The sequence below is a fragment of the Oryza brachyantha genome, chromosome 6 (genome assembly GCF_000231095.2).
Source record: "Oryza brachyantha chromosome 6, ObraRS2, whole genome shotgun sequence".
In the NCBI taxonomy this organism is placed as follows: Eukaryota; Viridiplantae; Streptophyta; class Magnoliopsida; order Poales; family Poaceae; genus Oryza; species Oryza brachyantha.
In genome coordinates, this window is record NC_023168.2 from 16,399,020 (window position 1) to 16,543,198 (window position 144,179).

The window sequence follows — 144,179 nt, forward strand, 5'->3', positions numbered from 1 at the left end:
AGAAGCTAAAGAGTAGGCCAGTGAGGTCCTCGTGGCACAAATCAAGGCGATGCCAGCCAACGGGTCCACAACCAGTGATGGCGGTACATATTGAGGTCATGGTCATCATTGCCATGGCTATCTTTCTGGTATGTCCCATGACTCTCTCGCCAGCGGTCACCAAGCTAGCTTGGGCTACCGCCGCTGTGCTCATTAGGAGTTCACCACCATCGTCACACACGCACACTCCTATCTTGCTCAAGCTTTGTACGAGAGGGAGGGGGTGAGGGGTACCACACATCGGAGGATGGTGGTGCCCACTGCGCTTCCAAGCTACGGCTCTGCCCTAGCTTTAACGAGGAACACATGCCCTCTGCAAAGTGTGTGTGCCTTTGTAGGGGCATGATCCTGTCCAAGGTGGTATACAGATTGTCTACGTTATTATGAGCCATGGCATGGCGAGAAAAAATAATATATATTTATAAATTTATTTTGGTGACAAGGAAAACCTTGCAAGGAATTAAAAACCGCACTCTGCACATGCTAAGAAATTTTGGGCCTTTTTAGTTTAAACAGCTGATTCAATTTTCAGTGTTTTATAAACCTCTTGTCTTCTTCGTGGTTAAATAATTGGCATGTAGGTGTTTTATGAAATGAATAATGAAAATACTACTCCATTGATCCTAAAATATACGTACCATTTTTGGATAATGATATAGTCTTGGAGATACTATTTTGATTAGTAAAATTTATACAAACAAGTTATATTAAATAAAAGGAGTTGTGTATTGTGGTGGTTTGTTTAATGACCTTTTTCCTATCCTTGAGGAGATATCACGAGATATCACTCTTTTTTATGTAAAATTTGGTATCTTCTAGGACCTAAGATATCAAAAGGTACCAAATTTTACATAGAAAACAGTGGTACCTCTTGGTACCTCCTCAAGTATGGTAAAATTGCTCTTGTTTAATCATATATCTAGAAACATCATTTCTATGTGATTGTCTTTTTTTTTATCAATAGTCATAATTTAAAATATTTGACTTAGCACTTTTCTAAAAGTAGTTATATTTGGAACGGTGAGATTAGTGATAGAGCAACTTTACATATAGCATGGTAGGCATCGATGGATCCAGCTCTCAGGTAGGTCGAGCGGTCTCTGTGACTGCAGTCTCCACTACAAGCTGTCACCAATGACCAAAGAAAAATGTTGATTACTAAGGGCCTGTTTGGAGAAGCTTCTCTCAGCTATATATTTTTTTTCCAAAAGCTGTTTCTACCAGAAGCTGCCCCAAAATGATCCACAGCGTCTGAGAATCTGTAGTTACATATTCTGGAAAATGAACTAAGAGTCCAGAAGCTGGAGAAGCCGGATTTATGAGCTTTTCTAGATTCTCAGAAGCTGACTACTAAGCAGCTACTTCTTAGAATCTAAAGCTCCCCAACCAGACCCTAAAAACGGTATTACTTGCCGGGATTTGATGGTGGTGCCGGTGACCATAGGTATATATATACACCCAACTCGAATTGAGCTTTATTGGTGTGCTCGTGCCATGGCCAAACTCTTTTCCTCAAACAAAACATAAATAAAAAAACAATTTTCTTGCTTCTACTAACTCATAATGACATGCATACATCTGAACTCTCAAGTTATTCTCACTAGCGAAAATAATAAAAACGAAAAAAAAAGAAAAAAGAAAAATCCGAGAGAAAAAAAAAGTCGTTGCCTCCTCGAAGAAAGGCCCACCACATGCGGCCACGAGAGTCTCTCAAGCATCCGGCCCAATCCTGGAATACAACAATCACGAGCCCACGAGGAGATCCAGCCCACCACAACTCCTCTCGTCTCTCTCCGCGAGCCCCCCTCTCCGCCGGAGAGCCCCGCTCGCCGCCGGCCGTGAGGTACGCCTCTCTCTCTCTCTCTCTCTCTCTCGTCAACCCTGGGATCAGCCTGCAACTGCGGGGCGGAGAGCTCGAGACAACTATCACCCGCGTCGTGTCGGGGGCAGGGCAGGAGGGAAATGGAGGGGGGGGGGGGGGGGCGGTTGCGGCGCGACGAGCTAGGGCGGGGTTCAGCGGCACACAGCTTTGTTTAGGGTTTCTTGTATATCGCCGCGGCGGATGCGTTCCAAGCCCCAACGCCGTGACCCGCATCGGTTTACATGAGGGTCCGAGACGGAATGCAGAGTTAAAAACTTGAGTTCGACAAGCTTGCGGGATTTGAGTCGACGGAGGGAGGTGAGTCCGGTTTGGCCTGGAGTGTAGGAGTGGAGTAGTTCTAGGTGGGTGCGTCCAATGTGCATTTATAATTATTCTTCTATTGTCAACGGCAAATTTGAGTTGATTAGGCTGGATTTTTTTGGCTTAATTTTTCTCAAAAAAAAAGGGTAAGAATCAATCAACTAATTATTTGCATTGTATTTGAAGAGAGGTATGTATGTGTTTGAAGGTTGTGACGTGAAAAGGGTTATTTCTGTTATATAAAACTTTTCTCAGCCCAATGCTGAACAAAATGGTATCACTGGTAATCTGTTACTATTCTAGCTTTCCTCTATTGCTTGTGTTTCGGCTTTTTTGATTTTATGTAACTTTGCAAAGCAATGTGCATGATGCAGGTTCTTATCCTACTTTATGCCTGTGTTGAGGGGGATTCTGCTATTACTCTGCGACCCGAAAGACTTTCCTGCCAATATTATTTGCATAGGGAGAAACCCTTCCTAAGGAGTCCCATTGGGTGATATGGCAAGTAGAAATGTGGCTATATTGATGATGTCAAGAGCATTCCTCTCTCGTCCATTGCTGCTAAGCGGAAGCTAGTGGTAAGAGCAAAACCTTTCTGAAATTCTAATTGTTGATGAGAGCTTATGTAGTAGATGCAGCAGCTTCCCATCTAATCCATATCACACAATAGCAAGATCAAGAAGTGCAGTCACATTTGACTCGCAGAAGGTTTTGAATGATCTTGTACCTTTTCCCATGAGTATGCTTGGAAGCCATGTGGCAGTAAACAATTGAAGATTGTGTTTCTTCTTATGTAGGTATCAGCTTATGAAACAGACATATCATTAGTGCTTGACTACTTGGATAGGGTTCACCATTTTAAAACTGGTCTAGAATTCTAGAGTTACTTGTCTCAGCAGAACTGCAGGATTAGAAATGAGTGTCATTTTGTAAACAGAGTTACAGTAAGTTACAGTGAGCTGACTGGTCTTACCAATGTTACAGTTTGAAACCTTGTGACATCCTGTATCAGTTTTGGATGGTTCTGACTGTAGACTGCTGATGGCCATGGGATTTAGTCAAGAGCCAGGCCGTGCAACACATTCAAGCAGTTTCACAAGTCAAGGTTTTGATATTTCAGCATTCAGCATAGTAATTATTTATCAGCAAGTTGACAAATTTTACATAACATTATACTCCCTCCATTCCTAAATGTTTGACGCCGTTGACTTTTTTATATACGTTTGACTATTCGTCTTATTCAAAAAATTTACATAATTATTAATTATTTTTATATTATTTCATTTATTATTAAATATACTTTTATTCATATATATAACTTTACATATTTTATAAAAAAATTTGAACAAGACAAATGGTCAAACGTGAATAAAAAAGTCAATGACGTCAAACATTTAGGGACGGAGGTAGTAATATATACTTGTGGGAAGCCCTAGACAAAACAAACAGGTTGTACAAGCAGTCAGTCAGTCACCACTCTGGACTTCTGGAGTTCTAGAACCAGAGGTTTTGTTCTTTTGTGAGTAATAGCATCGTAAGCAGTCCTGTTGTGGGTTCCAGAATAAGAACTTATTCAGCATTTTTAATTATTGTTGCTAAAGCAGCTAAACTTGAAATGAATCCTTGCCATTATCTTGAGTTGCTTCTGTCCCTAGTAAGAAGACATTTTGAAAGCACCATGACAAGAGTGATACTTTCAACTACCTTGGTTGAATTCCACCAGTGAATATCTTCATCAAAAAGCTTCTTGAATACTAGGTGATTAGGATATGCCAATCGTCTTTATTTTTATGAAACAAAGACTGGAAGTTTTTTCAGAGAGAGCTTGTTCAGGTGTTGAAAACCTGCAGGATCCACAATTCCACATGCCACTTCTATAGCATATTTTTCATATGAAAAGTATAGACTATCTGCCACATATTTCTTGTGTCTGTATGAGTCAAATACAAATGGTATGGTTTGCATTCTCCTTGACTCTATTGTTCAATTTATATGAAATTTATTAGAGTTGCATCATATAGCTTTAGATCTGTTGGTTTTGTGCTTGCTTGTTAGCTCTAGAACATGCAACTAATTTTGAATGATATAAATATCATAGTTAGAAGTGGTTCTGTACTCAAATCAAAACAACACATATATTGGTCGTCAATGGTTTGTTGCAAATGGTCACTAGGACTAGCTTGGTTGGTGGGAGGTGTGGACCCACACGGCTACACTCCCCATCCAGGTTTGAGTCCTCTTTAGCTCGAATTTGGGTGCCTATTTCTTCCTTAATTAAAAACAATATGTCCTCCTAGGTTATCTTGCTTATATAACAGTTAGGTGTAAATCGGCACTTCAACTCCTTTGCCTTTTGCCATGTGGCATGGAATATCTTATGTTCCTTTACTCTCTTTTCATTTCACAATACATTTGTGCTACATTTTTGTTTGCTTCCAGCATAAAACTTAAGAAATTATCTATCTTGCCACTTAACAACCTGTTCTAAGCTATCACTGTTAAGTATTTGCTGGAAACAGCAATAATTAGCTTGTTCACACCATTCTGGCTAGATTTCTCCTTTTCCCCCTACACTGAATTGCAATAATCTAGTTCTATTTCCACTGTCACACATTTAATTTATATGGATCAAACAGTCAAACTTGTTCTGGATGTTCGGATATGTACAGAGTAAATGTACAGAGCAAATTAACGAAATATGTGGTATGGCTTGATTACATTTGGTCATTGGGTGGTAAGATTTTTTTATAGAAAATTTTTTATATGTAAAATTGAATTTGATTGAGAACCAATTGGGCTAAATCTAAACCGAGGGTGACAGTCTGACAGACAGTATGCAGTTCTATTACTTTGCCATTTGTTTGTTACTTCATGACCTGAAAGGAAATGCATATTGGCATTGCCCCTGTTCAGTTGTTTTTGTGAAGATAACATAGCTTGCGTTTGGATCTAAAGCAAGGATAATCCTAGCCTTGCCTGGCAAGGTTTAGTGTTTGGTAGAAGATTTTTTTTTTGGGTGGCAATCTAGCCCATAACTGCCAAGAAAAGCTTGCCCGATGAGGAGAGCCAAATCAGCTCTCCCGCAATGGCAAGAATGAGGCCCACACTTAACGAGTTTCGATAACCACCTCTCAGGCTTGGTCAAAACTAGGTAAACCAAATAATAAGACTTGCTTAGATGGGCTATAGCGCAAATGAGCTAGCTTAAACTAGCCTGGCCAGGCAAGGTGAGTTAAGGATTCAAACACACCCTTACATGCCTGCCTCACACCTGGGTTCTTGTCTTCATAGTGTCAAAGAGTTGAATCCTTTCAGTCACTCATTGTTCACATGGGTCTGCACAGTTAAATCTATTAATAAAATTTTCCAGCTGATCGTTTTGTCGTTTCACTCAATGACCATACATCTGAAACACATGCATCAGGTAACTGCCAATTAAATTGGGGATTAATAGCACGCAAATGAAATAACTTAGACTACTACTTGGCCACAGGTTTATATATATTGAGATACTCGCATCGCTGAAATGACTTAGTTAGCAATATAGTACTAAATTTATCTCTAAATGGTTGGTCTGAATGAATATTTCATGGTTTTGAAGAGTCAAAGTGATGAAACTCGAAAATAAACAATTTTCTGGAAGCAACAAGCTGGACTGGAATTTCCTTCTTTCTTTAGTGCTCATATTGCTTAGACTTGAAAAAAGAAAGCAAACTATACTTGTATAGTTTTATGCTTTTTATTATTTTCATAACTTTTTTCTGTTTGATATTCAGTTCTTGAGTTGTAAACTCAGTCGTTAATATGAACTATATGATCAAAATCTTATAAAGGTATAATGTTACAGTACATTGGCAATTTACCACCCTTTATCACTTCCATGCGCTCAATCCAATATAGCAGTCAAAGTCAATAAAGTTTGTCTGGACACATACTCCACAGTGGCATACATTTATAAATAAGGGATTAAATATGGTATGGTTATTCGATGTAGTGTAAATTGTAAAATACAGCTATGCATATCTTTGACCTTTTGATTGTTAAAAATTAACCTTTTTATGGAAGTGATCGCTAAATTAACTAATGTAATGGCATGCCGAGTATGTAATCATTTTGAATGGATGTAATTGTGCCAAAATTTAGCAACTAGCTAGGACCACCAGACCATGATACTAGGCCTCCTCAGAGGGTCAGGGGTTTGTCATACACTAGCAGTTATACTTGCCAACGCTTTGCATTTAGGGTCACTGGCTGGTCTACAGCTAGTGTTTACAGAGGTCTAAAAAAGGGGTAGTTGTTTACTGGGATTGTTGTATCAGACTTAATTCCTAAATCCTTTACTACAAGTATTTACTCCATTAAGTCTAGAGTCTAGAGAGTATTTTACACATGGAAACCAAGCAGGCCATCTGTTCAGTACATTGTGAATTGCTGGCTTTACCATATTTCCTTGACATCTTCCCAGATTTAACCAGTGTGAACAATTCTTGCATGATGTATCTCTTATATATATGTTTTTGGTAGAATTGTAATTTTTTCACTAGATATCGTAGCCAACTTATCTACCCATGCTGTGAAGAATAATTACAAAAAACTCACCAGATTGTGTTCTTTTCCAGCTGAAGATGAAAGATTATCTATTTTTTGTGATAGCTATTTAATGGTGTAAATGATGGAATTAGCTACTGCAAAGTTAAAAATCTATTTTAGAGATATAAGATGATGAATTTTTATATAGAAACTTTTTGCAAAAAGTTTAGTAGTTCGGGAAGCATGCGCATAAAAGCCGAGGAAAAAAAATGTGAGAATAATCAGGGAAAAGAGCGCAGCCTATATTTACTAGATTCTAATCCAACAATTAAGCAGAAAAAAATGCTGGAACGTTGCTCATTTGAATTGCTTCTTCATTAATACAAGATAATGAGCTATGATCTGTAGTTTTCTTTGCATGTTCGTGTACTTGAGCGACTTTCTCATCATGCAGAAGTTGAAACAAACCGGTTTTCCTTTTCTTTTTTTTCCTCACAACTAATTTGCTACACTTCTGTCTTCAACAGCTACTTGACAATGTCATTAATTGATTAATTGTTATGTACATGGACCATGTGTTGATCCATTTTAGGTAGATCTGGCGGATGACAGTGTCAAGATTGCAGCGTAACTAGTGCTATGCTTTACAATCTTAATTAAGATGACACACCATATTGATTCGAATGAGATTGAAGCAAAGGGCAGAGTTAATGTTTTGGGGACCTGTACAGCTATCCTACTGGACATATTCAATGCATGCTTTTGCAACATGGGAGGTCCTTAACCAACTACTGTGGGAGCGTGGCACCACAAGGTATCAAGAGGAAACTAGTTTTAAGTTACTTTTCCAAAATTTAGGAGCAGTAGCATTAGTATCAAATCTCTAAATTATGAGGTGAACATCATGCACCTAACAATTTGTTCTGCAGCACATATTAGAAGAATTATTTGTCATATTTGTGTTTGATGGCTTTTATGCGAGGAACCCATTTATTAGGTTTTGATAGATTGAGACACAAATTGGTGAACACTTTTCTGCTAAAAGGACATGATGATAAAGGCAAACCAATTTATTTATTTTAAGCATCCAAACTTAAATGTGAATTCACTATATAAGCATAACTTTTGGTTCTGGCCATCGCTGAACTTCACTAAGGTCTTAATCATATGCCATTTTGTCATTTCGTGTACTACTAAATGTAGCGTCACTGTTGTTTTCATCAACATCCGAGACCTTAGAATAGTGTATCCTCATATTGTTAATTTTCTTTTTCTTTTTCTTTTTCTGACATGATCGTACTTTATGACTGACCAACTAACTGACTGGGCCCTTTCGCATTGACTGCATGCTTTATCAACCTATAGAACCAACCGTGGAGCTGATTCGCACTTCATTGCTCCTATTTGTATGTTGTGAAATTAGGAAAGGGAAAGAATATGGGGACCATGATCTTTGCCATCCATTTCAGTGCTCTCATTCTTTTTTTGATTTGATATGTCACATATGTTGTTATCTTAAAGTTCTTCAAGTTGTTTGTGCTGGATTGGCTTCACGGTTTTTTACTTTCACAGGATCGGCATCACAGTTAGAAATACCGCTGCCTTCACACTCATATTATGCGTGTAGTCTGCTGAACTGTCTCAGTTTAGTTGATGCCTTGTGGGCATCTGTTTATTTCATAGTTATTGCTTTTAATTATAAGTAATCCCCCCTGAGCGAAGATTATGGTTTGAACTATGCTAGGGCCTCCTTTGGAACATCGTTTCCTGTATTTGCATCTAGAGTGAGAAGTATGAGCCATTGATCTGTTTAGTGTTCTTTAATCTATGTTGATGGCCATGATTCCATGACCATGTACTCAGTATCTGAAGTCACCGGCAGTTTCTTCCTGTATGATGTTTCTGTACATTATACAACTATCTGCTAGAGCTTAAGAGTGTCTGGTGGTTCCCTGATGATGAAAGTTGGAAGACAGAGCAGAACAACCAGAAGAATTACATTTATCTCTGCACAGGAGTAACAGAAATTACAATTTTTTCAGTAAACTATGTTTCACACCATGCCTGTTTTAACAGATCGCTTCCAAACTTCGAATTTTGTTTAAATTTCATATAATCTATCACTTGATCAGTAAACCTTTTGCTTTAGGTTGACTTGTGTTGTTGGAGTGATGCAGAAAAAACTTATGCTGCCTGCTTGTTTGGCTTTCGTATGACAACTATCCATATATTTCCAATCTTGGAGTACTACTATCTTAGGATAAGATGAACAGTTCTTAGATATGATTGCATTATCCTAGAAAGCATGTCTTATTCACAAATATCACCTTCATCATATTCCTCATTTCCTTTTGATGAAAAAGAATCCATCAGTAGTCTGAAAGCAAAAGCAATGCAACAAAAGTACACAATTACAAATGTTTTTATTTACTTTTATTAGAAGTTGACACCACTTATATATATGTAGTCTGATCTCTGATGACATTGATACATAGCAGAGCTTTCACCAGTGTGACTATCATGACTGGGACGGCTTGTACATACAAGTAAGTATTTAATAAATACACATCTTCACTTCACACAGTAGTAATTGATCTTATAATTGTTTCCTAATTAAGCTTGGATGTAGTAGTAATAGAGATATACCTATCATATGGAGCAATCTTAACTGCCTGTGCACCAACCACCCTACCAGATCCTTGATCTGAGATGGTGACCTGATCATGCTGTTTTAACCATGCATTTTCAGTTTCTTTTCTGTTCTTCCAGAATTTAGATGATGAGGCTTCCTTCACCACCCTGCAGCAACCCATGTGACGGCGAGACCGGTCCGCTCCTGCCCAGCAGCTCCTCGATCATCTGCAGCGCGATCCTCTCCTCATCGTCCATCGCCAGCGGTGGCGGTGAGCCTGTCGTGGACGTGGACGTCGTCGTGACTGTGCTGTCACTCGGTGTCGGCTGGTCGCTGGACGACGCGGCTGCCGCCGTCGAAATGGCCACGTCCTTGTTGAGCTGGACGGTCATGACCCAGCTGGAGTCAGCGCGAGCGCCGGCGCGCTTCTGCCAGACGCCAATGTGGGACTTCTCCGGGTCGAGGCGGAGGCAGGTGAGGGACGGCGACGGCGTCTTGCAGCACTTACGGAGCTTGGCACTGAGGATCTGCGACAGATTGTTGCCGCTGCCATTTGCCGTCAAGGAGGATGAGCCGCCGCCGCCGCCCCGGCCGTCCCGCGCTGCCACCGCGGTCCCCGGTGCGAGCTCCCCGGTGGCGTTCCTCGAGACCGGGAAGTTGGTCTTGGCGTTGCGGCCGCTCATCAGTATGGCGGCCTCGTCGTACGCCCGCGCCGCCTCCTCCGCCGTCTCGAAGGTACCCAGCCACACCCTCCTTTTACTGCCACAACGTACGTAGCCAAAAAAAACCATCCACCATGCATGCACGCACACATATCTCGAGTTAGCTACTCACACCATGAAAGAGTCAGCAACAACACAAGCTACTATCTAAGCTATCTTGCAAAATGTATCTATCACGACAGTGGCACAACACAACTGAGCACTTAGGTAGCTAGTGAGGTGATCACCAGTGAGACAGACTTACAGGAGAGGGTGCCTGATCTCGGAGACCCAGGAGCCCCAGTGGCGCTGCCTGACGCCGCGGAACTTCTTCTTCGACTGTCCCATGATCTCTCCTCTGCAGGGGAATACTGCCCCCCGCAGATTCTCTGAGGAGGTAGCAGCAGAGTAGGGGAAGGGAATGAGCGGCAGCAGAGCAACTAGTCAGTGTAGTGTGTGTCTGTTGCCCACGCAGCGAGCCTCCTCCTGCCTGCCTCAGGAGTGGAGTGTGGAGTGTGGAGTGCTGGGAGGAGTAAAGCTCCCGGTTCCTGTGAATATAAACTACCCGCCTCCCCTGTACTTGCCTTTCTTGCAGTGTAGTGTAGCGTGCGTTCAATGTGGCTAAGATATGTAGATGCACATTAGCACACATATACATATATAGGTATACATGGCCACATGCATGAGTGAGTGAGTGCGCGCGTGTGTGTGAGCGCTGTGGCGCACGCGTGGGGGGTGGGAGGTTAGATTTGGGCGGGTGGACAGTAACTCGACTGGAAGTGGTACTTTTGACTTGTCTGTCACGTATCTCTCTGTCAGTGGCCTTGGCCCTTTGGTACAGTGGCACACCAGGGTTCAGATCTAGTTGGTGTACTCTTCTTCTACTCTGCCAGGACCAAGGGGAGTACACTTCAGTCATTGTAATTAACTTTCTGGTCAATTTTCTTGTGATCATAACTCCCCAAGTCCAGTACATATATGCACTCTGAACCACAGTGGTACTAACTTGTGATGTAATTCATGCAGGGTGGTTGGGGCCAGCGACAGTATATATCAGAGTTTAGTAAGGGATAAGATAAAACTGAACATGTGAGAAAGATCAGAGAGAAGCTGTGACAAGGAAGGGAAGACTCTTTGGTGAGATTAGTGGAAGAGAGAGAGAGATGGAAAGAGGAGGGTGGCCCCTCATGGGCTGATGGAGTGGGCTGTCGGTGAACTGTGGCGAGCGGCATAACCACCCTTCTCTGCCAGTACGCAGGTAATAAACTCCCCCACCTACGCCCTTGGCGACCTCATTTATGGCCTCACTGGAGGAAACCCTTTGGATGAGCTGAGCTGAGCTAACCATTACCAAGCTCTTATTGCTAACTAGCTGGTTGTCACTTGTCGCTGATCAGATAGCTAGATCACTCACTCACTACATGGCCATTGTCCAGTAGTGTATATATGCTAGCTAGCTAAACTAGTAACTGAATCTAACTTTGCTCAATGCTTTGCTTACGTATATGTCTACTGTACATTGCTTTGTAGGTACAAAGACTGAAGCTTGGAGAGGTGAAGCCATTTACAAACCACAGAAAGTACTACTCCAATGTCCAAATTTGGACTTGATGGACATGCGTAACCAAGGCAAGAAGAGTAGCTACTCCATGCTGTATGTATGCCATATTGCCATGCACTGCAGGTTTACTCCAACTTCTAAAGCCAATTTCCAAGGGACACCATCGACAGAGCAGTTGGCCTGCAATAACTGCTCCAATCAAGCAGGCAATCATCCATCCATGGCGCATCGTCAAGGAAAGGCACAGATTGCAGCACCAGCAGCAGAACCCAGCTCTCCTCTCCGTAAAAAAGGTGAAACGGAGTTAATGGCGGAGTGTGTTCGTTGCCATTGTTCGTCCGGCCGATCGAATTGAATGGGGCTTCCGGCCGGGTACTTTTACAGTTCCATCGGCTCCACCCAGATACGTGTGTCAGTGAGTTCCTGCAGGGATGGAAGCTTCTGCTGCTCGATCCGCCGTCGTACGCACGCACGCACTGCTTCCTCCTTTTTTACATGGAAAAGTGCAGGCAGATTTGTGGTGGTTGCCCAGGACTGTCAGTACCTGTCGTCCAGTAAAAACAGTTGACAGGTGAGCTCTAAACGCCAGTACACCACGCTCATATACCACATTGTCAGTACAAACATTTACAATTACCAACAGTCAGCAACCTCATCTCTACTGCCACAATTCAGGAATAGGACAGAGATCTAGATTATCTTTCTGTTGAAGACTGGGTCTAATTTATTAATTAATGGTTTAAATGAAGAGAGCACCCCCGTCTTCTTATGAATTCTGTCATTTATTCTCTGAGGTCTCCTTCTGAATTCTTTGTCATTTATTGTTTGAGGGCAACTTTGCTCTTTGTCAGCCTGGCAGACTGCGTGGTAGCACGCCTGTACACAACATACACATGCAGAGATCATCCCCTATATATAATTTCTGATCTGTATACGCTTTGTATTTCTACTGAGTACTGACGTTGCCATTGACGATGACGACGATGACTACCTCCCATTTTCTGCAGGTTTCACATTTTGCCGGTAAACTGTGGGGCCTAGGCCGAGCTGGCCGGCGATGGTTACAGGAAACGGATAACGTTGATTAGATCTGCGACACCTCTGCCAGAGCAAGGTCTACAAGAAGGTACAGTGTGCTACTCCTACACCACATCCTTGCCTTCAAGAAGCTGCATTATACGTGGGGTGTTTAGTTGGTGAAATAAAAATTTTTGCGTGTCACATCAAACGTTTGACTGGATGTCGGAAGGAGTTTTTGGATAAGAATGAAAAAACGAATTTTACGGTTGGCATGGAAACCGCGAGACGAATCTTTTGAGCCTAATTAATCCGTCATTAGTGTATGTGAGTTACTATAGTACTTATGGCTAATCATGTACTAATTAGGCTTAAAAGATTCGTCTCACGATTTCTCACATAACTGTGTAATTAGTTTTTCGATTTGTCTATGTTTAATACTCTATTTAGGTGTCTAAATATTTGATTGATGTTTTTGGGTGAAAATTATTGGGAACTAAATGGGACCTATATAGTATCATGCACATACATATAGTTACAAACTGCATGGAGTTGTTGGGGACTTGCCCAAAACCTGCGTCTAGGAGTTAATCCCCCTTGCTAATCCTGCTCCTGCTCAATTAGCTGGCCAGTGGTTAGTGATCACTGCCTTGCCGAGCACTCAACGGTGCAAGTGCATCCGGTTCGGTGTGATGAGAAGAGTAGCTAGCTTGCTCTTCCTTGCTGGTAGTACATGCATGTGCTCGAATTGAGGTAGATTTGATCTCCATTGCGACACTAGCTACTACTACTGCGTACTTCCATCCTTGGAATGCATGGGTAGCTCTAACTTGGGTTATTTCACTGAAACCTAAAGTATCCCAGAGAGGGGCAGGTTTAGTTAGGCCTCAGGACGGCAATGCAATAAAGTTAGTCCTGGTAGTGGTGGTTAAATTTACTCAACTTTTTAAGCAGCTAGCCCGAATTAACTCCCATGGGGGCTTTCTCGTGCTAGCTACTGGGTCAGCACCAAACGCCACTCTTATTGCTTCTACCAGACCACCAGAACGTTGTACTGCTTACACTAGTACCTTGCCACCTGGGATGAATACACGAAAACATTGGGCATCACCCATCGATATCGAAAAAGTCCGAATTATATCTCTTAACTATTGGGGGTTCTCCATCTGATATTACCAGTTAAGGGTGAAAAAAATCCGGTTTTTTAGTTGAGGGGGATAATTTATACTCACTCAATAGTTTCAATAGTTCAGACTGTAATTCGGGCTTTTCCATCGATATATCTTGAGGGGTTGCTATAGTACAGGAACTAGCTAGCTAGGCTTCTGGGCGTAGCTAGGTGTGCATCAATGAATCATTGACTGACTGATCGAGAAGCTGTCGCTGTATATGAATCAATATGTATACATGCCACAGCTGAAGCTAGCGACATACTTACATACGTAGCTCAAAACATCTAAGCTAGGAAGGTGATGTCTCGTCGTGTTCACTAGCTAGCCATCAGCACATCAACCGAGCAAATCAGCTGGGGAATGAGTGAACTGACCACCAACCATGGTGTCCGGCTAGCTGCATGCGTCGGTCGGTCGCCGGCGTGTGATAGGGTGGCCGGTTTCTTGGCGATCGAGCGGCCGGCAGGTCGGCATCAGTATACGCGCCTTATTATTATGCGTCGTGGAAAACGACCCGCTCGATTAATTAATTGCTCGAGGCGATGTACTGGATATTCGGGCTGCAAATGTTCGAGGTTTCGGATTTGTTTAGTTTGCAAAAACATCACATCAAATTTTTCAGACACACATTTGAAGTATTAAACGTAATCTAATTATAAAACAAATTCTAGATTTCGTCTGAAAACCACGAGACGAATATTTTGAGTCTAATTAATCTATCGTTAGCACATATTGGTTACTGTAGCACTTATGGCTAATCACGTTATAATTAGGCTTAAAAGATTCATCTCATATTTCTCCTATATATTCATATATATTTAATGCTTTATTTAGATGTCTAAAGATTCAAAAGATTCATATAGACGATGAACACCGTACGGCCAGCTAACAGTGTAGATCGTAACGTGTTTTCTCACGTTATTTCTACAGTTCGACAGCGAATGTACGTGATGGGTACTTTCCTATGTTTACCGAAGTGCTGTGCTCGATCGCCTCAATTTGCTTGGCTTCCCCTTTAGCCTAGCCAAAATTGTCCTTAATTTGATCCATTTAATTAAGACATGGCCATATAGTTCTGTGCTGTGCTCGATCGATCACCTCTTGCTTAGACAACTCGTGGTAATTAACAATGTGTGAATGCACACATGCCCTGGCCATGATCACCAACGCATGGGTGGGGACACCTTAAGCGTTGCGTTGGCATGGAAACTTGGAAAAACGTTAGGGAGAAGGGCCAGGAGAGTTGGCCGGGCATAATAATGAGGCTGTCGACCGGTAGTTACATTACATACAGATGACGATATGTGCATGCCTAGTGCACATCCAGGCGGTAGCACTAGTGTTGTTAGTAGTAGCAGTAGACCAGTAGTTGTTGGTGTTAGGTTTTGATCTGCATGCTAATTAACCTGATTTTCTCCTAATTAATACCTGGCTGGCACTTCTGAATTCCGAACAAATTACAGAAGCAGATCGTCTGATCTACTACTCGATCTTACTGTGTGTGTGGTTTTAAGTGTTGTTTTGATCTGTGGTAGACGTTTGCATGGATGAGTGCGTGATTGATCAAACACGATGATTCCATTGAGGGGTGGGGTAGGGGGGGGGGGGGGATCATGGTGCCGTGTACCCTTTCTGCCCTGCGGTGACGTCCACTCGCTGCCGGGTTTGTCGTAGCGTGTGTATCCTCTACCGTTATGATAAGTTTCGATGGCGTGTATCCTCTACAACTATGATAATAACATTTAGTCATTAGCATAAATGTTTCATCCTTCTATGACTTACATATCTGTATTTATAATAATATCGTCATAATGGTAGAAGATATAACCAGTGTCGCTGCGGCCATTTAACCGCACATCTGCGCTGCACACAGCGCCCATGTGCGGCTACAACCCATGCGTGCACACTATTACATATAGCTATCGTTGAAAAAAAAAAGGCTTGAGATCAGTACGTGTGGTGACCTTTTTTGTGTAGTGTGTGGTGATAATTTTGTCAAGTTCCATCTCCTCCCCTAGAAACATGGCAAGATTTAAGATGGAGACAATGTGGACTTCTCTCCTCTGCTGTGCTGGTCCTGTCTTAAGGGTTCCTTCATAAAAAAAAATGTAAATATTCCTTGCATTATGATGGAACGGTCCATGCCCTGGTCCTGCTGGTGTTATGGAGTGTTTCGCAGAGGTCCAGCTCCAGCTTTTCAGGTTAGAAACCACCCAAAAATTCAACCTGATGTGGTTGATGTTTCGCTAAGACTTGATCGGTTTTCGTTCATTTGGCCTAAGCACGGCTTTACAAGTTTGCTTGTTAGCTTATCGGTAGCAACCAAAACGTACCTGATTTTACTATTGATTCTGAGAATTTTTCATCATAGCTTTCTTTCTAGCCTTGGACTAAAACTGTTCATGATACATAACTTTATTTATTTGGTTGCTATATTCATTTCTTGTATGGCTTATGGGCCGTAGCTCAACCGATTAGTGCAGAAGCTGAAAGCTTTTTAGCTAGGCTGTCTGAACAGGCAACTCGAGTACTTTCCTAGAAGCTAGGGGCTGGATTCAGTGGATTGCCTACGGCTAATACCATAGCCGTTTTTCCCCACATTTTATCTAGCTGTTATGATGAGTACTACCTTGTGCGTAAAATGTCATGGCTTTTTTAATGTGCTTAAAAATACCCCGAGGTACCAAAAATTTTAGTGTAAAATTTTAGAGATTTGCTTCGGTCCAACAAAAAGTACCTCGAGGTACAGGTAGCTCGCAGTACCAAATCATTTCTGATCGTTGGATCAAACAATGCACATCCTACTTAACTAGATCCAAAGGTGTCAAACGATTTGGTATCTCGAATTACTGGTATCTCAAGGTACTTTTTATTGGACCGAAGCAAATCTCAAAAATTTTGTACCTTAAGTTACATTGTATCTCAAGGAACTAAATTTTTGCACTAAAAAATACCTTAGAGTGTCCCCAGCAGCTCATCTAAATTTGGTCATTCATATTCTCATTTGGATGATCATCTAAAACAGTTTTATCCTTTATATCTCTTTGTACTTCAGCAGGTCATTCATATATGACATCCTTTATATCTCTTCGAAGGATCGAGAGAGAATATCTAAATATGGAGTTTCTCTCTCTTATTATGGATGACATCCAAAAATAGATGATAGCATGAATGTTTTGCTGGAGCTCAATTATAACCTTCATCCTTCATTTCTAGGATGGAGGATGGGATAGATGAACTACTAGGGATTCTTAAGATATTTTTTCGAGGAGGATAAAAACGCTCCTACTACAATGGCACAAAAACTCTTATGAATCAAATTAACCTACAGTTTACTTGCATTTTATTGCTCCTTTGAAATAGTAGGCTCCTTTGAAATACCACAATAGCTTCAGTTGAAGTAGCTCATGAGTCGAAATCAAATTAAAACCCAATTAAAATTCATGCGCTCCAAAAATTCTGTCTTCAGCCGGGAAACAGTGACCACTAAATGCAAACTAGCAATAGTATCTTTCTGGGCTTCTGGCACAAGTTTTAGCTCGAGTGAACAGTTCTCCCATTTATTCAGTAGCACGTTTGCTTTAGGCAATGGGGAAGGCTGCGATGAACAGTGTCCTGTTTGATGGCCTTTTGCTTTGTAGTGCAAACAAATGAATGCGTTATGAAGTATAAAAACAAAAAGAAGAAAAAAAAAATCAAAGACGACCTCAATTATGAGGGGGAAGAGATAGAACATCAACGTACTGCCGATTCAATACTGCTCATGGGCTGCCTGCCTACTAATGCTAGCTGTTGAATTAGCATAAGATAAGGGGTCGTGTATACATTCATGTTACGGTTCACTGTATGATATTGGTCACAGATTGCAGATCTAATCTGGAGCTGACTTGATTACTAATTTCTGTGTTGGAGACAATATGTTATTACTTCAATTCTACACATATAATCGTCAATATGTTAGAAGTTTGACAGAATGTATAAAAAACGACCAGCATGGTTTTTAGGGCCTCTTTGGTATGGGTGATTTTCAAACAAAAATATAACGAGTTGAATTGTTTCAGTGAAAATCCTATAAACTTCGTACGTTATGAAAAGGCCTTCATTGGATGATGTACTTAGGCCATGTTTGGGGGCAGTTTAAGAATCTGAGAAGCAAATTGTGAGTACCGACAATGAGAATTTGGAACTAGTTTCAGGACCTATTTTATTTTTGGATCTATAGCTCCATACTACTCCCTTCGTCCCTAAATATTTGATGTCGTTGACTTTTTTATATATGTTTGATCATTCGTCTTATTCATTTTTTTAAAAAAATATGTAAAGTTATATATATACATAAAAATATACATAACAATAAATAAAATGATATAAAAATAATTAGTAATTATGTAAATTTTTTAAATTTGACAAATGATCAAATGTGTATTAAAAAATCAACAGCGTCAAACATTTAGGACGAATGTTGTATTTGGGAGGGCTGTAGACCTTTAGTTGCTAGAATCTCTCCGGCTAGAGACGTTCTCTCTTGAGTATAGTTGGAGGCCAGTTCTATCGAAATGACCGATCTATCGGCCCAAATTATCTCCTCACCTGTTTGGGCTTAAAATGGGCCTTGAGGCTATCCTTTCTTATCCTTGCAATGCCAAGAAAACTCCCAGGTACCAGCAAAACATTCTAAAAGGTCCGTTTTGCCTTCCTAAATTATAGACCGAATCTGAATTGTCCTAGTTTAGATGGGAAAAAAAAAGGGCGGGCACCAGGCTCACTCACGCCCCCGGTGCGCTCCACATCGCGATGGCCGCCACGTCCACAGGCATTGGATTGGACGGCGACACGCGCGATGGTTGCTTTCCGAAGCATCTCGCGGCTCCAAAACGAGCCAGACATGGATCGCATCGGCTCTGCCTCCCGCGTCGTTTCTTTCGTAGTGCCCGTGCGTGTCGCCGTCCGATCCGAAGCCTGCGTATATGGCGGTCATCAGGGGCGCGGGTGGGTGCTTACCCAATTTTTTTCCCTTTAGATAGTGGTTTTGTCATATATGGCACGTACATAGTGCACTATTGTTAATGTGGTGCTTACACCTAGTTTAGTGGCATCACAATTAGAAAAAAGAAATAGAGCAAGTCCACACAACTACGAAAAGGGCCTTGAGGGCATCCATTTGACTGTCCTGTGGATCGATGGAACAGAATTTGGGTTAATTGGGCTATGTTGGGCCAAGTTATATGGTTATTGAGCTGACTCTAGTTGTGGTATGAAAAGCATAGAGTTAGTGATATACCGATGACCGGAAAACATAATACTCCCAATTCGAACTGAGGTGTTGGAGAGAACGAGAGTTGAGGTGCTTTTCTAGGCACTTTTGGAAGATAAATTGATCAATAATTTATCAAAATAATTCCCAATTCGAATTTTGCACCGGGTGAGTTTTGGCAGGATTTTCACTAATCTTATATTGCTTCTACATTTTGATCCAACCATCGGATTTGAGTGAAGTTTCTTTAGTTTCGTCTTGAAGCCTAGTTTCTCCTTGCTATGTTTTGGCGTGATTTTATCGGTAGTCTTTATTGAACTTTTGTCAGATTTTGATTAATATTTAGTTAGATCCCCCACAACTTCATATGTTGTTTCCGTATTTGTTAGCAAAATTTGACAGCCTTATCTTTTTGCTTTTGCTTAGAAGCCAAAATTTGAATTTCAACCTTAAATCTAGAGTTTATTTTAGAGCCTTGTATTGTAGTTTATTTTCTAGTTTTTGCTTTTAGATCGCTACGAGCATGTATATAAAAACTTTATGCAGAAATTACATTTTTTTATAAATATGTCTTTTGGTTTTTACGCTGAAAAAGCCAACCGATGAGCCCTTGGACCTATCCATAGGAATTTAGTGCGGTGGCCATCAAGAGCATGTGAACCCATTAATGTTTATATTTTGTTTTAAAAAGCGCATTACGTTTTTCTGTTGTACTTGTGTGCATCAGGTGTCTTCTATTACCAACGTAACTAGCCGGAAAAATACAGAACATTTTATGGACGGCCTCGCAGCTCCAGCTCAGCTCCAATACAATCTCGGGCCTGCCTCAGTGCTAAGCATTTGTAAGATCTTTCCCTCAAATTCTCTTCCATATTACTCACTTCTGTTTGATGGTGTAAGATCTTTTGGTTACGTAGAAATTCATCTATCAATCAATATATATTGTTTTTATATATGTTCAAACTCATTAACATCCATGAAGGTAGTACAATACTATCAACATGAATGATGCTCCTTGCAAAACAACACATCAATGTGCAAATTACTACCTCCGTCTCTAAATGTTTGACGCCGTTGACTTTTTTATACATGTTTGACTATTCGTTTTATTCAAAAAATTTACATAATTATTAATCATTTTTATATTATTTTATTTATTGTTAAATATACTTTTATGCATATATATATATATAGCTTTATATATTTGAAAAAAAATTAAATAAGATGGAGAGTTAAACATATATAAAAAGTCAATATCATCGAACATTTAGGGACGGATAGAGTATTTGACTTCAGATAGGTGAAAGAAATAAATTATGCCATAAGCATTACTTATTGGTTATTTTCAGATAAGGGAATTACGATTGAACATCACATGGAGGTGAGAAATAAACAAATCCGCTGGCTGGAAACGGTAGCACTCCGGCAGTGCAGGAAGTTCAACACCAGCACATCTTCACCCGATCTATGAGGTGATATAGGGGGTTATTATTGGCAATGTCGCCTTCTTCCCGAGCACCGGCGCCTCCGTGTCCGGGAAGAACTTCACGCCGGGGAGCGACGACACCGCGCCGTCCTTGGCCACGGCGATCGGGTAGGTGAGCAGATGCCCCTCGAGGTCTTCGTGGAGCTCCTCTCTCGCGTAGAGCTCCCAGTGCGTGGCGGCCATGCCGTTCACCCTCCGGACGCACTCCAGGCTCTCCGGGCGCAGGAAGTCGTCGTGCAGCATGCCCAGGTGCTCGTACCACAGCGACATCCGGAAGCCATGGACCTGCCCTCTCGCGGCCTGGCCGTCGATGTTCAGGTGCCGTGGCTGGAACGCCCCCATGGCGATCTCCGTGTCCCGGCCGCCGTCCATGGACCGCTGGTTGATGTTGGCTGATCCCACGATGATGTACTCGTCGTCAACTGAAACATGCCCATACAGATTTGTCAGATTCTGAAACATTTGAACATTGCATAATTCAGAGTAAACTTGCTAGATATATGTACCTATCATCATCTTGGAGTGGACGTAGATCATGAAGCGGCGCGCCTTCTGCGCCTTGGCATACTGCGTGCCTTCTCTTGGGTGGTGTGCAGGGACATACTCGCCATTGCTCTGCACCTCCCTGTTCCCCAAGCAGAAGAAGGTGAGGTAATCCCTCGGGTCGGCGTCGCTGTTCTTGGCCTTGAGCGCGCCGGCGATGTCGTCGTACATCATCTGGATCGTCCTCCTCTGCCAGTCGAGGATGGCCTGCATGCCGTTGGCGTTGGGGTGGCCCTCCGGCCACATGGGCAGCACGACGTAGACCGTGAACCGCTCGCCGGCGGCGATCTTGCTCGTGATCTTGAGGGAGAGCTCCCTCGGGATGAGGTTCACCGCCTCGATGTCCTCCGGCTTGATGCCGTTGGCCCTCCACGCGTAGGAGCTCCCGATGAAGTACTGGTTCTCGATGTAGATGAAGCTCTTGGCGCGGCGGATGGCGTGGATGTACGCGTCCTGGATGCTCCGGTCGATGACGTTGTTCTTGCCGCTCGTGAGGTCGAGCCGCGCGGCGGCCTCCGGGCTGCTCGGGAACCCCTCGACGGCGCCGCCGTCGATGGAGCGGAAGACCTGGACGCTCCATGCTTCGTGGTCGTCGTTGCCGGGGAACTTCACCGGAGACGGCGGCGCGATGAGGTGCTCGTAGGCTCTCAGGTTGACGAGGAGGTCCTTGTCGCCACCCTGCTTCCTCCACCGCTGCTCGAAGTTGTCGAGCACGTCCCAGGCGACGGGGCCTTCTATCCTGGAGTGGATGTCGTGCCATGGCTCCCTCGGCCCGCCATGGGAGAGGTCGGCGTCGTCGATGCTCGCCTGGTGGAAGTCCTTGTGGTGCGCCCCGTCGAGCGTCCGGAAGAGGGAGTGCGCCTGCGTGTCGTAGCGACCGTCGCAGAGGTCGATGCCGCCGACGAAGCTGACGATGCTGCGAAGGCCGCCGCTACCGCCGGGAATCTCGTGGTCGACGATGACCGTCTTCTGGTGGTGAGTGGCCACGAGGGGCGCCTTGACACCCATGACGATGCTGCCGCCGGCGTCGGGGTGCCGCAGGCAGACGACGCAGTGCGCGTCGGTGTCGTCGAAGTACTGGTACGTCTCGGCGTCGTGGGTGTTGCTGTAGCCATACGTGATGCCGAGCGACTGGAGGAGCTGGATGGACGTGAAGTCGTTCCAGACCAGCATGAGCACGCGGACGCCCTCCTTCGCCTTGCGCTTTAGGAGCTCGCCGAGGGTGGCGTCGCCGCCGGGGCGCTGCCGGGAGGGGTCGCGGATGAGCGTGATGTCGGTGAACACCGACCAGCCGGTGATGTATATGAGGTGCTTGGCGTTGCTGATGGCGTCGAATACATCCTCCCAGCACCGCCCCGGCTGGTAGTGCGCGCCGCCGGCGAGCGGGATGGTCGGCGCGAACGCGTCGGGCACGTGCGCGTCCTGGTACAGGGTGACCCTGCACCCGGTGTGCTGCTTGAAGTAGGTGCACGGCACGCCGCCGTAGTCCGGGCCCCCGATGCCGCCGCCCCACCACTTGCCGTCGGCGGCCACGTCCTTGAACTGCAGCCGCACGTGGATGGTCGGCCCGTGGGGGAGCTTCTTCCGGCGCTCGTCGAGGATGTCGAGCTTGCGCTCGACGACCTCGCCGGACAGGAGCTCCCTAACTGGGAGGTAGGCGCGGCCGATGAGCGCGGCGTCGATGGCCAGCGCGACCTTGACGGAGAAGACGACGTCCTCGGCGCAGTGCGCGCAGTAGATGTGGAACCTCTCGTCCCACCGCGGGTTCACCGGCTCGTCATCGACGACCCTCGTCCGGCCGAGACGCGCCTTGCCGAGGTCCACCGTCGCGTACAGCCGCGTCCCTCCCTGGCCCAGCCCGGTCGTCTTCTCCAGCCCTTCCCACCACTGTGAGCACCCACGACGCACACAAACACCATGAGACACCACACACACTCCCACAAAGAATCAAGAAACACCTCTTCCATGGACGCGGTCACTGACCTTGCGCATGCCCTCGGGGGCGCCGCCGGTGAGGCGGGTGGGGTTGGACAGGTTCGTCGCGCCGAAAATGGTGGCGTCGAGCGTGCCGTGCATCAGGATGCTATTGCCAGCCATGGCGAACTCCTCTCCTCGCTCCCACACAGCACTGCACTGCACAAGCTCAAGCTTATCTCACAGTGACCTGCCTGCACACTTCACGCGAGACCAGGATGAAGAAGAAGCTCGCAATGGTGCCATGGGACGACGACGAGCTGCCAAATTTATAGGCAGGCGTGTTACACCGTGCCGCTGCACATCCAGCTGGGAGTTGACTGCGTGCTAGATTCAGACTTCAGAGATAGCACCAACGGTTGCAGAACAGAGCTCGTGTATAACGTTTTTCGGTCTCTTAGGACTTAGGAGGGGTGATCATCTCCATGGTTCGAGGAGAAGTCAAATAACATATCAGGAAATAAAAAATAATTTATAAATAAAATTTTATATACTCTCTCCATAATTTTTTATATGACGCCGTTGACTTTTAGGTCTACGTTTGACCATTCGTCTTATTAAAAAAATTATATAATTATTAATTATTTTGTTATAATATGATTTATTATTATAGAAACTTTAATTATGCATTATAATTTTGCATATTTGGATATAAATTTTGAATAAGATGAATGATCAAACGTGATTCTAAAAGTCAACGGTGTCATACATAAAAATATGGAGTGAGTACGTATTTTAGTGATTTAATAGCTAAGGTTGAAAAATAAAATACACGGAAAAACTCTGAATTTAAAGATAAAAAATTTAAATTTTGGCTTATTAGCATGTAAGTAAAAAGCTAAAATATGAGTCCGTTAGTCTTGTATGGTGATGTGGCGTAGGCATGAATTTTACAAATGGAACTACAAAATTAATAAGCAGCACAATTACTGCTGTAGAGGTTGACGCAGAAAAACCTAAAACAAAATAGTTCCTATGTGCTTGCACAGAAAGCACCCATGTATCTACAAGGTGTAAATCATGGTGACCATAATTACGAACATGTGAGTATTCAATAAAAATTTAGTGAAATTAAGGATATAACGCTAGTCAGTCTTGTTTTGAGTGTTTTAAGGTCATGATCCGGTTTGAGATAGCTATTATCATCTGTAGGTTCTCAGGCTCCTCCAAACAGTCCAAATTATTATTTATTCAACTTTTGAGAACCGGTGGCTACGAACAATTCGAAAAATGATTGAAACTGTGCCAAAAAATTAAGCTGGCAAACCCAGCTTTTCCACATTTCTCAAATAATATAGCTGACCATACGTACGGGACGCAGAAACCGGCAGCATGCATGTGCTTTTGATTAGTAGCGAGTTGATCTAGCTTGGATCCAAAGCCTGAGACTGACTCCCGTGTAAAGCGTGGGACTAAAATGATTAATTAACCTGCAGTCTGCACAATGGATATGATATGATAATCCATATCGCAGCATTTCACCAAGTGCCCACTTGGACACTTGTAACGGTTTCTTATTGGTGGAGAAGTGAGAGAGATTGCCAATTGGCCACGTGAAAATAAAAAAATAATAATTGGAAGTTCGAGCTGAAGTACATTGCTTGTTGCGGCGATGCATGCATGGATCAATGAACGCAATTTCATGGATAATATGTGTTGGATAAGAGCGTTAGGTTAAGTAGGACTCATCCATTCGCTTCTTTTTTAAAAAAGAAGGCGAACAACATATTTATAAAAAAATAACTTATGAATAAAACTTTTATATACATGTTGTTAATGATTTAAAAACAAAGGCTGAAAAATAAAATATGATAAAAAACCCCTAAAATCAACTCGGAATTTAAAGTTAAAAATTTAAATTTTGACTTATAAACATAAACAATAGCGAAAACATGGGGCGACCTTTGATGTACATATCTGACTGTGATTTCAATAGAAAATCTGAGCCACCCATCTTTTTTAACGCTTTTGTTTTTATTGTGTTTGAATTTGTATCGAATATGTGAACCTAACAGTTACATGATTGGTAGTTGTACTCTGTGTTAGGTGTTAGGATAACAATATAATAGAGTTAAACTCTATCGTATTCACTCTTAATTAGAGAGATAAACATATTATAACCGCATCGGACTAGACAATTTTAACATAGGTGATTGCTCAATGACAATATCAATTGATGGTCATCGTAGTCACTCTTAATATAAATATGTGTTTATATATATATATATATATATATATATATATATATATATATATATATATATATACTAATAGAAAACAATAGTCGTTCGATTTCCGTTGGTGACTTTGCGGACAATTTTTAGAACATACAGCTCTAAGTCAAATTTCTTTTCCTCGTTGTTTAAATTGTATAGCTCAAATAGACACATCAAACACGTATACACATACACTAGGCGTACGGGTACTCTTGTTTATCACATACAAAAAGACGAAGCTTGACAATAATGCCATTAAACTCACATACAAACTGCCTATAAAAACACCTACGTGTAAACCCAAACATATTTATTTGACCACTTAGTTTGTTCCAAAATAAAAATGTACTTTATCTGGCACCGCCACCGCTTATGTATAATACTAGATAGATAACTCGCGCGTTTCTACGGAAGAATTGTGTGATAATACAGTACATATGAGTTCTAAATTTTTTTCTTACCTATTATACGATTTTTTTCATGTGTTTATATATTTTTGTGCCTTTATCAATTATCCATAAGCTGTAAATGATTAGGTTGTATCATTTAAAGGCTAAAAACGATTGAGGTTATGTGAAGAAATACAATTTACACCCTTGATCTATCATTCTAAGGCTAAAAACGATTGAGGTGACGTGGTTTCACGAGGGAAGAGAGAATTAGCATTAAAGAAATTCTAGGTTTAAATTTTATCTTCAAATATGCATTCTAAAGTACTACTTGCCTCAGCCAATCGCCTCTTATTTAATTCACCCGAATTTATCTTCAAACACCTTCTCATTTTCTCATTATCCTTTATTTAATGAAAGGCATCATAGTCTTTATACTTACCAAAGAAGCTATAATCCTCAATATTTGTGGATGAGGGGAGTACCATACTGCCTTGGTTTGCCATGGGATTTCCAACACATATCATGGCCGTGGTGAATGTAAATGACCCACGAGACGTTCAAGCATAGAACAGGCTAAATCCTGAGCATAGAACAGGTTAAATCCTGTCATCTCCCTGCTTGTTTTTCATCTACTATCGAGGCACGCCCGTGAATAGATGCTTGGTGTGTAGTGAGAAAAAAATCAATTGATATGCTCCCTCTATTTTTTTATATGACGTTGTTGACTTTTAAATTATTTTTCACTATTTGTTTTATTTAAAAAATATAGAATTATTAATTATTTTGTTATAATAAGATTTATTACTATATAAAATTTAAGTATGACTTATAATTTTGCATATTTGGATTAGAATTTTAAATAACACGAATGATCAAACGTAGATTCAAAAGTCAAAGCTATCGTATAGAAAAGAATGGAGGGAGTATAACAACAAAGTAATAACTTTCTGCCAATTTTCACATTTCAAATTGTGAGAATTTTGTTAAGAGATTAATAACCATTTAACTTCTTTTTTTGATGAGATAACCATTTAACTTCGATAGGGTGCCATATGGGGAACAAAACAGCTATCGTTGTCTATATATTTATTACCTTTTGGGGAGATATGGATGTCTGTTTTGTTGGTCAGCTGTGTTTTGTATATTTAGAATGACCATTAAAGTATGTTTGGACAATAAGTGTGCGTGATGTGCATTTTTATTAGCAATTATGTGTTTTACACACACACATACATACATACATACATATATATATATATATATATATATATACATATATAAAGAATTAGCATTAAATATGCTTGGATTATAGGTATGTGCATTTGTTAGGAATTTTATAAGTGAAATTAATGGATATTTATATGTGGGTCTCAACCTCATTCTCTGTTTGAGCATGGGTTAAGAAAACACAATCTTTGGGATTCATGTGCATTATTATCCATGATATACATCGTTAAAAAAAGCATCAAACTCTAGACTACACATGTTTGATGTGTCCGTTTTAGCAATGTACACACAATTTGAAAGAGCATGAAATGAGATACTAGGACTGCAGGGGCAACCCACGCATAGTTAGCATGTGACAGTGTTCTTAATCAAGTCACCGTTGAATTAGATTTGAAATCTAACGCGCTTTATCCCAATCGATTAAATATCACGTTCAGCCATGCACCAGCTTTCTCCAGCTCCAAGATAGTGTTTGTTTTCACGTGCCCAATTGCGCAAGTTTGGATAAAAGAAATACTCCAATCTGAGATCCTGACGCGAAGTGATGAGAGAGATCGACAGGGGATTTTGCACGCTCGCTTATCTTTTTCACTTATCCTTATGCTTACAAATCCAAATTTAAATTTCAATCTTTAATATACAGTTATATTTTAGATTTTTTTTATCATAGTCTATTTTTCGATCGTGATTCATAGCTAAGAACACGTATATAAAAAATTTATTTATAAATTATTTTTTATTTATAAATATATTGTTTCTTTTTTTCTTCATTAAAAATTCAAAAGATGACAAGATGCAGGCCTGCACAGGATTTGTTGGCACCAATGGCGAGATGCAGATGAGAGCCATGCCAAAACTGCCAATCCATCATCAAGACAATAAATAAACAAAGAGTAAACAAATGCCAATGCAGCGTTTTCTGTACCATCTCGGCCAATAAGAAAGCGCTGCAACTTGCAAAGTGTCCAAGTTGCCATGCAATGCATGTTCCAGTGTGCATGCAGGTCGTTGTTATGATATGGTTAATTATACTCTATTAGCCCCACGCTTTACACGACCTGCCGCAGGCTCTGATCTAGATCAACGTGTTAGAATATTTCTACGCTTCCCGGCAGTTTCGGCCTCCATGTGATCGTTTCTATGTGTTTGGAATATTTTTTAATATTTATTTTTAGATAGCTAAGATTATGAGATAAAAGTTTTTTATATCCGGATACGGGTATATTGTATGCTACAATTATATGTATAGAAAGGGGTCTCGAGTTAGTAAGGAAGATATAAAGATGTAATCTTAGACTAGATCAGATTTGAGTATGCTAATCAGAGTTTGCAATTTCGGATTGAGATTTCTAAAATTTCGGTTGTACCAGTGGAGTCCGAAATTTTACCAGTGGGGTCCGGTAGCAATGACTATCGGGCAAAATTTTCGGTGAAATTTTTTTGGCACTAACCCTTTCTCTCCCTCCAGATCCAGGCCACCCATCCAGATCCAGCTCTGCGCACAGTCGACGGTGGCGGCGGCTCGGCGCACACGGCAAGGGAGGGCAAGGAGGCAGCAAGGGAAGGGTAGAAGGTGGCGCCGACGGCTGCAGGAGGAGGGGAAGGCGGCGTTGGTGGCTGCAGGGGGAGGAGGCAGGCGACGGTGGCACCAGCTTCTGTTGCGCTAGTTATCCCCCCTCGCTCTCTTCTTGCCCCTTCTCTGCAATTTTCTTTATCTTTTCAGAAATTTTGACTAAATTTCAAATTTGAATTTGAAAACTTTCGTTAGAAAAATCCGAAAATTCTGCCCTCCTCCGGTAGAAATATGCAAACCGAAATTGCAAACCCTGATGGTAATATCTGGTTATATTCCTAGATTGTCGCATCTAACCGTATCTTGCCGGATAGACTTGATTGTGTCAGATTAGATCTCTATCTTTTAAGGGTTTGCTCCTCAATATATAAAAGGGACATGGTGTTAACACCAAAATTTGGTAAAATTCCTTATTAGATTCGGATAAGGAAATGTGCAATCACAGATGGAAATTTTATCCGGGGAAGTTCGAATCCAACAGGGAATCGCGAAGACCAAGGCATGACAACATATTTTATCTAGAGTTAGTTAGGATTGTTGTTTTATCTCTAAGAGAGTTAGAGTCTGACCAGAACTTATTTGTTTTCTTTTATCTATTAGGAAAAGTGTGTCGTATTAGAAATAAAGTCCAGATAGAGTTTGTTATTTCCCTTTTATCTATTAGGAGTCGTGTGTTGTGTCCGACATGAACTACTATCCACCCGAGGATATAAATATGTATGCCCGGAGTAATTGTAAATCATCTACATCAATACATATCAATTACTCTCGGTGCATCGCCAGTTCGCCACCCTCTTCATCGAGGTTTCAACACCGGCGGAACTTGGCATCTGACGCGGGGCTGCATCGTCTCGATCTCCGGCGAAAGGGTAAGTCCTACGTTTCACCGGTCACGTTAATCGTATCGGCTATATTAGAACTGTCTCGGTTCAGTCCGATCTTCTAATTTAGTTGTGCGATTGCTAGTTATCGTATCAGTTTCAGCTCAGATCACTTTCGTGTCTTGAGTTGATCTGGTCGACCATTTTGGACGATCTACGTTGGTTTGACATTTGATATTTGACATATTCAATCTAACACTGTGTCGGTTCGGTCCGATCTAGTAGATTACGTTTATCATATGATTTATAACAGATCAATGTATTTTGCTCATTGTTTTATCGAAGTACCGACCAATAAGTTATCAGTCATCTTCTTATCGGCTTGATAGCAATCTAGATATTTTTAGTATCTATCCTGACATTGCTAAGCATAATCTTGAACTGTCTCAGTTTGGTCCGATCTTCTCTGATTATTCTTAGTAATCTAGGCTCGATATTTTATAGATCTTGGTCATTTTGTCTGCGTTTATAGCCAATTATCTTTGCCGATCTACATGCATATCATATTTACATCAATAGAGCAATCGATTGCCTTACTGCATTAGCTTTACACCAATTGGTTTGATTTATTTAGATTAGTAGTTGTTTATGTTGCATCCGCTTATGAGAGTTACATATAAATTGGTTTTAGCCGATAGTAACACTTGACTCATTAATTATTCAAGTATATTTTTATTTGAGTTTCTTGTTAGAATAACAACAGGCAAATAAACGATGAACACAGTAGATCAATCACAGAAGACACGAGATTTAATGTGGAAAACTTTCCTGAGGTAGGAGAGAAAAAACTACGGGCGCCAACCAACAAAATATCTTCACTATTTCGAGATGAGGTTATAACACCGCACGACGGCTTACAAGAGGTATATATAAGGTGAAACCCTAAAATCCATATAGTCCGCTAACGGGCCTCCTCTTCACTCCATCGAAGTCGGTCTCTCATACTAGGGATTTGGATCATAACTCAACATTTCTTGCCGATCCAAGCTTTTTACAGCCGATTGCTCAGTCTATCGGCTAACCGTGCAACATAAACGTCCGATCGACTAGATTATTAGTTACCAATCGGCTCGATAGCCGATCGGTTTGTTTTATTCTTCATCTTGTCAGTTGCAGGATCAAACTGACTGGCACGCCTGCGTAACTTCTAAGAATTTAGGTTCTGCACTGGAGCATTATGAGAAACGACTCCCAGGCCTTTGTGTGTGATACGTCAGCAAGCATATTTTTGATGTCAACACATGGCTCCCACGTAGACACAACACGATTCATTAGATTAGCAAATCTCATTGTTGCGATCTATTCAACATCAAATACAAATCTTAGCAGAAATAGGGTATTATATTATCTCGAGAAGCCAAATATGGGTAATTCTTTGTCTATTGTGTTACCATTGGTTTCTGCTCCTCCTTCAAACCACGTAGTATTAGTGTGGATCACAATCGTTAACAGTTTTGTTTATAAATTATTTTTAATTTATAAAATGCCGTTGGTCTTTTTTTTTTCCTCAGAAAAAGATCGAACGATGAGCCTGCCTGGCACCATCGAATGTGCTGCGCGAGATTGTGCGCTGTTGCCGTTGATCCTCCGTGTGTTCCTCTGAGTCGAGCACGCGGTCAGCTCCCGCCTTATAAAATGGCAACTAGCTCGTCTTCGCCTCCTGCCACCATTGCTACCGAAGCGTGGGCAGCACTGAAACTCACTCTCCGATATAGCGCATTGCTGTCCTCGAGGAGCGGCAATGGCTCACCTGCTCATGCACGGCACGCTCGACGCGACCATCTTCGAGGCGGCCAACCTCACAAACCCCACTCGCCTCACCGGCGACGCCCCCGAGGGCTTCCGCAAGGTCAGTGATCGGCGGCATCCATGGCGCAAAAACCTTCGATCGCTGGTGTTCTCGGCTTTTTCTTGGCTGCGTGTTCTCATGGTGTTTGTGCGTGTGTGTGCGCAGTGGTGGGAAGGGCTGGAGAAGACGACCGGGCTTGGGCCTGGCGGGACGCGGCTCTACGCCACGATCGACCTCGGCAAGGCGCGCCTCGGCCGGACGCGGATTGTCGACGACGAGCCGGTGAACCCGCGGTGGGACGAGCGGTTCCACCTCTACTGCGCCCACTTCGCCGAGAACGTCGTCTTCTCGGTCAAGGTGTCGCTGCCCGTCGGCGCCGCGCTCATCGGCCGCGCCTACCTCCCCGTCAGGGAGCTGCTGTCCGGCGAGGTCGTTGAGCGCAAGCTCGACATCCTCGGCGAGGACAAGAAGAAGCTCCCCCACGGGCCGACCATCCACGTGCGGCTGCAGTTCAAGAACGTGGCCGCCGACGGCAAGTGGTGGGGCGGCGGCGTCGGAGGCCCGGACTACGGCGGCGTGCCGTGCACCTACTTCAAGCAGCACACCGGGTGCAGGGTCACCCTGTACCAGGACGCGCACGCGCCCGACGCGTTCGCTCCGAGGATACCGCTTGCCGGCGGCGCGCACTACCAGCCGGGGCGGTGCTGGGAGGACGTGTTCGACGCCATCAGCAACGCCAAGCACCTCATATACATCACCGGCTGGTCGGTGTTCACCGACATCACGCTCATCCGCGACCCCTCCCGGCAGCGGCCCGGCGGCGACGCCACCCTCGGCGATCTCCTCAAGCGCAAGGCAAGCGAGGGCGTCCGCGTGCTCATGCTGGTCTGGAACGACGTCTCCTCCATCCAGGCTCTCCATGCCATCGGCATCAAGCTGAGCGTCGGGCAGACGCACGACGAAGATACGCTCGCTTACTTCGAAGACTCCGACGTGCACTGCGTCCTCTGCCCTCGACACGCCGACTGCGCCGCCGGTCATAGCTTCGTCATGGGCACGAAGGTCTCCTTCTTGGCCACCCACCACCAGAAGACCGTCATCGTCGACCACGACATGCCGACCGGGAGCGGCGGCGGCGACCTCCGCCGCATCGTCAGCTTCGTCGGCGGCCTCGACCTCTGCGACGGTCGCTACGACACGCAGTCCCACTCCCTCTTCAGGACGCTCGACGCGGCGCACCACAGGGACTTCCACCAGCCGAGCATCGACGACGCCGACCTCTCCATGGGCGGGCCGAGGGAGCCATGGCACGACATCCACTCCAAGCTCGAAGGCGCCGTCGCCTGGGACGTGCTCTACAACTTCGAGCAGAGGTGGAGGAAGCAGAGCGGCCACGCTGACCTCCTCGTCAACCTCAGCGCCCTCGAGCACCTCATCACGCCACCATCTCCAGTGAAGTTCCCCGGCAACGACGACCACGAAGCATGGAACGTCCAGGTCTTCCGCTCCATCGACGGCGGCGCCTGCGAGGGCTTCCCAAGCAGCCCGGAGGCCGCCGCGCGGCTCGACCTCACGAGCGGCAAGAACAACGTCATCGACCGGAGCATCCAGGACGCGTACATCCACGCCATCCGCCGCGCCAAGGACTTCATCTACATCGAGAACCAGTACTTCATCGGGAGCTCCTACGCGTGGAGGCCCGACGGCGGCATCAAGCCGGAGGACATCGAGGCGGTGCACCTCATCCCGAGGGAGCTCTCCCTCAAGATCATGAGCAAGATCGACGCCGGCGAGCGGTTCACGGTCTACGTCGTGGTGCCCATGTGGCCGGAGGGCCACCCCAACGCCAACGCCATGCAGGCCATCCTCGACTGGCAGAGGAGGACGATCGAGATGATGTACTACGACATCGCCGTCGCGCTCAAGGCCAAGAACAGCGACGCCGACCCGAGAGATTACCTCACCTTCTTCTGCTTGGGGAACAGGGAGTCCAAGACGAACGCCGAGTACGTGCCTCCACATCGCCCCCAAGAAGGGACAGACTATGCCAAGGCACAGAACGCGCGCCGCTTCATGATCTACGTCCACTCCAAGATGATGATAGGTACTCCATATATGCAAGTTCCATCGCTTCAATCTAGCAAATTTACTCTGAATTTTGCAATGTTCAAATGTTTTTGAGAATCTGACAAATCTGTTTGGGCATGTTTCAGTTGACGACGAGTACATCATCGTGGGGTCAGCCAACATCAACCAGCGGTCGATGGACGGTGGCCGGGACACGGAGATCGCCATGGGAGCGTTCCAGCCACGGCACCTGAGCATCGGCGGCCAGGGTGCGAGAGGGCAGGTCCATGGCTTCCGGATGTCGCTGTGGTACGAGCACCTGGGCGTGCTGCACGACGACTTCCTGCGCCCGGGGAGCCTGGAGTGCGTCCGGAGGGTGAACGGCATGGCCGACAGGCACTGGGGGCTCTACGCGGGCGCGGAGCTCCACGGCGACCTCCCCGGCCACCTGCTCACCTACCCGATCGCGGTCGCGAAGGACGGCGCCGTGGCGTCGCTCCCCGGCGGCGAGCTCTTCCCGGACACGGAGGCGAGGGTGCTCGGGGCGCTGACACCGGCGTATTTCATCCCATATCTCACATCGTAGATCGCGTTGCGATTCGTGCACAATACTACTGGAGGGGGGCTGCTGCTTCCAGCTGATCTCTTGTTCTCAGCAATGTAAGATGCCACCTTGAATATTTGTGCCACTGTGAAATGTATCTTCTTGTATGAAACGTATCTCCTTAAATTCATATGTTTTCTACTATATATTTATGACCTTTTTGGGGAGATATGGATGTCTGTTTTGTTGGTCAGCTGTGTTTTGTATATTAAGAACTAGCATCGTGGCGTTATAAAATTTCTTATATAATATCAAATATAGTTTTATATTATATTATAAAATATAAATATTAAAGTGACAATATAATTTTAAACTCGGGTCTAACTTAAATCAAACTTTTACATTTGATGCTCTACTCAAAGTAATACAATGGCTCCATTTACATTATCTTAATAACATAATTGATCTAAAAATAATACTATAATAGATCAAAATTGTACAAACTTTATGGCAAAATATCTCTTCTTCCTCATCTTCTTCAATCACATATTTTTCATATATATTAATTGTCTATAATCTGTTTCAAATAACATAATGTTCACTTATAAAATAATTAAATATTTTTAAGCATATGAGAAAATTTTTGAGTTTAATCATGTACAATATCCTCGTAGAGACTGGACGGCAACAACGTTGATTGAAAAATCTGATTTTTTCTGTCCGATTAAAAAAATATTATCTTTACTTTTTTGATGACAAAACGCAGACTTGCACAGGATTAGTTGGCACCGATGGCGAGATGCAGATGAGAGCCATGCCTTAAACTGCTAATCCATCATCAATACAATAAAGTTATAAACAAGAGTAAACAAATGCCAATGCAGCGTTTTCTGTACCATCTCGACCAATAAGAAAGCGCTGCAACTTGCAAAGTGTCCAAGTTGCCATGCATGCATATGCACCTCGTCAACGCTGCTCCCTGCATTATCAGGGCACTCAATTCACGGTGCTAAAAAAAAAATGTTTCTATACTTTAGAATATCGTATAAAAAACTATATTTCAAAATGTAACTTTTATATCTTGTTATCACATGACCCACTCGTCTCAATCACAAACAATCTTGGGAGGAAAAAAAGGACGGTAGATGATAATGCGAAAGGGCGCCGCGTCTGGGCGGGCGGGCTGAATGGATGAGCGAAAGATGCCATGTTTGACGTGAAGATACTGGGTCTTAATCTAGAACCAGTTTTTTTTTCTCTCTACAGTAGATAACTTGTCATATCCAGATAAAAACTACCTTGGGTATGCAGTGTGAGTACCCTCATATACTCCAATGTGCATGCACGCCGTTTTTATGATATGGTTAATTATAAGTACCCTATAAGCAGCATGCTTTTCTCTTAGTCCACTCATATAATAGTTAGCTTTATCATTAATATATGACCCACTTGTCTCTCACAAAGTATTTTTGTTCCTATGCTCGAGCCGCCTATAAGATTATAACCCGCTTCTCCTCTCTCTCCTTCACCTTAACATTTAGCCAGCTTACGGTCTGCTACTATGCTTGCTCTTACACGACTTGCAGCAGGCTTAGATCTAGATCAACGTGTTAGAATATTTCTACGTTGCCTCACACTTTCTACTTTCATGTGATCGTTTCTATATACTCTTAGAATACTAAAGAAGTGATTATTTGACATTTTTATGGAAAAAGTCAAACGATATTACTAGAACGGAATCGGTTATCTCTAACAGGCTTAAAGTGTCATCTTTATCGGGCATGGCTCCCATCACTAAACAAAGGTCAGTGATATGAGAAAATATCTCAATCGGGTATCCGACCGTCACGGATGACACTCATCTCAATCGGGCCTAGATTATGGCCTGTCACAGATGACTTTTATCTCTAACGGACCATAATTATGACCCGTCATGAATGACTCTCATCTTTTACGGGACTAAATTATGGCACGTCACAGAAGTATAATCCAAAAAAATAATAATTTTTGTCATATTTGTGTGTTTCCCCTCACTCGTATGACTTCCGAGTAGGTCACTACTCCAGAAATTGCTCTAGGCCAAGCACGCTTAACACTTTACAGTTCCTTTGAAGAATGCTCACGAGAAAGAAATTGTAATGTGTTAGTATAAGTATTCTATTAATCCTATTAACCCCTGGGTCAGGATGTCAAATCCTAACATCCTCAATCCATATACATTCATTCACAAACACAACCATCAATATATTTAACACAACCACATTTATACAAATTTTACTTTGGTATTTTTGCTATATAACATTTTTGAACAACTTGAATTTGAATTTAACAATATGACAACTGCAAACAATATTTTTCAAATACTAAATGATTTCACTGAAAAAGTCATCAAGAACAAAGTTGTATAACTCATCAATATAGGAGAAATCATTAGACGAATCATTTGAGCCAATTAGTCTATGAATAGTCATATGTGCTACAGTAATCCACATGTGCTAATAATTAGTACACACGTACTCACAATCATATATTTGTTATTTTTACTATGTATTATAGAAGTCATATTTTAATTTGTATGTTTGTGAAGTGATATATCACATATTAATAATCTTCATAATTTTTTATATTTTTTATGATTATTTGGATATTACGCAATACGATAGGAGACGGCCCTCCAGAGTTAGCTGCCTGCTACCATCGGACGTGCTGCACGAGATTGTGCGCTGTTGCCGTTGACCTTGAGTATGTTCCTCTGAATCTAGCACGCTGTCAGCTCCCGCCCAACTACCTCGTCCTCGCCTCCTGCCACCATTGCTACCGAAGCGCAGGCAGCAAACTTGATCACTCTCCGATATAGCTCGCGCATTGCTGTCCTGGAGGAGGAGGAGCGGCAATGGCTCACCTGCTCATGCACGGCACGCTCGACGCGACCATCTTCGAGGCGGCCAACCTCACCAACACTACTCCATGGCGCAAACCTTCGATCGCTCGTACTCTCGGCTTCTTGGCTGCGTGTTTTGATGGTGTTTGTGCGTGTGTGCAGTGGTGGGAGTGGCTGGAGAAGACGACCGGGCTTGGCCCTGGCGGGACGTGGCTGTACGCGACGATCGACCTCGGCAAGGCGCGTCTCGGCCTGACGCGGGTCATCGACGACGAGCCGGTGAACCCGCGGTGGGACGAGCGGTTCCACCTCTACTGCGCCCACTTCGCCGAGAACGTCGTCTTCTCCGTCAAGGTGTCGCTGCCCGTGGGCGCCGCGACCATCGGCCGCGCCTACCTCCCCGTCAGGGAGCTGCTGTCCGGCGAAGTCGTTGAGCGCAAGCTCGACATCCTCGGCGAGGACAAGAAGATGCTCCCCCACGGGCCGACCATCCACGTGCGGCTGCAGTTCAAGGACGTGGCCGCCGACGGCAAGTGGTGGGGCGGCGGCGTCGGGGGCCCGGACTACGGCGGCGTGCCGCGCACCTACTTCAAGCAGCACGACGGGTGCAGGGTCACCCTGTACCAGGACGCGCACGCGCTCGACGCGTTCGCGCCGACCATTCCGCTCGCCGGCGGCGCGCACTACCAGCCGGGGCGGTGCTGGGAGGACGTGTTCGACGCCATCAGCAACGCCAATCACCTCGTATACATCACCGGCTGGTCTGTGTTCACCAAAATCACTCTCATCCGCGACCCCTCCCGGCAGCGCCCCGGCGGCGACACCACCCTCGGCGAGCTCCTCAAGCGCAAGGCGAAGGACGGCGTCCGCGTGCTCATGCTGGTCTGGAACGACGTCTCCTCCATCCAGGCGCTCAATGCCATCGGCATCAAGCTGAGCGTCGCTCAGACAAACGACGAAGATACGCTCGCCTACTTCGAAGACTCCGACGTGCACTGCGTCCTCTGCCCCCGGCACGCCGACGGCGCCGCCGGTCATAGCGTCGTCATGGGCATGAAGGTCTCCTTCTTGGCCACCCACCACCAGAAGACCGTCATCGTCGACCACGACATGCCGACCGGGAGCGGCGGCGGCGACCACCGCCGCATCGTCAGCTTCGTCGGCGGCCTCGACCTCTGCGACGGTCGCTACGACACGCAGTCCCATTCCCTCTTCAAGACGCTCGACGCGGCGCACCACAGGGACTTCCACCAGCCGAGCATCGACGACGCCGACCTTTCCAAGGGTGGGCCGAGGGAGCCATGGCACGACATCCACTCCAAGCTCGAAGGCGCCGTCGCCTGGGACGTGCTCTACAACTTCGAGCAGCGGTGGAAGAAGCAGGGCGGCCACGCTCACCTCCTCGTCAACCTCAGCGCCTACGAGCACCTCATCACGCCGCCGTCTCCGGTGAAGTTCCCCGGCAACGACCACCACGAAGCATGGAGCGTACAGGTCTTCCGCTCCATCGACGGCGGCGCCTGCGACGAGTTCCCGAGCAGCCCGGAAGCCGCCGCGCGGCTCAACCTCACGAGCGGCAAGAACAACGTCATCGACCGGAGCATCCAGGACGCGTACATCCGCGCCATCCGCCGCGCCAAGAACTTCATCTACATCGAGAACCAGTTCTTCATCGGGAGCTCCTACGCGTGGAGGGCGGACGGCATCAAGCCGGAGGACATCGAGGCGGTGAACCTCATCCCGAGGGAGCTCTCCCTCAAGATCACGAGTAAGATCGCCGCCGGCGAGCCGTTCACGGTCTACGTCATGATGCCCATGTGGCCGGAGGGCCCTCCGGGCAGCCATGTCGTGCAGGCCATCCTCGACTGGCAGAGGAGGACGATCGAGATGATGTACTACGACATCGCCGTCGCGCTCAAGGCAAAGAACAGCGACGCCGACCCGAGAGATTACCTCACCTTCTTCTGCTTGGGGAACAGGGAGGTGACGAGCAATGGTGAATATGTCCCTGCACACCACCCAAGTGAAGGCACGCAGTATGCCAAGGCGCAGAAGTCGCGCCGCTTCATGATCTACGTTCACTCCAAGATGATGATAGGTAATGCTCCATCCCCAACACCGTAAATTTCCACACTTCAATCTATTCATTTCACTGTTCTACCTGCAATTTTCATGCCATATTTCATCGAGCAAGTTCAATAGTATAGCCAACTACCAGTTCTAATTTATCTATAGTCAATCTAATAGCCAATTTATACAATAGCAACCTACTATAAAACATAGGCATTGTTGGGGTACCTAAAATTTAATTCTAATCATATGTTTTTCTAAGTATATATTAAAATTTTTATTTGAAACTTTGATAAGATATATTTAGCAATTCATCTATTTTAATATAAAATATTATACGTAAATTTATTATAGTGTTATATATTTTAGTTTAAATTTTATCCCTATAAAATTTCTACTACACTACTACCGACATCGTATAGAAAAATTAGACTGTTGGATCCAAAGTAATGAACGGCTCATGATTATAGAATGGTACCTTAAAAAAATCCATAAAACATATACTGTCATATCCCACCTGTCAAACACACCTGTCAAACACATGTTATGTCTTAAAGTTCGTGCTGCAGTTGGCTATAAATATGTAGTTAATTGTTCTTTTCTTTTATTTCTTATCTCTTTAAAATATGTTTATAGCTAGCTTATAATCTAATATTTTACTTGCTCTAAATGGTCGTTTTCTTGGTATATTTACAAACAAATAATAATTTATGAATAAAATTTTTATATCTGACGAATCTGTTTGGGCAATGTACCAGTTGACGACGAGTACATCATCGTGGGGTCAGCCAACATCAACCAGCGGTCGATGGACGGCGGCCGGGACACGGAGATCGCCATGGGGGCGTTCCAGCCACGGCACCTGACCATCGACGGCCAGGCCGCGAGAGGGCAGGTCCATGGCTTCCGGATGTCGCTGTGGTACGAGCACCTGGGCATGCTGCACGACGACTTCCTGCGCCCGGAGAGCCTGGAGTGCGTCCGGAGGGTGAACGGCATGGCCGCCACGCACTGGGAGCTCTACGCGAGAGAGGAGCTCCACGAAGACCTCGAGGGGCATCTGCTCACCTACCCGATCGCCGTGGCCAAGGACGGCGCGGTGTCGTCGCTCCCCGGCGTGAAGTTCTTCCCGGACACGGAGGCGCCGGTGCTTGGGGCGTTGGCACCGGCGTTTTTCATCCCATATCTCACCTCGTAGTTCACGTTGCGATTTGTGCACAATATATACTAGTCCCTCCATAACACCGTTGACTTTTACGTTCATATTTGATTTTTTATCTTATTTAAAAAATCATATAATTATTAATTATTTTATTATAACATTTGATATTTTATCTTCTTGTATGAAATATATCTCCTTAGATGCCTATATTTTTTCCCTGTGGTCTAACATATAATAGTTCATGTTTTTTTCTATATTTTCAATTCTTTATTTTACGATTACATAACGTCACCTTGGTCTCAATGAGAAAATTCACTATGTACCACTAAATTACTAGGTACCACTAAAATTTTACTTAATCCCTTTTATGTTCCTAAGTTTCATTTATTCCCTTATATAATCCTAAATTTTAGTTTGATTATTCCATATCCTTTCCGTTAGTCAATGGTTAGTTGACCGTTAATCTTTTCCTAAAAAAAATCGATCTCACCCTTTGGTATGGAGAAATATATAAATGTATGAGTGTATTGTTGGAGTGTACAAATTCATTGTATGAGACTATTGTATTTATGAATTTATTTATGGGAGATATTTTAGTGACAAAATTTATTTTTAGAAACGGCATAAAAAATTAATATTTATTTTTAGTTGTTAAAAGTTGTATATGTAGCATTTGTTTCATAGTAGTACAATAGAAATCTATGGATATAAGACATAAGAGTTTGTTATACAACTATAAAAAAAGCTTCATAAAAACATTTAATAATTAAACATTTTAATTTTTATGTCAGTAAATTTTGTCATAAATATATCTCGTAGAAAAAACTCATAACTAAAGTCTCATATAATAAATTTCTATACTCTAACAATACATTCCATACATTTATATGTTTCTTCATATCAAAAGGGCAAAATGGATATTCTGAGAAGAATTTGATGGTCAGTTGATGATTGACTAACCACAAAGGTGCAGAAGAGATTCAAACTAAAATTTAGAGTGTACAATGGAATGAGCAAAACTCAGGGACATGCATAAAAAGAGATTATGTAAATTTTTAGGGCCACATGGGGAGTTTTCTCTTTCTCAATAGTTAGGAGCTACTAACTGGATTATACCACTTGAGCTACTAGATAATGGGTAGCATATACAGTGCTCGGAGTTGAGAAAAAGATGAGGTAGCAGTGGTGCGGGGTCACTCCCTTAAGCCTAAACCCTTAAATTTAGGCAAGTAGTATAAACATTAACAAAAGCACGTAAGGCTGAAAGGTTTAATTACGAGCAATAGGGAAATGTGGATTGAGCGCTGACAATCTATACTATTACCACCATCTTCAAAATATTAAGATATAGTATAAGATGTGAATAACATAGTATTATAGATCTAGTTAGACTTGAAGGATCACTACAAGAGCTCTTTTAGGGTGGCTTATCTTACCTATAGAGATGTAATAGATACCAATCAATCTGAGCCATTTAATTATTTTATTTATTTTTCACTTCCTAAGGGCACCTACAAAGATGACTATTAGATGACTCTCTCAATCATCACGTAAGCAAATTTGGTGACGTCGAGAAAAAAAAGAGGGAATGAGAGAGAAAAACTGTTGTCATGCATGACAACGACTTAGAGTCGACTCTTAGCATTTATTAAAGGAAACTTTCTTGTATGAGAATGTATAAAAAGAAAACTAGCTTAAATAAAAAATATTTTATTACATTAATAAAGAAATCATACCTGACTCTACCTTTATACGTATCATTATAAAATAAACTCTTATTGCTGACATGGCTTTAAGATAGAGCCCACAATAGACTCTACTGTTGAACATGCCCTAATGCATATATCATATCAAGAAAAGGAGCATTAAATACCAGAGTCATTCTTTCTAAATTCCAATCATGTATGCATGGTAGGTGCAAACGAATTATACTTTATAAAAATAATAAAATTATAGATTTCAGACACGAGAAATAAAATTCAAACATTTCAAATTTTGAACATTTGAATCAACCATAAGAAAATAGGAGAATATGGTATGAAAATTGATAGTATATATTAAATTGAACTATATGAATTTAAGAACAATTTTTAAATTTCTCGTTCAAGATGTAGATGCATTTAGTTTTGAAGATTTAAAATAATTTTTTATAGTAATCCTAACTTAGAAAAAATCTAAGCAACTTGTTCTAAATTGTGTATAATTCAAATGTTTTTAATCAAATATGTCATAAATCAAACCCTTTTACAAATTATAATTTGAATATTGGAATTTAATTTAAAATGTAACATTGTTTTTATTATATATTTTTATGGTTTTGATATCAAATTAATGAAATATTGGTGTATTCCATAATAGACCTCAATAATTACCTTTAATAGAATTTGAATAACACTAAGTGATGTTTTATCACTTTGAGGCAAGAGTACGCTAGCCATTGAATCAAAAGATGATGGATGATTCAGAATAACTTGGTGTACCATAATAAAATCCCCTTACTAAACTTAGAATTTGTTTGGAGAAGCTTCTCGTAACTATATATTCTCGTAGAATCTCTAAAAAGTCAGAAGCTCTCATAAATAGCACTTAGGGTTTAAAGAGTTTCTAATCTTATAAAACCTCTAGTCTTATAAAACCTCTTGAGCACAAAAACTCTCTCAAACAACACTCGGTTGTGAGAAGCCAGAAGAAAAAAAAACACGGTTTTTCCAATATTATGAGAAACACCGTTGCTTCTTAGAACTTTAAACTCCTCAAACCAGACCTTAGTAAACTAAGAGTATGCTATTATAAAATACAGTAAATGGATACTGTGATAAGTTGAATTCTCAAGGTTGCTTATCATGATCTTAGCGTGCAGCAGATCGCCACTAATCGTGAGGCAAACTAAGTGCAAACGAAGTCGTCTCCGCTGATATCTGGAAATACCACCTACATCTTTAAATATTTAACACAGTTAATTTTTTTATACGCGTTTCACTGTTCATCTTATTAAAAAAATATTGAATACTACCTCCGTTTTATAATGTAAGATGTTTGACTTTTTTACGACGTTTGACCATTCGTCTTATTTAAAAGTACAAATATAAAGTTCTTTTAACAATAAAGTAAGTCACAAGTAAAATAAATAATATTTTTATAATTTGTTAAATAAGACAAATGGTTAAACATTACGAGTAAAAAAGTCAAACATCTTACATTAGAAAACGGAGGGAGTATGTAAAGCTATATATATGCATAAAAATATATTTAACAATACACGAATGATATAAAATAATTAATAATCATGTAAATTTTTTAAATAAGCCGAACAGTTAAACATGTATAAAAAATCAACGGCATCAAATATTTATATTTAGAAACGGAAGGAGCAAGAAACTATTGATCCGATCGTACACGCTGCAATGCAACGCACCCTCCAGGCTCCAGTGAAGTGAAGTTGCTTATCATATCAAGCATTCATGGCCCACGCGCAGCAGATTGGTAGGAGTATTTTTTTTCCCTTCTACTTACGAGAACGAAAAGCTCAGGCGACAGGTACACACGGTATTACACCTTGTGCAATCATTTTCGACGGGCCTTGCTTTGTTATGTAACATGGTCATCTAGAAGAAAAAACAAATAACATATTTATAAATAAAAAATAATTTTTAAATTATATATATATGTTTGTAGTGATCTAACAACCAAAGCAAAAATAAATAAATTTAGGTAAAAAAAACCTCAAAATCAATTTTAAATTTAAACCTAAAAAATTAAATTTTGAATTATAACCTAGACCCAAAGACAAAAGATGACCGGCGGATGAAGGGGTTGGCATCGGCGGCCGGCGATGGGTGGAAGGGGAGAGGGCGGCGGATTGAGGTAGAGGAGGCGGCAGATGGACGAGGAGGTGTGGGCGGCGGTGGAATGGTAGATCCAAAGAAAAGATATGGAGAAGTTTCTGTGCACGGACAAGAACGAAAAATAGCGGCAATGAAAAAAAATGACGTGTACATGGGATTGGGAGTGTCTGGAGGAGATCAAAATTTGGGCAAAGAATATAATTGCTTGGGAATGCTAAAAGTTTATGAGTTTTTTTTGTCACTTGTTGGACTATGCTTTTTATCCTTTAATGCTAAAATTTAAATTTAGAGGTCATATTAGCCCTTTGTTAGAGATGTTCATGGTGAGCCTGACCTCCAGTGCTCCCACGATCTACAGCGACGCCGTGTGATTGCGATGCGAATTGTGAAGCATGTGTGGTTTATGCCGACGCAGCTCGCGCGTGGTGGCCTCTTGGACCCCCACGGCCACACGCGAGCTTCTGCCTTACAGTGGTTTTCTGCCTGCCTGTATTGTGGGTTGGTTCTTTTTGTTGGAGAGGGGTATCTGAACTTCTCCTAATTTGGTTACTGGTACGTGGATCCATCGGCGATATAATCTAGGTATATGTTGATTTAAATCAGAGAGAGATATTAAAGTCGGGTGATTTCATTAATCCACTTTTACTGGTGTTATGATGGTGTGTGGGGGGTAAGTGCGATTAGATGGGATTAAGATATCTGACGTAACGTTTATGACACTTATATATAGAACACATCCACCATGGATTCATATATGAGAGACTGTCGCTCACGTAAATATTATGCGAGATAATATGATTCTCGTTAGATGTGTGCTTAGTGTGCATATTTTTCACTGACATTTTATCTACTACGAGCCATAGGAGTAGGCACTACTCATTAGCCTATGTTACTTCAATTCCAATATTTTCCAAAACCTTTTCCCTTAAGTTTTAGAAATAATTTCAAACAGCCCATTTTTAGAATTGAACTTTAGGTCACAGGGTAGCGGTGGATTTAGAATTTTCCATGGCATAGACAATCACACATGTAAACAATTTTAAACATTCCTGGATACTCGCTCCATCCTAAACATAGGCCGGCGGTGAGGAGAAGGGGATTAGTTATCCGGCGCGAAAAACGTACTAATAAATTAGTGTATGATTAATTAATTATTAATTATTAAAAATATAAAATAGATTATTATGATTATTTAAAACAACTTTCCTATAGAAATTTTTCATAAAAAATACACCGTTTAGCAGTTCGGGAAGCGTGTGCGTGAACGCGGCCATGCTTCATTTCTATCTTCTCTTGTTTATCCCACGTAGTCTTCACTTTTTAAGTAATTATTGCATTAAAGTTGGTAAACTATGTCATAAATCGTTGAGATTTGAAAAAATAGAGGACAAGTACATTGTTTTTAGCTTCTCATATCTGTCTCACAAATACTTTAAATTTTAAGTGATTATTGCATTGAATTTTGGTAAAATATGTTACGAAGTGTTGAGATTGAAAATGTATAGGACAAATACATGGTGGTTTAAAAATGTGAAGAATATTTTAATATTTATAGCTTTATATAGCTATAAGATAGACTAAAAATAAAATCTTTTAGATGGACTTTAGGCTATGTTCTTTTGTTGACGAAGGATGCAAGATTATTCGATTTGCCATGTGACATTTTTACTACATAACCCTAACCAAAGCGACAGTGTTATTCCATCGTTTTAACCGGAAGGCGATCAAAAGTCTTAACTTTCACGCTAAGTTTGGTTTGGTTTGCATTGAAATTGCGTTAAAAAGCTTCAAAACTATATGTTTAATCCATTCCCATAATTATATTTTATTATTTTCTTGTCTTGCTTCGTCTCCAAATCCTGCATATTTGTAGTATCTCTTTACCGCGCTGAGAAATCACATAAAATAGCTAATCTTTCTATATAAAGCACCCCTTAATCTCTTTCAAAAATTTTGTGATATTTCTGTTTCAACTAAACCATCACAAACGCCATGTCTTCTTCTCGGGGCATTTAACCTTTTGTCAGTTATAGAAATGGACGATAATAGATTTGTCACTCGCTGTTTATGACACGTGGACTCTTATATGTCTATGGTATATGGATCCAGTGATAAATCTTTTAGAACAGGTACAATAGCAGGCTATAAACCAGCTATAAGTATATTTTAAAGAGATAAGAGGGGAGAGAGAAGAAAGGTGGGCTACTAATTTATAGTCAGCTGCATATGGGCTCTAAGACAAAATATGTGTATAACATGAGACCATGTATTGATGTTTTGTAGATAACTATTATATGAATTGACTATAGATGAATTGGAGCTAGTAGTTAGCTACACTATTGGACTTGCTCTTAGAGCAGTTACAATAGCAGGCTACAAGCCAACTATAAGCATATTTTCAAGAGATAAGAGGAGAGAGAAACGATGCGAGCTACTAATTGTACCCATCTGCACACATGCTCTAAAATAAAATGTGTGTATGACATGTGAGACTATGTATTGATGTTTTATAGATAACTATAGTATAAATTGGTTATTAGAATTGACTATAAATAAATTGAAACTAGTAGTTGGCTATGCTATATAACCAAATGTGAAGAGCAAGAAAAAATTAATTATTCCTCTTCTTGGTGACAGAAAACGCTGAAAATCTCTCCTTTTTTTCCATTTCACTCTCCTATTGGGCCCTTTTTCGCGCTGTTGGCGCACTGTCCCCATCGTCTCGGATTCGTCTTGGACGCGCGGCGAGCAGGTGACGTCAGCGGCGAGCGGAGGAGCCGAGGAGGAGCGGCCATGGCTCACCTGCTGCTGCACGGCACCCTCGAGGCCACCATCCTCGAGGCCGACAATCTCTCCGACCCCACCCGCGCCACCGGCGGCGCGCCCGGGATCTTCCGCAAGGTCAGTCGAATGCATCCATGGAGGATCCCGCCTTGTTTAAGCTAAAAAATTGAAATCTTTGTTGCTTTTCTCGGTGGAGGGAGGGTTCTTGGTTTGAGAAATTGGAGAGAAAAAGGCGCGAGTTTTGGTTTGCGATTTTGAATCCGTCCGCGCGCGTGCGTGCGTGCGTGTGCGTGTGTGTGTGTGCAGTTCGTGGAGGGGTTTGAGGATTCGCTGGGGCTCGGGAAAGGGGCGACGCGGCTGTACGCGACGATCGACCTCGGCCGGGCGCGGGTGGGGCGGACGCGGGTCGTCGACGGCGAGTCGGTGAACCCGCGGTGGTACGAGGTGTTCCACATCTACTGCGCCCACTTCGCCGCCGACGTCGTGTTCTCCGTCAAAGCCGCGCAGCCCATCGGCGCCACGCTCATCGGCCGCGCCTACCTCCCCGTCCGGGATCTGCTGTCCGGCCAGGCCATCGAGCGCCGGCTCGACGTCCTCGACGCCAGCAGGAAGAGGATCTCGCACGGGCCGACGATACATGTTCGGCTGCAGTTCCGCGACGTCGCCGGCGACCGCCATGGGTGGGGCAGGGGCGTGTGCGGCGCGCGGTACCCCGGTGTGCCGTACACCTTCTTCTCGCAGCGCCCCGGGTGCAAGGTCACCCTGTACCAGGACGCGCACGTGCCGGACGCGTTCGCGCCCAGGATCCCGCTCGCCGGCGGCGGGCTCTACCAGCAGGGGCGGTGCTGGGAGGACGTGTTCGACGCCATCAGCAACGCCAAGCACCTCATATACATCACCGGATGGTCGGTGTACACCGAGATCACGCTCATCCGTGACGGCACCCGGCAGCGCCCCGGCGGCGACGCCACCCTCGGCGACCTGCTCAAGCGCAAGGCCAGCGAGGGCGTCCGCGTGCTGCTGCTGGTCTGGGACGACCGCACCTCCGTCGAGTCGCTCGGGATGAAGTGGGGGTTCATGTCGACGCACGACGCCGAGACCGCGGAGTACTTCCGCGGCACCGACGTGCGCTGCGTCCTCTGCCCGCGGAACCCCGACGCCGGCCGCAGCGCCATCATGGGCGCGCAGATCGCCTACATGATCACCCACCACCAGAAGACCGTCATCGCCGACCACGACATGCCGGTGCCGCGTGGCGACGCCGGCTCCGGCCGCCGCCGCATCGTCAGCTTCGTCGGTGGTCTCGACCTCTGTGACGGCCGGTACGACACGCAGTTCCACTCCCTCTTCCGGACGCTCGACACGACGCACCACAACGACTTCCACCAGCCCAACCTCGACGGCGCGTCCATCACCAAGGGCGGGCCGAGGGAGCCATGGCACGACATCCACTCCAAGATCGAAGGCCCCGCCGCGTGGGACGTGCTCTACAACTTCGAACAGAGGTGGAGGAAGCAAGGGGGTGACAGGGACCTCCTCGTCGACCTCAAAGCCATGGCCGATCTCATCATACCGCCGTCTCCGGTGATGTTTCCCGACGACCGTGAGGCATGGAATGTTCAGTTGTTCAGGTCCATCGACGGCGGCGCCTGCTTCGGCTTTCCCACCACTCCAGAGGCTGCTGCAAGATCAGGCCTCATCAGTGGCAAGAACAACATCATCGACAGGAGCATCCAAGATGCATACATCCACGCGATACGCCGTGCCAAGAACTTCATCTACATTGAGAATCAGTACTTTCTTGGCAGCTCATTCGCGTGGAAAGCCGATGGCATCAGGCCAGAGGACATCGAGGCGTTGCACCTGATTCCTAGAGAGATTTCTCTGAAGATTGTGAGCAAGATTGAAGCCGGTGAGCGTTTTGCGGTCTATGTCGTGCTGCCAATGTGGCCAGAAGGACCTCCTGCTAGTGGATCAGTGCAGGCAATACTGGATTGGCAGAGGAGGACGATGGAGATGATGTACAATGACATCGCCGTTGCGCTTGAGGCAAAGAAGATCGACGCAGAACCGAGGGATTACCTCACCTTCTTCTGCTTAGGAAACAGGGAGGTGAACATGAGTGGTGAGTATGAACCTGCAGGTCGTCCATTGGATGGCACTGACTATGCTAAGGCGCAGAAGGCACGGCGATTCATGATCTATGTTCATTCCAAGATGATGATAGGTATGCCTTAAACATGTTACGAAATCGAACATTACAGTCTAGCACACAAATTCACTCTAGACTTGCACCAAATTCCACTTGATCTATGATCTTTTTCATTTGTTTAACATCTGTAGGTATTCACAGCACATCTCACACATCTTTACTGTCCCTTTTTCAATTTTTTCTTGCACTCACAATTACCTTTTCAAATTACACATTTCGATTTCGCCTGTCGCAAGACAACATATACCCAAGCCCAATTCCTTCCTTCCTTCCAGTATATTGTCACCAGCTCCTATTTCAGTGATCAATACCTATGCTTCCATGAGCCATGACATGTTGCTACCATGGTTTCGTTTCAGTCGACGACGAGTACATCATCGTCGGATCAGCCAACATCAACCAGCGGTCGATGGACGGCGGCAGGGACTCCGAGATCGCCATGGGCGCATTCCAGCCATGCCACCTGAACACCAGTGGCCAGGTTGCAAGGGGACAGGTCCACGGTTTCCGGATGTCGCTGTGGTACGAGCACCTGGGCATGCTGCACGACGAGTTCCTGAGCCCGGAGAGCCTGGAGTGTGTTCAGAGGGTGAACAGGATGGCCGACAAGTACTGGGACCTCTACACCGGCGACGAGCTCGACGGCGACCTTCCCGGCCACCTGCTGGCCTACCCGGTGTGCGTGACGAGGGAAGGCACGGTGACAGAGCTCCCCGGAGCGAGGTTCTTCCCTGACACGCAGGCTCCAGCCATCGGCACGAAGGGGAACCTGCCTCCGTTCCTCACCACATAGACAGAGGTTGCAAGATCCTGCTTGTGCTGCATTAACTTGGGAAACCTTGCACCTATTGGGTGGGTGCTGCTTCTAGTTCTAGATTTGTGATTTCGTTGCCCCTACGAGCTGTTCGATTTTTCTTTGGTTGTCATGCCTATGTGTAATCAAAGTTTGGTTGATCAGCTGATGCTGTTCTTTGGCACGGATCATGATTTTTTTTTCTCATTGGAGTAATGAAAATAGGGCGAATAATAAGCATACTTTGTTGGAGATTTTTGGCCTTCTCGCTAATACGCACTGAAGTTCTTGGACAACATGATTAATGATGTTGTGGCACATTGTGTCAAAAGTTTGGTAGGCTTCGCCTGTTGGATTCCAGACAGCTTTGGATGGTTGTCAGCTGCACATGGTCAATGCGGTGTCTGGAGAAATTATTTCTGTATGAACTGCATTATGTGCATCTCCTTTTGTAATCTTTGAGGGCCTCGTCTTTAGGCCTATATTAAGCATAAACAAAATAACTTATTATAATTTGTAGATAAAACTTTTATATACGTGTTTTTAGCGAATAGTAAAAGTTAAAAGATAAACTATGATTAAGAAGACCTAAAAACCAATTCCAAATTTAAGTTTTAAAATTTAAATTTTGGCTGATAAGTTGGACAAATAGACATAATAGACCTGTAATCTTCATTCCTTCCAGATGAACCATGCGCTGCTTTGTCCAAGTTCTTTTACCACATGGACAGTAACAGCAGCTACAGTTGGTTGAAGTGTACACCACTACAACGTCACATACCGGGAAAAATAAGTTGTTGGAGCAGTAAGTTTCATAAGCATGTTTACCTTTTTGCTGGCCAATGAGCAGAAAATTCTACTTGAATCTTACGTAGAATTTTCTTTCAATCGATCACCCCTGTTTCCAGATTTGCTGTTTCACCCTGTATGTAATAACTCTTGTAGTCTGAATTTGGTTGGCAAGTTTATCTGAAAGTATGAAGATTTCAGCTGGAACTAGTATTTTCCATGAACCAAGATCCATCCTGGAGCACTTGCTCATTAGCTGTGCAGACTGGACTTGAGTCTTACTAGATGATTAGGTAAATTAATAGGTGACACATTGTCAAAAGGTCACTTCTCTTACCTTATGTAGAACCTGTCAGGATTCAAGTTTATTCTTGGCTTGAAGGGTTGAAGTTCACATTCTCTATGCCAATCCTTATTACTCATGTTATAGCACTGTTGCATAGGAACTTCCCTATCAAGGTTGTCACACTCTCAGAAAACCGCTTGTTGCACCAATCTTGGTGCTAGTCTGGGCCGTCTGGTCTTCATCAGTTGTAAAATGGAAGTTTTTTTTTGGAAAAATCTTGGTGCATTGGACCAGCAGATGCCTGCTACTTTTGCCATTCTTCATCAGTCTTGAATCCTTTTCCCCTTTCTTCTGCATTAAGGCTGTTCCTATCCAATTCTATTCCCCATTTCTCAGTATCCATACATCTTCCAAACAAAATAAGCCAAACATTGGCATGATTGAGATTCTGGGAGAAATATTTAAGGTGCAAATTGTGCAGGTGGTACAAAGATCACTTGAGGTGAATAGGATCGGCAGGTCACTACTAACCATGGATTTCCCGTCGAAAATATTTCTTTATAAACTCAAACCTATGTCGGCTCTCGTTGGTTGAGCTACGGCCAATACACTGTAGAAAAAATAAATGAAGCAACCAAAAACAATTTATAGATAAATTTTTTATATCCCTTTCATTAAAGGTTTTAAATGTCAAGTTTGAGAAATAGAATACGACAAATAATCCATAAAATTTTTTGAAGGATAAAAACCCCTAAAATGGATGCGGTTAATAAACCAACAAGCAACATAGTTGTTAAAAAAATCATGGTTTTTCTTTTCTTTCCCAGCTTGTTCTCAACTTTGGTCCAGTTTAGTTTCCAAAAAATTTCACGTTTACCCGTCACATCGAATATTTGGACATATATAGAGAGCATTAAATATAGTAAAAATAGCTAATTGCACAGTTTAGAAGGAATTTGCGAGACAAACTTTTTGAGTCTAGTTAGTCCATGATTACCATAACTGCTATATTAACTCACATGTGCTAATGACAGATTAATTAGGATTTAAAAATTCGTGTTGTGGTTTCTTGACACTCTATATAATTAGTTTTTTTAATTAGTCGCCGAAATAGTCTTTTGATATCCGATCAAACTTCCGACGTGATATCGAACCAAAAAATTTCCACGAACTAAACAAGCCTTTTGTGGTGATCACGAACATTTTTAAGGTGGTGAAGTTGATATAGTTTGAATATGATATTGGTCAATACACTCATACTATCTCAAAATCATATTAATTTACCATTTAAAAGTTGAAATAGCTGCACTAGGAATTTGTTTAGTATTAGTACCGGAGTACCTGGACCTACCGTAGATATGATTCTTGAATTAGGCACCTACCTTTCACAGCTCATTGTCACATATGTACAGAGTAAGCACGAGGTGGTTGTACTTACTGGTCTACTGGCTTGACGATGGGTGTTAAGTACAGTATTAGCAGCAGCTAAAAACAAATCTCGTGTATCACACCATCACACATCAGTCTCAAAATCGCAATCGCTTACACTTGGCTAGCTCGATCAAGGCATTCACACACCAGCAACATTGATAGCAAGGGGACTACCACAAAGTTGGATCATCCAATGAATACATACATATGCTGTAAGGGGTGGTCTTAGCATGCAAGGAAACTATTCCATATCGATTATTTCTCTTTTTTTGGTATTGTTTCTTTTATCGGGATGTTTTTTGTCTATTAAATTGTAACCATGAGAATATATTTCTTATTGATCTCTTAATGAGATCATACCAAAAATTGAAATTTTGATTTCTTAAAAAAATTGAAAAAAATCCAAAAAAAATCGTGATGCATATCACGATAACTGCAACATTGCACAGTTTTTACACCCAAATAATGATTAACGAAAGAATATCACAATTATCAATGTTACGAAAACTGCTACGGTTATCATCAAAACCATTATGTTAATTTTGACATGTCACGCGGTTTTGCCTTCGAAACCGTGACACCTTAACTCAAATTTACGTGGTTTCATGGGATAATTGGGATAATCGACAGTTTTCACAAACCGCCCTACGTAGATTTGATGTATAAAGTGATTTTGTGAATCATGGTTGTAACCCGTGTGGTGGAGTTTAATAGACAACTAATGCAGTTGATTTTTTTTAAACATATTATATATAACTTATACAGAATTTTATGTCAAAGCTTACACAAAATCCAAGAAAAATAAACAATTCCTGTTTATAAAGATTATTTATTCACGACGAAAAGATCCCCCACGTGGATCTCACCATTCGCCTCCCATCACACGGCACACGCGAGCCCATACCGACTCGCTTCTATTCCCCCCACACACATACGGATTTTCCCCCGTATTCCATGAGCCCAAAATACGGTATTCCCGTACGTACGCCTCTCACATCCACGTATATTCCCTCCTCCTCCTTCTCTCTCCAACCTTTCCTCCTCTTCTCTTCCATTCCATTCCATTCCATTCCCCAAACCAAACCCAACCCACCGCCACCGCCACCGCCACCGCCGCCGCCGCCTCTACCCCCATTCCATATCGCCGCCGGCGCCATGCCCGGCGCGGCGGCCCACGCGGTGGACCCACGGGGCGCCGCCGCCCCGGCCCCCGCCTCCCCTGCCCCCGTGGCGAAGGCGGAGGCGGAGGCGAAGGCGAAGGCGGGGGGAGGGTGCGAGCCGGCGCGGAAGGCGGGGGCCGTGACGATGGAGCACGTGCTGCTGGCGCTGCACGAGACGGAGGCGGAGAGGGAGGCGCGGATCCGGGACATGTTCGCCTTCTTCGACGTGGACGGCCGCGGGCAGCTTGACTACGCGCGGATCGAGGCCGGCCTCGCCGCGCTGCAGATCCCCGCCGAGTGCAAGTACGCGCGGGAGCTTCTCCGCGCCTGCGACCGCGACCGCGACGGCCGCGTCGGGTACGACGACTTCAGGCGGTACATGGACGACAAGGAGCTCGAGCTCTACCGCATCTTCCAGGCCATCGACGTCGAGCACAACGGCTGCATCCTCCCCGAGGAGCTCTGGGACGCGCTCGTCAAGGCTGGTATGTATGTGGTTGCCTCACCTCACCTCACCTTACCCTCGCCTGCCGCAACTTGATCACCTCGTTCTGTGCCTGTCACACGTCGCTCCGCTGCCCGTATTCTGACGTGTTCCGCGAAATGTGGCTGCGAACGCATTATTACTTGGCTATTGCTGGATGATCGTGGTGAATTCGTACCCATACATTGGGAATTTGTTTTGGTTGTGGTTTACTTGATGGGTGGATGTGAGACATCATGTCTGAAGATGGGGACAATACCATATGCAGCGGACAATGTACTGATACCAGTGGAGCTTAATGGTACTTGTAGGGAGCATTAGTACTGTTGATCATTCAGGAGCGTCTACAATGGTTCAACAAGGCGCTAGGCGCTAGAGGGTCGGCAGGTTCCAGCACCTAGGCGGTGCCTAGCAGGCGCCTAGGTCCAACATCACTTGTGAATTCCAAGCAATTAGTGAGCATATCACATGGAACTAAGACAATAGAACACCGAAATAGCAGCACAACATTCCTCAAGGATACTTAGCTGCCTAATGCACCATCTGATGCCTAATCGGGGTGGCCACCCTGTACTAACACCTAGTAGTTGCCTAGGTGGTACCTAGGATCGACTTTTAGAACACTGGCATCTACTGACATTGAGTAGTGGAAACTTGGGTCTAGATTTCTTGGTTGCATATGAAAGTTCTCTGTTAAAATGCTAGATTTTGTCTATTTTCCCACAAAATTTGTGGAATGATTGAACCTAAGCAGCTTGTATGTAGTGGCATGACTATGAGCCTATCTGCCTACGGGTATCACTTTTCACTAGTGCAATGTGAACTTGGATCTCTGAAATTTTCCTGTCTGTATTGAGTATTATTACCTGCCAAATGTACTAATTATTCTCTAGTTAGATTCACTGGAACTAGGGGTGATCAACTTAAGCCGTTGTATTTGCCATCAAACAGGGAAAGCCTTGTATTTGCCACTGCTCACAGGACTTTCATGTCAGGTATTCATCAACCATATATAAGTGTTGAAGCTCATAGAATCCAATCCTACTGATACATTGCATTGCCCTAAATCTTCTCTTGTTAAGCAGCTCCACATTTTCACGGAAACTGATTATAAAATTGCTAACTGTGTCATCCCTGTTACTCGCTTTATCGTGCATTTTGAGTCCATGCTACTACATGGTAATACGCTCCATAATTACTGTATGTACCAAATTATCGAGTTCCACCTTTATTAGATTCATTACAATAACCTGCTTCCACTGAACGTGTTGGATTTCATAGCCTCAAAGCCTTATCAATTTTCCTGTTAGATATTAGACTGTCATGGAGTCAAAAAGCTGGAGGCAGTTTAGAGTGCAAACATTTTAGTTATTTTCCTCATTCCTTGTTCAAGGTGTAATCCCATTAGTTTCACCCACTGTTAGTATTAATAGTTTAATAGTATAAGGCTGAATCCCTTACTGATACAGCATAGCTTTCATAGTATAGGGCTATAGGCAACCGAATGTGAGTGCCCCAGGTGAAGTTTGAAGCATTCTCACATGATAAACTCACTTCAAGGAGGTGGCTGGAGGAGTTTCCAATCAATTAATTGGACTCAAACTTTTGGCCTTGTATAATAAGTGAAAGATGGCCATGGTGAGTACCATGTTCCTTACTCACATTTTAGCATTGGGGTACAAGAGTTCGATTTAGAGGTAATTGTAGCTGGCCAATGCATTGTTTAAGTGGAATTCATTGAGATGAATTTAGGTAGGTGGTATAATTATGAGTTATTTTGAACAGTTATGTAGTAATATACTAGCTTGGCTTGAGTACTGATAATGGTAAAACTGGAATACCAGCTATACCTTCTTGTGCCAAAGTTTGGCGTGAATGATTTTAGTAATACGATACTTCTCATAAGTCAAAAGGCTGAGGAGAAAGATCGAATGTGATAGGGGAGGTCTTTGTTCTGGTATTTCTTTTGCACTGAACATTTGGTTAAGATGGTTTTAATGTCAACCATATCACAGACCAATTCATGTTAGGTTATAGTTCTCCATTCAGAGCTGAAAACACTACACAATCTGAAACTGCATTATTTAACTATGTTGTATTATTTTACCACATCTTCTATCAAGAATAAGCGTTTGTCAAGTTTTAAAAAGCATATCTGTACTAAGGATGGCAACGGGGCCATCCCAGCGGATAGTGGTCAGTGGTCACCGTCCCCGCCCCTGATCTGGGGGGGGGGGGGGGCAACTTCCTCACGTCTTCGTCCCCAACCAGGTTGTCAGGTATCCAAGCATCCCCAAGAACAACACCCAAGAACAACACTGAGAAAGAGAGAGAAGAGAGAGACGAGAGAGAGAGAGAGAAGGGAGAGAGAGAGAGAGAGACGAGAGAGACGAGACGAGAGACTCACTTGCGGGGCCCCAGGTGGGGGATGGGGAACATGGGAACTGCCCACCACCGGTTCACCCGACGGGGAGTTCTCTTCCCAGGTTAATCTCAAAGGGGAACACTTTGGTGCCATCCCTGGCCCCTAATAGAGCAATTCCCCAGCGAGTATCCTGGGAACATGGTCCCATTGCCATCCCTTACCCCACATTGTTTGCTTCCTTGCTTCTGCTTTGCCTGAAGTCTTAAATATGTTCATAGTTGTTTATTTAGAGATTTGTTGTTTGTACATCCATAATATATCTTACAAGCAATGTCAGCTTGTTGTTTGCAGGTATAGAGATTGATGATGAGGAGCTTGCACGATTTGTCGAGCATGTGGACAAGGACAACAATGGAATTATTACTTTTGAAGAGTGGAGGGACTTTCTTTTGCTATATCCTAATGAAGCAACCATTGAGAATATTTATCATCATTGGGAAAGAGTTTGTCTTGTAGATATAGGTGAACAGGCTGTTATACCAGAAGGCATTAGTAAGCATGTCAATGCAAGTAAATATCTGATTGCAGGAGGGATTGCAGGTGCTGCATCTCGGACTGCAACTGCACCTCTTGACCGCCTTAAAGTAATCATGCAAGTACAGACTACACGAACTACCGTCTTGCATTCAATTAAGGATATATGGAGCCAAGGTGGCATGGTGGCATTTTTTAGAGGGAATGGATTGAATGTTGTGAAAGTTGCTCCAGAAAGCGCAATAAGATTTTATGCCTATGAAATGCTAAAAGAATATATTATGAAGAGCAAAGGAGAAAATAAGAGCGAAGTTGGTCCTTCTGAACGTCTCGTAGCTGGTGGTTTGGCTGGTGCAGTAGCACAAACAGCAATTTATCCTGTAGATTTAGTGAAAACACGATTGCAAACTTATTCATGTGTGGATGGTAAAGTACCTAGTCTTGGTGCATTGTCAAGGGATATATGGATGCACGAGGGTCCTCGAGCATTCTATAGAGGTCTGGTTCCATCTTTGCTTGGTATTGTCCCTTATGCTGGAATTGATCTTGCTGTATATGAGACATTGAAAGATGTATCCAAGACATATATCCTGAAGGACAGTGGTGAGCCCCCATTCATAAACTGTTCGCATATCCTATCCTTTTGCTTTTCAATTGTTTGTTTCTTGATTCTTGAATGTTACTGTGATAATGTAGAGCCTGGTCCTCTAGTACAACTGGGCTGTGGGACTGTCTCGGGAGCCTTGGGGGCAACATGTGTTTACCCTCTACAGGTTATCAGGACAAGGTAAGAATGTATTATTGTACAGAAAGTAAGCAAACATACAGTCTCTCTCAACAGTATTTTTAAATATTTGTAGACTGCAAGCTCAACGAGCCAACTCAGAGTCTGCATATAGAGGAATGTCTGATGTATTCTGGAGAACCCTACAGCATGAGGGTGTTTCTGGATTCTACAAAGGAATCCTACCAAATCTTCTTAAAGTGGTGCCTGCGGCAAGTATTACCTACCTAGTGTATGAAGCAATGAAGAAAAATCTCTCCCTTGATTAAATTCTAGACCTGTTTTGCAAATCAGCCATCATTATTGGCATGGCTGGCTGTAGAGATAATGACGATACATGATTTTACTGGTTAAATAGCTACTTTTTTGAAGTGAAAGACGGTGCCTTCAGGACAGAATAGGAAGCTACGGTGGTCTCTCATAATTATTATTTCCCAGAAGTGAAGTGATAACTATGAGATCATTGAGACATCCTTGCTGGCGTACTGGTACAATTCCTGCCTATCATGCTATATTCCAGCAGTTATATTTGGCATGCCCTTCTGTGCTTTATAGCATCTATTTTTTGTGCATACACAACTGCTTTTATGCGGCTGTGCAGACTTGGAAGTGAACAGTGAATAACATAGCTTATAGTATCAGCTGCAGCTTATTTTGTAGACTAGAGCTGATGATGTTTCGTAGGAGTTAGCTCATGTAATTATGCTTAAAACAGCAAGCTCATACACTGAGCTTTTTGTCACTTTTTGTTGATACAGAGGCAGCTAAACACCTAAATTTTGCTTATTCTGGTGTGCAGTTTAACACTGCTCATATGGATTGTTAATATTTCACAACACTTTTGTCTTCTAGAAGTGGAGCATATTCTAGGAGACAGCTATCATATGCATAACTTTTTTTTTCCTATCATAGCTGAATACACCTTGGTGGCATGAATAGGCTTAAAAAAGGTCAGACTTGAAGAGCAGTGTCTAGTACTTTAGTTTATTAGTTAGCGAAGTTGCAGGATATTCAGGATATTAAGTTAAATGCATGTGCATATTAGTGGCCAAAGTCAGTTCAAATTTGACTGATACTAGGTCTGGAATCAAATATATGTGTAGGATCAGCATCTGGAAGGTGCAAAAGGAAATCCATGCCTACTGTTTTATGCAGCTAAATTGGCTTGCTCATTTTCCTCTGATCTTGTCTATTTCACTAGTGCACAAGAGGGTCTTTGAATTTGGATATTAAGACGTGCTGTTTCATTTATATGTACAACTGGTTGGTACATATATAGTTCTTGTCATGGAAGTGACTAAATATGCTTTTCCTGTTAATAGTATTTGTATCCAGGAATATCAGTGGAATCAGCTCTGTTTAGAAGTATGAGCTCCACCTCCATATGACTATATAAGGTGATGGCATGAAATGAGTGTTGGCTTTGAATGAAGAAACACTATTGCCTTAGATAGAATAATTAGCTTTGTGTACGCCTGCAATCCAATTAGTTTTATGATCACATTGTATGTTCTGAACGATGGTTCCTTGTGATTGATGGGAAGGGAAGATGCATATGTTTTACTTCTGTCCTAGATTCCCTGACACTCTGCTACTACATATGTACCATCGGATGGGAAGGGAAGATGGGAGTATACTTCAAAGTCATAGAATAAAAACAACTTTATTGTCTTCTCTTTGTCAGGAAACTAGTAAGTCCCTCTAGAGCTTAATGAACTGTAGTTTGTACGCATTGTCCCATACTATTTGTTCAACTTATGACAAATCTGTTTTTATTTCCACGAAAGATCAAAGTTGTTGAGGACACAGCTGTGGCTCTTTCCATGTGTCCAGTTCTAATTGTATTATTGCAGCCAACTTAACTACAATGGTGTTTGCAATAAGTCCAATTCCACTCTGAAATGATATATTTTACCTAGTTATTACAATTGTTAATCATTTGGATTCTCCTGACTTTGGTAATTATGACACTGTTCTAATTGAAGAGTTAGTTTCTGAACAGGATAATTTGTTCAGTTATATCAACTTGTAGCTCATTTTTCTGATAGCTTGGACAAATTCTCCTCTATCACTCATTTGCTTTATTTTTGACATTTCAGTAAGGCATCGTTGGCTCCGAGTCAGCTATTCATCCTGAATTTCTGAAGGCTTATTTTGCCCCCGTATTGGGGTGAGTTTTGTTAGTCAAACTGTAACACACAGGAAAATACTCATTAACATAATTTACCATTCCTTGTGCTCCTGAGCTTAAGAGGAGCTTGACCTTTACTGACAACAAATTGCCCTGCAGAAAGGGTGCTGGTTATGCATGCCTGTATTGTCCTTGGCTACATGCCGAAACGTCAATGCCTACTGTATGTAATAATCTGGCAGCATTACCAATATAACTTCCTAATGGTTACCCTGTTACATGAATGCACAAATGACTCGGTGGGCGATGTAAAAAGTGTAAAATGCCTAACAAATTGTACGTGCTTATGTATATGTCTGTGCTTAGAAGTTGATCCCTTTGTGGGTGCTTACATGACAGCCCGGTCTGCTGTTCCATAAGCTAAATTGTTTTTGTGTATGCAACTGGTAGTGGGCACTGGCTTATGAAATTGAAGAACAGCTCTGGCATTCATACCAAGCAGTGGGTACTGCTTTGTTCCATAGTTCAACTGGGATTCTCAGGAACATGTGTGAGTTTCAATTGCTGCCAATGTTGTGGGTACTGTTTTGTTCCATAGTTCAACTGGGATTCTCAGGAACATGTGTGAGTTTCAATTGCTGCCAATAGTTGTGCAGCGCCAAGATAAGGTTTGCTGTCAGCTGCCATTGTTGTTTACCTGTTGTTATCAAGAATATCAGTGGTCTTGAGAGTCCTTTGTGCTGTGGCCTGTGGATTGGATGCTTCCAGTTCTGATAAAACTCTTTTGAGTCTTGAGCAGCCATGTGTGCATTACCAGCATGTTTACTCTTTCTCTGAAAGGAAGCTTCTTGAAAAGAGAGTTGAGACTTTCGGAGACCTTCCGCTTGCTGTTATGGCCCAGCCTGAGGCCGTGAGGCCGTGTTCGTCGGAGAGGAGTTAGGTTAACTTACCCGGTAAGATCGAGAAAAAGAAGAAAATGTATTAATAGATTAGTACATGATTAATTAATTATTAATTATTAAAAAAAATATAAAATAGATTAATATGATTTTTTAAAACAATTTTTCTATAGAAATTTTTTATAAAAAATACATCATTTAACAGTTGGGGAAGCGTCCTCGTGGAAAACGAGGGAGATAAGTTAACTAAGAGCAGGCAACGAACGTAGCCATAACTACTGTGATTTTGGAGCGGTCTTGCTCTTGTTCCGAGAGGATGATGTTTCAGTCTCTAGGTTGTTCTGGTCTTCTAGAAGCTCTCACAGTTGGATGAAAGCTACTACGGAGATGTGAAGGGGAGCAGAGCTGGGTCAACCGGGGATGTAGACACAGCAGGAAGCCGGGCAGAAGCTTCCTGGTGCTTGATGATGCTAGTTTTGCAGCACTTTGCTCTGCGTCGTCCACCAGTTTCTCCACTATCCGCTCAGGATTTAGAAATCGCCGGTTCTTGACCAAACTGGCCAAGGTCTCGTGCTTATATATCCATCCACCATCCATCTTTTGGTTTAGGGTTAGCTAAAATTTAAATTTTTAATCTAAATTTAAAGTTGATTTTGCGGTTTTATCAAAGTTTATTTTTCAACATTAACTTTTAGATCATTAAGAATATATATATAAATTTTTTATTTATAAATATGCCTTTTGTTTTTTTAATAAAAAAGCTAAACAATTTGTTAAACGTAGCGCATGCCACTTGGCATCAGATGCATATAAATTTGAGATTAGCCAGGCAAAAGGAGATAAACAACTTATTCAAATAGGGATCGTACTGGTGAATCTCCGTACGAAGTTGACGAAAAATTTCACAACAATTGTTTACAGGGATGATTATGAAAATTTTTCTATAAGACCATTTGAGAAAAGAAAAATATGAAAAAAAAATCCTATGGATTAGCTCTGCATCCCTAGCTCCATAGAAAAATAAGGACAAGCTCAATCTTCATGTTTTTATTTTTCTTTAGGAAGTCCGATCAACTTTTCTCTCTATCGTAAACATTTTTCAAAAAGAAATTCCTATCCCGTTTAATTTCTTCATCTACTTTGTTTTCTCATCTAAGCCCAATAATTTTCCATTTAATTTAGGGATTAGAGATGAAAACAGTTGGAACGGCATCTCCTATTTTGGCTCCATATTTTTTTTCGAAGAAGGAATAGGAGTGGTTAGGCCAAAAATAGAAACAATATCGGAATTACCGTAAATATCGGAAACGGAACTATCAACATGAGAATATGGCATCAGTTGGAAAACCGAAAGTTCATACTGGAAAAAGAGAAACAACACATATATGGCATAACTTACTATATGATATAACATCATCTTTGCACCATGTCATATCGTTATTCGCCATTTATTTAGCATATACCTACAATTAGATAATGCCGCTATATTCTAATAACATAATATGACAATAATTTGTTGACAGATTATAAGTTTGACGGACAATATGAATGACTTAGTTTACGAAAAAAAATTTTTGGGTGTAATGTCGGACGTTTAATTAGATGTCGAAAGAAGTTTTCGAACATAAATGAAAAAAAGAATTTCATAGCTCGCATGGAAACCGCAGGATGAATCTTTTAAGCCTAATTAATTTGTCATTAGCATATGTGAGTTATTGTGGTACTTATGATTAATCATGGACTAATTAGGCTCAAAAGATTCGTCTCTCGATTTCTCACCTAACTGTGTAATTAGTTTTTTATTTGATATATGTTTAATGCTTTATTTAGGTGTCCAAAAATTCAATATAATATCTACCCAAACCGATTGGAAAAACCGTCTTGTTTTTATCTCCGCTTTCAAGATGCATTACCGTTTTTGTTCATGTTCTCGCTCCAGAACAAATTACCGTTTTCGTTCCCAACACCGATATAAGCGGTAGGTAGAAACCAGAAATGGTGGCCAGTACGTTTGAGATTTTTCGTCCGTTTTATCCCGAATTCAATTTCAGCCGCTTTCCATCTAACTCCTAGAAATTCTAATTAAGAAAACAAAGAGTATATTCTAATATGATATTATACCATTATACTTTTAGAATCCTAGTGCTACATAATACATACTACTGCTAAGAGCAGGTATAATAGCAGACTATAAACTAGCTACAAACATATTTTAAAAAGATAAGAGAGAAGAGTAGATTTGTAGCCAGTTTAACACAAACTCCCAGAAGTAATGTGTTGTATGACATGTGGGACAATGTAGTATATGATTTATAGCTAACTATTATATGAACTAACTATTAAATTGACTATACATGATTTAGAGCCAGTAGTTGGCTGTACTATTGAACTTGCTCTAAAGTAGCCCTTGCTCTAAAACAGGGATAGCAATGGGTCGGATCGGATATGGGTAGAGCAAGAACATACCTGACCCGATACCCGCACTAAGATACCTGAACCGTATCCGAATTGATTCACGGGCAAAAAGCTATACCCAAACCCATACCCGACGGGCGCCCGTGTACCCACCGGCCGCCTGCTCGGCCACGCCCTCCCACAGACGCCGCCGCTCTCCCACAGACTTGATCTTAATAAATAATTTTATTACTAAACCTCTGGAGAAAAAATATTTTCACCGTATGAACCCGTTGACCACGTCAGCAACATTGGCGTGGTGAAATGGCTTGCCACGTCATTGTTGGCGGCGTGGCAACATTGTCTTGTCATGCCTCTGATATTGGCATGGCACGTCATGCCAGACCGATCAGGCTACGTGACAGCAGTATCTTGCCACGCCATCAACACTGGTGTGACTAAAAGGTTCAGTTAAAAAAAATTGCTCGGTGATTCAGTAATAAAATTACTTGCTAAAAAAATTTATTTAGTAAAAAAATTTCCACACACACAGCCACAGCCACAACCACGTAGAGGCGACAAGTGTCCCAACAGCGACATCTCCTCCTCCCTCCCAGGGACGCCGCCCTACGAAGCGACGACGGATCCTGCCATCTCCACCGGCCACCACACCATACCATAGGATCTCCCAGCGTGGAGAGGGACCCGCCACCTTCCGTCGCTTTCGCTTTCGCAATGGCGCAGAGCAGACGACGGGAGCCTCCTCCTCTTTTCCGTGACGAAACGATCGATGGGGGCGGTCGGCCACCACCACCACCAACGAGAGAGCAGCGCAGTACAGAAATAATGCTGTGTTTTGTACTACTGCAAATCACCGGGTGGATAGGATAAGAACAAGGACGCCTGGGAAAAGTATGGATGGGCCCTCGCCAAAAAGGTGTACCACCGGGTTGATCCTAGCTTTAGCTACGGAAGCAGCTGAATCCACAAGTGCATTTCTCTAGAGATTTCAAGGAAAATTCTCACCTCGGTTCATCACTTCATGCCTTATTTCTTTTTTATTATTTTGTAGATTCTCCTGTCTCATCTTTTTGCTTATACTTATAAGCCAATATTTAAATTATAAAACTTAAATTTGAAGTTGATTTTTTTCATCGTAGTTTATTTTTCGGTCCTTGATTTTTGATCGTTAGAAACATGTATATAAAATTTTTACTCATAAGTTATCGTTTAGTCATCAATAAGCTGTTTCACTTAGCCGTAATATAAGCCTAAAGATGAGTTTGTCTTAATTTTAGTTTGTTGTATTTACGTAGTACTCCCTGTATTTCGGTCAGCTATATATGAAAGATCTTGATTTTTTTTTTCTCTCGATAGGACTTTAGCAGGGTTCACAATCTCAAAGAAGTTTGGATGAATCTCAAGTACCTCAAGTCGGCTTGAAATGTGCATAACTGCATATCGATCTAACATGATGTCTCATTTACTATTACCTCTGATATAGGCTAGGTGCATAGTCTAACATGATGTCTCAACTTATGGTTTAACTCTAAAGTTAATGCGAATGCGAATGATCCTCCTCCATCAGCCCTTTGCATTGGCTAGAGGGTATAGACAACCTTTCATCAAAATAAAGAATGTTCTATACTACATGTTCTCATTTTCTACTTCCATGTTTTTCACATAGATGCTTTCCAAATTATTAAATATACCCTAATGAATCACTCTATTTCTACGTGTATGGGAGATCAGTTCCTAACCTAAAGAAACAAACATAACCTTATAGCCAGTATAATAAGTTATGCAAGCGAACTCCAGAGATTAGAACAACATATTTGTACTTATGTGAAGAAGAGATGAAAAAATAAGAGAGAGAAAAAACATACTATAGATTTATAGCTATATGTAGTGTAGGTTTTAAGACACTATGTTTATAAGAGGTAACTTATATATTAATAATGAGTATATGTTTATATTTATCTATTGTATAAATTAGTTTTATATTAAATTTTGATGATATGAAAAGATTTTAGAACTAGCTCTTCTATTGACCTTGTTCTTAGCCCTATCAACTTTTCGCACAGTTGATCCACCTTTTACTCATCGCATTATACTCCCTCTATCTTTTTGTCTCCTTTATTTTTACTCATTGAAGTAATTAATGTATTCGATTTTTTTTTAAAAAAGTGAAAAACCAATATTTTGACATTTGAAAAAGTGCATGGCAATTTAGTTTTTTTTTTCATATTTTGTATTGGTATATATGAGGGACTAAAAATAAGGTATTTCTGAGACGAAGTAAATCCGAGTCACAAATTAGATGCATGGTACTTACTAAGAGTGGACTGGATGCCACCACTTTAACAAAAACATGTTTGGTGCCATAGGTCCGTTTTGGGTTTACATAAAATTATTGCCGCACAGAAAAAGGATAAATCTCTTTTACACCAAGGATTATTTAACTGACATTGTTGGTTACCGGAGGACTAAAACTACGTATACCTAATTGGATGTGTAAACTCAAAAGGGACCATACGATGTTCGTTTAATCAATTTGTGTCGGCCTTGCTTTCTTGGTACATCGTGTACCCAAATCATTTCAGCTAGTTCAGCACAATTCTATCCAATAAAAGTAGTGCAAAAGGCTGGTTCCTGCCATTACACGACACAAACGATATATTTATAAATAAAATTATAAATAAAATTTTTATATACACTGGACTGAAAAAATAAACTATGGTGGAAAAACCCTAAAACCATCTCTAAATATAAGATTAAAATTTTAAATTTTGTGTTATAAGCAATTAAGCATAAGCAGAAGTAAAAATGTGAAGGTTTAGAGAACAAAATAAATGAAAATAATTGGGATTCAGAAGAACAGTTTGTTTGTGCTAGAGCACAAATAGCTAGGTTATAGTTCCATTCTAATTGGATACAACCATTCCTATGCAATACTAGTACTACCTAGATCATCCATAACTTCAGAGAGGGCAAAAAGAACTCTCTACGTCATCCATGGAATCTAGGATATTCCCATATGTTAGAGTTTACACATAACAAATCTCCCATTAGCTACAATTGCTGGGCTCTTTTGACATCTCTGTCCAGAGACGTCACCCTTTGGTTGGATAGCGTCCCTTTTGTAAGTTGCAGTCTAAATAAGCAAACACATGAGAACACCGCATAAAACATCGGTTAATTCCCTGACAAATCAAAGGCGAACAGGTATGTATATTCATGTAAGATTGGTTGTAGTGATCATTGGATACGATGTGATTACATTAGATTCTGGAGACCAGCTGTTTATTCCTCGAAAATATAGTTCAACTTCCAGTAAAAGGACATGTAGCGGCCTTAATAGCACCTGAGGTTATGAGTTCGACTCCTCATTGAAGCATAAAGAGTATGCATGCGTCTCATAGGAGCATGAAGAGTATACGTGCTTTGTGGGCGTCTGCGTTGTTCTGTGTTCTCATTCAAAACAAATAGTTCAACTTAATAAAATAAGAATGCAACGCTTACAATTTTATGAAGTTGTCATATATGATTTCGTCTATTTTGACGGTGGAAGACAAATCTTAAACTTTTAGTTTTAAATTTGGGACTGATTTGGAAGATTTTTTTAGTATTTGCTTTTAGATCAGTAAGAGCATGTATAAAAGTTTTATTCATATATTAATTTTTTTGTTTACAAATACACCATCTTGCTTTTTTTTTCCCAAAAAAACGAAATGATGACCACCAGAACTTGTCTAAGAAAAATCCTTATTTTCCTGAAAATTAGGTGTACCTCCCTCGTTATAGCTAGGAAAATTAATTAACCCAGTACATATCACATTACATATCGTGGAGATTATGGATGTGTTCTCCATTAGCTAGCATCATCATTAAAAAGAGTGGCACAAGTGTGATTTGCTTGCTTGTCCTAGATCTCAAATAATTGGGTTAGGGTTCCGCTTTAACAGGAATTAATTGGATAATTCCAGTTGCAGATAGCAGTGACACATACATAATTCTGCTCCATACGTCACCCATGTATATATAGCTTGAATTTAAAAATAGGCAAACCTTGGAATCTAAGGATTTTAGCCATTAGTTAATCCCCAATTTGCTTCAACTATTGGGCTCTTTTGGGCATCTTTGTCAGCTTACGTTGGTTGCCAAATGGGGCGTCCTTTTTTTTTTTGGTTACGAAACCGGCCACAAAAAGGACAGTGGTTTCCGGCAGGAACAAGGCCATTCGGTTGGGAAAAAGAATATTCATTTGGTTAATTAAGCTGATGTATGTAATTAACGATCGTTGGATCCGACGTGATGACGACGACGGGGCCTGCCTAATTAACCGATGGGATCCAAAACGTGACATAATTTAGGGTTTTATAATTAAGGAGGGTTAGGTCCGATTGATGGAGTAGCTTGTGGAAGTCTCATGCCTTCTCGAGAGAGAGACAGTAATACGTACTCGCTGCGTTTGATGTTATAAGGTACTTTGTGTTTGTTCTAAATCAATTTTTCTGAAAAAAGTTTCACCAAATTTACTGAAAAGATATACAAATATATAGCACCAAATTAGTTTTATAAGGTCCATCGTTAAATATATATCTATAGCATATTTATTTTGGGTGTTAGAAATACTGTATAAATTTGGGTTAACAAAAAATTTAATTTAGAATAAACTAAAATTAACTAATAATATAAAACAGAGAATATACATATTAATCATATATATATATATATATATATATATATATATATATATATATATATATATATATATATATATATATATATATATATATATATATATATATACACTCACATACGAATGATGTCCTATGTTGCCTAGGCCGGCATGCCATGTTACCTTCCAAAATGGTACATGCACCATGGCTCTTTGAGTAGCTTAAAGATTATAGAAACATGCGGTAAAAAGACAACTTCTTACTTTTTTTTTAAAGAAAATTAGGTTTTCTAGCTTTTGGTTTCTACTTCATTTTCTAAATAACTCTAGCTTTCCTGAAAGAGTGTTGTTTAGTAGAGTTTCTGACTTCTGAAGATTCAGCAAAAGCTGTAGTGACAGAAGATCTTCAAACAGACCATTTGGACCTGTAAATAGTATGTTTAGTAAGATTAAGAGTTTTAACATGTTTCTTGAAAGCATAGAGATTATAATAAAACAGTGAATAAATTCAAAGACCATCGGTGTATCTTATTGTTTTTTTCTTTTATTATTTACTTGTTGGAACAACAATGATGTTTGGCTGCAGAAGGGAAAGGCAACAAGGATAATGGAAAGCAACTAGCAAGTACAAGCAACAGGACACCACAGAAGTCTTCTTACTTCTTGGCCTCAACTAATTCAATGAATTTAATCTAAGAAAAAAAAGAAAAATAATCCATTTTAATCCTGGTCTCCATTTACTTGGTAAAGAGAAAAAAAAGCCCATAAATCTTTTATAGACAAATAATTGGGTGACCGTCTTATCTGAAGTTCATGTCAAAGGTAGCAAGCAGAGGGAGACATCCCCCCAATAATGCATCGTGCCGTGCCGGATAAAACCAGCAGTATATGAGTTACTGGTGTCGCAAGTGAAAACGAAGAAAACACAAAAAAAAACTTGTTCTGGTGATGATCTGGTCCACACTCCACAGGGGTATTATTGACAGCTTTCCACTCTGTCATCATGTTCTGGACGTGGACTTTCTCTTGGCCAATAGTCCACTTGTAAAAACCTTTAAGGTGAAATTGGACTACTCCGAAGTATTTTACATAGATTTAAATTGTGTCGAAAATTATAGCTTTATTCGAGTTGATGTGATTTGCAACCAATTAATTCCAGTCTCATTTTCGCTTATACTTATAAGCCAAAATTTAAATTTTTAATCTTAAATTTAGAGTTGATTTTAGAGGTTAGAAACATGTATATAAAATTTTATTCATAAGTTATTTTTAATTTTTAAATATATTGTTTGAGAAAAGCCAAACGATAAGGGTCTTTATATATACAGATAATCATTTAAAACCAAATGTGAATTGCGTGCACTAAAGCCCATTATAGCCTACAGGAAATACCTTTTATAAATTACACGCATTTTTCCAGATAAAGAATATAACTCTTGATATGAACCCCATAATAAGAAGCAGCCACGAAACCTATTATGAACATAAGTGGATATATATTCTCTATACTCCTGCAGTCCTGCACTCCTGCTGGTGCAATAGTTCAACCACGAAGAGAATTTCCATCGCCCATAGCCCAACCTAAATTTCTAACTTTCCAAGGTAAATTTCTAATTCTTCCATTAAAAAAATCCCCGAAACAAGAAAATTACAAAGGATGTTATTATAATTTTATAAAATTAGAGATATATCTTCTGGCCTACGTATCATTGAGTCATGTAGACCCTATATGACATTGAGATATCAATAACATATATTCAACTTTGCAAAATTATAATGACATGTTTGGAAATTTCCATTCAAAAACCCAAAGAAATTATTTTAAAAGCATGAACCACAAAATGACCATTGTAACCCTACACCAATAACCATAGCACAATTTCCCAGTAGACAAGTCTAATGAACTGCCCTAAATAAATAAACTAGCTTGACCAACCTCAGTCCTGCTCCAGCAAGCAACCAGCAGCTGCAGCTGCTGCCTGTATATTACTCGCCGCAGGGTCCCTCTCGCCACAACCACCCAACTACCTCCCCGGTCTCGCCGCCGAGCTCGCTCGAGCTAGCTAGCTGCGCTGCGCTGCTCGCCATGTCATCCTCCTCCTCGTCGTCGGCCGGCGGCTCCCACGCCGGCCTCGCCCTCGCCGCCACCGCCATGGCGCTCTCCGGCACGCTCGTCCTCTTCTCCCTCTGTCGCGCCAGGCCGCACCAGGACGAAGACGACGGTGCCGCCGCCTCCAGCGCCGCCGAAGTCGTCCCTGCGAGTCGGCTCCGTCCATGCCTCTCCTCCTCCGGTGAGCGAGCGAGCGAGCGACCACGCGCGGGCCACGGCCGTCGTGAACGACGATTGCGGTTTTTTTGGCTCCTTCTCCTGACGCGTGCATGGCGTTTCGTTTCGATCTTGCAGAGAAGCGGAAGCGGGAGAAGGCGCGGCGCGGGAGCAAGAAGCGGGTGCGGTTCGCGGCCGACGTCGTCGACAGCAATGCGTTGTCCTCCCCTACAGCTGCTGCAGCGGCGGCGGCGGCCGAGCCGTCGTGCCGGAACGCGGCAGCGCTTGGGACGGCGATGCCGGCGAACCGGGAGGCGCTGTACCGCGGCATGCTCCGCGGCCGCTCCATGCTCAGGCTCGCCTGCTCCTACTAGCACCAGCTAATTACGCCTCGCTGATCGCTAATCGCCGCCGCTAATCACCGGGAAGTTTTGTAATTAGCGTGCATCCCCGTCCGCGCGAGCGAGCGAGCGATCAGTGCAGCTGCGTCGTGTACATGTACATGTACATTATTACTCTGATTTCTGAGTGATCAGTGAATTAATTAATCCATTGAATCTTCCGATTTTGCACTTCCTCCAGCATTAAATTCCATTCTTAATCTTATTTTCCCGGATTTTTGTTCCCCAATTTTTGTGTGTTCCTAAATAAATAGAGAGATGCGATGATTATTCCGTGGACCGATGCATGATATCGTAGCAGCGGTTGTGGTCGGCGGTTGCTGTCCTGATCCAAACCAAATCCAAAAAAAAAATGAAAAAAAAAAAGCAGAGATAGAGGGGGGAGGGAGGGAAGGGAAATAAAAAGAGTCATATCACACGGCCGGCTCTGCTATGAAATCGCAGAAAACCACAGGATTATTGTTCTCGCGCGGCGGCGGCGGGTGGAAGGGCGGGCATCCGTCGGCGGGCGGGTCACATGCGGATCGTTCGGCCCGTGACTACCGGTGCACGCGCGCCTGTCTCCGCGGACGGGCTCCCGAAGCTACCGTCCGGTTTGGTGTTGGTTTGATTAATATAAATTTTTAAAACAACTTTCCTATAATTTTTTTAAAAAAAATATACCGTTTAGCTTGGGAAGCGTGCGTGTAAAAAAAATGAGGAGGTAAGTTAACTGGTAGGGCTTGAACGAACGTGGCCATAGTCACAGACCCACACCGTAGGACCCGTTTCAAACAACTGCTTCGTCGCGAAATGTTTCAGTAGCACTTAAGATCTTATATTAGATACGTCAGCGATGCGTCTGTGGTACTGGAGAAGTCATGGATATGGATATGTTTTATATACATGTGTAGCGGCTTTATCTCTTTTTCTATTTAAACTAAAATTTTAAATCTTCAAGCTTAAACTTAGAGTTTATTTTATAGATATTTTTTATCGTAGTTTATTTTTTAGACTTTGCTTTTACATTACTACGAGCATTTTAAAAATTTTATTTATATGTATTATTTTTCATTTACAAATATGTTATTTTGCATTTTACCTAAAAAGTCAAACAATGGACCCTATATTAATCAGTATCTATATGAAATATCTTTCAAACCGGTAACAAATACATTTCGTGTGAAAACTTGTTAATAAGTACAATTTTTATATTTTAATTACTAGTACTTAATTAATAATCCGCTAATCAATTTTACGTGCGGCCAAATAGCCAATATTGACCGCTAAAAGAGAAAAAAAGGAAACGCGGCTGATCTCCGATGCCTCGTCGCCGTGAAAAAACCGTAGCAGTGAGGTCGACGGAATGCCTTCCTCCTGTCCCGTTGGCTCGCGTGGAGTCCACCGGCGGTCCCGTCGTTCGTTCGTTGGGCGCCCGCGGCGGCGTCGCGTGCGTGCAGCGTGCTCAAATCGACCGGCGCGCGCGCGCCTGTGTGTTGCCGGTGCAGCGCTGCTGCGGCTACCTAGCGGTCGTTGTGACTTGTGAGGGTAGTGTACGCGTGTAGCTCATCTGATGATATTCTATTACGGAGTAGTTCTTGCCATCCTACTCTCATCGGTCAGTCCTCGTGATAGCCAATTTTTAGTCACGTGGATTAGGCACGGGAGACGAGATGTATGAGTATTAATACTGCTGCTGCTGCTACTACAGGTGTTCTATTCTGACCGGCCGGTGTGGTCATGTTGATAAGGTCAAAATAAATAATCACTCTATGTTAGAATAAATGTGCTAGTCCTATTTTCTATTAAATCTCAAAGGCCTATAATAAATGTTAAGGATAATACCATCTGGAAATTAAAAGAGTAGTATCTCAACTTAAATAGAAAGTTATTGGAGGCTCCCTGTTGATCGGTTGAGGTGGGGTCGGAAAGCCACATGCACGCGTGGAGCCGGCCAGGCCGTGGCGTGCGGCTCGGCTCTCTCCGAGAACCCTGATCAAATCGTGTGACTTAGTTTTCCAGCGGCTAGTTCTTCCTTCTGAGTGGGTCAGAGTTTCTTCCTTCTGAGTGGGTCAGAGTTTCTTCCTTCTGAGTGAGTCAGAGGGCTTCTTTCACTTTTATTAAGATGTTGAGTTGGGTCAAGCAGATTCATATAAGTGATTGACTTGTTTACTTGGGAGAAATACCTCTGAACCTTCTCGCCATTGGTACTTCACCTTGATTCATGGGCAATCCACCGGCTGGTTCTAGCGCCTGTGCTGTTTCTGCAATCAGTTCTGCTTGAGATCTGCACCGAGTAGGCGGGTGATCATGTTTTCGGGGATTAAATCTCAAGGGCCCATAAGAAATGTTAAGGATAATAATACCACGCCACGTCCCGGCTCAGCGCGCGGTGCGGCTCTAACATAATAAAATAGTTAAACCCAAACCGCTATCGTCTGAATAGACGATACCGCTTTAGGACCCTACCCGATGCGCTAGAGAAGCGGCTTTACATGAATTTCATAGAGATATGTGATAATATGTCCTATCGTCTAAATTAGAAGTAGGATAACCCCAAATAGCCCAGTCGATTGATTAATCTTAAAATATCAAACTTAACCGAGACAGTCTTAAAATTAATCAGCCGATCGGACCGATCTGTGCTTATCGCACAGACAGTCAGCAGCCGATAGGAGACTAAATATGGAATTTAAGTTAAACTGGATCGTTATGTCAATTACTAACATAAAACAATAATAATTAACCAAACATATACTCACGCTAGACTAGAAGATCGGACTCAACCAAGGCAGTTCAGATCTAAACGTAAACATGCATAAAATCATTATAGCGTTATAGAATATGAGTAATTGAATACCGAACTAGTGTAATTCATCAATCTATATCTTAATCTTAGCCGATCGGACAAGTCTCTGTAGACAGATCCAACCAAACATACAAAGATCGGACCAAACCAATACAGTATGTAGTTAAGTACCATATAACTAGAGAAAACATGAAGATCAACGAGTTTAATGAATAAACCGACGAGCTACTTGAGATAATGCCAGTTAGAGCTCCGGCAATAAGCCCTCACGAGTACTCGATCCAATCTGATAACATGAATTCAACCAACTAGATTGATCGGACTAAATCGAGACAGAATACAGTCGACTAAACTCGCATCAACAAATCAAAACGAATAACTCGCGAGGACTTGATTGAGAACCTATTACTACTTCAAACCAAGAACGACATAAAGCAACAACAAGCCTCAGATAGACTATCGATCAGCTAGGCAGGAGATCGAACTTAATCGAGACAGTCCTGTTCTAGCCGATCGACAGGTTGACGAAGACGAACTACATTGCAAGGGTGACAAGCCTTGCGCCGAGAGCTCGCTCTGTCGAAAAGGTTGGCGATGCGCCGAATTTGTGATTGAACCGGTGTTGTTATTTACAGGGTACGAGACCATCTATTTATATCCCGAAATCTAACTAATCTAACCGGATATGGATCTGTATTAGCAACTAATTTATTACACACGGACTCTAATTAGATATAAAATCCTAAACAAACTCTAAGATGAAATGAACCTAATCTACACGGACTGTAACACCAACCGAATCTTATCTTCAAGCTTCAGACCCAATCGGACTCCAATTCCAATCCGATCCGGACTCTATCGATTGACTTTGAGTCGTATTCTATTTAATCCTCCCAGCTGATTGCCCCTTTCCTATCTGATTCGGTCTCTTTTCGTACATTATTCTTCAATGGCTATGTGCCAAAATCTGGTGTTAACAGGCTCGACTTCCTCTTTCCTTTTTTCAATGGACAGGAATCCAATCCCGAGATTGCCTCTGTAATGGATCAACTGATTCAATGCGATTCATAGCGTCGTTAGTACGGTAACAGGCGGATTTTCTCTCTTGTGCTATCAGGACACCAAGAACCCCGATCAAATCATGTGACTTAGTTTTCCAGCGGCTAGTTCTTCCTTATGGCGCCTGTGCTTTTTCTGCAATCCTCGGTTCTGATCGCTTGCACGCACAGCGAGATTGGAACGAGCAAGGCCTCTGAAACCACACCTTCGCCTAAGATCTGCACCGGTAGGCGGGTGATCAGGTTTTAAGGGAGTGCTTACTCATGACTGCTCTTCTTCTGTTCATACTCATTTGCATCACCATGTCTGGAGTTGGCGCACCGGGAGCTGGAGCGGGAGCGGGCGCACCAGCAGCGGGAGCGGGCGCACCAGGAGCAGGAGCAGGAGCTGGCGCACCGATAGACAACACCAACGGAGGCAATACTTCCACACAATCCAACGGAGGGACTTTCATAAGGTAAAACTCTCTACTGTTTCGGTTTGTGTTGTTTCTGTTAGTCGCAATGCTATTGCGTTCTATACATGATGATGATGCTTATTATATCCTAAGCATGCTCCTGGTTACGTTTGATTTTATCACTAGATCACCTCACATTGTTCATGCCATGATTATTGTCTTTATATTTTAGATTAAAATATGCCGATATATGACTATATTTCCTACACTTTAGATGAGAAAAGATAAATTATGATGGAAGGAAAAACATCTAAAAGATAAATTATGATGGAAGGAAAAAAAATAATCAGGAAGTCTCTTATTAAATGAGATGTGGATATAAGTGGGGTAAGACGAGGAAAAATTTTAATTAATGGTACTGTGTGAGAATATGTACTCCATCCATTACAAAATATAGCAACCTAGTCACGGCCTATATATAAATGTGATTCTCTCTATGTTGTATCAGTTATAACACTATGAAGTACTACTGCAAATGATCATTTATTTCGGAACTGAGATTTGTTCCCAACGTTAAACTTTTAGCAAGATCAAGATGTGGAGGTAATGTTTGGTTTGGCACTTATTAAATTTTAAAGAATCATAGGTATAAGCTTTCAAATTACCAAATGTTGGTTGGGACTGGTAAAACTGTGTGATGATAAGATCGGTTTTGGCAATAAAGTGAATGAATCCTAAATACTCCGTATTTGATTAGCAGGATGCGGCGAGTATGATTCTTTTAAAGTTGCTGTGTCTCCGCAAGAATAATATACTATCTCCGTTTCATATTACCTCCGTTTCATATTGTAAAATTTTCTAGCCTTGGTCTAAATTCACTCCGTTTCATATTGTAAAACTTTCTAACCTTATCTAAATTCACTCCGTTTCATATCGTAAGACTTTTAGCCTGATCTAAATTTAGCAATTAATGAATATATACAATTTATATATATGTCTAGATTCATTAGTATCCATATGAATATAGGCAAGACTAAAAAGGCTTACATTATGAGACAGATAGAGTATGTTTATGATTTGTTTTTTTAAAGAATTATTTTGTTTCAAACAAGCACTTTTAACAAATATATATGGACAGAAGCTAAAGGCCAAACGGCCACCTCTTGACTACAGCGTATGCCTTTTACCTAAACCTTCTAGGAAAGGCACAAATCCTATACGAAAGCTGTTGATTGGTCAAAGTTATAAAGTTATAAAGTGAACAATAGCAAGTGATGAGTATTTGAAACTAGAGGTAGTACTTCGTAGATCTTCAATAGGGCTGTCAAAAAAAAAAAGCTCGAACCTCGAGAGCTGCTCGAGCTCGGCTCGTTTCAGGCTCGATTCGAGCTTGGCTCGAGCTTCTACCGAGCCAAGCTCGAGCCTGATCAGAAGCTCGTGAGCTTTCTCGAGCCGAGCTCGAGTTTCTCACGAGCTTACATATACATGTTATTTTTATTATTTATTTGATAAAATAGTAGATTAATAATAAATTATTATATATTTAAATAATAGATTAATTTATTTAGTATTATATATTAATTTTAAATCTTATTTATAATTTATTTAATATAGTTGACTTAAAATTATTATTTTTATTTACAAATATCATCAAAATATATATATCATATGTTTAAACTGAGCTCGAGCCGAGCTCGCGAGCCTAACCGAGCTCGAGCCAAGTCTGTTTAAGAGCTCGAAGGTTTGTTAGGCTCGATTCGAGCTCGGTTCGAGCATGTATCGAGCTCGAGCCTAGACAGACGCCCGCTCGGCTCGTTTACAGCCCAAATCTTCAATGATCAGTTCTACTTTCTCCTCAATTCAATGTCAGTCAGTTTTGCCTACTCCTCAGCTCACGTCACGCCTAGAAAGATCTGGGTGGTCACCGGTTGGCTTTGGAGGAAATAATCGGAACAACATATTTATAAATAAAAAATAATTTTAAATAAAAAATTTATATATGTTTTTATCGAACTAAAAGAAAAGTCTGAAAAATAATTTATGATGAGAAAAACCTCAAAATCAAATTTAAATTTAATGTTGAAATTTAATTTTTAGCTTAAAAAATGATACTGCCAGTGTTTCCTCTCGTTTTGTGCAGCTTTGGTTGATGTTCTTCTTGAGAGTCCAGTTGGGTGCAAAATCTGAACTTTGAAGATGGAGTTTGTTTCTACGCCCCATTTTGGCTCATGTAGGTTTCTGCACATTTTTGTCAAACTATGCATAGTTTTTGTTCAGGATGTGTATACGAGTGACTGCGTTTGTGCAATGTTACGTAAAAAGGAAAGATCATATCTCAAATAACTCAATTCGAAAAAGGAGAAAGCTAGGGGAAAATGGAAAGAAGCAAATAACTTAAGGTGTATTTCGCGAGGAAAAATCAGCAGATTTACATTGGATACAGCATCAGCAGCAGCCCGGGTCAGGGGCGGAGGTACAGTGTAATGGCCGGGTCAGCTGACCCCGATGACCTCTGACGAAATTCATTGTTATATTATTTAGGTGGCTAAGATAATACTAAAAATTAAGTAAGATATCCCGTAACCCCGATAAACTAATTTTTTGGCTCCGACTATGTCCGAGGTACACTGTAGGCCTCGATTGGGCTTTGTTTAGTCGGATTACGGCCCAGTAGGACAAAAAGAAATTCATGTTGCAGAAAAATTGAGTTTGTTTCAGAAAACTTTGTTTATAAAACTCTGGACAAAATTTGTAAGAAGTGGGATTTGAACCCACGCCCTTATTAGAGGACCAAAACTTGAGTCTGGCGCCTTAGACCACTCGGCCATCCTGACCTTGACATATAAAATTTGTCCATAGTTTAAATTTGTATAAAACAAATTCAATATTATAAGTGATTATCATAAGCAATGATTGCACTGCCCACGCCATTAAGTTTTAATAGGAAATTATCACTTAAGCACCGATTTAAATGCAATTCGATCTGTGTATATGATCACCAGTACTCGCTGATATCGTCGACAGAGATATACATTATACGGTACATAAACATATTTGATTTGATGGCATATGAGTCGTCAACTGTGTAGGAGTTAAGCTATACATGTCCTGGAAAAAAACGAATTTCTGCTTTTAAATCTGGAACAAAAGGAGAGAGTGTATCATAATATGTACTTTTGGTGGGAGACATACATTATACCGTCAGTGACGGAGGATCCACCCTGGCATCGGCCGTAGTCTCAATGGATGTACAATTGTCTGAATTTACAAATCGTCATGCCATATGCAGTACTTACCACAATTTTTTCATTTGCATCGTCGTGATTTCACCAATTGTTAATCTAACCATAAAAAAAAATTGAAAACCAAATCGATGCCATTAATAACACAAAGCAGGCCTTCAGATCCACGATTGTATGTGCTTCTTCCCATTTTCGACAGATCGGAATTCACGCGCATCCTGAATATTATTAGTAGAGTACTAGCCAGACTAACAAGCTCAGGAATCTCACACAAATCAGCACAAGTAAAAAAGAACTCTCCCCACCCCCTCACTCTTCTCCCCAGTGCCCCCTCTGCCCCTTCCGTCAAATCACACAAGACAACTAGACAAACAGTAGACGATGGCTCGTACCTGAGAATCGGCGAACAATATGCTCCTTTCATCTGAAAGTTTATTTTTCAGTTTTTAAATACAAAGATATTTTGTCTTGTTTAGTTTTTTACTATTAATACTTTTCAGTTTTTAAATACAAATCCAATTAGCTGTTAACTACACTGTCAACTGCTGCTAACCAACACTGTCAACACGTATTCGTCACTCCATCGAGTCTAAATCAGATACTTCTAACCCAAATCACTTTCAGCACACTTACTCTCCATATCACCCTTGACGAGGATCCCTCCTTGACTTGGCCTCTAAGACTGTTTTCGAATTTATTTCACTGACAGTGGGCTCCACACTCCCTGGGACCCACATGACAGCCTTCCACTCTCCCCTCACAGCATCCACCACCCTCATGCCTAATGGATGCACAAGGAACACCATGAGTGCACCAGTCACCTCTCTCTCCCACTCTCTCACTCCACTCTTCCTTATTTCTCAAGCCAAAGCACTAGAAGTAACGGCATACTCCCCACATCGATTTCCAAATCCAAGAAATCACACCCTACGCACAAAATAACCAGAGCTCGGCCATCTTCCCCGGCTCCAGCGACTTAGGCATCGTCGTTGTGCATCCCCGATGAGTGCCTCCGTCTTTCCTCCTATGTAACCTACGCATCATGCCGAGCTCACCTGTACCCCTTTTGAACTAGAACAAATCTGTCGAGCACATGGTGGGCCTCATCGTCCTCGCCGCTGGCCACCGTCTCCGCCGCTCTGTGGACCTTGCTACCTCCGTTTCTCTGCTTGGTGAGCACTGGTACCATAAGAGAGCACATGTACTAACCCTTTGCACTACCCAAGCCTTACATGCACTATCCAAGCTCTTGCATGCACATACATGGGTATACCAAGGCACACCACCGCTGTAGCTCATGTTCTATGGGCTATAGACCATCATTTCCCTCACCACCACCACAGATGCGCAAGAACGTTCTCTATATTTTCTCTTTTGTGCTCAAACCGATTAGATCCACCGGTCGTCGCCGGTGAGCCGTTGGCTGCAGATAATCGTGAGCTAGCTGGGGATTTCATTTCTTCAATTTGATCGACTATAGGGTCCAATCTGAAAACTGCCAAAACTCATATTACTGTAGCAGAACCTTGATGGAAATAAACAAAATAATAGAGACTCTTAATGAAGCTTGCTGTCTAGGTGGCAGAGGGAGTGCGGGTTGATTCCTCCATCATTTGAGGGTCTCTCTACAAAACTCCTTTCACTGACCCGTGGACCTGGCTGGGATTTAATTTCGAAAATTGATTTCTATTTTGTTTAAAGCAGAGAATGAGCAGAACTTCTAAAATTTGTAGAAAATTTATTTTAACTTTAAAAATTGTGAAACCAGTTTTGTTAGATCCATAAAACTGTGAGCTATTTTACAAAAATATAAAACTGGGTACTTTTTATACAAACTTTTCCTTTATTTTTGTTTTACCGTAAATGTTACCTAGAACTTGTTAAATCCATAACAAATTGAATATAGCTCTAAAAATTGTGAAACAACTTTTGTTAACTTTCTAAAATCATGCTCTGTAACTTTGTAAAAGGAATTTTGTTCAATTCTGTACAAAAATGTTGCTTAATAAAACTTAGCTATTTTTAAATTTTTTAATTGTAAAATGCATATCTCAAAAAAACTGACAAAGTAAAAATTTCTTCACCAGAGACCACCTGAGACCAGCACACACTCACTATGTAAGTTTCGTGTATTTTCATGCATTTTTGTATTTATCGTGTACGTGTATTTTGCATAGAGGAAGAATATGTCGAAGAAGAAGGTGAGTTTGTTGATGATCAGGTTTAGGAGTTTGTAGACGAAGGCAAGTTTGCCCCTCCTTTGACCATATTGATCATATGTTTTATTGGGCTAAATGATTCTATTACAAACATGCATACGTTAGCTAGTATTAATTTTGGTAATTTTTAAATATGGGAATGGTAGATATGACCTAATTGCTGCATAATCCATCTTGTAATATTGAATTCTTGCTGGTTGGAACCATAGGGTGCTTTTGAATACAATTATTGTGTTCTTTGGGATTATACTATACTTATATTGCCACTATATACTTATATTCGGTTAATGCCTTGCAAATTACTCGTTTTGATAAATGTTATATGTGAAAATGGTTATTTTGATGTTGCTGGACATGAATTTAAATGTATGAGTATTGTGAACTGAAAATGGAGATAACTTATTTTTAGACTTAGGTAGTGAGTGGTGTACAAATGGAGGTAGCTGCACACCGATAGGGGGAACGTTCGCCCGAGTTGATTAAGGACCTCACTCTATGTCACCAACTAATAAAAACAGTACAAACCACATGTGCTAAGTATGTGCCAGCTTTAACCTATTAAGTTGTTTAGAGTTTAGTCTTGCATCTTGGTAGGCCGAAGGGTATGGATTACCGGGTTTTGGTAACTTATCGGAACTTCCTGTGGTTTGCGATATGATAAAATGGATTAACGACTTGTGGCATGTGATGATTTGAGTGGGTAGCCTGTCCAATACAATGGTGTCGTTCATTACAGTGCTAGGTTAAAGCGTGGATCCGCTACCTAGTGGCGCTACCTTGCTAGTAGCGTGGGCAAACACACATTGTGCTGGTGCAAGGCTAGACAATAGACAATGTAACAGTTTCGTTATGACCTCTAGATCATACTCAATGTGTAGAGTGTGGTGATACTGACGGGTATCAGATAAACTAGAGCGATCCATATCATGTGAGCATAAAAGTTGTACAAACTCTGCAGAGTCTAAAACTAATCGATTAGTCGTGCTCACGGTCATGAGCGGCATGGTGAAGTGTCACAAGTATAGTTGGTGATTTTGATAAACTCTTGTGAATTTGGAAAATGGTTGGAATATTTTGTTGGTGAACTTAGGTAAAGTTCGGTGAATGGGGATGGGATGATGGTGAGCGGTGATGATCTACCTTAAGGGGTAGATATGTGTTATTTATTCATTTACATTACAAGTTTTACTTACTCTATACTATTGTTATAAAATTTCATTGCGAAAAATATGGTGAACTAAAGTTGACATTTATGCAAATTAATCTATGCACAGCTTATTCATGAATATGGTCAACATGTAGCATGCTAGGGTTGGTTCCGGCTTGCCAGTACATTAATTTGATTAATAATCTGATTTCTTGCTTTATTTTACTTGTTTTTGCTCAAACCTTGTCGTAGGTAATGACTGTTTGGATTAGGAGTTTGATGCGGCTTGTGATGCTGCAGATTTTCAGGATGGTTCTAACTAGGGATTTACCCTAGTCGGTTTACCTATGGGCTTTTGGGTAGCACGCGTACTACATGAACCAATATTTATAGCTTGTCGCCAAGTACTACTTAAAACCTTATTAACACTATTTATGCTTTATGCTTAGAACCACTAATTATTTGGATATCTTGGTTGAGATGATTTATTTGAGACTACGTTGCATTCCTAGGCAACTAGCCCCACATGAGGATGTGTTTTGAAATGGTTGAGATAACTGAGGAATATACCTTTGTTGAGATCGAGTCTCTGGAGTACGCTTTTGGTCGCTACCATTGAGTGGTTGACGGGCGTGTGACGTAGATGACTGGTGTGGCTATTTCAACGGTTGTGTCTTCTATTTCATATCCGATGGCTTAGAGCCTTTGTAGTGCACTCTTCAAAACATGTCGTGGTTTGCGATGAGGTTGGATGGTTACCAAAATTATTTGGATTTTATTTGAGACCCTATCCATCTAGATATTTCGCGCTGACATTCCTCGGAGCGTTGCACCATCTAGGCTCTGGGACGTCCTCACAATTTGTCTCGTTTAAATTTTTTTATTATTAATACTTTTTTGTTATTAGGTGATAAAACATATATAGTGCTTTATGAGTAACTAATTATTTTATTTTTTATAATCAGAAAGATGGTCAACCGCTCAATATAGAAACCAACAAATAAGCTTTTTTAACGGAGGGAGCAACGGAAACTGCCGGCTCACCCAATCGCAACACCGCGTGCTCACTGAATTGCCCCTCAGAGAGGAATAAGTTCACCGGAGGTTATTCAACTTAACGTCGAGTCTGTTTGAGGTCTCTTAACGCTAAAGCTAGAAATCTGTATCACTAAACTCGCATAACCCGTTTAAAAAATATCTCTTGGTAGTATTGACTGAACTTTTACCTGGTTTTGCTGACATCACATACGGTGGGTCCCACATGTAAGGTATTTTTCTATTTTCTTTTGGATATGCCTACTCATCAGCTGACTGATATTAAGGACTTGTCAATCGATTCATCTCCCATGGTCAGATATGCATCCAACGTTATTTGTTGGGCAGAATGCACGCATCCTAAAGCACATCCAACAGACAAGAGATCGACTGATGGATTGGAGTGTTTCACCTACGTGACTAAATAGCAAATCCGTTTTCTTTTCCACATACTCTCCTCTCGCTCTATTCTTCCTCTCATCTCCCTTCGGTCGGGGCGCACGTGGTGGCAGGCCGGGCTGGCACGCGGGGCGGCAGCGACCGATGGGCTGTGGCGCTGGGCAGCGGCGTGGTGCGGGCCGGGGTGCATGCTGCAGCACGGTGCGGGCGACGACGGATGGCTGGCTAGGGTGCGGCCTGCGGTGGTCGGTGAGTTGGGGCGCAGGCGGAGGAGCGGTACGGGCAACGGGCTGGGGCGCGAGCAGCGACACAGTGCGGGCGGTGGCACAAGCGGTGGCGTGGTGCGGGCTGGGGCGGCCAACGGCGGCCGGTGGGCTTCGGCGCAGGCGGCGGCGCCGACCATGGAAGGCTGATGGCCCAGCTCACAAGATCACACACTTCACGTAGTTGTTTACTCACACGAGAAAGGGGCTAACAAGTAAATGCAAGGACACGCACAAGAATTTTGTGGCGCTGCACACCAGCAGCCAAAGCAATGCACTTTCTATTCTCCACACACAAAAAACACAGACACTTACATGCTTAAATAGCCACACACACGTGCTAATCAAGCAATCACTCAACCATGATCTGGCCTCATGACCCGGCCAGGCACTCTCATGGCTAACCACCCACTCACTAACTAATCTACATGCAAGCTACAGTTTCTTGCATGCAAAGCACCACTAATAGCCGTGACTTGGCCACTCCTCCGAGGCAACGTGCAGTAGCTGCATGTTTTCACTTGCATGCAGGCTATAATTATCACTAATCTAGCTAACTCACACATACACTCACTCACTTGCTCCTAGCACACGTAACTAACTCAATGACTCAGCAACTCAACTCAATAATAAAATGAAAACAACAAGATAAATCCTAACAAAGGCGTCAAGGACGGCATTGAGAGCCGACTTCTCACTTGCGAGGCAGACACGAGCTTGAGCAGGGGGCAGGACAACGGGGTCGCGGCGGGGAGCGACAACAGCAGGCGCTCGACGGTGCAGAGAGAGGACGGAGACGGCGGTGAGGTCGCAGCGGTGTCGAGAGTGTTGGACACGAGCGACAGAACTTGCAGTGTCGCCGTCGGCTGCCTCGGCCATCGCACGCTGCCTGCGCGGGCCGCTGCAAGCCGCTACCACCTGCCCCGCCGCTGCCTCGGCCATCGCCGCCCCACGCCGCGAGCCACCTGCGTGGGCCATCGCATGCCGCCGCCTCGGCCGTCGCCGTCCCCGCCGGTTGCGTCGCACACCGTGTGCGCGAGCTGTGGCAAGCCTCCGCGCCCGCCCCAGCCCAGCTCCGCCACAAGCTGCTACCGGCTCTGACCGGCTCCGCCGCAAGCCGCCACCGACAACCCGCCCTACAGCCGCCTCTAGCCGGCCGCCGCGTGCGCCTCTACCCGGGAGAGAAGAGAGGTAGAAGAGAGAGGGATGATAGCACGGGACAGAAGGAAAAATAAAAGAAGAAAATGAAAAAAAAAAACCCAACACAGGGGACCCACCGTACGTAACGTTAGCAAAACTAGAAAAAAATTAAGTTAATATGCATCTTTTTTAACAGTTTATACGAGTTTAGTAGAACATATTTCATGTTTTGGGTTAATGATTGTTAGACAGACTCAATATTAGATTGAGAAACCTCCGGTAAAATTGGCTCACAATGGGTGAGAAAAAGCCCACATGTATATGGGTTGGGGTGAGCAACCCGTAACCATTTGTGCGTGCCACCGGGCCTGACGGAAGTAAACATATATTCAACCACAAAGTTTTTGTTAGATTTTTAATTTTATTTATTAAATAATTCATAAAATTGATTTTTTATTTAAAAAAAATCATGGATCTAACCTCGTGTCGTCCTCTAGGAGGGCAGAAAGCATACACGGCGGATGGCAGTGAAAGTGATGACGGTGGTTAAGTGAATTTAAGGGCAGCAAGGGGCCAAAATAAAATTAAAAATCCAAAAAAATAGAATATTACATTAAATTAAGTTTATTTAATAAATAAAGTTAAAAATCAAAAAAATTCTTGAACCACATCTATCGGCTCCAAAAATCGACTGATCGATTGCCATGCAACTACTAAATACCAAAAACGATAAAATATCTATAAGGATGAGTTGGTTTTTTTTTCTACGTATATCCAAAGAAACGTACACAGAACATTCCAAGACACTTTTCTTCCGTTAGATCGGCTCATCCCATGGTCCAGATCGCCCCCAAGCCATGTGTCTAGGAGCCGGTGTAACGTACGTGGGACGTGGCATATCGAGCAGGCCGGGTGGAGGGAGCTAGCCGTACATCACCGTGAGAAATAAAATATGTACTATCCGTTTCATAATATAACATGTTTAATTTTTTTAGTTGTAATGTTGACCATTAGGAAACAGTAGGATACTTTTTCGATCGATCGTCTCGATAGATAATCACTAGCTATACTAGATGAGCGATCGATCGTCTCGATAGATAATCACTAGCTATTCTCGATATCATCTCTGAGCCAACGTACGTACGTGCAAGGCCGTCTACCTGTTGTGCGCTCTTCGCGTCGCGTGTGCGAGATCAAATTAATTGTATTAACTATTTTGAGGTTTGAACAAACAAACATGCACGGATCCCATATTTTGAACAAATTTTAGCCCGTCCGTCGTTCAAAAGTTGCCTGCATATATCGCGCGCCCTTACCATGCATGCACCTTACTTTAGTTAAGACTGGCAGTGCTTGCTTTAGTTTGTTGTACAAGAAGACAACATAGCGCTCAGAACTTGTACCTTGCTGCAGAGGCATGAATTTCTTGGCGCCACCGAAACCAACCGAACCGGCTGCACCCATATGCGATTCATGCAGGCAGGCGCTCGCTTTGATTCTACCACGCACAGTATGCACATGCAATGCAAGCAAGCCATATACGTGTGTCTCTTGGATGGAGCGGCAAGTACTACATGCATGTATACCTTCTAATTAATCAAAAAGGACAAAATAAAATTTGTGTTTAATTTTAATTATTGGTCAAGCTAAGTGCGTGTGCAAGAGCAATACCTCGTCTTTTTACGAGCGTATTAATATAGTTAATACCTTGCCAAACAACCCATCTCCAATATAATTCACACAATAACATGCATGCAAGGTTAGCTGGTGTTCGACTTGGTGAAGTGTACGTGACTGTGCGTCTGTGCCTGCCGCTAGCTCTTACAGGTTCAGCTTTTACTTTATCATGTGCTGGAAATACAACTTCCTTTCCATTTTTTACCTCCTAGCTAGTCTCCTTTCGTTTTTTGTTTTATGGCCAGCATGAATGCCAGGCGAGAGTGCCAGTTACATGATAATGGCAATGACCTTTCAAGAGACTGGCGCCTTCTGGTTCAAATACTAGTCTAAAGTGGTCTCTGTACGTAGGAAAAAGGAAGACTGCTTTTTCCTGGCTGTTCTTGGCATTACTCGAGCAGGACGGCCGGGCCAGTAGCTAGTATGATTAATTAATCTCGATCGAAGGCCATGCAAGCAGGATTAGTTATCAAATGAGCATTTTACTATTAATGCATGCCCTCAGATTAAGAAGATGTGCGTAGTATTGTTTTTCTTAATACACATGTCGTAAGGTTTGAGACCTCCGTGTTCGTTGCAAGGGTTAGTAACCCAGATTTTATCATTTCCACACGTACATATTATTTTTCAAAATATTAAACGGTGATTTACCGTGTCAATAAGTATGCATCGATCGTGTCATGAGCGGAGCAATATGTATATGTGACATACCATGGTAATATTTTGAGGAATGTTGCATTAATTCAAAGCACATATGCATGCAAACTGCACTAGGATGCAAAAATTGCTACCGGGAAACTTGCATAGAGAGCAAAACGTGCTACAGCTACACGGGCTAACTCGCCAGCATTCGAGCCAAACCCTAGCGCTTGCACCACTCCCAAACTCTCGCTCTATATATATCGCTGCTCGTGCTGCACCCAACTCGCCCGGCACTTGTTCGCCACACCCCCACCCCATTTCTTCAACACCATCAGCGAGAGAGCGAGCGAACATGGAGTCGCATCGTCTGCTCTCGCACTCCATCCTCCTCCGCGAGGCGGACCACCTGTGTGGAGCCGGCGCTGGCGCCGACGGCCGCGTGCTGCCGGTGGTGGTTCGCTTCCCTCGCTGGACGGCGGCAGGCCTCGGCGCCGCTCGGCTGACGGCGGCACGGCCGCCTGCTGCGGCTCCTGTCGGTGGCGGCGGTGCCTTCCCAGAACAAGGTCCATGGGTCCAGCGTAACGACGATGAAACAAAGGTGAGATCATGTCATGCCTGCCTGCATATGCATGGGTCCTGTTTGCAGAGTGCGCGCGTTTGATGTGCAAGAAAACAGCTTGGGCTTTTCTTGATTTTGCATTCGATGTTTATATACGTACTTGCCCAGAAAAAGAAGTCGCTTGTTTTCTTGGTGATGCATTCATGTGTGCAATACGTAGTATTGTGGTAGCTAGTTGTAATACGATGGTAGATCTAGGATTCTTTGGGCTGGGTGACGGTGATTTTTTTTTTCTGGGTTAAAACAATCCGATCTTGTTGGTTGGAAGAACATCCGATCCACTCCATGTTTAAAAAGAATCGTGTTGTCTTGTTTGCAAAATATTTTCTTGCTGCAACAGCACAAGTAGACAAGTAGTTGCTTGGATTCCCGGTGGTGGGGATTTTTCTTTTAAAGAAGAAAAATCACTTGCTACTTTGCCGGTGGTCGTGCTGATGAGCATTGTTGCTCTAGGAGGATAGATATTAGGTTTTCTTTATTTCTTTTTCACTTTTTTGTTGGTTACCCATGTTGTAATGGCACCGATCTATCATTTATGTGAGGGAAAAAATTAGGGAATGGGTTATTCTTTGTTAGTTTCGAAGATGAAAAGAAAAAAAAATCTTAGAGAGCATTGTTGGGCTGATGAGTTGGGCTGGAAAGAAATATTGAATGGGCCGAATAAATGTTGTGACAGGTGAACGTGTGGAAGGTGATCTGCTGGTCATCAAGTGAGGCACTGGAGTTCATCAAGCAGACTCCACCCCCAGCAGTGGGCGTCCACGACGTGGAAAAGCTCAAGAAAACATTTGAGGACTTGATGCAGTCCGCAGAAACAGAGTCTGTGGAGGCCTACTACGCCACCCACATGCTACTCCTCAATCACTGGCACCTTTGGGAGACTTACTCGCTGGAGCCAGTCAAGGGGTACAATGGCCCAAGGTTGTTCCTACGTGACTGCGTCAAGTTCGCGTGCGGCGCTGATGGGTATGTGCTGTACGATTACCTCAACACGTTTGGTCTCACCTTCGACTCTATGCCTAAGGACAACATGGACAGGGTAAGTAACAGCTGAGAATGCTATGCGAATGCTTAATGAGTACATGGATGGGTGGTTTAATACTTTGTTTTGTATTGTTGCAGGACTTGATTGCTGCCATACTCTACGTGTCCAAGGACACACGCGAGTATGTCGGCCAGTACCGAAAGAGGCTTGCGGCTCTTCATATGAGGCGGTACTGGGAGGCAGATGAAAAAGAGAAAGAAAGAGGAGGCCGAGGAGGAGGCAGCCAAGCTCAAAGAAGAAGAAGACATTACTGGGGACTTTCCCGAACTTGGGGCAGGAGGCATCTAGGATCTTATCCCCTAATGGTTGCCTTTTCTGATCCATCGTACCACGTATGTATCTCTTCAAGGTGCTCTGCATTATCGTAGTTTAGTTGCCCTAATGGTTGCCTTTTCTAATCCATCGTACTACTTATGTATCCCTTCTAGGTGCTCTGCATTATCGTAGTTTAGTTGCAGTTACCCTGTTACCTATGTGTCCAGTATTTAGCTCCGGATGCCCATCTTATCTACCTTAGTGAGGGGTATTAAATGGATTGAGTAAATTTTCAGGGGTATGTAGAGAATTTTATCTATCTACCTCTAGAGATCCATCAGATGAGAGTATTATATTATATTACTGTTTATCAAAGCTGTGTTGGGCTTCACCGCTTCAATTAATTGTGTTCTCTGATCAGATCGTGTCTTCTTATTTGCTTGCATATGCTTGACACGGTACTTTCTATGCATAATACTCTACGAAATGAAGCTGGCATTCTCCAGTAAAGAAGTTCCATAGAAGCATAAGAAGGAACATTTGCGTGTAGCTGTAATTAACAAGGTGAAATTTGATGAATGGGAAATAGATGAACCAAACAATACCTTTGTGCCTTTTTTTCTTCTTATTATTGAACTCATATGGGAGAAATTGTGCAGAAAGGAAATGTATAGAATCGAGCATGAGGCAATAGAAGAACAGATGACAATATATATGATTGAATATCGACAAATCCTTGCATACTTCAAAGAAGTTCACTCCATTAGCAACCATTCCTCACGTTACAGAATTAAGCAGGTGAAAATAAGCATCACCCCATCAGGTGCAATGCTAAAAGCCAAAAACCCAATAAATTGCAGCATCCACTCCACTTCAGGTTGGAGTTGCCACATTATGACAAATTTCTAGGTTACACGACCAAAGGAAGCTTGTATTCAACGGTGCAACAGTAACAAATGGAATAATATGTTGCCGACGCAAACAATAATATCCTTCTACATTTACCTGGAAGCAAAGAAATTAGGATGCAACTCCAGGATGAAATAGCAAAAGACGATGTTAAGGATTCGACGGTTAACGCAAGGGGAAAAGGCTCTTATATTATGGTTGTGCTCATTTCAAGCTGAAGATAAAAGTGAAAGATAAAGATTATTTGTTTTTTATAACTATTTAGTGGTATAAACCATGGGATACTGCCCACTCCTGCTGACTTCCGTGGTGACCCGGTGGATCACAGATTTCTACTAGAGCCACCGGTGCCGTAGGCAGTCCCCGGCTGCGGGCGTCACGTCCCAGTGACAGTGTGTTCGCCCGCGTTTGGCTATACTCTAACTTTATATTAGATTTTCTCGTTTTTTATACGTACGTTTTTTAAATTGTTAAACGTTGTATTTTTGAAAAAAAAATTTATAGAAAAGTTGCTTTAAAAATTATACTAATCTATTTTATAATATTTTAATAATTAAAAATTAATTAATCATGTACTAATGTATTATATGTTTTTGATATCTAATCCCAAATTTTGCCGGCCAAACATGCCCTTGGTGGTGATGCAGATCGATCGCGCGGCATGATTGCCCACTCTAGTGTGCGGTCGTGATCCCAGCGGCTGTACCGCCAATTGACACCTTTGCTGCACTCTAATTTGGATTAGACAAAGAACGAACATTCACAGGATCTATATTCAGCTGAATAACACGGTGTTTTGGTGCCACGATTTGCGTAGCTTTTCTGACTCTGTATTGATGCAAATATATAGGACTCTGAAACAAGACCACGTAGCCCATAACGACCACGATGCCCTGGGTCCATTCTATCTCGCAGCTCACAAAATCTGGCCTGTTCGAGTGATTTTGTCAGGATATCCGTGAGCTGCTCCTGGATGCTCACGTACTCCAGAGTGATCTTCCCGCTGTCCACGCATTCACGAATAAAATGAAATTTTGTATCGATGTGCTTACTGCGATCGTGGAGAACAAGATTTTTGCTCAAAGCGACTGCGGACTGATTGTCCATCTTCACCATCTGCGGCTGAACTTTGGTGCCAATCACATCGCCCAGCAGCCGCGCAAGCCACACAGCTTGACATGCTCCCATTGCACCAGCCATGTACTCAGCTTCACAGGACGACAGTGCCGCTGTCCCTTTCTTTTGTGATTGCCATGCTATCACCTTCTCGCCGAGGAAAAGTGACACCAGTAGTGCTCTTCCTCTGATCCACATCTCCCCCCAAATCACTGTCAGTATATCCCACCAAGTTTCTGTCCACCTTTGAGTTCTTGGAGTAGACCAGTTCATGATCAATGGTGCCAGAGGGCAACAGATGCTTGACTACGTTGAGATGTTCCTGACATGGCGCCTCCATAAACTGGCTCACATAGCCAACCGCAAACGCAATGTCTGGTCTTGTGTGTACCAAGTACCTCAAGCCCCCCACCAAGCTACGGTACATGGTAGCATCAACCTCCGCCGTCGCACCTTTTGCTAACAGCCTGAGCTTCACCTCCATTGGAGTCTGGCACGGATTACACCCCGCCAAACTTGCCTTCTCCAACAGCTTCTGCACATATGCTGTTTGTCCCAGTGTGATTGCTTCCTAACTTTGCTTGACCTCGTTGATCCTTAGATAATAAGAAGACCGAGATCACTCATGTGAAAAACTCGGCGCATCTCATCCTTGAAGGCTTCAATTTCCGTCGGATTCGCATCCGTGATGATAAGATCGTCAACATAGACTCCTACCACCACGCGCGACATACCCACGCATCTTGTATACATCCAATGCTCGCTGATGCACCGAGAGAACCCCAAGTTCACGCAAGCTGCCATCCAGCTTCATATTCCACGCTCGCGGTGCATGGCGAAGCCCGTACAAGGCCTTCCTGAGCTTCAGGACCTTCCCCTCGTGCCTAGCTGTTGTGAAGCCAGGAGGCTGATTAACATAAACTTCTTCCTTCAGTTCCCATTCAGAAAAGCTGTCTTACATCCACGTGATGTAAGAATCACCCCTGCTGGGCAGCCACGGCCAGCAACATCCAGATGGATTCCATCCAGGCGGCTGGAGCAAACACCTCGTCAAAATCAACTCCCTGCTGTTGGACATAGCCTTTTGCCACTAGACGAGCTTTGTGCTTCACGCCGACACCTTGTTCAATCCGCTTCAGCTTGAACACCCATAACCCATTTCAACCCAATGGGACGATGACCTTGTGATAGATCTGTTAGGTGTCCCCTAAGATCACCTAGGGTTCTAGTTGGTGAGGAGGATGAGGAACCGGACATCGTCGTCGTTGTTCGGCTTGGAGCTGGCTGACGGCGTCGACGGTGGTCGTGGGTGAGCTCTAGCGAGGTCGAGGTGCCGCGGTGGCGTTTCCTGTCACTGGTTGCGTCTTCCTTGATCGGCTAGGGTTTGTGAGGTGGAGTGGTGACGGTGGTGAACCTCGTATCACGTGCCGAGCCAGCCTCCATCCCTGTTTATATATGGCGCAGGTTGACGGGGGCCCACCAGCCTATTGGGCTAGGCACCCCCGATCAGGGCACGGTCAAGGCCCCCTTTAACCGTTGGGCTAAAGGGGAGGAGATCAATCTAATAAGATCAACCGGTGTCCAAGTGTTGTTTTGCTTGATCGACACCATTTCATCAAGCATTGCCTTGCGCCAGCATTCTTCCTTGCGGGCATCTTCAAATGTGGCAGGCTCGTCACCCATGGCAAGGAGCAATTCATCAGCGGCCGCGAGCTCACGCACTAATGGCCCATGATGTTCTGCCAGTCCGTGTATATCCTCCACCACCGGAAAGCGAAGAGGTGCATAGTCGTCGTGATCGGCATCGAGATTCACTCCCGACGAAGGAGGTGACACGAACCCCATCGGTGATGTCGTGGTCGGCATGCTTCAGCCGGGCGTGCCGGCCATTTCTAAAAGCGACGGTGATCCGCCGAGTTGAGTCATACCGCCTTCGTGTGATGCGAGGATATGCTATGAACTCGGCATACATAGTAGACCCTGTAGTGATTGAAATTGTCTCGGTTCGGTCCGATCTTCTAATTTGGTTGTGCGATTGCTAGTTGTCATATCAGATTCAGCTTGAGTTACTCATGTATCTTGAGTTGATCTGGTCGACCATTTTGAGTAATTTACGTCGATTTGATATTTGCCGTTTGACATATTCAATCTCGTACTGTCTCGGTTCAGTCCGATCTATTAGATTCTATCTAGCAAATAGTTTATATCATGTCGACGTATCTTGTTCATTGTTTTATCGGAGTACCAACTGATAAGTTCCTAGTCATCGGCTCACCGACTTGATAGCAATCTAGATCTGTTTAGTATCTATCCTGACATTGCTAGACGAAATCTTGAACTGTCTCGGTTTGGTCCGATCTTCTATGATTATTCATATTAATCTAGGCTAGATATTTTATAGATCTTGATTGTCTGTCAGTCGTTTATAGCCGATGATTTTTGCCGATATTCATGTTCATTATATTTACATCAATAGAGTAGCCGATTGCCTTACTATATTGTTTTTACACCAATCGACTTGATTTATTTAGATCGGTAATTATTTATGTTGCATCGGTTTATGAGATTTACATGTTAATGGATTTTGGCCGATCTTGTCGTTTGCAGAATCAAACTGACTGGCACGCCCGTATATTCTAAGAATTTAGGTTCCGTACTATAGCGTCTCAAAAGTGACTCTCAGATCGTCGTATGTGACACGTCCTCAGATCACATTTGACGTTAACAGCTCTACGGTCCTCGTCGACGACCGGTTTAGGATGTACACCACAGTTCTCACTGCCTCCACTCAAAACCAGCCGGGCATACGCATCGCCTTGAGCATGATGCACGCCATGCCCAACACGATCTGGTTTCCCCGTTTCACTACGCCATTTCGCCAGGGGGTATACGGCGGAGTGATATGGCATTCGATACCTTGCCTAGCACAGTATTCGCCAAATGCGTGCGCCGTGAAATTGCTGCCACGGTCGGTACGCAATGTGCCAAGATTCCGGCCTGCCTCCGCTTCAGCACGAGCCTACAGCTTCTTTAAAACTTCTGTAGCTTGATCCTTGGCGCTCATGAGCACTAGCCACATGTACCGACTCATGTCGTCCACGACGAGCAGGAACAGCTTCTTTCCTCCCGGTGTTGTCGGTGTGATCAGACCACAAAGGTCACAGGTTCACGTGCACCAGCTCCAGCGGCTGCGATGCACAATATTTGCTTGCTGTTGGGAAGGAGTGGCGCTTTTATTTCCCGGCGAGGCAACCATCGCAAATTTGGTCGACTGGATCGAACTAAGGAAGACCACGCACCATGTTGCCTTTGGAGAGCTCCTTTGGCCCCTGGAACCCAAGATGGCCGTACCTAATATGCCATTGCCAGGCCACCTCAGATCCCTAGGCCGCGAGACACACCGGCTTGTCGATGTCGATGACGAGGATGTACAGCCGGCTCGACGATCACCGCACCTTTGCTGGTAGTCGATGCCGTTGGTCCCAAACTCTGAGGATGCCTTCCCCAATTAGAACCTTGTTGTGATTCTCGTCAAGTTGCCCAAGGCTTAAGATGCTAGCAGTTAGGCGTGGGATTTAGTAGACACCGGCGAGCTGCTGGTGTTCCCCATTCTTGCACATGAAAAGGATGGTACCTCGTCCTTCAATGTCAACCACTGATCCGTAGCTGAGACGAACGGTTCCCCGGACAGCCGTGTCCAGGTCGGAGAAGGCTGATCTGGCTCCCACCATCCGGTGTCAAGAATCCACCTCGCAGTGTCTTCGTCGTCCTTTTCCCCGAGTTGGACGTACAAATTGTCTTCTCGGATGTGTATAGCAGCAGGGACCACCGGTGATTTGCCACGCGTTTGGTTGTCCTTGTCGTCCAGGAGCCATTGCACAGCCCCGCCTCCACCGTCTTCCCCGAGACGGACAACAAGTTTGTCGTTGTAGGTGTCCGCCGCCACGATTGCCAAGAGGAAGGAGGGCTCAGATAATCAGATTCCTCCTCCACCTGGGACACATGTACTTGCTTGTCAACCTTCTTCTTGCGGCACTCTCGCGCCCATTGCCCTTTCTTGCCGCAATAACGACATTCGTCGTTGTCGACGATGCGTTTGCCCTTTTCGCCGCTTGGAGCTATTTCTCCCGGTGTCATGCTCCTGGACGCCACCGTGCCTATGCTTCTGCTCCGAGGTCGCAGTTTTGTATCCACCAAACACGCCTTCTCCTAAGAGTTTTAGCCGCGATGCCACGCGCCCGACCAGCTCGTCCTCGGAGAAGTTCAGCTTGGCACTGCCACAACTACGACGTTCTTCGGCAGTCTTTAGACGACCGACAAGCTCCTCGACCAAGACTTGGCTCAAGTCAAGCAGGGTTTCTATGGCCACCCCAATTTTTCGTACATCTCAGGGAGTGCCTGGATGAATTTCCTGACGACGGTGGGCTATTGCATTGATGCAGACACCAAACTCGTCAATGCTCTCGCCGTCGCGGAACCAAAGTGCGTCGAAGTCCCTGCAAAGGGTGTTCGCCTTGGCGCGCCACACGTGATCAACTCCAATGTGCACGGTGCGGATCGAGTCACGCGTGGCTTTCGCCGTGGGCTTGGTTGCCCTGGCACCCATCATCTCCGGTGGCGCGGACTTGGAGATGACCTCCAGCGCCATGCGATCCTCGGTGAAGTCGACGTTGTCACCTTCGAGAGTTATGGTGTGCCAGAGATCGCGCGCTTGGAGCATTACCTTTATCAGGGTTGCCCAGTTGTGGTAGTTTGTCCGTGTGAGGGTGCGATACTACCTGTTGTGTTTTGGTGGAAACAACCGCACTAATACGTGCCGTTGCCTGCGTGTTATATAGGCTGAAATAGCCTCAGCCGTGGCTAGATACAAGGAGGGCATCTCGTGGATGCAGTTACACAGGATAAAATACATGCGATAATCATCTAGCTAACTAATCTTGAGATAAATCAACTCAACCTAATCATTATCACACATAATCAATCGTTGCCATATGCAGCAAGGTCACCTCCCTTCTGTTGCGTTTATATCATTAACACCCTCTCTCAATCATAATACTAGGTTAAGATTGCAATTAAAATTTTCCATTAGTCTAACTGACAACGGTTTAATAAAACCATCTGCAACTTGATCACCAGACAAAACAAAATCAATTTTAAGATGTTTGCGACTTACTCTTTCTCTCACAAAGTGGTAGTCAACCTTTATAAGTTTGGTTCTTGCATGAAACAATGGATTAGCAGACAGATACTTTGCTCCCAAATTATCACACCAGATCTTGGCCGCTTGAGGACATTTTACTCCTAATTCAGCAAGTAATGTCGGTACCCACATGATTTCTGCTATTGCATTGGCAATGGCTTTATACTCATATTTTGTATTTGATCTTGACACCGTTGGTTGCTTTCTGGCACTCCATGATACTAGATTTGAACCTAAAAATACTGCAAAGCCTCCAGTTGATCTTCTATCATCAGTACTCCCAGCCGAATCTGAATCAGAAAATCCACTAACCAGTGTAGAACCTCACTTATGTATTCTTACTCCCAACTTGGTACATTGTTTTATTATCTTAATATTCTTTTGACTGCTACCCAATGAACTGTAGTGGGAGCATGCAGAAATTGACAAACTTGGTTTATAGAGAATGCAATGTCAGGTCTAGTCAAAGTTAAGTACTGGTCCTAGCAAAAAACCCTCATGGAGAGAAAATATTTCACTTACAGAGAGAGGTGTAGATACCGGTTTACAATTAGTCATTCCAACCTTGTCAACTAAATCAATAGCATACTTATCCTGGGTCAGGACTATTCTATTGTTTACCTTTCTCACCTCTATTCCAAGAAAGTTATGCAGTTCTCTTAAATCCTTCAACTCAAACTTTTATTTCCGTCCTTATAACAAAGCACGGGCTGCCCTCTGAAGAACTAGCCACAATAATATCATCAGCATAAACCAATATATATATATATGGTTACTCCTGCTTTATTGAAAAAGAAGAGTGAAGTATCAGCATTATATGTAGTAAAACCAAGTTCGACTAGTTTATTACTTAGTCTAGCAAACCAGGCTCTTGGAGCTTGCTTCAATCCATAGAGAGCTTTATCAAGTTTACAAATGTAATTGAGCTTTGCAAGGTCTTTAAAACCTTGTGGCTGCTGCATATATACATCATCTTCTAAGTATCCATATAAAAAGGCATTATGAACATCTAACTGCCTGAAATTCCATCCTCTAGAAATAGCTAAAGATAAAATTATTCTAATTATAGTAGCCTTTACCATTGGACTAAAAGTATCCTCATAATCTATGCCATATCTCTATTTAAAGCCCTCGGCCACTAGACGAGTTTTATATCTGTCTAGTGTATCGTCAGTCTTTCTTTTTAATTTTATAGACCCATTTATAACATTTTTCTCTTTTGTGGTAAAACTAAGTGTCAAGTTTTATTATTTAACAAGGCATCATACTCATTATTCATTGCTAACCTCCAATTCTTATCTTGCAAAGCTTCTAAATCATTGCTGGGCTCACCAGAGGAAGTAATGCATGAGTATTTTACAGTTTCATCGGTATATACCTTCTCGTTGGGTATTCCACTCTGTAGACGAGTTTGCGGACGTGCAGGTGTTGGCTCGTGAGTGTATTCTGGAAGCTGGTAGTGTTGTGTACCTGCCTCCTCATGAGTACTACTAGTCACATAATTCACCATTGCTACTGGGGCGGTGACCCATCTGCTTGCTGCCTCCCCTGGGTCTGCGCCGACTGTTGCTGCTCGTGCGCCGACTGCTGAGCCGTCTGCTGCTGCTGGTGCGCTGACTGCCGAGCCTGAGCCGACCAATCTTGCTGTGTTGACTGCTGTTCTGTAAAGGATGCCTCGCTGTCGGCTGATGATGGCGCCATGCTTGCAATCGGACTAGAGGTCAGATTTTCTACGGCTGACGCTGTATCATCTTGAGAAACATGATTAGTGGTAATTGATAATGGATTAGTCACGTGGCTTAACACAAGTTCATCCCCATCAGGTAAGAGAGATATTTCGGACCGAATTGTGGCACCCGCATTTGGATTTAATTTAGCAAAGGGAAACACATGTTCATCAAACACGACGTCCCTACAGATATACACACGTCTGAGGCGATGTCTAAGCACTTAAATCCTTGTGCATGTTGCTGAATTCAAAAAAGACACATTGCTTTGAACGAAATTGTAATTTGTGATTATTATAAGGATGTAAATTTGGCCGGCAAGCGCAACCAAATATTCTCAAGAAGAGTAATCAGGTTTCTGTTTAAAGAGTAATTCAAGGGGAGTTAGATGATTGATATAGATGCTTGAAAAGCTTCATCCCAGACCTTGAGAGGCATCGATGCCTGGGATAAAGGAGAAAGCCCCACTTCAACGATATGTCACCATTTTGTTGATGTTCATGAGGGCAGGAAACATAATGGACAATGACAATTTTCGCAAAAAAAAGAATTGAGAGATAGGTATTCTCCTCCCCAGTCAGTTTGCATGAAAGAATTTTTTCCTACCAAAGAGTCTTTCTACCATAACTTGGAATTCCTGAAACTTCTCAAAGACTTGAGATTTATATTGCAGAAGGTAAATCTAAGTAAATTTACTGAAATCGTCTAAAAAACTCACATAGTATTTTTTTTGTCCTACAGATTCTGGGGCAGGTCTCCACACATAAGAGAATATAAGCTGCAGAGGATGTTTAGAAATACTAGTGGACACAGGAAAAGGAAGTTGATGATTCTTTGCTTGTTGACAAGCATTACAAATCGATTGACTCGATATATCTAAACATGGGAGATGATATTTATTAACTATTTGTTTAACAATAGATAATGAAGGATGACCAAGACGATTATGCCACCATACCAAGGAAAGCTTCTCAACATTGCAGGCTTGCTTCAAAGATGATGGTGGTAGAGGATATAGCCTGTGCCATGACTGCCCCTTAAGAAGGGGTTTCTTTCCGATGCGATCTTTAATAGAAAAATAATCACGATGAAGTTCAAGGAATGCAAAGCTATCAGATATTAATCATGAACATAAACTAAATTTTTCTTGGCTTGCCGACCTGTTGACGTCAAAAGTTGACTGCTGACATGTCACACACGAAGGTCTAGGAGTCACTTCTTAGAACGCTTCATTGCAGGAGCTAAATTCTTAGATTGCGCGTGCGTGCCAGTCAATTTTATCCTACAACTGACAAGATGAAGAATAAAATAAGCCGATCGGCTATCAAGCTAATAGGTAACTAGAAATCCAACCGATCGGATGTTTGATGTAGCAGTATTTAGCCGATAGGTTGAACGATCGGCTGTTGAAAGCTTAGATCGGCTGAGAATCCGACAGACATAAGCTCAAATAGTTAAATAAACAATGAATCATTTGCTATGATCGGCTAAAACCAATTAGCATGTAAATCTCGTAAGCCGATGCATCATAAAAATAATTACCGATCTAAGTAAATCCGCTGATTGGTGTAAAAATAATACAGTAAGGTAATCGACTACTCTATTGATGTAAAATAATGAACATGTATATTAGCAAAGATCATCGGCTATAAACAACTGACGATCAGATCAATTAAGATCTATAAAATATCTAACCTAGATTACTAAGAATAATCGTAGAAGATCAGACCAAACCAAGATAGTTCCAGCTTATGACTAGCAATGTTAGGATAGATACTAAACAGATCTAGATGGATATCAAGCCGATGAGTCGATGACTGATTACTTATCGGCTGGTACTCTGATAAAACGATGAGAAAAATACATCGATATGGTATAAACCATCTTATAAACGCAATCTAATAGATTGAACCGAACCAAGACACTATTAGATTAAATATGTCAAACACCAAATATCAAACCGACATAGATCACCTAAGGTCTTGACCAGATCAATTCAAGATACGAAAGTAACCTAAGCTAAACTGATACGATAACTAGCAATCGCACAAGTAGATCAGAAGATCGGACCGAATCGAGACAGTTCTAATCTAACCGATACGATTAACTTGGCCAGCGGAACGTAGGACTTACCTCTCCGCCGGAGATCGAGACAATACAACCCCGCATCAGGTGCCAAGTTCCGCTGGTATTGAAACCTCGGTGAAGAGGGTGGCGATGCGCCGAGAGTAATTGATCTATATTATTGAGAAGTAGATGATTTATAATGACCCCGAAAATACATATTTATAACCATGGGTGGATACGAGTCCATATCGAACATGACACACATTTGCTAGTAGATAAAAGAAAATAACAAACTCTATTTGGACTCTATCTCAAATTCCAGTTGAATAAGACATGGTTTCCTAATAGATAAAAGAAAACAAACAAGTCCCGATCGGACTCTAACTCTATTAGAGGTAAAACAAAATCCTAAACTAACTCTAACTACTAGATAAAATTACGCCGCCAAGCTTTAGTCTTCGCAATTTAGAAGTCGGACTTTTTCGAATAAGATTTTCATCTGTTGATTGCGCCTTTCCTATATCGAATCCACTAAGATAATTTTTTAAATTTTGGTGCTAACAGGACCATATAGAACATTGTTTAGTTTAATTGTTTGGTTACTGAGGGTATGAACAATAGTGGAACCAACGTGACTTATATCCATACCCACTCCCCTGGCGGTGTGATATGATCTTCTCCTTCATACTTTTCCTTGATTATGTGTTTATCTAACTCTCCTGTGATGTGATTTGTTGTACCGGTATCGATATACCGGTTGTTATCGACACTGTATGCCGGATTTGAAATAGCAGATGCAACATATTTCGGATCTGGTGTGTGGTCTTCTTCAAATCCGTGGCATCATTCTGAAGTGGTGTTCCCTCTCTTGTAACACACTTGATAGGTCGGCCGATGATCGGGCCCACCTTGCGCGCGCCCTCGCCCACCAGTGAAATTATTGCCGCCGGATAAGTTGTTGTTGCTTCCACGGCCTCGACCACGCGGTGCGCCTCCGCCGCGACCACGTCTAGCATTGTTGCTGACACCACCTTGTCCTCCAAATCCATTGCCGCGGCTTGCTTTGACACTGCTGCCGCTCTCTTGTGTGCCGTTGTAGAGTGCTCTCCGAGTCTCAAAGTGGAGAAGTTGTGAATACAACTCCCCCAACGTGATTGGCTCAACTCTAGCACACACTGTAGACACCACCTCACTGTAATCTGGACCCAGACCAGTGATGATGTATTGAAGAAGATCTTCATCGTCGATCATTCTTCCGCCAGCGATTACTTCATCTTGCAAGGATTTCATCTTAGCAAAATATATATTCAGCAATTGACAAGTTACCTCTCTTGGTTGTTGTCAAAGCAATCCGAGTGTTGATGCAGCGTGCGCGTGTGTGAGATGAATACATTTTCTCAATGATTCCCCACACTTCTACCGCTATCTCACAAGTGGCCACTTGGACAAGGACGTCGCGCGTCAGGGAGGAGAGGATGTAGCTTAGCACCTGCTGATCCCGCGCGTCCCAATCTTCAAAAACCGGGTTCGGCTGTTTGACGATCTTGCCATCAACTGTTGCTGTAATCTCGGCGTCAGGCTTCTTTGCTGCGCCAGTTAGATGCCCTTGGAGTCGTGCTCCACAAACAACTGCACTAACTTGTGCTTTCCAGAGGGTGTGATTGGATTTCCTGAGTTTCTCTGAAACCGGGCGATGAAGAAGATTGCTTGCTCCTGTGCTCGCCGAAGAGAAAGTAGATGACGTGGCGTCGCTTGGGAGGAAGCAGAAGAGATGGAAACGTGATAGATGCGATCAGAGCTCTGATACCATGTTGTGTTTTGGTGGAAACAACCGCAATAATACGTGCTGCGTTGCCTGCGTGTTATATAGGCTGAAATAGCCTCAGCCGTGGCTAAATACAAGGAGGGCATCTCGTGGATGCAGTTACACAAGATAGAATACATGAGATAATCATCTAGCTAACTAATCTTGAGATAACTCAACTCAACCTAATCATTATCACACGTGATCAATAGTTGCCGTATGCAGCAAGATCTCCTCTCTTCTGTTGCGTTTATATCGTTAACACTGCCCACTCCCGCCGACTTGGTGATCCGGTGGATCACTGTTTTCTGCTTGATCTACCGGTGTCGTAGCCGCTCCTCGGCTGCGGCGTCGCGTCCCAGGGAAGGCGACTTGGTGGCGATGCAGAATGACCGCGCAGCATGAGTGCCTACTCTAGTGCGCGATCGCAATCCCAAGTTCCCAACGGCTGTACCGAGCTCTAATACCAATTGACACCTTCGCTGCACTCTAATTTGGATTAGACAAAAAACGATGATTCACAGGATCAATACTCGTTTTGGTGCCAACATTAGCGTAGTTTTTCTGACTCTGTATTGATGCAAATATATAGGACTCTGAAACAAGATCACGTAGCCCATGACGACCACGACGCTGCGACCTTCGTACCTCCACAACGATCGCGCCATCCCACGACCCAGATGCGTAGAGATGATCACCACCACTAACACACTATGACCGAAAAAACAGAAATGATCCCGCAGGAACTTGCATGCGTTAGACCTTAACAACAAAAACTAATCATGAAGACAAGCCCGGATTATCTAACAATATCAGGGTATACAAACCGTGATAATCGTGACATTATCGTAATAATTGTGTGAGCCACAAATTATCACGATAATGTTTCTGTAAGCCACTGTAGTGTTTGCAAAATTTCTCGAGATTTCAAATTTTTGAAAAAAATGGTAAAATATCTGAGAAATTGCTGTGATAGTTCTCGAACCTTGTGGTGAATAATGTTTTTTCAAAAATAATGTGTATAGTATTTAATTATGGTTGGAAAACGAATGGTATTTGAATAAATTAAAAAAACCTACTGATGTCACTATTGTTCATCCTAGTCAATTTTTTTAACTAGCTAAAAAAACATATTTATTGGGAGATATTACATAAAAACACATGATTACATATAGATATATATAAAGCAGCACTAATATACACCTCTTAGGATAAACTATTTTGTACACCCCTCACCTTTACCTAACTACCGCCTCTCCCTTCCTCCTGTTTCCAACGGCAGCAACCTCCCCCCTATCCGTTCTTCTCCTGCCCTCCACAGCGCCAGCAGCCTTGCACCCTCCCTGTTCTCCTCCTCCCCTCCACAGCGCCGGCAGCACCCTCCCTCCTCTCCCCGTCCTCCTCCTCCCCTGCAAGACAATATGTGCACCCCCTCCCCCAATACGCGCGCCACCTTCCTTCCCTCCCTCCCGCCCGTCTGCGCGGCTTGCTCTCCCACCGGCCCACTAACAAAAAAAATAGGAAAGAGAATAAGCTAGGAAAAAAACCAAAATTTGAAAAACCGCTAGCAGTGCACCCGTGCTCGTGCGGTAGGGTTAGGGTTGGGCGATTTTCGTCGGCGGTGCGTGGATTTCGGCGGCGGCGGCAGGTGGCGGGCGGAGAGGCGGGCATCTAGCATCGGGAGCGGATTCCGTTGCGGGCGGCTGGCGTTGATGCAGGCCACGCGCACGCGGGCGGAGAAGGTGGGGCAGCCGTCGTGGTCTGTCGACGGCGTGGCTGCAGGGGCTGCCGACGGCGGGGCTGCAGGGGGCTGATGCGGACAGAGAAAATCCTAGGGGAAGGCGTCCGGCGTTGGGGGCAGGGGGCCGGCGGCAGGGGGCGGTCGGCCGGCACAGGGTGCAGGAGGTGGAGGCGCCTGACTTCGGACGGTGTTTTTTCTTCCCTTTTTCTTCCACTCTTTTTTTCAAACTCATGTTTTTTTCTATCTTCAACACAAAGTGATTTTTGTTGTGATTCTTTTGTTTCAGATTTTAGTGAATGGTGCTATGGGAGGAATTTTTGGATTTAGTGACACTTCCGCATATCATCTTGCAAAAAAATGAAATGCGAGTAGTTCATGTTTACTGGAGGAGTACTTCATGTTATTAATCGATATAGTGTGTGATCTTTTTATGCTCTTGGATGTGGAATGAAATGTGGAATGTTTTGTCGCGTTTGAATGTATGCGAGTTTTTTGACAGATTGATGTTATGCACTGTGTGTGATAACCATTTTTTTGTGCGTGAATCAGAATTTATAGTAACACTGCTCTTAATATGTAGTAACCGTGCAATTAATCTGCAGTAATATTACCATGGACATGAAGTAACACAAATCTGAATATGTAGTAACACATTTATAAATTTGCAAAAACCATTTAAATTTTACTTGAATAGCAACGAACATGTTTACGAAGTCAACTTGTTTTTGAATGTGCATTACCACAGCCCTGTATATGCAGTAACATAGCTCTGAGTGTGCAGTAACATAACTCCAAATATGCAGTAACTCATTTTTAGAGTATGTTTTTTTGATGTCAATGAATATGATTCATAACTCAACTCTTTTTTTGGTGCATTGTAGTATTCAGTTACAAAGTAAGGGAAGCAACTGAAAGTAACCAAGGTCGTGGTTAGAGATGGTGACCACGACTTGGAGGTTTCTTTCGATCTCACGCAAACACAAAGTACGTCGGCAACACCAGGACACCGGCGTAATAAAAGACGAACTACCCAAAGAAAAGAAAAGCCAAAATAAGCTGATGATGAAGAGAGTATCCTAGTTGTGTAAATGCAAAAGGCCCCAATTAGTATCCTAGTTATATAAAAACCAAACATGTATACCTAAGTGGTTGCGGCAGCGTCCTTTTGTGAATGGCATGTGTTTTATGCAAAAATTGTGGTGGCATTGAAACTTTAGTTTCATGTGTTATAACTGTGTTTTGGTGGTAGCTTGTGATAACTTTGTGATATTTTTGTTTCATACACTGCTCCACTGCTATATATATATATATATGTGTATTTGCCAATTGCCTTTCATGGATGTCCATATTTTTAAGAGGAACTCTGTTAAAATTTTTCATAGTACGCAGTAACATACGTGTATTTTGCAGCAACACATACGTATATCTGCAGTAAGAGTGGTAACATTGTGATTCTTTTTCATACATAACTCTACCAAAATTTTTCATAGTACACAGTAACATATGTACATTTATGCAGTAACACATGTGTATATATGCAGAAACAGACATCACATTAACTGGACAATGTTGCAATCAATAAACCAAACAGAGCACGAATGTAGCAAAACTGCAGTAACATTGCATTATCATTATAGCATCATAAGTGTATGTCTGCAGTAATCATGAAAGTATTGGAGCATAGCAGCAACTAATTCGATTCACCATCTTTTTCTTCTACATCCTCTTCGTCTTCTTCCTCATCGATCTCATCGCATGTTCTTTTCATTTGTCAAACACTCCATGTCATGAATTTTTTTGCATCAACATAAAGCATGAATTTATAGTAAAAACATAAGCAATATGCAGGAACACAAAGCCTCAATTGGGAAGGGGTCATCCTGAATTTTTTTTGCAGTAACATAAACCATAATTTTTTGACAGTAACCTGACTATTCATGTAGCATCATAAAACCCTGAAATGCCTCATTTCTTTTAGCAAGGAAAGCATGAAATTTTGCAGTAATATAATTAGCATGCAGTAACACAAACATCAAAAGGGGTGAAATCCTGGTTTTTTTCAACAGAAACACAAAACAGTAATTTTTTTTAATCTAACTAATTTTTGAAGTAGATCGAAGCCTGAATTTGGGGTAGGTAGGGGGAGCTAGAATTATTTATGTAGTAAAACAAATGAAGAATTTGTAGTAACAAAATTTCTATACAGTAACAACATCGAGATAGCAATTTTTTTGGGTTCAAGGAGGATGAACCTGTTGCAATGGATGTGGGGAGGAGCCCCAGATCATCGCTGCTGCAGGGAGGGATGGAGGGGAGGGGGTGGGAAGGGATGGAGGGCCGGGGAGGAGGAGGACAGTGTGCGTGTGTCTGGGGGGTTGCTGTTGCGGCCGTCGAGGGGAGGAGGAGGACAGGAGGGGGGTTGCTGCTGCTGGCATGGAGGGGAGGAGGAGGATGTGGGGGTTTCTGCTGCTGCCATGGAGGTGAGAAGGAGGACGGGTGGGGGAGCTGCTGTCGCCTTGGAGGGGAGGAGGACGGGGAGGGGGGAGGGTGCTTTCGGCGCCATGGAGGGGAGGAGGAGGACAGGGAGGGGGGAGGGTGCTGGCTCCGTGGAGGGGAGGAGGGGGACGGGGAGGGGGGAGGTTGCTTCCATTTGGAAACAGGAGGAAGGGAGGGAAGGTGGAGGTAGTAGTTAGGAAAAGGTGAGGGGTGCACAAAATAGGTTATCCTAGGGGGGTGTATATTGGTGCTGCTCTCTCTCTATCTCTCTATATATACACGGTGACGCTACATAGCGCACCACACAGACGATGCGCGCTACGAAACAACATAGCGCGTCACACACTGATCAATCAACCACCCTCTATGTTAGGCCACCCCCCTTTCAGCACCACCACCCCAACAAAGCTAGTGGAGTTAAAAATAACTAACAAAAATGAGCGTTTGAGTTAAAAAATAACTTATATATGCACGAGGGTGTTTACTACGATACACCGTGGAGTTAAAATTTAACTGATGACAATGTGAAAGGAATGTGTGCGTTTACTGGTCGAGGAGTTAAAAATTAACTGATGACCCTTACAGATTTTAGTCTCCATGAAGGTTTACGGAGTTAAAAATTAACTAATGATAACGTGGAAGGAATGTGTTCGTTTACTGGTTCATTTGTAGCCGTTCGATGCGCAATTATTTTTTAACTATCATTCAAAATGTCTGCGTGAAATTGCTACATGGAAAAATGACCAAGTTATTATGATGTTGTACTTGTTGAGATAAAAAAAATAACTTGCCGATGATCATGACAAAAATACTTTCGTCCACGCTTAATATCTGTTTGGTTAAAAAAACTAACACACACGCTCATTGACGTCAAATCAACAATTACATGGCTCGGTAGGTGATAAGTTAAAAATTAATTGTTGTGTAAGATAGTTACTTGTTAACGGTAGTCAATGATAACCAAAACCTTGGTAGCATGTTTGAGTTAAAAAATAACTCACTCAAACAAGCATGTCATATACCTAATCGTGTTGTGTGCCATATCCAATATAAGTTAAAAAATAACTGGCTTCGCAGGTAGCATGGTGTTGCGTTTTGAGTCAAAACTTAACTCAAAAGTGACTGCCCACTTATTGAACAATGCGTTGGTTGTTTAGTTAAAATTTAACTCGCGTTTACTGTTTGTATTCGTGCTTCAGTAAGTTAGAATTTGACTGAAATGAGTCAAAACTTAACTCACTTTATTCAAGGCACCCTGCAAATAATTCAAATAGTTAAAATTTAACTGGATCTTATATAAACGGGGTGGTTGCTCTATTGGTGGGTGGTGTGGGGCCTGGGTTGGTTGGGATGTGTGAAGCGCTGTGTATTATGTAGCGCTCAAAGCACTATGTAGTAGTTATATATATATATATATATTTTGTGCCACCATGATTATATATATATATATATATAACCATGATTATCGGTATTTATATAGCGAGATATCACACGATTTTCATGCCTAAACTGCCATGTCTGCATTCAAATTTTTACTCAAATTTAAGCATATTTTGTGCAATAATCGCCATATCGTTGGGAGGTGGTTTTGACCTTAGGGAACGGTTTTGCAAAACCTGGGTACATAAAGTTAAACATCTATTTTAGAAAGGTGAGATGATAAACTTTTATATAAAAATATTTTTCAAGAAAATATATAATTTAGCGGTTTAGGAAGCATACGTGTTAAAGGGGAGAAAAAAAAACTAAGAATAATTAGGGAAAAAGAACACAACCCATGTCACTTGAGTAGATTGATTTTGGAGAATGAAGTCTATGAACACTGTTATGCATTGACAGTCCCAAAGATTATATAAGTACAAGTAGATTACCAGATATCAGAAGACATATATACTGCTACCCTTTAACAGTACTAGAGGATGGGGTGCCATTGGCGCGCCAGATGCGCCTAGCTTTGCTGTAACAAGCTTTTTAGTTAGGAGGTAGGTACCACACATATAGATGTAGAAATATTGTAGATGACGAATGATTCTGGAAAAAAGTTTCATCTAATCCAATGGTTTTGTGGGAAACACATGTTCTACCTTTATAGAAATAGTAACCAAATTCAGATCTCGCAGGGAATTTATTGAATATGCAATTATGTTATGCAATTATGCTATGCTTTGTATGTTGGAGAAATCACATACCATGCACTTTTGCCAAGCACATTTTGAAATACGCCCCAATAGCTGGAGTGCTGTTTCGATCAAAAAATGGCTGGAGTGCAGGACTAATTAAATACACTCCTAATAATTTACCCTAGAAACACTATGTAAATGGACGACGACAGCATTGTTATGGAAAATAATGAGAAGTACATAAGTAGGCGGCAAATACCAATCAAGTAAAGGGCTGAATGCACGGCTTTCTGGTGTGAGCAAATAAGGATCCATTTTGTAAAACTGCATGTAAAGATATGTAAATCTAGGGCAGGGGGCAGATTTAACATGGGGGACGGTTGGGGCCCGAGTCTCCACTACCCCCGTTAAATCCTTTAGAGCCCCTACGAAGACCGCCCTAAAATTTTATAGTAAAGATTAATAGAAACGGAGGCTGAAACTCTATCTAACTTGTGTAGACCCGCTAATCTCGTTGGCTGGATCCGCCATTGATTTGGGGATACATAAAAGGAACAAAATTAATAGGAACACAAAAAAATTAATATCTTCTTATGAAACACTTATAGGCTAGATGAGCAAACGATGAAGAAGCTACAAAGAAATCTTGCTTTTCACCTTAAGTATATTAGGCGGGAGCATAAAACAGAATTTATTTTGAAGGGTGCTTGGCAAATAAACATAATATCATCTTCTCGGCTAACCGAATTTGTGGAAAGATGAAAAACAGATCATGAAACCATTGCATGCCACCTGGTGAAATCCCATATGGATAGCCTAGAGGCAGGGGAGACACTGAATAGGCATTCCTGAAATACACTTGAAATCACACTAGTCAGTTGGCTGGATCGTCCAGTCGACGCTCTCGGCTTGAGCCCGAGTGTTTTGGACAGACCGTCCGGGTATGAACACCGGACCGTTAGGCAAAAGAACCTTTTACTGTATTGTTCCTGGGAACGTGCAGACGTGCAGTGCGACTGTGCAAAACATAGGAGGAGACAAACCAAACGACAGAAATAACAGTAGAGAGAAAGATAGCAATACGAGGGATTTTTCTATAGAAGTTCGGATCTTTCGATCCTACTCTTCATTGAGGTGCTCCTAGGAGCGGGATTTCTCTCGATCCTTTTCCTCGCTTAGCTTTTTCCCACAAGGCCAAATCGGGTTTTCAAGTTCACGCCTCTAGGTTAGCAAATCCTTGATCGATCCCCGAGATCGAGATCAAGCGATTCTACTCAACCCTAGGTCCCAACTCGCTCTACCTAGGAACCTCCTATGAGAAAGCCTAAGTATCCACCGCCAAGTTACCTTATTTTCCTACGGAGAGTAGACGAAAACTTTACAAACTCTGTTGGGCGATCCACAATGCTCGCGAGCGATGCCTATCAGTCTAGGAGATCACTCTCCAAGAGTAATAAGCCCAATTGCTACCATATGCATCCATGATGTTCAAGAGTGAAGCCCTCAATAGCACTTCAACTAAACAACCATCTTTAGCCTTGATTCGCTCTCTGATCACTCTAGGAGGTGTTAGAACTAGTTGGGAAGGCTTGAGAGGTGCTAGGATAGCCCTAAGAGTCTGACTGTCTGGCTCTGGCTAGACTGTCTGGTCCAGCTTCTCTGAAATTTCTAAACCTAAGCATTTACAACTGACTCGACTCAATCATGGATGCATATAGAGGGTGTTTGGTTGCTTGCATTAGGCTTAGCCTACACCACACATGCAATTTTTTCTTGTGATTGCACGGAGCTTCCAGCCAGGTCGGGCGCATGCAAAAAGTGCTCCACAGCCAGGCTCTGGAGAAACGCTCCACCCGAGCATCACCGCTCAGCCAGGGCGAGCGCGTGCAAGTCTCCGCACCCGCTTGTGCAGCCTCTGCACCCGGGCGTGCAAGCCTCTTCCATCACCGCGCTCGAAGTTCGGTTGTCTCCGCCACCGCCGCTCATCTCCATCGCCGCCGCTGGACGCCGTGCCGTCTCCACTGCTGGCGCTCAACGCCGCGCCGCCTCTGCCGCCCCGCTCGACGTCGTGTCAGATCCATAGCCGCACCCGTCGGCGGCCGCCACGGCCGCGCTCGTCTCCAGATCCGCCGCAGTCGGTCTCGTTGGCGGTCGCCACGCCACGCTCGTCTCAAGATCCGCCGTCGCCATACCCATCAGCGGCCACCACGGCCGCGTTTGTCTCCAGATCCGCCGAAGCCGTTCCTATCGGCGTCGGCGACCGCCTTGGCGGCGCTCGTCTCTGCTCAACGCTTGTTGGCGGCCGTGTGATGCTGCACCACTCAACACTCAACGTCGCTTGACGCCGTCCGCCGTCGCCCCCGTTGGAGTCCGCCGCCGTCACTCTCCGTGGGCCGCTGCAGCCGCGCTAGCTGCTCGATGCTCTATGCCGAGGGCTGCTGTAGCTCATAGTTTTTTTCCTTAATCCTTTTATTTTCTGAGAATGTGTTTGTTTTATTGAGTATACATGTATAGTGATATTTCATCAATTGAGCATTTAATAAAAAAATATGTTAGTATGCAACCAACCAAAATTTCTTTTCTACTGTATCTCTCATATAAGAAACCAAACACAATCTCATGCGAGCCAGGCTAACCTGATAGAAACAACCAAACAAGCACATCCATAGCCAGACCACACCCAACCTTGATGGAAAGGATGGGCCAGGCTAGGACCATCCGAGCAACCAAACACACCCATAGTGACTCTTGTGACCCCTCTTGATAGTACGGAGTTCCAACGACTCAAAATAAAAAAAATTGTCTTCAACTCCATCGAACTCGGTCTAGGATCACTTTAGTCAAACAATTTGCACAATTCTTGTGAACTGACATTTCTTCTCTGCATCACAAACTCATTAGTGTACAAATGGTTGACTAGCATTATCATTAATCATTCAAAACTCAATTAGGGGCTATATGCACTTTCAAAATGCATTAACAAACAATGTGTCGAATGAAAAAGAGGAAAATTTTATCCCATACCACTACAAAACAATCAACACTTAATTACAAATGTGGAGTAAAATAACCTTGTTGAAGCTTCTTCAGATTATGATTTAACAATGAATTCTTGTGTTGAAGCTCAACCAAAACAAGCTCATTTTTCAGCTCCCTTATCCCTTTGTCAAGAACTATGTGATAGCTTTCTCACTGCTATTTCTTGATCACCAGGAGGGACTAAGATAATAGTTTTCAATTGGGTAAATCTACAAACCAACTTTTCCAATTGTAAAATTTATTGAATAAAATAAACTACAGTGGAATGGTAAGTTAGAACTCTATAAACTACAATGGAAATGTAAAATATTGAGCCCAACTTCACCAAGCCTATCGCACTCATCAGCGTCATCATTTGCCACTCGTAAAGTTGATATACCGAGATTAAGTTTCTTTGTTTTGTATGCCCTCTAAATTTGTTAGATCTATTCCAAGAGAAAACGTACATAAATAATGGTACAATGCCTTAATGAAATCCCTACTTTTGAATGGGACATGCCAATGCTTAGATAGAAGCATAGTTTGCCATCCCCACTGTATTAAGAACCAGAAAATTGCATATCTATCACTCATATCCTGTGGTTTCGCTGAAATACGACTGCTAAGTTGGGCTTCAATAAAATGCCGCTATTAACTTGTGCAAGCAGCAGATATCATTTTATTCCTATTTTGCATTTTGCTCTTTCTCTTTGGTACTTGTCAGTATTTTGTCAGTTTTTTCTGGGACGAAAATGGCCTAGGTCTAATATCTTGGACGGTGATGAGGCAGTATAGCTGGCCAAGGGACAATGTCTCCTTGGGATTAGGCAGCTTGATGTTGGGGATCTTGACACCTCCGGATTTGTCCCTACCAGTAGCAAGCGGGTGGCGCCATCGTCGCCACCATTGTCGCAATGTTGGAGGGACGCAGGAGGTAGCAGATGGATAAGAAAGAGAAATGAAGTTATATGATGCGGATGGAAGAAGGAGCAAGCTAGCCAGCGAGGTAGTGTGTGAGTAGAGGGCAAGAGGAGTTCAGAAGCATAGCGTGCTGCTCTAGATGCCTCGAGGTATGAGTCCATCCTTTTCCTATCATTAATCAAGCTTCCTTGATAGCTCCACAACTTAGTTTAATCTCATCTTACAGCTGACATATGGGCCTATGTTTTGTAAGATCAAGGAGTTGATCTATAAGTTTTTGTGATGAACAATTGGTGGTTTGTTGACAAAGTGTTTTTGTGATAAATTGACCGGGCGATCGGACCGCAGGTATATGGGCGATCGGACCGTTAAGACACCTACAGTCAGACCGCACGTATGTGGGCGGTCAGCCCTGACAGTTTCGGATTTGAATGATCTTTTCGGATTCGGATTTGTTCTTCGTGGATTTGACTTCTAGTTGGTTTCTATACGTATAGGTAATGTTGTTTTGCTAAGAATGAGTCAAGTTGGAGATAGCTTGGTCTCGAAATATGGTTTCTTTGTTTGATTCAAGAGTAGGTGTCTTGATGGCTCGGGAGAGTATCGCCGGTGATGGATCGAGAGTCAACTTAGAGATAAGGTGACGCCCGGACGATCGAATATCACGTGGGATACTTAGGCTAAAGATCAATGTACGTGGTTGGTGAAGATTCCATATGGTATACGATGGAGATAGTGTGTGCGTATGGGATATGAAGTCGAATTCGGATAGGAGTCGGAATTTGAGAAGATTTGTTGTATTAGAGATAAAGATATGTTGATTACAGATCAGCAAAGGTTTCCCACGAAATTGGGAGTCCTAATCTGTGCTAGATACGTGGGCTTTGCATAGCCACGTTGAGATTATAAATAGGTACCGAGGGGTATGCCCCTAGTGAGTCTTTTTTGTGTCTTTTGTGAGAGAATTAGGGTTTAGATTTAATTTCGATTCGAGATCGAAAGTTTTTGTTGGGAGTGCTTTTTGTGCACTTTGTAAGCACAAGTTGATCAATAAAAGTCGAGAGATTCAATCCACATCTTCAAGTGTTGTCGCTCGGCGTTTTTCCAGGATTCCGACGGTCCAACTGCAGGCAAGCGGCCGGTCTGACCGGTGACATACCTGTGGTCTGACCGGAGGTATGTGAGTGGTCTGACCGGTCACATAACGTTGCTCTGACCGGTTGTATAAACACAGTGCGATCGGAGGCTTCGGTAAGGCTTTTGTAAAGGTAATATTTTATTTCCGCTAAAAGATTTGGGTTTTGATATACCTACCATTCACCCCCTCTGGTAGGTGTGTCTTACTCTATTTCTATCCTACATGTTTAAGCCCAATGGGTGCATTTGCAAGTGCCACCGGAGGAAGCTTCTTCCTCTTTTTCCATGCGCACGCTTCTGACACTGCTAAATAGTGTGTTTTTGAAAAAAGTGATATGAAAGTTATCTTAAAAAATTAGATTAATCCATTTTTTAGGCTGTAAAATTTAATACTCAATTAATCATATTCTAATAGCTTATTTCATTTTACATGCGATGATTAGACTAGTTGGCACTAAGGTTGGCAACGGGGCGTGGCGGTGGCGGGGATGGTTGGGACGCCCCAGCCCTAGCCCTAATTTTGATCCCTAGCCACAGCCTCGAACTGGAACACGTGGAAAATCCGGTCCCGGACCCCATCCCCTTCGGGTCGTCCCTGACCCTGAATTCCCCAATGACAGATGAGTACATTACGACCCAACCTGAGCTAGCCGTGGCACAAGCAGCACCACCCCTCCTCACATATGCACGACAGAGACGCAGATTGAGTGGCTAGTCCATGATATTGTTTTCCTTAGATATTTTAATTGCATTTCATAAGTTTACAATTCAGTTATGGTAGAGGTGTGATTGCTTTTCATAAGTTTATAATTTAATTATGGTAGGGCTTTTCACAAGTTTAGAATTTAGTTATGGTAGCCGGCAGGGTTGTGCACAGTGAGGTATATATACCTCAAGACTCTTGGGAAATTAATCGAGCAAGGCAATTATCTTTGCCTGGCCTCACGGGCCATCTACAGTTCATGCCTTTTTCTCTTGCCACGCTCGCACGCCTCCGCCACTCAACGCTGCCACGGCTCCTCTCCGGCATCGGGGTTATCCTCCCCGATCTTCAGTCTCTCACCCCTACAACCTAGGCAGCCACGGTAGGCCTACTGGTCCTATCAGAGTAGTCTATTGGCATCAATCTCAGTCTCTTGTTATCTCATAGACGACGGTTCGTCATCGGGCTCATAAGCCAGCAGCATCAGGCTATGGCTGGTGGTGTCGGGCGAAGAGCGCAGGCTGTTCAAGTCAGGTGGAGGCGGTGCCATGTTGGGCAGTGGTACAGGGCGGCCGGCGGGGTCCGAGGATGGAAGGCAGCAAACGACAGTGGGTGGGGTCATAGGGAAGAGGCGGCGGGTGAAGTGCGGCGGGCGAAAGGCCGCAAGCGGCGGGGGGCAGGGTCACGGGAAGGAGGCGGTGAGTGGAGGGCGGCTGGGCGAAGGTGGCAGGCATGATTGGGGTTGCGGGATGAGGCGGCGATGTGATGTGCTGCATACTGTAGCCAGCCACTTTACCCAAAAGGGAGAGAGGCACGGAACACACTAAGACTGTTGTGGCTAGCAGGCCGTAGGGTGGCCCAAGGGCGAAAGAGCAGATGGTAGAAGAGCCCAATTTTTTTGAATATTTCGGGCCCGTGTGATCCCCGTGAGTTAAAATTGTCCCCCGCCCCCATTGTCACACCCCAAGTTTCCATCCCAAGCCAAAATCAAACAAAAGAAACTGTTAATAAATAATTAGTTTAATTAAACTCAGCAGAAATACCCTCTAAAGAATTAATTTAATTAAATCGAAGTTTGCAAAATGATTAACTGGATTTAAAGTGGAAATTCAAATTATAAAACTTGCCCCAAAAATTAATAAAAAAATGGCAAGGTGAGGTTCCTTCTCTTTTTCCTCCTTTTTCTTTTTTTTTTGGATTTGGGCCGCAGCTCAAATCTTGTCTCACTTCATTTCTTTCTTGTTCCTCCTCTTCCCCCCGGGCCAGCCCAGCAGCAACCACGGCTCACCTCCCTTCCTCCCGCGCCAGCGCGCTCTCCTTCCCCTAGACTAGGCCGCTGGCCCGCGCACCCGCCCGCACCCGCTGAGAGGCGGGGCTCGCCCGTGAGCCTCTCCCCCCGTCCGACATGGCTACCGGACTCCGCCGCCTCCGCGCGAACGCCGGCGCCGATTGCGCCCACCCGAATCTGTCCGGATTGACCGGTTTCCATGTCCCTCCCCCTTTCCAAACCTCGGCGAACCCCCCTCCTATCGAAACCCCTCTCCATCCCCCACGCCAAAAATCCTCGTGCTGCCGTCGAACATCGCCGCCGGCCCCCGTCATCCCATGTGCCGCCCTCTCGCCATTGTCGCCGTCGCCTTTCCGCCGCCAGTGAGCCCTTCCTCCCCTCTCCTTTCCCGTTTTCCCCGCGTCGCCGCCGACAGGTTGGTCGTGCGGCGTCCTTGGGCGTTTTTGCCGCTCGCTGTTGCAGAGCCGCCGCCGCCCTTCCTCTCGGCCACGCCCTCACGCCGCTGCTTCCCCGTGGCATTGTCGCCGTCGCTGTCATCGCCATCGCCCTCGTCCGCCATCGTCGCCCCCGCGCCGGCCGAGCCGACCGCCGCCGGCTATCTCCCCTCCCCCTTCCCTGTTTGCTCTCTCTGGCTAGCGGGGCCCACCCGCTAGCCGATCTCCCCTCTGGTGCTGATGTCATTAACCTTACATATTGCGCAATAAATTAGTTCATCTCGTCATGAACCCAGAAAACTTCTAAAATTCATAACTAATTCATCTAGTCTCTGTTTTAGTCCATTCAAATTTCATTAAATCGATACAAAAGCCATGAACCCATTAAAAATAGTTTCTTTTGCTGTTTCAGTATAGTTTGTGACTGTTTATTTATTTTTGTGTTGTGTCGCATAGATTCCGAGCCCGCTGAAGCACCAGTTTGCTTCGAGATCGTCGCAGAGATACCTCTAGGGACAGATCAAGGCAAGTGGCACTCCCTTTGACCATATTGACCCTATTTATTATAAAATTACCGCTTTATTAATTCAAACATGCATTGTTTTACTTAAAGTATATACTGTAACTTACTTTATGTTATTTTTCAGGTTTAACCTATTGTTATTATGACGTTGTTTATCAATTCATTATTCTTACTATACCTGAGGTAATTGAAGTAGTGTTAGGTCTAGGCCATGGGTAGCCCTGCTTAGAACAAGTAGCACATGGGAACATGTAATCACTGTTAAACTGGTTTAGCTAAATGATTCATTACCCGGTCAGGGTTAATTCCAACTAAAATCCTGATAATGGTGGGTTATGGGTGCATAGTTTTGAGAGTCGCACCCATGACAATAACGACCAGGAAACAGTAGAAGTAATTTAGTGCTAACCATGTGTCGAAATGGGTGAGGTGGGACTTGAAGCGTAGCTTCGAATTATTTGATGTACCCAGGCAAGGGTGGGCGTGATGGAGTATGGATGGGCAATCATGATGTAACGATGGCCTCTGCTGCTTCCGGATCCACCTAGGCACAAGAGGGGACTGTCCAACTTGGTGTAAAGGAGGGCGTGAAACCTGAAGTGTCCTGTGATTAAATAGGGAGGGTTATGTGACGAGACCTATCACAGTCTCCGTTATGGTGTGCCATGGTGGCACGTCGACGCATGTTCAAGTGCAGTGGAGCTGTGTCTTGTGGGTACAGTAGTACATCTGTGACGAGAGTATAATCTATTCGAATAGGATGCCAACGGTTACGGGCAGACTGCTAGATTCACTGTGATTAGTTGAACCTTAATAACTTGAGTAAATTGGTTTTGGGTTGGGACTACTGGAATGTGGTGTAACGTTGAGTAGTGGTTGGGCCTATTGCAACGTCGTGCAACATTGAACAGCATGAAGATACCTTATTTAAATGTCGTTATTCTATTTAAATCCCTGTTTTACTTAATTGTTGCTTTGTGCACCTAACCCTAGCCAATCCTTGTGATTACCTGCATTCATTTATTACTCCCTTTCCATGCTGCTTGTTGAGTATGTTGTTGTACTCAGCCTGGCGTAATTTTCCAACTTCAGAGTTAGAGTACAATTCAGATGGAGGTGACTCTGAGGTATAAAGCTTCCTGCCGTCGAGATGTTGCCTGCGGTGTGGAGCCAAGCTGCATCAGAGCCCGCGCATTTATTTTCCTTTCCGCTGCATGTCGCTAGACTTTAATGTTATTTATTATTGTTTCTAAGAATGTTGGTGATGTAATCAATATTTTCTATTGGTGTACCCCGGCTGGTCCTGGACAGGGATTTTAATACACAATAAACTTCAGAAATTCGTGTGAAGAATTTTTGGGCGTGACAAGTTGGTATCAGAGCGACCCTTGACCGTAGGATAAGCCAAATGGAAAACCCTAAGGGTCGTCTGTTTTTCATAGTTATGCATTTGTTTCTAAAAAGGTTTGAAAACGAGTGGGTGATCTGCAAAGGTTTGAAGGTATGTTTTGACTGGAAAGGTGTGAGTAAAAGTATTTACGGGTAAAACCTTGTTTATTTGTTTCTTTTATTGTTTATTCTGTTTAAAACACAGTTTGCATCAATTGATTCTGAATTCCTTGGTATCTTTAGATGGCCAACCTCCCCGCAACGCACTGTGGACACGGAATGGGAGGTTTCGTGTCGGAGCATAGTAGGGTGTCCTTCATAGCAGGCTACCCTTACGAATCAGAGTACACAACAATTCACCCTCTTAGTGGAGAATTCCCTCATCGAGTCCGACTAGAGCTGCACAAGATTCCCAGCTATCTTCTAAACCTAGAAGTGGAAGGAGCTAGAGGCTCACATGATCATGCATGTCAAGAGGCAGCCTACAACATGATGGTGACACTCAGGGCCCAGCATGACTTGACGTTCTGTCATTTTGTGTGTCGGTACCACCCTATCATGGACGCAATTCTATGGTCAGTGTGTTCTGGTCTGCCAGGAGTGAGCAAGACCCTACCTTCGGTAGGATGTGTGAAGTGCTGCAAGAGCTCGATAGGATGTACCGTGACCTCCATGAGGCGACCAAGGCCATAAATGACCACAAGCTGATGAAGATCGGCCGCCTACAGAATGAGGTTGATCGGCCGAAGAAAGAGAATGCTAGGCTATAGGGACGCCCGAAGCCCGAGGTGATAGGGTTCGCACCACGGCAAGGAAGCGGACTCGCACGCCACCAAGAGTTCAAGGAGTCCACGGCGGTCCATCTCAACCGCAGCCCCTGATGCAGCTGGTGCCGACTTCACCAACCCTACTCCCGGAGTATAGCGTCTCTCCCAGCGGTGCTATTGGAGACCCCAGCAGAACAAGGACAAATGCAAGCAGAAGTGGGTCTGTCGCCGGTGAGAACGAGCTTGGTCTTCCTAACAACTCTAGGAGCCGCTCCGAAGATGAAGAACCTGCTCCCGCCAACGGCCATTGCACTCCTTCCAAGCACTGAACGCTATCCTTAGATTACGCTTTCTTTAGTCATTGTGTGTTAGTTTTTGGTGTGTTAGGTTTGCTTCGCTTAGGGCTAGTGGTGCACCATGACAAGTAGTGGGGTTATGGTTGTACGACCAGGAGTTGTGTGGATTTTAATTGTGTTTTGAAGTCAGACAATTACAGTTCATTTAATAATTAAAGCCCCTTTCGCTTAGTGGTTTCTTTTTTCCTTTGTCTTTCTATTCTCGCCGCTTGTGCAGATGGTGAACACTCGCAACAACCATTGCGACAATGACGGGACCGACCACAATGGACCTCCCCCGCCTCCTCCGCTAGAGAACCCATCACTCGCCCATGTCATCGCAAGCCAGATGCAGATGTTTACACTGATGATGCAGCAGATGCAACAACAACAGTAGCAGCATCAGCAGATGATTCAGTAGCTACTAAACCAGAACCAACAGCATGGGCCGCACCCGATGCAGTCCAAGTGGCCCGAGTTCCTTCACGTCCGACCCCCGACTTTCTCAAGCACCACCAACCGCATGGAGGCTAATGACTGGCTCCGTGCCATAGAGAAGAAACTGAATCTGCTCCAGTTCACCGACCAGGAAAAGGTCGCCTTCACCGCACATCAATTGATGGGTCCTGCCTCTGCCTGGTGGGATAACTTTCTAGTGTCCTGCACTGCTACAACAAAGGTCACCTGGGCAAAGTTCTGTCGCAACTTCCGCAAGACCCATATTCTTGATGGAATTGTCACTCAGAAGAAGAGGGAGTTTCGTGCTTTGTAGCAGGGTACCAAGTCTGTGACCGAGTACTTGAACAAATTCAATCGCCTAGCGTGATATGCCCTGGAGGACGTCCGCACTAATGCCAAAAGGCAAGAGAAATTCCTCGGAGGCTTGGACGACGAGTTAAAAAAGCAGTTGCTCTCAGGCGACTACGCTGACTTCGAGAAGCTGGTTGACAAGGCCATCCGTCAGGAGGACCACCACCTCCAGATGGACAAGAAGAAGAAGGCCACCTAATTCAGGCCCAACCAGCAGCACATTCAGAAGCCCTGGTTCCATACCGGCCCGCACCCTCGAAGTCATCAGCACGGATAGTCCACCTTCATTGTTCGCCAGCACCGCCCCTTCAACCCCAAAAACTTCAGCAACAGTGGGGGCCAGTCTCAATGTGTCCCAACACAATGCCTCCTCCCAACACTAGCTCAGCGCCAGCATAATGCTCCCGCTCCGCCGAGCCAGCCTCTGTCAATAAGGAAGGATTCAGGTGCCAAGCCTGGAGTGTGTGCTACAACTGTGGCGATCCAAGTCATTTTGCCGATAAGAGCCCAAAGCTGAAGCACAGCGGGCAGAAGTTCGTGTAGGCCCACATCAATCATGCCTCTGCGGAAGAAGCTCAGGCAGCACCAGAGGTGATACTGGGTATGTTCTTTGTCAACTCAATGCCCGCTATAGTATTTTTTGAATCTGGTGCTACGCATTTGTTTATTTGAAGCAAGTTTGTGAGAATGCATGGGTTAAGGAGAGAAAAACTATGGAACCCAATGCGGGTTAGTACCCCAGGACAGCGTGACTTCGGTCCACTATAGCCCAGAAGTGCCCATTGAAATCCAAGGGACACAATTTCTAGCCAATCTCATTCTTCTCGTATCCAAAGACCTAGATGTCATTTTGGGAATGGACTGGGTTACCAAACACCAAGAGGTGATTGATTGTGCTAACCGCACCATCACCTTGACCAGTGAAGGTGGTGAATTAGCAACATATCAATCCCTAGAGCCTGTGAAAATGGGGTCAGTTTAAATCAAGCGGAAGCATAAGTGCAACCACCAAAGGCAGATGGAGATGTTTCGAAATTGGAAGACATACCAGTGGTTTGTGAGTATCCTGAAGTTTTTCCAGATGACCTCACCACCATGCAGCCTGAAAGAGAATTCGAGTTCTGTATCAATCTGGTACCCGGAACAACACCAATTTACAAGAGACCCTATAGGATGGCAGGAAACGATATGGCAGAAGTAAAGAAGCAAGTTGATGAATAGTTACGGAAGGGTTACATCCGACTGAATACTTTGCCTTGGGGTGATCCGGTTATTTTTGTTGAGAAGAAGGACAAGACCAAGTCGATGTGTGTTGATTACCGTGCCTTGAATGATGTGACCATCAAGAATAAGTATCCTCTGCCGAGAATAGATGATCTGTTTGAACAATTCAAGGGTGCCAAAGTTTTCTCCAAGATTAATCTGAGATCATGATATCACCAGTTGAAAATCCAGGAAGAAGATATCCCCAAGACTGCATTCACTACTTGCTACGGCTTGTATGAATGTACGGTAATATCTTTTGGACTTACCAATGCCCCAACATTCTTTATGAATCTCATGAACAAGGTATTCATGGAGTACTTGGATAAGTTTGTGGTTTTCTTCATTGATGGTATTCTCATCTATTCCAAGTCTAAAGAAGAACATGAGCAGCATCTGCGGATAGTGCTTGAAAAACTGAGAGAACACCAGCTTTATGCCAAGTGCAGTTTCTAGCTACAGGAAGTAAAGTTTTTGGGACATCTGATAAACGCTCAAGGTGTCGCAGTCGACTCGAGCAATGTGGAGTCTGTTACGAAGTGGACCCCGTCAAAGACAGTCACTCAAATCAGAAGTTCCGTAGGACTTGCGGGTTACTACCGTCAGCTCACTAAGAACTTCTCAAAGATTGCTAAACCAAATTTCTCAGTTGCTAAAGAAAGAAGAAAAGTTCAAATGGTTAGCTAAGTGTGCCAGCTAAAACATAAATTAGTGTCAGCCCCAGTGTTGATTCTGCCAAATCAAATGCTGGAAGGAAAAGTGGTTGCTTATGCCTCTCGACAGCTGAGACCGCATGAGAATAACTACCCAACACATGATCAAGAGTTAGCAGTTGTGGTTTTTGCCTTTACGGATCATAAGAGTCTAAAGTACATCTTTACTCTGCCAGATTTGAATCTTCGCCAATGCAGATGGTTGGAACTGATCAAAGATTATGATCTAGGGATTCACTATCACCCAGGTAAGGCCAATATGGTTGCAGATGCCCTTAGTCGGAAGAGTTACTGTAATGTCTCTAGGGCAACAGAAGTTTGTGAACCGTTACAACATGAGTTCGAGCGTTGGAACTTAAGTTTGGTAGAAGAAATTATCTGGCAGCCCTAGAGGCGCAGCCTACACTTGAGGATCAAGTTCACCAAGCCTAGGCAGATGATCCAGACATAGCAGAACTTAAGAAGAACATGCGAGTTGGTAAAGCTTGAGACTTTACAGAAGATGAGCATGGGACAATCTGGATGGGTGAAAGGTTGTGTGTGCCTGACAACAAGGAGTTGAATGAGTTGATACTCCAGGAAGCTCATGGAACTCAGTATTCCATTCACCTGGGAAGCACAAAGATGTACCAAGACCTAAAAGAGAAGGTTTGGTGGGTCAGTATGAAAAGGAAAATCATTGAATATGTTGCCATGTGCGACGTTTGCCAACGAGCCAAAGCCAAACATCAGAGACCAGCAAGACTGTTGCAACCTCTCTAGATTCTAGAATGGAAGTGGGAAGAAATTGGTATTGATTTCATGATAGGTTTACCAAGACCTCTGCTAGACATGACTCAATTTGGGTTATCGTTGATCGTTTGACCAAGGTGGCACACTTCATCCTAGTCCATACCACCTATCCAGGGAAGAAACTGGCCGAGATCTACTTGGCAAGAATCATGTGTCTTCACGGAGTTCCCAAGAAGATCGTCTCTAATCGCGGAAGCCAATTCACATCCAAGTTTTGGCAGAAACTGCGAGAACAGCTGGGAACACAGTTTAACTTCTGTACAGCTTACCATTCGCAGACAGATGGGCAGACGGAACGAGTAAATCAAATCCTAGAAGATGTGCCCTTGACTTCGGTGGATCTTGGGATAAGAATCTGCCATGAAGAGTTCTCTTATAACAATAGTTATCAAGCTAGTTTGCAGATGACAATATTTGAAGCGTTGTATGGTCGGAAATGTCGTACCCCTCTTTTCTGGGATCAAACCAGAGAACATCAGGTTTTTGGCACTGAAGTAGTAACTAGGCAGAAGAACAAGTCAGAATCATCTGCGAAAGGCTGCAAACTCCTCAGGCTAGGAAGAAGAGTTATGCTGACAACCGTCGTCAGGATCTTGCTTTCGAAGCCGGAGACTATGTGTACCTTTGAGTCACGCCTCTGTGTGGAGTCCATCGGTTTCAGACCAAAGGAAAGTTGGCACCACGGTTTGTGGGATCATAGCATATAATGGAACACGGAGGAGAAGTTGCTTATCAGTTAGAACTCCCTGCTGACATAGCCAGAATCCACGATGTCTTCCATGTGTCACAGCTGAAGAACTATTTGCGTGTGCCAGAAGAGTAGACCAATTCTGAACACATTGACTTACAGGAAGATCTAACTTATGTGGAGAAGCCCGCAATAATTCTGGAAACCAGTGAAAGGAAAACCCGGAACCACATGATCTGATTCTGAAGACTTCAGTGGAGTAACCACTCTGAAGAGGAAGCCACCTGGGAAAGAGAAAATGAACTCAGGACCATCCATCCACACCTCTTCGCCAACACCTCCGAATCTCGGGGTCGAGATTCCGTTTAAGGGGGGAGGTTTATCCCACCCCAAGTTTCCATCCCAAGCCAATTTCAAATAAAAGAAATTGTTAATTAATAATTGGTTTAATTAAACTCAGGAGAAATACCCTCTTAAAAATTAATTTAATTAAATCGAAGTTCGTGAAATGATTAACTGGATTTAAAGTGGAAATTCAAATCATAAAACTTTCCCCAAAAATTAATATAAAAATTGGCAAGGTGAAGTTCCCTCTCTTTTTCTCTTTTCCCTCCTTTTCTTTTTTTTTCGGATTTGGGCCACAACCCAAATCTTCTCTCCTTTCCTTTCTTTTGTTTTCCTCCTCTTTTCCCCCCTTGGGCCGGCCCAGCCGCAGCCGCGACCCACCTCCCCTTCTCCCGCGCCAGCGCGCTCCCCTTGCCCTGCACTGGGCTGCCGGCCCAGCGCATCGTCCACCCACGCCCGCTGACAGGTGGGGCCCGCCCGTCAGCCTCTCCCCTCCCCCGTCTGACTCGTCCGCCGAACACCGCCTCCTCCGCCCGACCACCGCCGCCGATTGCACCCATTGAGTCCGCCCAGATTGATCACTTTCCAAACCCCGGTGAAGCCCCCTCCTATTTAAAGCCCTCTCCGTTCGCCGCCGCCGGTTTTCCTCCTCCCTCCCAAACACCGCCGCCCGAACCCTTCGCCCAAAATTCTCGTGCCGCCATCGAATGTCACCGCCTGCCCCCATCATCCAATGTACCACCCTCTCGCCGTCATCTTCCCGCCACCGGTGAGCCCTTCCTCCCCTCTCCTTTCCCGTTTTCCCCATGTGGCCGCCGTCGGGTTGGCCGCGCGTTGTCGCCGAGCGTCTCTGCCGCTCGCTGTCACCGCCGTCCTCCATCGTTGCCGTCTCTGAGCGTGCCCGCACCATTGACGATGGTGCTCGAGCGTGCCCGCGCTCGTCGAGCTCTGTCGTTGTCGCGTCGGTCCGCCGCCGCCCTTCCTCTCGGCCACGTCCTCGTGCCATCGCTTCCCCGTGCCGTCGTCGCCGACGTTGTCGGCGTCGCCCTCATCGCCCTCGTCCACCACCATCGCCGCCGCGTTGGCCGAGCCGACCACCACTGACTATCTGCCCTCCCACTCCCCTGTTTCCTCTCTCTGGCCGGCGGGGCCCACCCGCTAGCCGAGCTCCTTCCTCTCTCCCCTCGGACCCTACCCGCCCGCCTCTCCCGGCCTCCCCTCTCCCCCTCCCCCCGAGGCTTTCCTGTCAGCCTCTCCCCTTGTTGATAGACGGACCCCACCTGTTGGCGCCGATCCCCCCCCTCTGGTGCTAACGTCATTAACCTCACATATTGCGCAATAAATTATTTAAGGTTTTTCCTGTTTAGTTTGAAAACCTAGACAACTTCTAAAATTCATAACTAATTCATCTAGTCTCCATTTTAGTCCATTCAAATTTTATTAAATCCAGAAAAATACAGGAACCCATTTAATATAGTTTCTTTTGCTATTTCAGTAGAGTTTGTGCCTGTTTATTTATTTTTGTGCTTTGTCGCTAGATTCGGAGCCCACCGAAGCACCAATTCACTTCAAGATCGTCGCAGAGATACCTCAAGGATTGATCAAGGCAAGTGGCACTCCTTTTGACCATATTGATCCCATTTATTATAAAATTCCCGCTTTATTAATTCAAACATGCATTTTTTAAGTATTTAATGTACTTTACTTTATGTTATTTTTCGGGTTTAACCTATTGTTATGATGCCGTTGTTTATCAATTCATTATTCTTGTTATACCCGGGGTAATTGAAGTAGTGTTAGGTATAGTCCATGCTTAGCCCTGCTTAGAACAAGTAGCACTTGGCAACCTCTAATCACTGTTAAGCTGGTTTAGCTTAATGATTCATTACCAGATCAAGGTTAATTCCAACTAAAATGTTAATAATGGTGGGTTGTGGGTGCATGGTTTTGAGAGTCGCACTCATGACAATTAAGGACCAGTTTGCAGGAAACACTAGAAGTAATTTAGTGCTAACCATATGCCAAAATGGGTAAGGTGAGACTTGAAGCGTAGCTTCGAACTATTTGACGTACCCAGACAAGGGTGGGCGTGATGGAGTATGGACAGGCAATAGTAGTGTAACGATGGCCTCTGCTGCTTCCGGATCCATCTAGGCACAAGAGGGGACTGCCCGACTTGGTGTAAGGGAGGAGGTGAAACCTGAAGTGTGGTGCAATTAAATAGGGAGGGTTATGTGACTGGACCTATCACAATCTCCGTTCCAGTGTGCCATGGTGGCACGTCGGCGCACGTTCAAGTGCAATGGAGCTGTGTCTCACCCACAGTAGTACACATCCGATTAGAGTATAATCTATTCGATTAGCCATGCCAACGGTTACGGGCGGACTGCCAGATTCACTGTGATTAGTTTAACCTTAATAACTTGAGTAAACTGGCTTTGGATTGGGACAACTACAACATGGTGTAACGTCGAGTAGTGGTTGGGCTTGTTGCAACGTGGTGTAACGTTGAACAGCGTGAAGATACCTTATTTTGAAATGTTGTTATTCTATTTAAATATCTGTTTTACTTAATTGCTGCTTTTTGCTACTAACCCTAGCCTACCCTAGTGATTACCTGCATTTATTTATTACTCCCTTTCCGTGTTGCTTGTTGAGTATATGGTTGTAATTAGCCTTGCGTAATTTTGTCCCATCAGAGATAGAGTACAGTTCAGATGGAGGTGACTCTAAGGTATGAAGCTTCCTATCGTCGAGGTGTTTCCTGTGGTGTGGAGCCAACTTGCGTTGGTGCTCGTGCCTTTATTCTCCTTTCCGCTGCATGTCACTAGACTTTAATGTTATTTAGTGCTGTTTGAAGAACGCTAGTGATGTAATCAACATTGTCTATTGGTGTACCCCGATTGGTCATGGACAGGGATTTTAATACACAATAAAGTTCAGAAATTCGTATGAGGAATTTCTGGGCGTGACACCCATTCCTCAGAAAAACAGGGCCTCGACCTTGATTCTCTGTGGGGCAAGAATTGACCCCAGGCCCAGCCCCATTGGGGCAGGTCCCTGCCCCAACCCTAGTTGGCACCTCCAACTGGGCATGCTCACTTCGCCAAATTTTTTTTTCAGGTATCATGTCGGACGTTTGATCGAATATCGAAATGGGTTTTCGGACACGAATAAAAAAACGTATTTCATAGCTCGCTTGTAAACCGCGTGACGAATGTTTTGAGCCTAATTAATCCATCCTTAGCACATGAAGGTTAGTGTAGCACTTTTGACTAATCATGGACCAATTAGGCTCAAAAGATTCGTCTCACGATTTCCGCCCTAACTAGTTTTTTTATCTATGTTTAATGCTCCATTTAGGTCTTTTTGGAAACTAAACACAACCAAAAGCATCTTTTCTTGGCAACTGCATCATGCAGTGGATGAATGCTTCCTGTCCAATCGCTCGGTTCTATTGTTACATTGTAGAGGCGGAGCTACTTCGTACGTTAGCCATCCAAATGCTTATCGCATTTTGCTCTGCTAAGAGCAAACCCAGCAGCTCATGCATCCCATCTGATGTGACCACGGCTACTACGGATACAACCATTGCTCACTTCAAGATCAAGATGCTCAAGTGCTGGAATCCAATTCGGCCACCCGCTACATTGTTGTTTTCAAATGGCCGCCAAATTTGTATACGGGTTCCGTTTTGGCTGGTGTGGCCCGATCTTTCGATGAGTTGAATAACTATGAATTGAGAAAAGAAGTTGTCGACTTGACTACAACCGTACTAGACGTTGTTGTGTTGCGCCTTAGCAACCGATACACATGTCCTGGGATTGTTGATCTTGCCAGTGCAGATCAACCCTATTCCTGCAAGCAATCGAGAACAAGCAAGAACAAGATAAAAGCAATCTAAATTGCAAATAGGAATTTAGTCTCAAGATAAACGATACAACTAATAAGGTGGGGTTCCGAACATGTAACCAGGAATCCTAACTAGATGCGTAATTACATGCAAGTAGCAATGGCTAAACTTTCCATTAATCAAAACCCAAATAACCCTAAAGGGGTAACTAACTATTTATAGGAGTAAGAGGACATCCCAGGGGTATCTAGGGTCGTCCTCCACTAGGTTGGGGCACACCTCACTTGGGCCCGTATTGGGCCTCGGTCCCAAACAAAGTTACAAGCCCATTGGTCTAATATAGGTGACGTAACATCTTGTTTCTGTGATTGTGGTCAAACAAGATGGAATTTGGATATGAGACTGGATCAGTTGGAAAGATGACTCCAATATCTTTCCATCAAGTACTCACGGAGCTAAAACGGAACCCGTATGCAAATTTGATGGGCTTTTGAAAACAGCAAAATAGCGAGTGGCCTCATCGAATTCTGGCACTTGAGCATCTTGATCCCGAAGTGAGGAATGGTTGTATCCGTAGTAGCCGTGGTCACATCACCATCATACATATTGAAAATAGATGATATGAAGGAAAAAATATGTTCCATAGAACATGCATCCCATCATGCAAAAATAAATGGCCATCTAAATTAGTGAGAGGTCATGCAAATTTGGATGATCTGTCTCCTCCATACATATTTCAACATCCAATTAGAAGAGGAAAGAGTAATATCAACATGAGAGTACATGACTGTAAAATATTAATAAAATAATATGAATAATGTATTATGGATGATCTCTTGGAGTGTAAGGTGATATTGATGGGGATCATTTTTGGATGGTCATCCAAATGACCATATAGATGATCACATCTGCATGAGCTGCTGGGTTTGTTCTAAGGCCCTGTTTAGCTCTCAAAACAAAAATTTTCACGCCGTCACATTGGATGTTTGAACACATGCATAGAGTATTAAATATAGACAAAAAACCAATTACACAGATTATGTGTAAATTGCAAAACGAATCTTTTAAACTTAATTGCACCATTTTTTTGACAATATGGTGCTACCGTAAATATTTTCTTATGATGGATTAATTAGGCTTAATAAATTCATCTCGCAGTTTCCTGGTGGAATCTGTAATTTGTTTTGTTATTTGACTATCTTTAATACTTCAAATGTGTGTCCATATATCCGATGTGACAACTAAACCCAAAAATTAAAATCTGTAATTTGTTTTGTTTAGTTTCCAAAAATTTTCGTTGTTCACCGGTCACGTCAAAACTTTCGACATATGTATAGAGCATTAAATATAGTTAAAAAATAACTAAATGCTTAGTTTTGAAGAAATTTGCAAGATGAACCTTTTGAGCCTAATTAGTCCACGATTAGCCATAACTCTACAGTAACTCACGTGTGCTAAGATGAATTAATTAGGTTTAAAAAATCATCTCGTGGTTTCCTGGCACCCTAAGTAATTAGTTTTTCAATTAGCCACTGAAATAGTCTTTCGACTTCTAGTCAAACATCCATGTGACTAGGGTTAGCAACGGGGCAACGTGGGGCTGGGTTGGTTAAGAACGGCTTCAGCCCCGACCCTAAACTTATTTTCCTGGCCTGGCCCTGAAGGCAAAATCAGGGCTAAATTCATCCCTAGCCCCGTCCCCGGTGGATACCGGTCCCCGAAGCCCCGTATAACAACGATGCACAGAGACGAGGAGTTGAGAAAGCACTGACTCACCGTCGCCAGAGACAAGGAAGACGAGGACGCCGACCCTCTACACCACCGCCGCTCGCCGCACCACCACCGCCGCCCCAGACGGGTGGCTCCGACGTCGGCCTCCACGCCCACCGTCGCCGCCCCTCAGCACCGCCGCCGCCTCTCCCGACCAGGTCGCGCTGCCACCCCTAACCAGGTCGCACCAACGCCTGCCTCCATGCCCGCTGCCGCTACCCGTTCGCACCTCTACCACTGGCCCTGACGCTGGCCTCTGTGCCGCCACCCCACCACACCGCCGCCACCGTCCCTGTCTCACGAGTGAGAGTAGTAACGTGAGAGACACAGAGTGAGGGAGAGACTGAGAGAGAGAGAAGAGGATAGGCCGGATTGGGTTTTTGCTGTGTTGGTGGGCTTTCAAGTTATTGGGTCTCTCAAGTTTTTAAGTCTGATATAGATCCCCGGGTCCCTGCGGGTGATAAACCTTCTCTGCCCCCGATAAAACTAGGGTCCCAGCCCCGAATCCCCATAGGGCCAAAATACTCCCCACCCCCTCCAACGAAAGGATGGGGCCCCGGCCCCACGGGGACAATTGCCATCCCTACATGTGACACCCAATCCAAAAATTTTTTGCGAAGTAAACACGTCCTATTTACAGATAGGAACGGTACACCATCAACCACACATGGCAAAGAAGCAAAAAGGAAACAACAAAATCAGACTGTAGCTAGCCAATGTTGCACGCGCGAGCGGCCACGCAGCGCGCGCCTTATATGTACATGATAGTAGTAAGCATGACACTGAAATAATATAAAATTTAGGGGATAAAACAGGAACAAGAAAATAATATAAGGTGATCAGAACAAGTAGTGTATCCCTTCTATTATTGGACAAATTTCAAAATCTAGAATCTCAAATTTATATAAGGATGGAAGGAGTAGATAAATAAATTAATTAATAAATAAATAACAGTTTTATCATCTTAAAAGGCACTGGGAGGTACCACAATTTATATTGTCGATTTTGGTACCTGAAGGTATAATATCAGTAGCTATCGAAATTTTAACTCTTAATTTTTGTACATAGACTCCTAGAGTTACCTTGTCAATAATAAAATTGCCAAAAATTTATTGTGTCCACCAACAAACAAAAATCTGTTGTGCCTACCTTAGGATGGTTGCTGGTTTAAACTGCACACTTATTTGACAATATAGTTTTTCTAAATTAACCTGAATGGAGAATGCATCTGTTCAAGAGGTAGGCTACTTAATTTCTCCTGTGCATAACTGAAAACGTCGGAATCGGCGAGTAGCATGAGAAACAGGATATATATGCAATGCATTTTGCAAGAGAGGAACATGGTAAGCATGGATCCTAGAACGAAATTGGCAGAACGGAGATGGGGATGTGCGATACGCCTGCGAGGATGGATGGGAGACTGCAAGGCAGTGCCGATGGTCCTTCAACCAGATCCACCGCGAACGTGCAATGGCCGAATGGGGGAGGAGAGTATGGGCGCGGCGAGAACTGAGAACCCTCTGCTCCATGGAACTTTTCTTCTACCATTTTTAAAAAATAATTTTAAAATTAAACATTAGGAAAACATATTCCCACAGTGAACCTTTTGGGCACTACAAATCGTCGGACGTGGCAGGACAACGCCAGGTACATCGGCGTTGCAACGGTTACCAGCTTGGCACGCGACCATGGTCGTCATCCTACGTGGCAAAGCTTGCCATGCCATGTGCACTGGCGTTCTAGACCTACCACGCTAGTCCATTTGGCGTGGCAGTAGGTATATAATATTATTGCATGCCATGTAGTTTGAAAATAGGAAGTTAAAATGTAAAAATTTTCTGTAGTGTTATAACTTTTTGAATAAATTCATGCTCTAGTATTTGTTGTTGTCTTGGACATCCTAAGTGTGACTTTACAACATATAGTACGTAGGTGAGTTATTTTATTATTTGAAGCATTTACAACCCATTTGTTTTGAAGAACTTAGCGTGCATCCCAATTTTAGATTTATGTATTGACCACAAAAGTAACGTTGGCCCCATATCTATTTCTTTTTAGATGAGCATCCGAAGAGTTAAGACAGCACTCATCAGTATAAATGCCAAGAAACTATTTAGGCATTGTTATTGAAGTTGTTTGTACTTCCTCTTGCAGTGTTTGGATTTATTTTGAGGACATATACGATGAAAAAGATGGTGTTCGAATCTTGGTAGGGAGATAAAAAGATCTAAATTTATTATCAAACTTGTAGTTTTGTATGATGTGATAATGAAAATTAGATTATCCATTCCTTATCATGCGGACTTCATAGTTTAACTTTGCTTCCATGTATTGCTTAATTGCCGTTTTTTAACAAATTGGTCATTTTCGTTTACTTTTTTCGAAAATAACCCCTCTCGAAAACTTTAACAAAAAATAGGTCGTTGGGCCAGCGCCAAATAGTTGGAAAAAAATTTGGTGCAGACGGGTTGCAGCCTGTCTATCGTACAGCCCGTCTCCCGATTTTTAACGCGTGTACACAAGAGTGATCCAACGGAGAGACGCAGACAACTCCACGCATTGCGTGCGAATGTGCGATCTAGAGCCAGGCTCGCTCACGGCTGGCTCGGTCCTCACGGCTGGCTTGCTCTGTTGCGACTGGCTTGAGTCAGATCGCTCGAAAGGAAACTGGAAACTGAAAACCACAATCACCGCTAGATGAGAGGGACGGGTCATCCTTTTGCATCTTCACGACTGCACCCATCATGGTACGAGGCAATGAGAAGGATCCCGCCGCCGCTGCAGCCACCATGGTAGGTGATGATGAGAAGGATCCCCCCGATGGGCTTGTCGTGTCCTCTTCTTCGCATGCCCTTACACACGCCATGGTTCCTAGACCTACACATGTGGACGATCCAGTCAATGTTGATCATGGTGGTGAAGGAGAGCAGAAAATGCAGGTAGGGTTGCTTGGTTCGATTTATTCTTTTTTGTTTGATAGCACTAATCAGTGACCATATGATAGACTACACGAAACTCCGAGTCAATGACAGTGGAAGTAGGTTTTGTTAGCACTGTCGATGCCAACGACGATGCCAGCAAACTCCATTACACAGAACATGAAGAAGTGGCAGATGAAGCACCATATAAGGTATCATGATAACAAAAATTGAGTACAAGCATATGTTGGTTGATTTATCGGTTAACCGATATTTAGGAAAGGATATAACCACCGTAATCCTATCCGTAATCCATCTCTAACTCTGAAATTCGTAACCCTTATGGGCCGTAACTGCGATCGGTGGTTACGGGCCAGAATCGGATTAAGAAAAGCCCCCGAGGCCCACCAGTGCTATATAAAAGAAGAGGAGCCCACGGGGACGCTCGTGTCGCTTATTCTCTAAACCAGAAATTCGAAATCAAGCTCTCCCGATCAGAGAAGCGCTGGAAGGGTTTCGTGCGGCGATTCCAGGACAGTGCCGTTGGAGACCCGAAGGTCGGAGATTCAAATCAGATCACCGGCGACCTAACCTTGCCGGAGACGAAGGAAAGAAGACGGAATTGAAGAAAAGAAAAGAAGGGAATCAGATGGCTTCATCTGCAGGTTTATTTAGTTTTCCACATTTGAATTAATCGGTGATCATCTGCTGATTAGGGTTTAAATTCGTAATCTCTTGTTTATGATTGAATTGAATTATCTAACATTGTGGTATCAGAGCCAATCCTAGTCGTATTTGATCCCATCAGTGATTAATTATGAATTAATTAATTATTTTGGACTGTTGATGATCTAATCGGTGAAGGATTCAAATTAGTCACATACACTATAATTGATTCGAATTCCAAACCGAGAAATCAAAAATCTCAAACCCTAGATCGAATTGCAATCAACCAAAACTATTTGATCCGGCTTCGGATTGAAGAAAGCTCACCGGAGCAATACCGGTCGTCGCCGTTGGGTGGGCTTCGCCCATCCGTGCGTGCGCCGGGGATCAGCCGCCATCCACCGCCGCCGCCGCCGAGCGGGCTTCGACCCGTGCGTGGCACGCGCGCGTGCGTGGTTGCCGCGCGCCGGTGCGAGGGCGCTGCCGCCTCAGCTCTCCTCCTCCGGCCACGCCGGCTCCGCCGCGCGTGCGCCGTCACTGTCGCCAGGTCTCCGCGCCGACGGGAACGGCCGGCTTGGGCGCTGCCGCCTTCGGGCGCGCTCGCCCCCCCCAGTCGATGGGTGATGGTCTGTGCTTTTGGCGCGCGCCCTCCCCGCCGGACCGCCGCGCCGCCGCCTCCGCTCTCCTCCTCCGGCCACGCCAGCTCCGCCGTGCGTGCGCCGTCACCGTCGCAGGGTCTCCGCGCCGACGGGAACGGCCGGCTTGGGTGCCGCCGCCTTCGGGCGCGCTCGCCCCCCCCAGCCGGTGGGTGATGGTCCGCGCCTTTGGCGCACGCCCTCCCCGCCGGACTGCCGCCGCCATCCAGCGCCGGGCACTCGCCGCCCGCCACCGGAGAAGAGGAGAAAAGGGGGAGGAGTCGAAAAAAGGGGCTAGGGTTAGGGTTTCGGTCGCGGGGTTTTTTGATCTCGTCGCACCAAATCCTGGCCGTCCGATCAGATCAGACGGCCACGGGCCGAGCGCCCTTATTAGCCGCCGTTATTTGGGCCGTCGGCGCTCATGGGCCGACTCGGCCGCGTGGGCCCGTGCCCCTACGAGCGCGCTGCCTAACAGGCCGGCCTCTCGTGGGCCGGCCCGGTAAATGGATAGGCCAGAATAAAAAAAATTGATTAATTATTTTTTTTTAAATTCCAGAAATTAGTTTATATCTTGTTATGGGCTGTTTAAAATTGCAAAAATAAAATAAAATAAAATTGATAAAATATATTTTATTGCTCAGAAAATTATTTCTAGTCAAATGGAACCAACGGGAAGTTTGCTAGAAAGAATTTATGATGTGAAGTTATTTATTGACCAACGTTATTTATGATTTCACGTCAATTTAAATTTGATTATTTCTTTCTTGATTATTTCTGCCCAACGGTGATATAATTGAGGATTTATTTTATTATTTTTTTAAGTCTTTTCTGCCCAACGGTGATTAGATTTGGAGAAGTATTATACACATATTATTTTATTTTTGATCAAATGTTTTATATTATAAATTGTTATCTGCAGCTTTGTCGCAGCTTAAAAGGATTGAGCCACTTGATGGGGCTAATTATGCTGAATGGAAAAACATCATGCTCCTGAATTTGGGGCTGTTGGAAAATGATCTCGCACTTAGAGAGGATCCACCTGTGGAACCAAAATTAGCTGACTTCATGGATGAGAATGATGAGGAATACATCAATCTCAAGTGGGCTTACGATGAAAAGTGGCCCGCTTGGGAGAAATCAAACAGAGTGTCCCTAATGTACATCAAGAGCAACATCTCTCCTTCTATTATAGGGGGGATTGCTGACTCTGACAATGTTAAGACGTATCTGGCAAACATTGAATCAAACTACAAGGCGTGTACCAAAACCTATGCCAGTACTCTTATCATGAAAATGGGCTCTTCTGTCTATGATGGAAAAAAAGGCATCCGACAACACATCATGGAAATGTCACACATGGCTCATCAACTAAAAACGATGGACATGGAAATTTCGGAAGCCTATCTTGTCCATTTCATCCTGAACTCACTAAACTCTGATTATGATCCGTTCAAAATTCACTACAATACTCAAAGAGAAAAGTGGACCATTTCAGAGCTTATCTCCCACGCAGTGGAAGAGGAAGAGCGTCAAAAGGCCAAAAGGCAGAAACACATTGACCAGCTCAACCTCGTCAACACTAAGGGCAAGAGGAAGTTCCATCAAGGAGAAGCCTCTGGATCAAAGAAAAAGGGCAAGCCACCTCACCCTCCGAAACAAGGAGGGAGTAAGGCTGCTCAATCAACTGCTCAACCTTCAGCTGGGCCAAAATTCAAGAATTCTCACTGCACTTTCTGTGACAGTGATGGACATTGGCACAAAAACTGCCCCCGCTTCAAGGAGTGGTTGGCCCGTAAAGGTATAAATGAAATTAATGAAATTTCCAACCTTAATGAATCCCTATATGTTGAGTTTTCCCGGAATTCTTGGTGGGTTGACTCAGGTGCCACCGTGCACGTCACTAATTCATTACAGGGATTGAATGGCGTCCAGACGCTAAGAAAGGGGGAACACATCCTAAGAGTAGCTGATGGAGCGGAGATTGAAGTGGAGGCTGTTGGAGACCTCACACTCAAGCTTCCCAGTGGCTACAATTTAATACTTAATAATGTCTTAGTTGCTCCTTCCGTTAAAAGAAATTCTATTTCAGTTAGAGTCCTAGCAGAGTCAGGATATGACTGTTATTTTTCCAAGAGAACTTGTTACATTAAGCATCTAAATAAAGTAATTGGTCTTGCCTTCGTGCGAGACAAACTCTACTTGCTCTCTTTGGATCATACTGTAATGAATGTCATAAATGCCTGCAATGATAAAAATGAGACTTCATCGAAATTGTGGCACTGTCGCTTAGGCCACATTTCTAGGGGGAGAATCGAACGTCTCATTAAAGAAGAATTATTACTCCCCTTAGATTTTTCTGACGCTGATCATTGCATAGATTGCGTTAAAGGAAAATTTGCTAAATCAATTAAGAAAGGAGCCACTAGGAGCATGAGTCCACTAGAAATAATTCACACTGATATTTGTGGACCGTTCCCAGTGACATCTGTAGATGGTTTTGATTCATTCATTACATTTACGGATGATTACTCCCGTTATGGATATATTTACCCCATAAGCGATCGTTCTGAATCTCTCAAAAAATTCAAAATATTCAAAGCAGAAGTTGAAAACCAGCACAACGCGAAAATTAAAATAGTGAGATCAGACCGTGGTGGTGAGTACTATGGGAAACACGCTCCATTTGGGCAAAGTCCTGGTCCATTTGCTCAATATCTTCAGATTCATGGGATTATTGGACAATATTCCATGCCTGGGGAGCCTCAACAAAATGGAGTGGCAGAAAGACGCAACCGCACACTCATGGAGATGGTGCGGAGCATGCTTAGTCACTCCAACTTATCAAATAAATTATGGATTGAGGCATTGAAAACGGCGGCACACATACTAAACAGAGTTCCAAGCAAGTCTGTGCCGAAAACTCCGTATGAACTGTGGACCGGAAGAAAACCAACATTAAATTATTTGAAAGTGTGGGGCTGCCGTGCAGAAGCAAAATTATTCAACCTCCAATTAAAGAAACTAGACCCCAAGACTGTGAGCTGTCATTTTATCGGTTACCCGTCACATTATAAGGGATATCGATTTTACTGCCCAGATCGTGTCACTAAATTTGTAGAAACCAGACACGCTGTCTTCTTGGAAAATTATGAAATGAGGAGCTCACAGGAAAGGGAAATTAATCTTGAGGAAATTCGGGTGAGTGTTTCTTCTCCTCCGGAAATCCAAGAGAATAATGTCCCTATTTTTCATAATGTACCACAAACTGTAGTTCCCACAGTTGGTGCTACGGCTACTGCTGAGGAAAATATTGAAACCCATGAAAATAATAAGCCTCAACAGAGTCCTGTGATACATAATGAAGAAGAAATTCCGCAACCTGATCCTGAACCGTCTGTGGTCAATAATGAAAATCAAGAATTAAGACGATCACAACGGAACAGGAGATCTGCCATCCCTGATTATTATGAAATTTATATGGGTGAAGATATTGGGAAGGTAGACGACCCCACCTCATTTAAAGAAGCCATAAGCAGTAAAAATTCATCCAAGTGGGTTCAAGCCATCGAAGATGAACTCAAATCAATGAGCCAAAATAAAGTGTGGGATCTAGTAGAAATTCCTAAAGGAGTAAAAACAGTAGGCTGCAAATGGGTCTACAAAACTAAATTGGACTCCAAAGGAAATATCGAACGATTCAAAGCAAGGCTTGTGGCGAAGGGTTTTTCGCAGAGAGAAGGAATTGATTACAATGAAACATTCTCTCCTGTCTCTAAGAAAGACTCATTCAGAATTGTCATGGCGCTAGTGGCACATTATGATTTAGAACTCCATCAAATAGATGTGAAAACAGCATTTCTAAATGGCGACTTAAATGAAAATGTTTACATGGCTCAACCGGAAGGTTTTGTTGTGAAAGGAAAGAGCCATATGGGATGTAAACTTAAGAAATCCATCTATGGACTTAAACAGGCGTCAAGGCAATGGAACCTTAAGTTCGATGAAATTATCAAGAAATTCGGATTTAAGGAAAATAAGGTGGACAACTGCATTTATACCAAAATTAAAGGTGGGAAATTCATTATACTAGTACTATATGTAGATGACATTTTATTAGCAAGCAGTGACAAGAATCTGCTGCGAGAAACCAAGGAATTTTTGTCATCGAAATTTGATATGAAAGATCTCGGTGATGCATCATACATTTTGGGTATTGAGATTCACCGAGACAGGTCCAAAGGGGTGCTAGGTTTATCACAGAAATCATATATTTCCAGAGTATTGGAAAGATATAATATGAGCAAATGCTCGACATCACCTGCTCCAATTATGAAAGGGGACAAGTTTGGTTCATTCCAAAGTCCGAGAAATGAATTGGAAGAAAAAAAAATGACTAAGGTACCATATGCTTCAGCTGTCGGAAGCTTAATGTATGCTCAAGTTTGTACGCGACCAGACTTGGCGTTTGTAATCGGGATGCTTGGCAGATATCTGTCTAAACCAGGTATGGACCACTGGAAGGCAGTAAAGAAAGTATTGCGTTATTTGCAAGGAACTAAACATTACATGCTCACATACAAAAAAACTGATAAGCTTGAAGTTTTAGGCTATTCGGATGCTGACTCCGCAGGGTGTTTAGATACCAAGAAATCTACTTCTGGGTATATATTCACTCTTGCGGGGGGAGCCATTTCATGGAAAAGTACTAAACAAACACTGACTGCATCGTCGACAATGCAGGCAAAATTTGTGGCATGTTATCACGCAACGGGGCAGGCTGTATGGCTTAAAAATTTTATCCCGGGATTACAAGTGGTTGACAGCATTGAAAGACCACTGACTATATACTGCGACAATGAGGCTGCAGTTTTCTATACGAGTAACAACAAGTCAAGTGAAGCTGCCAAACACATTGACATTAAATACCATGTTGTGAAAGATAGAGTACAGGATCAAACAATCAAAATTGAATACATAAACACTAAATCAATGCTTGCGGATCCGTTAACTAAAGGCTTACCTCCCAACTTGTTCCAAGAACATGTGGCCAACATGGGATTGTGTAATGACCTTGAATAAAGATCCTGGAAACCGGGGCAATTAAGTTCGATCAACACCCGCTTAATTAATCAAGAGTTTATTCGTATGATATTGTGAACTATAAGTCTTGTCGTCACAATGATGCGAAATGTTGTTGTGACACATTGCTTTAGGGAGCTGTATTGTATGATGGACTCGTAATTAACCTCTAAATCAAGGGGAGAATGTTGGTTGATTTATCGGTTAACCGATATTTAGGAAAGGATATAACCACCGTAATCCTATCCGTAATCCATCTCTAACTCTGAAATTCGTAACCCTTATGGGCCGTAACTGCGATCGGTGGTTACGGGTCAGAATCGGATTAGGAAAAGCCCCCGAGGCCCACCAGTGCTATATAAAAGAAGAGGAGCCCACGGGGACGCTCGTGTCGCTTATTCTCTAAACCAGAAATTCGAAATCAAGCTCTCTCGATCAGAGAAGCGCTGGAAGGGTTTCGTGCAGCGATTCCAGGACAGTGTCGTTGGAGACCCGAAGGTCGGAGATTCAAATCAGATCACCGGCGACCTAACCTTGCCGGAGACGAAGGAAAGAAGACGGAATTGAAGAAAAGAAAAGAAGGGAATCAGATGGCTTCATCTGCAGGTTTATTTAGTTTTCCGCATTTGAATTAATCGGTGATCATCTGCTGATTAGGGTTTAAATTCGTAATCTCTTGTTTATGATTGAATTGAATTGTCTAACAGCATAATCTATCATATTATGGTAACATTAATTTAATTGTTAATTTGTTGTAAAATGGTAAGATGATAAAGTTGTCCAAACTATGATTGTTCCTCATGTTGGAATGGCTTTTGAATCAGAGAACAAAGCATATGAGATGTATAACACCTATGCTGGAAAGATTGGGTTCAGTATCAGAAAGAGCCAGATCAAGCGTCGATCTGATGGAACTATATATCCAAAATATATAGTTTGTAGTAACCAAGGACAACAAGAAATTGAGTCATCACATGACACTACTAAAACAGGTTGCAATGCTCGTGTTCAGTTTAGTGTTTGTCGAAGTGGAATTTGGACCGTTCAAAAGGTTGAACTTGAACACAATCATTATCTTGTTAGTCCAAATAAGTCACATAAGTTGAGGTCCCAACGACGTGTTGTAGAAGCAGATAGACAGTTAATTGGTCAGATACCGGAAGCCGGGATGAAGCCAGCTCAAGTGTATGAGTTTATGATGGAGTGGAATGGAGGAGCTGACAAAGTGGCATTCTCAAAGATGGATTGCAACAATGAGATTGGTTGTGAGCGCAAGAAGTACTTAGAATCGAATGACACACAAACACTACTAGAATATTTGAAGAATAAGCAGATTGAGGATCCTGCATTTTTTATGCCATTCAAATAGACAAGGAAGAAGGACGGATAGCTAATTTCTTTTGGGCAGATGGTCAATCTATTATGGATTATGCATGCTTTGGTGATGCCGTGTCATTTGACACAACCTTTCATACTAATAAGTTTGAAATGTCTTTTGCTCCACTACTTGGAATGAACCATCACAAGCAGACAGTAATTTTTGGTGCTGCACTATTATTTAATCAAACTGTTCAATCATTTGTTTAGCTATTTGAAACCTTTCTAACAACAATGTCAGGCAAGCATCCAAGAACAATTTTCACTAATCAAGACGTGGCTATTGCAGCAGCGGTTGCTTTTGTATTCCCAAGTATGAGCCATCGCCTTTGCTTGTGGCACATTTATCTAAATGGGGGCAAACATCTCAGTCATGGCATTCAAAAGATCCAAATAAGTTTCTAGCTGATTTTAAGAGATGTGTCTATGAAGATAGATCGGAGTATCACTTCAATAAGTTGTGGCATGGTTTGTTCAGTGAATATAAGCTTGAGGAGAACACATGGATGTCAAACCTTTATGATTTGAGAGGGAAGTGGGCTATTGTCTTGCGTGACTCTTTTACAACTAATATGACTTCGACTCAAATGACCAAAGGTATGAATAATGTGTTCAAAAAAAGGTTTCGTAGGAAACTCGGTCTATCGGAACTCCTTGTGGAATGTGAGAAGGTTGCCACCAGTGTATGGGGAAACGAGTTGGATGTAGATTTTAAGTCACGACAAAATTTACCTATGTTCAAGACAACGGCTGAATCGTATACGAGGAGGATGTATTCGGAGTTTGAAAAGGAGTTTAAACAACAATTTACATCGTCATGTAAATTGTTACAAACTGAGTGGTCAATCTTGACCTTTATGGTTATGCCTATGGAGTCTGCTCATGAAGCAATAGTTGTATTCAACACTATAGATATGACAGTTGCATGTTCTTGTAGAAAGTATGAATCCATTGGTATATATACAATTATTAAATTGCAATATAGTTTGTATTACAAATTTCTAAGAAATGACATCCATATCTTATAGGTATACTGTGTAAGCATGCCCTTAGAGTCCTCAATGTGAATGATGTTTTCATTTTGCCGTCTCAATATATACTCAATAGATGGACAAAATATGCGAAAAGAGGATTTTCTATTGAGAAACAAGAAAGCGAGAAGGAACTTTGAAGACACATAATGCACGTATCTCTCGAAGGGCAACATCCATGGCATTGAAGTTTTCCATATCAAAAGAACTTCTTGATGATTTAGAACAAGTCATAAATAAATTGGACTTGGAAATAGATAGTTCTATAATCAAGATGCAAGAAAAATCCCATGAGGTTTCTCTAGTTTCGGTTGACTGTGTTGGACATACATTAAATGGTGCAATATCGTTAAGTGTTCCTTTGGTGGTGAAAGGCCCAAAGAGTAGACGATCGAAAGATGCAGTCGAAAAGAAGAAAGGGAAGAAAACAAGAGGTGCTCCAAAGAAAGGTGACGATCTTATCTATTATACGATGTTATAGTTGATTTTTATGGTTTGCCCTTTTTTATCTTATATGTCTAACCTATAGGAAAAGATCCAAATAATTCAATAGAAAATAAAGAGGATGGTGCTGATCCAAAGCAATTGACTGTAAGACATATGACTTAGACTGGTAATCCCCATTTCATAATTTATTTACTTACAAGCAATAATTTGATAATTTTTGACACAGGGACTTCATGTTAGTTCCACTGAAGATAACAATACAATGCCAAACTTTGGAAATTATGTGTATGGACAATCTTCCACCATTGCTCCTCGAAGGCAGGTATACAAGTGTTTTACTTGGGGTTCAGCAAGATTCAACTCTGTTTTCATCTGCTAAAAAGTTAAATTTTGATGAATAACATTTGATGTAACATATAAGTAGAAGGAATTTTTGGATGGATTTAGGTGTGTCCATGAAACTATACTGTTTTACTATGTAGCAGGATTTTTTGGATGGATTTTTGTAGCTATATATAAGATCTGAAATCAACTTTACTTGAGTATGGTCAATTTCTACACATCACATTCCATATTCGACCTTCAAGATATCAGATTGCACAATATTATATTATATATTTTTTTTGTAAGAGATCAGAGAACAGTCATGATTTCTTTTAACACATCCACCACTGTGCATATTTGAGCACACTGAATATGCCATATGTATTTCAAATACCATGTAACACATTGTGCAAATTACAAAGGGATCTGAGTTATCTCAGCACACTACTTGCACACATCCCACCACTTTACAGATTACATTGTCCTAGCACACTACTTGTTGACATCAGATCTCGAAATGACTTCCTTCATATTACAAGACAATAGCAAGACTATTGAGTAGAAAAAGAAAACAAAGCTACACATCTGTTCTCACTCAAAACAAACATGGGATGAGTTGGTTATTTCTAACGGCCATTCTACGATTGAATAGATGAAAGTAGCAGTTTTTCAGCTCTTGATAGTAATATGGACACCATAATCAATTTTGACTGCTGCAATATCTGAGTCAGTCACAACAGCAATAGTGAGAAATCTAGGGAACAGAGAATGACTCCTCATAAGCTTCAATTTCCTTAGATCCCACACTTCTGAAATTATTATTACCTGCAAAGTATATATGACAGAGATGAGAATACAAAAATACTATAAACAAATTACTCTCAAAATAACTCTGAAATACTTGCTGAATTTTGCCTCATATATACCAACTGCAAAGAGCTTGTTTGTAAAAATGCAGAAATGAGCAATTCAGTATTTGGCAAACCAGGCTTACTTGTGCATCGACATTTTATAGTAAAAAATACAGAGGAAATTATTTATTTTGCAGGACCAAATATCTGCATAGGAGTCAATCACATGAGACTAATAAACTTAGAGAATAGAGGTCAACACATATTTATCTTGGAGATATTGCTGACGCAACTAAAACTAAAGAGTTTGCTAGTTTCAGTAAACCGAAGGAGGCTGACCTAAATCACTAAATTAGACCCCACCCCCACCCCCACAATGCAAAACAAGATAAATTTGCCATGACAAAAACAGGTCATTGTTTACACTTGTAATCTTGAATCCATTATAAAGTTTGTTGACACCTTTTGTACTGTATATGCTGCATATGTAGACCTACATACACCCCCGTTAATTAGTTGATGGAAATACAAACCTCGAGTAGGGAAATCAATGCAGCGGCCACGGCAACGAGATGAAGCGAGGGCTACGGATGAAATAGAAAATGGTATGGTGACGCCGGCGGCTACAGACTGTCGATTGAGGTAGCAGTGGCTGCAGATGACGGAGGGAATCGACCGAAACAAGCCAAGAGAGATCGAGCGAACCTTAGCGAATGAGGCGACCAGCGAAAAAATATGCCACAATTGGAGCATCTCGATGGAGAGAAGAGGAGAGAGATCGATGCCTCCTGTTTTTTTCGTGATCCCCTTCGGTGCGAGACAGCCAGCCGTGAGGAGCGAGACAGCTGTGAGCGAGCCTGGCTCTAGATCGCACAATCGCCCGCACATGGAGCCGTCCGCATCTCTCCATTGGATCGTGTGCAAAATCGGGAGACGGGCTGTACGATAGACAGGCTGCAGCCCGTCTGCACCAATTTTTCTTCCAAATAGTTTGGAGCTGAGGTAGTGCACTGACACGCCAGCGCAGTTGACGCTGACACCCTGCCAGAGTGGAGGACGTCCCGATCCCCATGCCGACGTGGTAGGAACCTCAGCACCAATTGCACTAACGCTGGATTGCTCTAGCTCAGCGTGAGAGTAGTTGGCACTAAGGCCCGGTACTTAGCGGCTGCCCGAGGCCACACAAACCTTACCTCTTCTTCCTCTCTACTCATCCTCTCTCCCTTAGGGCTCTTTGAATTGCGCACATCCTCTCTCCTCCCCTCCACAAATCTCCCCAAATCGACACAAATTCGAGGAGATTTCGTCTGGATTGAGTTGGGGATCACTTGGACAGGTAAACTCCTCCAAAAACCCTAATTTTCCCCTCGGTTTTGTGTAGTTTTTTCATTGTTATGCATGTCACCGTGATTTGGGGATAATTTGCTTCGGATGCAATTTTAATTGAATAATTGGCCCTTGTTTTGGTGTGGTAGTGTCATATTCCAGTTGCTCCTAGTGGTTAATTTTGGAATTGTCAAAGTTTGAGCCTATATGTGGATGTGTGGTGAGGGCTAGGGTTTGGTATTTTCTTGCAATCCCAATTGGACGAATAAGCAGTGGATGATTGTGAAACAAATGATATGTTTAGATTAACTTAACAAGACAACAAAAATCAAAAGGATTTTTAAAATTTGAAATTGCAAATTTTAGAAGATCAAAGTTATATATTACTATTTACAGCATTATTAGATTACTTAATATATTTATGGTTATGTTGCAATTATTCAGTTATAAAACAATTGTAAATGAAAGTCTAGTCCGTTAATCAATTTTTGAATTTTTGAACTATAAATTATTAGAAAACTATAGCTTCAATTTTCAAACTGAATACAATAGGTATTAAATTATGACACGTGATAAACCTATATCATCGTTGGTGCAAGATATTGCTAATGCATACATTCGATACATTGATAAATTGATTTTTTTTTGGAATGAACGTGTGAATTTTTTTAATATTATGAAGAAGTGACAATTTTGCAGTCTTGTAGGTATCTCAATTTTCTAGAATTAATTTGAGCAATATTTTTCGGTCCTCCCATGCCTACATAAGATAGACATTGACATACACATTTTCTGCTCACTCCATTTTAAAATATAGGGCATCTCTTTCAGTGGGACAAGGTTTTATTTATTGGTTACCTATTGTAGATGGATAAATTGCTTTGGCTTTATTTCAGTTGTTGTTGAAGTCCTAGGGAGACAGCATAGAGGGAGGTGAATAGGTGTTCTGAAAAATTCTTCGAAACACAACGGTCAGTAGGGCCGGACCGTCCGGGCTCAGGGGCCGAACCGTCCGGTTAGGGCTCTCGGGTTAGGCGGAGAGCTCTGGCTAGACCATCCGGCTATGAACACCGGACCATCCAGTCAGTGAAAGGATGGACATTTAAGTCCTCCTTTCTCAGTGAAGTTCCTGGGAACGTGATGTGTATGTGTGCAAAAGATGAACACGAAAAGATCACACGAATAGCGAGAAACCAAGAAACTCACAAGAATAGACACGAGAGATTTTATCCCGAAGTTAGGATCTTTTGATCCTACTCTCCGTTGAGGCGCTCCTCTGAGCGGGATCCCTCTCGATCCTTTTCCTCTCTTGGCTTACTCCCATAAGACCAACATGGGTCTTCGAATTCACCCCTAGGCACTAGCAAGCCCTTGATCGACCACCAAGGTCAAGATCAAAGCGCCTTGCCTAGCCCTAGGTTGCAGCCCGCTGTACCCGGCAACTTTCTTTGAAGAAGCACAAGAATCCACTAGAAATCTTACCTATTTCCTTGTGGAGGTTACGCACTAACCTTCACAAACTTGATCCCAGGTGATC

The 144,179-nt window shown here is 43.2% G+C and overlaps 7 protein-coding genes, 2 long non-coding RNA genes and 1 other non-coding gene across 15 annotated transcripts in view; 7 read left to right on the top strand and 3 right to left on the bottom strand.

The window, feature by feature from the left end:
- Positions 1-9,155: 9,155 nt before the first annotated feature.
- Positions 9,156-10,693, bottom strand: LOC102713641 (ethylene-responsive transcription factor WIN1-like). Its single transcript, XM_006656155.3, has 2 exons — positions 10,350-10,693; positions 9,156-10,142 (listed from the first exon to the last, which is right to left on the bottom strand). The coding sequence occupies exons 1-2, from the start codon at positions 10,430-10,432 to the stop codon at positions 9,524-9,526; spliced, it is 702 nt and encodes a 233-aa protein (XP_006656218.2). The 5' UTR covers positions 10,433-10,693; the 3' UTR covers positions 9,156-9,523.
- LOC102711899 lies at positions 9,839-12,888 on the top strand. The gene is made up of 4 exons (XR_001550589.2): positions 9,839-10,118; positions 11,111-11,342; positions 11,615-12,216; positions 12,653-12,888. It is a non-coding gene; the product is annotated as an uncharacterized LOC102711899 (long non-coding RNA).
- Positions 12,889-20,384: 7,496 nt separating this feature from the next.
- Positions 20,385-23,214, bottom strand: LOC102712182 (phospholipase D alpha 2-like). Its single transcript, XM_040525091.1, has 3 exons — positions 23,101-23,214; positions 21,081-23,004; positions 20,385-20,996 (listed from the first exon to the last, which is right to left on the bottom strand). The coding sequence occupies exons 1-3, from the start codon at positions 23,212-23,214 to the stop codon at positions 20,554-20,556; spliced, it is 2,481 nt and encodes an 826-aa protein (XP_040381025.1). The 3' UTR covers positions 20,385-20,553.
- A 7,760-nt stretch (positions 23,215-30,974) lies between these two features.
- LOC102713915 (phospholipase D alpha 2-like) lies at positions 30,975-33,951 on the top strand. 2 transcript variants are annotated; one of them, XM_006656156.3, is made up of 3 exons: positions 30,975-31,229; positions 31,335-33,273; positions 33,383-33,951. In XM_006656156.3, exons 1-3 carry the CDS (start codon positions 31,122-31,124, stop codon positions 33,820-33,822), a joined length of 2,487 nt encoding a protein of 828 aa, XP_006656219.2. In that variant the 5' UTR covers positions 30,975-31,121; the 3' UTR covers positions 33,823-33,951. The 2 variants fall into 2 exon arrangements, with proteins under 2 accessions (XP_006656219.2, XP_040381345.1); XM_040525411.1 differs by having other exon boundaries at positions 30,975-33,273; positions 33,383-33,877.
- Positions 33,952-36,673: 2,722 nt separating this feature from the next.
- On the top strand, positions 36,674-39,929 carry LOC102712457 (phospholipase D alpha 2-like). Its single transcript, XM_006657050.2, has 2 exons — positions 36,674-38,759; positions 39,490-39,929. The coding sequence occupies exons 1-2, from the start codon at positions 36,674-36,676 to the stop codon at positions 39,927-39,929; spliced, it is 2,526 nt and encodes an 841-aa protein (XP_006657113.2).
- Positions 39,930-46,416: 6,487 nt separating this feature from the next.
- LOC102714193 (phospholipase D alpha 2) lies at positions 46,417-49,984 on the top strand. The gene is made up of 3 exons (XM_006656157.2): positions 46,417-46,639; positions 46,829-48,749; positions 49,094-49,984. The coding sequence occupies exons 1-3, from the start codon at positions 46,532-46,534 to the stop codon at positions 49,525-49,527; spliced, it is 2,463 nt and encodes an 820-aa protein (XP_006656220.1). The 5' UTR covers positions 46,417-46,531; the 3' UTR covers positions 49,528-49,984.
- A 2,994-nt stretch (positions 49,985-52,978) lies between these two features.
- On the top strand, positions 52,979-59,862 carry LOC102714469 (calcium-dependent mitochondrial ATP-magnesium/phosphate carrier protein 2-like). 2 transcript variants are annotated; one of them, XM_040525005.1, is made up of 5 exons: positions 52,979-53,678; positions 56,394-57,179; positions 57,273-57,363; positions 57,437-57,848; positions 59,460-59,862. In XM_040525005.1, exons 1-4 carry the CDS (start codon positions 52,988-52,990, stop codon positions 57,627-57,629), a joined length of 1,761 nt encoding a protein of 586 aa, XP_040380939.1. In that variant the 5' UTR covers positions 52,979-52,987; the 3' UTR covers positions 57,630-57,848; positions 59,460-59,862. The 2 variants fall into 2 exon arrangements, with proteins under 2 accessions (XP_040380939.1, XP_040380940.1); XM_040525006.1 differs by having other exon boundaries at positions 58,683-59,669.
- Positions 59,863-69,423: 9,561 nt separating this feature from the next.
- LOC102712737 lies at positions 69,424-70,291 on the top strand. Its single transcript, XM_006657051.3, has 2 exons — positions 69,424-69,756; positions 69,870-70,291. Exons 1-2 carry the CDS (start codon positions 69,552-69,554, stop codon positions 70,103-70,105), a joined length of 441 nt encoding a protein of 146 aa, XP_006657114.2. The 5' UTR covers positions 69,424-69,551; the 3' UTR covers positions 70,106-70,291.
- A 6,835-nt stretch (positions 70,292-77,126) lies between these two features.
- TRNAL-CAA lies at positions 77,127-77,210 on the bottom strand. Its single transcript has one exon. It is a non-coding gene; the product is annotated as a tRNA-Leu (tRNA).
- Positions 77,211-142,459: 65,249 nt separating this feature from the next.
- Positions 142,460-144,179, top strand: part of LOC102714745 — a 5,452-nt gene continuing 3,732 nt past the window's right edge. For 2 of the 4 annotated variants that reach the window (XR_001550611.2, XR_001550610.2), the window contains exon 1: positions 142,460-142,652. This is a non-coding gene — a long non-coding RNA (uncharacterized LOC102714745). The remainder of the gene's footprint in view (positions 142,653-144,179) is intronic. The other 2 variants (XR_001550609.2, XR_005812035.1) reach the window with 2 other exon arrangements.

What these genes read in the sequence shown, in the direction of transcription:
- LOC102713641 (XM_006656155.3), bottom strand. Translation starts at nt 10,432, where the DNA reads ATGGGACAGTCGAAGAAGAAGTTCCGCGGCGTCAGGCAGCGCCACTGG. An exon ending in GAGATCAGGCACCCTCTCCT is followed by an intron (nt 10,143 to 10,349) that starts GTAAGTCTGTCT and finishes ACGTTGTGGCAG; the next exon opens with TAAAAGGAGGGTGTGGCTGG.
- LOC102712182 (XM_040525091.1), bottom strand. Translation starts at nt 23,214, where the DNA reads ATGGCTGGCAATAGCATCCTGATGCACGGCACGCTCGACGCCACCATT. An exon ending in CCCCCGAGGGCATGCGCAAG is followed by an intron (nt 23,005 to 23,100) that starts GTCAGTGACCGC and finishes GGGTGCTCACAG; the next exon opens with TGGTGGGAAGGGCTGGAGAA. An exon ending in CCACTCCAAGATGATGATAG is followed by an intron (nt 20,997 to 21,080) that starts GTACATATATCT and finishes GGCATGTTTCAG; the next exon opens with TTGACGACGAGTACATCATC.
- LOC102713915 (XM_040525411.1), top strand. Translation starts at nt 31,122, where the DNA reads ATGGCTCACCTGCTCATGCACGGCACGCTCGACGCGACCATCTTCGAG. An exon ending in CCACTCCAAGATGATGATAG is followed by an intron (nt 33,274 to 33,382) that starts GTACTCCATATA and finishes GGCATGTTTCAG; the next exon opens with TTGACGACGAGTACATCATC.
- LOC102712457 (XM_006657050.2), top strand. Translation starts at nt 36,674, where the DNA reads ATGGCTCACCTGCTCATGCACGGCACGCTCGACGCGACCATCTTCGAG. An exon ending in TCACTCCAAGATGATGATAG is followed by an intron (nt 38,760 to 39,489) that starts GTAATGCTCCAT and finishes GCAATGTACCAG; the next exon opens with TTGACGACGAGTACATCATC.
- LOC102714193 (XM_006656157.2), top strand. Translation starts at nt 46,532, where the DNA reads ATGGCTCACCTGCTGCTGCACGGCACCCTCGAGGCCACCATCCTCGAG. An exon ending in CGCCCGGGATCTTCCGCAAG is followed by an intron (nt 46,640 to 46,828) that starts GTCAGTCGAATG and finishes GTGTGTGTGCAG; the next exon opens with TTCGTGGAGGGGTTTGAGGA. An exon ending in TCATTCCAAGATGATGATAG is followed by an intron (nt 48,750 to 49,093) that starts GTATGCCTTAAA and finishes GTTTCGTTTCAG; the next exon opens with TCGACGACGAGTACATCATC.
- LOC102714469 (XM_040525005.1), top strand. Translation starts at nt 52,988, where the DNA reads ATGAGCCCAAAATACGGTATTCCCGTACGTACGCCTCTCACATCCACG. An exon ending in ATATATCCTGAAGGACAGTG is followed by an intron (nt 57,180 to 57,272) that starts GTGAGCCCCCAT and finishes GTGATAATGTAG; the next exon opens with AGCCTGGTCCTCTAGTACAA. An exon ending in CTACAGGTTATCAGGACAAG is followed by an intron (nt 57,364 to 57,436) that starts GTAAGAATGTAT and finishes AAATATTTGTAG; the next exon opens with ACTGCAAGCTCAACGAGCCA.
- LOC102712737 (XM_006657051.3), top strand. Translation starts at nt 69,552, where the DNA reads ATGTCATCCTCCTCCTCGTCGTCGGCCGGCGGCTCCCACGCCGGCCTC. An exon ending in TCCATGCCTCTCCTCCTCCG is followed by an intron (nt 69,757 to 69,869) that starts GTGAGCGAGCGA and finishes TCGATCTTGCAG; the next exon opens with AGAAGCGGAAGCGGGAGAAG.